This window comes from Leucoraja erinacea, chromosome 1 (assembly GCF_028641065.1).
Source record: "Leucoraja erinacea ecotype New England chromosome 1, Leri_hhj_1, whole genome shotgun sequence".
Lineage (NCBI taxonomy): Eukaryota > Metazoa > Chordata > Chondrichthyes > Rajiformes > Rajidae > Leucoraja > Leucoraja erinaceus.
The window spans coordinates 93,614,454-93,758,632 of record NC_073377.1 but is presented as its reverse complement, the minus strand read 5'-3'; the positions used below and the strand labels follow the sequence as shown (position 1 = coordinate 93,758,632).

The following is a 144,179-nucleotide window of genomic DNA, read 5'->3' as shown; positions in this document are numbered from 1 at the left end:
GGTGGACTCTCCTGATGCCTGGGAAAAAGGATCTGTTTCGAGAAGGAAATTAATAGGAAAGGGACCTTGCAGTGCGTGGAAATGTCAGACAAAGTCAATCTTCAGGATTATGTAACACTGGATGATGGGACAGTTTCAAAGAGTAACGAACGAACCTCGAGCTTGATCGTGAAGAGCCAGATAGCAGTCACCCAAACATGGTAGCACTTACCACTCAATGCAACAGAAAATGCTACAGTTCAGGAGGCAGATGTCTGTAAAGTGCTATGGTAAGGCTAAAGAACAGAGGTGAGGAAGTTTTCAATACGAAATACTCATCAAGAACAATATTGCCCAACAAACATTTCAAGAAAAAAAGGAGGTTTTATACCAAATGTGTATGTACTTCCACATGTTTGAATATATCAAAATTCCTGTTGGTTTTCGTCTTAAAGGTTACGTTTCTGATTGTTGGTCATTTGATGTGGCTAATGCATTAGAAAATAAGACCACACAGCACAGCTCATCAAATCCACACAGTTTCATTACTAACTGGTAAAAAAGAGTCAGATGAATATGTAAATCAAGCCATGATGTCAATTGAACAACAAGTAAGGACACCACAACAGCAGCACTTAATTTTTTGATCTAACAGTCATTTAGTACCATTGTTGCAGCCACCTGACATTGGTCATCAACTTCCATTCTTAAACTGTGTTTAAAATTAAAGAACATTGGTAAAGGAAACGATATACAAGATCAGCCGCTTGACATCTTCAATTATAGACATGAAAACCCTATTTCACCAGTGGCCATAACATTCTCAGATAAAAGTCAGAGATATAACATGGTCAAGCAAATCACTCAAGACCAGTGATTCTTCATCCCTTCTTTTTTTCCATCTTATCTGAACAACAAAAATTGGTAGAGTAAACCTTCATTCATGATACCAGGTGACAAATTTCCCTTTGGGATGATGGGACATTTGTGATGAGATCTGAATGAACCAAATGCTTGATTGTGAAGAGCCAGATAGCAGTCACCCAAACTTGGTAGCACTTACCACTCAATGCAACAGAAAGTGCTACAGTTCAGGAGGCAGATATCTGTAAAGTGCTACAGTAAAGCGAATACCCGAGGTGCCGATGTCTTCAACAGAAATGCTCACCAATTCACCTATGCCCCAGCATTGACAAACTAAATTTTCAAGAAATAAAAGAACAATTTGTTGTGGAAACTCTCTGCACTTGCACATGTTTGAAGTCTTGAAATTTCACATCGGCTGTCCTCTGGAAGGATCCATTTTAGGTTGTTGGTCATCCGCTGTGTTCGATGCAAGAATATATTGTCCCTCCAGGAACCTACAGCAGTTTGGCAATTTGCACATCTTACTTTCCCTCTGAATAGGTGACAATCATTCCTTTTGTATTCATGCAGCCTGCAAGGTCATTGGCCTCGGGTGTTCATCTCAGCTAATTCACCACAAGTCTTGCAAAACACCAAAAAATCTGCAACAGTTGGTAGCTCCAATAGATTTGACAGTCAGACACAAAGGCAGAGAAAATAACAAATGCATCATAAGGAAACTTGCACACAATTTGGACATAAAAAGTTAGTAAGACCCACACTTGACAAGCCAAATAAAACTCAGCGCAACACGTTGACCAAACCAAGTGATGATGATTGAACAAGGAAGGTCACCACAAAAGTAGCACTTAATATTTTGTTCTCAACTGTCATTTAGTACCACTGTTGCAGCCACCCAATGTTGCACATCTCCTCAAAACCATTTCTTGAAATGAAACTATTCCGTTGGAAAAGGAAAAGATGGGTTGGGCAGGCGCTTCATACAAACATGGCTTTAACTTTGCTCCGTTGGTGGACTCTCCTGATGCCTGGGAAAAAGGATCTGTTTCGAGAAGGAAATTTATAGGAAAGGGACCTTGCAGTGCGTGGAAATGTCAGACAATGTCACTCTTCAGGATTATGTAACACTGGATGATGGGACAGTTTCAAAGAGGTACGAATGAACCTCGAGCTTGATCGTGAAGAGCCAGTTAGCAGTCACCCCAACATGGTAGCACTTACCACTCAATGCAACAGAAAATGCTACAGTTCAGGAGGCAGATGTCTGTAAAGTGCTACGGTAAGGCTAAAAAACAGAGGTGAGGAAGTTTTCAACACGAAATGCTCATCAAGAACAATATTGCCCAACAAACATTTCAAGAAAAAAAGGAGGTTTTATACCAAAAGTGTATGTACTTCCACATGTTTGAATATATCAAAATTCCTGTTGGTTTTCGTCGCAAAGGTTACGTTTCTGATTGTTGGTCATTTGATGTGGCTAATGCATTAGAAAATAAGACCACACAGCACAGCTCATCAAATCCACACAGTTTCATTACTAACTGGTAAAAAAGAGTCAGATGAATATGTAAATCAAGCCATGATGACAATTGAACAACAAGTAAGGACACCACAACAGCAGCACTTAATTTTTTGATCTAACAGTCATTTAGTACCATTGTTGCAGCCACCTGACATTGGTCATCAACTTCCATTCTTAAACTGTGTTTAAAATTAAAGAAGAACATTGGTAAAGATAACGATATACAAGATCAGCCGCTTGACCTCTTCAATTATAGACATGAAAATCCTATTTCACGAGTGGCCATAACATTCTCAGATAAAAGTCAGAGACATAACATGGTCAAGCAAATCACTCAAGACCAGTGATTCTTCATCCCTTCTTTTTTTCCATCTTATCTGAACAACAAATATTGGTTGAGTAAACCTTCATTCATGATACCAGGTGACAAATTTCCCTTTGGGATGATGGGACATTTGTGATGAGATCTGAATGAACCAAATGCTTGATTGTGAAGAGCCAGATAACAGTCACCCAAACTTGGTAGCACTTACCACTCAATGCAACAGAAAGTGCTACAGTTCAGGAGGCAGATATCTGTAAAGTGCTACAGTAAAGCGAATACCCGAGGTGCCGATGTCTTCAACAGAAATGCTCACCAATTCACCTATGCCCCAGCATTGACAAACTAAATTTTCAAGAAATTAAAGAACAATTAGTTGCGGAAACTCTCTGCACTTGCACATGTTTGAAGTCTTGAAATTTCACATCGGCTGTCCTCTGGAAGGATCCATTTTAGGTTGTTGGTCATCCGCTGTGTTTGTTGCAAGAATATATTGTCCCTCCAGGAACCTACAGCAGTTTGGCAATTTGCACATCTTACTTTCCCTCTGAATAGGTGACAATCATTCCTTTTGTATTCATGCAGCCTGCAAGGTCATTGGCCTCGGGTGTTCATCTCAGCTAATTCACCACAAGTCTTGCAAAACACCAAAAAATCTGCAACAGTTGGTAGCTCCAATAGATTTGACAGTCAGACACAAAGGCAGAGAAAATAACAAATGCATCATAAGGAAACTTGCACACAATTTGGACATAAAAAGTTAGTAAGACCCACACTTGACAAGCCAAATAAAACTCAGTGGAACACGTTGACCAAACCAAGTGATGATGATTGAACAAGGAATGTCACCACAAAAGTAGCACTTAATATTTTGTTCTCAACTGTCATTTAGTACCACTGTTGCAGCCACCCAACGTTGCACATCTCCTCAAAAACATTTCTTGAAATAAAAGTATTCCGTTGGAAAAGGAAAAGATGGGTTGGGCAGGCGCTTCATACAAACATGGTTTTAACGTTGCTCTGTTGGGTGGACTCTCCTGATGCCTGGGAAAAAGGATCTGTTTCGAGAAGGAAATTAATAGGAAAGGGACCTTGCAGTGCGTGGAAATGTCAGACAAAGTCAATCTTCAGGATTATGTAACACTGGATGATGGGACAGTTTCAAAAAGTAACGAATGAACCTCGAGATTGATCGTGAAGAGCCAGATAGCAGTCACCCAAACATGGTAGCACTTACCACTCAATGCAACAGAAAATGCTACAGTTCAGGAGGCAGATGTCTGTAAAGTGCTACGGTAAGGCTAAAGAACAGAGGTGAGGAAGTTTTCAACACGAAATGCTCATCAAGAATAATATTGCCCAACAAAAATTTCAAGAAAAAAAGGAGGTTTTATACCAAAAGTGTATGTACTTCCACATGTTTGAATATATCAAAATTCCTGTTGGTTTTCGTTCGCAAAGGTTACGTTTCTGATTGTTGGTCATTTGATGTGGCTAATGCATTAGAAAATAAGACCACACAGCACAGCTCATCAAATCCACACAGTTTCATTACTAACTGGTAAAAAAGAGTCAGATGAATATGTAAATCAAGCCATGATGACAATTGAACAACAAGTAAGGACACCACAACATCAGCACTTAATTTTTTGATCTAACAGTCATTTAGTACCATTGTTGCAGCCACCTGACATTGGTCATCAACTTCCATTCTTAAACTGTGTTTAAAATTAAAGAACATTGGTAAAGGAAACGATATACAAGATCAGCCGCTTGACCTCTTCAATTATAGACATGAAAATCCTATTTCACCAGTGGCCATAACATTCTCAGATAAAAGTCAGAGACATAACATGGTCAAGCAAATCACTCAAGACCAGTGATTCTTCATCCCTTCTTTTTTTCCATCTTATCTGAACAACAAATATTGGTTGAGTAAACCTTCATTCATGATACCAGGTAACAAATTTCCCTTTGGGATGATGGGACATTTGTGATGAGATCTGAATGAACCAAATGCTTGATTGTGAAGAGCCAGATAACAGTCACCCAAACTTGGTAGCACTTACCACTCAATGCAACAGAAAGTGCTACATTTCAGCAGGCAGATATCTGTAAAGTGCTACAGTAAAGCGAATACCCGAGGTGCCGATGTCTTCAACAGAAATGCTCACCAATTCACCTATGCCCCAGCATTGACAAACTAAATTTTCAAGAAATAAAAGAACAATTAGTTGCGGAAACTCTCTGCACTTGCACATGTTTGAAGTCTTGAAATTTCACATCGGCTGTCCTCTGGAAGGATCCATTTTAGGTTGTTGGTCATCCGCTGTGTTCGATGCAAGAATATATTGTCCCTCCAGGAACCTACAGCAGTTTGGCAATTTGCACCTCTTACTTTCCCTCTGAATAGGTGACAATCATTCCTTTTGTATTCATGCAGCCTGCAAGGTCATTGGCCTCGGGTGTTCATCTCAGCTAATTCACCACAAGTCTTGCAAAACACCAAAAAATCTGCAACAGTTGGTAGCTCCAATAGATTTGACAGTCAGACACAAAGGCAGAGAAAATAACGAATGCATCATAAGGAAACTTGCACACAATTTGGACATAAAAAGATAGTAAGACCCACACTTGACAAGCCAAATAAAACTCAGTGGAACATGTTGACCAAACCAAGTGATGATGATTGAACAAGGAATGTCACCACAAAAGTAGCACTTAATATTTTGTTCTCAACTGTCATTTAGTACCACTGTTGCAGCCACCCAACGTTGCACATCTCCTCAAAAACATTTCTTGAAATAAAAGTATTCCGTTGGAAAAGGAAAAGATGGGTTGGGCAGGCGCTTCATACAAACATGGTTTTAACGTTGCTCTGTTGGGTGGACTCTCCTGATGCCTGGGAAAAAGGATCTGTTTCGAGAAGGAAATTAATAGGAAAGGGACCTTGCAGTGCGTGGAAATGTCAGACAAAGTCAATCTTCAGGATTATGTAACACTGGATGATGGGACAGTTTCAAAGAGGTACGAATGAACCTCGAGCTTGATCGTGAAGAGCCAGATAGCAGTCACCCAAACATGGTAGCACTTACCACTCAATGCAACAGAAAATGCTACAGGTCAGGAGGCACATGTCTGTAAAGTGCTATGGTAAGGCTAAAGAACAGAGGTGAGGAAGTTTTCAACACGAAATGCTCATCAAGAATAATATTGCCCAACAAAAATTTCAAGAAAAAAAGGAGGTTTTATACAAAAAGTGTATGTACTTCCACATGTTTGAATATATCAAAATTCCTGTTGGTTTTCGTCGCAAAGGTTACGTTTCTGATTGTTGGTCATTTGATGTGGCTAATGCATTAGAAAATAAGACCACACAGCACAGCTCATCAAATCCACACAGTTTCATTACTAACTGGTAAAAAAGAGTCAGATTAATATGTAAATCAAGCCATGATGACAATTGAACAACAAGTAAGGACACCACAACAGCAGCACTTAATTTTTTGATCTAACAGTCATTTAGTACCATTGTTGCAGCCACCTGACATTGGTCATCAACTTCCATTCTTAAACTGTGTTTAAAATTAAAGAACATTGGTAAAGGAAACGATATACAAGATCAGCCGCTTGACCTCTTCAATTATAGACATGAAAATCCTATTTCACCAGTGGCCATAACATTCTCAGATAAAAGTCAGAGATATAACATGGTCAAGCAAATCACTCAAGACCAGTGATTCTTCATCCCTTCTTTTTTCCATCTTATCTGAACAACAAATATTGGTAGAGTAAACCTTAATTCATGATACCAGGTGACAAATTTCCCTTTGGGATGATGGGACATTTGTGATGAGATCTGAATGAATCAAATGCTTGATTGTGAAGAGCCAGATAGCAGTCACCAAAACTTGGTAGCACTTACCACTCAATGCAACAGAAAGTGCTACAGTTCAGGAGGCAGATATCTGTAATGTGCTACAATAAAGCGAATACCCGAGGTGCCGATGTCTTCAACAGAAACGCTCACCAATTCACCTATGCCCCAGCATTGACAAACTAAATTTTCAAGAAATAAAAGAACAATTTGTTGTGGAAACTCTCTGCAATTTCACGTCGGCTGTCCTCTGGAAGGATCCATTTTAGGTTGTTGGTCATCGGCTGTGTTCGATGCAAGAATATGATGATGATTGAACAAGGAAGGTCACCACAAAAGTAGCACTTAATATTTTGTTCTCAACTGTCATTTAGTACCACTGTTGCAGCCACCCAACGTTGCACATCTCCTCAAAAACATTTCTTGAAATAAAAGTATTCCGTTGGAAAAGGAAAAGATGGGTTGGGCAGGCGCTTCATACAAACATGGTTTTAACGTTGCTCTGTTGGGTGGACTCTCCTGATGCCTGGGAAAAAGGATCTGTTTCGAGAAGGAAATTAATAGGAAAGGGACCTTGCAGTGCGTGGAAATGTCAGACAATGTCACTCTTCAGGATTATGTAACACTGGATGATGGGACAGTTTCAAAGAGGTACGAATGAACCTCGAGCTTGATCGTGAAGAGCCAGATAGCAGTCACCCAAACATGGTAGCACTTACCACTCAATGCAACAGAAAATGCTACAGTTCAGGAGGCAGATGTCTGTAAAGTGCTACGGTAAGGCTAAAGAACAGAGGTGAGGAAGTTTTCAATACAAAATGCTCATCAAGAACAATATTGCCCAACAAACATTTCAAGCAAAAAGGAGGTTTTATACCAAAAGTGTATGTATTTCCACATGTTTGAATATATCAAAATTCCTGTTGGTTTTCGTCGCAAAGGTTACGTTTCTGATTGTTGGTCATTTGATGTGGCTAATGCATTAGAAAATAAGACCACACAGCACAGCTCATCAAATCCACACAGTTTCATTACTAACTGGTAAAAAAGAGTCAGATGAATATGTAAATCAAGCCATGATGACAATTGAACAACAAGTAAGGATACCACAACAGCAGCACTTAATTTTTTGATCTAACAGTCATTTAGTACCATTGTTGCAGCCACCTGACATTGGTCATCAACTTCCATTCTTAAACTGTGTTTAAAATTAAAGAAGAACATTGGTAAAGATAACGATATACAAGATCAGCCGCTTGACCTATTCAATTATAGACATGAAAATCCTATTTCACGTGTGGCCATAACATTCTCAGATAAAAGTCAGAGACATAACATGGTCAAGCAAATCACTCAAGACCAGTGATTCTTCATCCCTTCTTTTTTCCATCTTATCTGAACAAACAAATATTGGTAGAGTAAACCTTCATTCATGATATCAGGTGACAAATTTCCCTTTGGGATGATGGCACATTTGTGATGAGATCTGAATGAATCAAATGCTTGATTGCGAAGAGCCAGATAGCAGTCACCAAAACTTGGTAGCACTTACCACTCAATGCAACAGAAAGTGCTACAGTTCAGGAGGCAGATATCTGTAAAGTGCTACAGTAAAGTGAGCACCCGAGGTGCTGATGTCTTCAACAGAAATGCTCACCAATTCACCTATGCCCTAGCATTGACAAAATTTCAAGAAATAAAAGAACAATTTGTTGCGGAAACTCTCTGCACTTGCACATGTTTGAAGTCTTGAAATTTCACATCGGCTGTCCTCTGGAAGGATCCATTTTAGGTTGTTGGTCATCTGCTGTGTTCGATGCAAGAATATATTGTCCCTCCAGGAACCTACCGCAGTTTGGCAATTTGCACCTCTTACTTTCCCTCTGAATAGGTGACAATCATTTCTTTTGTATTCATGCAGCCTGCAAGGTCATTGGCCTCGGGTGTTCATCTCAGCTAATTCACCACAAGTCTTGCAAAACACCAAAAAACCTGCAACAGTTGGTAGCTCCAATAGATTTGACAAGCATCTTTCATTCAAAGTCAAAAAGACGAGAAAATAACGAATGCATCATAAGGAAACTTGCACACAATTTGGACATAAAAAGTTAGTAAGACCCACACTTGACAAGCCAAATAAAACTCAGCGGAACACGTTGACCAAACCAAGTGATGATGATTGAACAAGGAAGGTCACCACAAAAGTAGCACTTAATATTTTGTTCTCAACTGTCATTTAGTACCACTGTTGCAGCCACCCAATGTTGCACATCTCCTCAAAACCATTTCTTGAAATGAAACTATTCCGTTGGAAAAGGAAAAGATGGGTTGGGCAGGCGCTTCATACAAACATGGCTTTAACTTTGCTCCGTTGGTGGACTCTCCTGATGCCTGGGAAAAAGGATCTGTTTCGAGAAGGAAATTTATAGGAAAGGGACCTTGCAGTGCGTGGAAATGTCAGACAACGTCACTCTTCAGGATTATGTAACACTGGATGATGGGACAGTTTCAAAGAGGTACGAATGAACCTCGAGCTTGATCGTGAAGAGCCAGTTAGCAGTCACCCCAACATGGTAGCACTTACCACTCAATGCAACAGAAAATGCTACAGTTCAGGAGGCAGATGTCTGTAAAGTGCTACGGTAAGGCTAAAGAACAGAGGTGAGGAAGTTTTCAATACAAAATGCTCATCAAGAACAATATTGCCCAACAAACATTTCAAGCAAAAAGGAGGTTTTATACCAAAAGTGTATGTATTTCCACATGTTTGAATATATCAAAATTCCTGTTGGTTTTCGTCGCAAAGGTTACGTTTCTGATTGTTGGTCATTTGATGTGGCTAATGCATTAGGAAATAAGACCACACAGCACAGCTCATCAAATCCACACAGTTTAATTACTAACTGGTAACAAAGAGTCAGATGAATATGTAAATCAAGCCATGATGACAATTGAACAACAAGTAAGGACACCACAACAGCAGCACTTAATTTTTTGATCTAACAGTCATTTAGTACCATTGTTGCAGCCACCTGACATTGGTCATCAACTTCCATTCTTAAACTGTGTTTAAAATTAAAGAAGAACATTGGTAAAGGAAACGATATACAAGATCAGCCGCTTGACATCTTCAATTATAGACATGAAAATCCTATTTCACGAGTGGCCATAACATTCTCAGATAAAAGTCAGAGACATAACATGGTCAAGCAAATCACTCAAGACCAGTGATTCTTCATCCCTTCTTTTTTTCCATTCTATCTGAACAACAAATATTGGTAGAGTAAACCTTCATTCATAATACCAGGTGACAAATTTCCCTTTGGGATGATGGGACATTTGTGATGAGATCTGAATGAATCAAATGCTTGATTGTGAAGAGCCAGATAGCAGTCACCCAAACTTGGTAGCACTTACCACTCAATGCAACAGAAAGTGCTACAGTTCAGGAGGCAGATATCTGTAATGTGCTACAATAAAGCGAATACCCGAGGTGCCGATGTCTTCAACAGAAACGCTCACCAATTCACCTATGCCCCAGCATTGACAAACTAAATTTTCAAGAAATAAAAGAACAATTTGTTGTGGAAACTCTCTGCAATTTCACGTCGGCTGTCCTCTGGAAGGATCCACTTTAGGTTGTTGGTCATCGGCTGTGTTCGATGCAAGAATATGATGATGATTGAACAAGGAAGGTCACCACAAAAGTAGCACTTAATATTTTGTTCTCAACTGTCATTTAGTACCACTGTTGCAGCCACCCAACGTTGCACATCTCCTCAAAAACATTTCTTGAAATAAAAGTATTCCGTTGGAAAAGGAAAAGATGGGTTGGGCAGGCGCTTCATACAAACATGGCTTTAACTTTGCTCCGTTGGGTGGACTCTCCTGATGCCTGGGAAAAAGGATCTGTTTTGAGAAGGAAATTAATAGGAAAGGGACCTTGCAGTGCGTGGAAATGTCAGACAATGTCACTCTTCAGGATTATGTAACACTGGATGATGGGACAGTTTCAAAGAGGTACGAATGAACCTCCAGCTTGATCGTGAAGAGCCAGATAGCAGTCACCCAAACATGGTAGCACTTACCACTCAATGCAACAGAAAATGCTACAGTTCAGGAGGCAGATGTCTGTAAAGTGCTACGGTAAGGCTAAAGAACAGAGGTGAGGAAGTTTTCAACACGAAATGCTCATCAAGAATAATATTGCCCAACAAAAATTTCAAGAAAAAAAGGAGGTTTTATACCAAAAGTGTATGTACTTCCACATGTTTGATTATGTCAAAATTCCTGTTGGTTTTCGTCGCAAAGGTTACGTTTCTGATTGTTGGTCATTTGATGTGGCTAATGCATTAGAAAATAAGACCACACAGCACAGCTCATCAAATCCACAGTTTCATTACTAACTGGTAAAAAAGAGTCAGATGAATATGTAAATCAAGCCATGATGACAATTGAACAACAAGTAAGGACACCACAACAGCAGCACTTAATTTTTTGATCTAACAGTCATTTAGTACCATTGTTGCAGCCACCTGACATTGGTCATTAACTTCCATTCTTAAACTGTGTTTAAAATTAAAGAACATTGGTAAAGGAAACGATACACAAGATCAGCCGCTTGACATCTTCAATTATAGACATGAAAATCCTATTTCACGAGTGGCCATAACATTCTCAGATAAAAGTCAGAGACATAACATGGTCAAGCAAATCACTCAAGACCAGTGATTCTTAATCCCTTCTTTTTTCCATTTTATCTGAACACCAAATATTGGTAGAGTAGACCTTAATTCATGATACCAGGTGACAAATTTCCCTTTGGGATGATGGGACATTTGTGATGAGCTCTGAATGAATCAAATGCTTGATTGTGAAGAGCCAGATAGCAGTCACCAAAACTTGGTAGCACTTACCACTCAATGCAACAGAAAGTGCTACAGTTCAGGAGGCAGATATCTGTAAAGTGCTACAGTAAAGCGAGTACCCGAGGTGCCGATGATTTCAACAGAAATGCTCACCAATTCACCTATGCCCCAGCATTGACAAACTAAATTTTCAAGAAATAAAAGAGCAATTTGTTGCGGAAACTCTCTGCACTTGCACATGTTTGAAGTCTTGAAATTTCACATCCATGTCCTCTGGAAGGTTCCATTTTAGGTTGGTGGTCATCTGCTGTGTTCGATGCAAGAATATATTGTCCCTCCAGGAACCTACAGCAGTTTGGCAATTTGCACCTCTTACTTTCCCTCTGAATAGGTGACAATCATTCCTTTTGTATTCATGCAGCCTGCAAGGTCATTGGCCTCGGGTGTTCATCTCAGCTAATTCACCACAAGTCTTGCAAAACACCAAAAAATCTGCAAAAGTTGGTAGCTCCAATAGATTTGACAAGCATCTTTCATTCAAAGTCATATGGACCAGAACATAATGAATGCATCATAAGGAAACTTGCACACAATTTGGACATAAAAAGTTAGTAAGACCCACACTTCACAAGCCAAATAAAACTCAGCGGAACACGTTGACCAAACCAAGTGATGATGATTGAACAAGGAAGGTCACCACAAAAGTAGCACTTAATATTTTGTTCTCAACTGTCATTTAGTACCACTGTTGCAGCCACCCAACGTTGCACATCTCTTCCCTTTCAAAAACATTTCCTGAATTTAAAGTATTCTGTTGGTAAAGGAAAAATGTTCAGGGCAGGCGTTTCAGACAAACATGGCTTTAACTTTAGAAACATAGAAATTAGGTGCAGGAGTAGGCCATTCGGCCCTTCGAGCCTGCAGCGCCATTCAATATGATCATGGCTGATCATCCAACTCAGTATCCCGTACCTGCCTTCTCTCCATACCCCCTGATTCCCTTAGCCACAAGGGCCACATCTAACTCCCTCTTAAATATAGCCAATGAACTGGCCTCACCTACCCTCTGTTGTTCCAGAGATTCACCACTCTCTGTGTGAAAAAGGTCCTTCTCATCTCGGTTTTAAAGGATTTCCCCCTTATCCTTAAGCTGTGACCCCTTGTCCTGGACTTCCCTAACATCGGGAACAATCTTCCTGCATCTAGCCTGTTCAACCCCTTAAGAATTTTGTAAGTTTCTATAAGATCCCCTCTCAATCTCCTAAATTCTATAGAGTATAAACCAAGTCTATCCAGTCTTTCTTCATAAGACAGTCCTGCCATCCCAGGAATCAGTCTGGTGAACCTTCTCTGCACTCCCTCTATGGCAATAATGTCCTTCCTCAGATTTGGAGACCAAAACTGTACGCAATACTCCAGGTGTGGTCTCATCAAGACCCTGTACAACTGCAGTAGAACCTCCCTGCTCCTATACTCAAATCCTTTTGCAATGAAAGCTAACATACCATTCGCTTTCTTTACTGCCTGCTACACCTGCATGCTTACCTTCAATGACTGGTGTACCATGACACCCAGGACTCGCTGCATCTCCCCCTTTCCCAATCGGCCACCATTTAGATAATAGTCTGCTTTTTCAATATTTGCCACCAAAGTGGATAACCTCACATTTATCCACATTATACTGCATCTGCCAAACATTTGCCCACTCACCCAGCCTATCCAAGTCACCTTGCAGTTTCCTAGCATCCTCCTCACAGCTAACACTGCCCCCCAGCTTAGTGTCATCCGCAAACTTGGAGATGTTGCCTTCAATTCCCTCATCCAGATCATTAATATGTATTGTAAATAGCTGGGGTCCCAGCACTGAGCCTTGCGGTACCCTACTAGTCACTGCCTGCCATTGTGAAAAGGACCCGTTTACTCCTACTCTTTGCTTCCTGTTTGCCAGCCAGTTCTCTATCCACATCAATACTGAACCCCTAATGCCTTGTGCTTTAAGTTTGTATACTAATCTCTTATGTGGGACCTTGTCGAAAGCCTTCTGGAAGTCCAGATACACACATCCACTGGTTCTCCCTTATCCACGCTACTAGTTACATCCTCAAAAAATTCTATAAGATTCATCAGACATGATTTACCTTTCGTAAATCCATGCTGACTTTGTCCAATGATTTCACCACTTTCCAAATGTGCTGCTATCCCATCTTTAATAACTGACTCTAGCAGTTTCCCCACTACCGATGTTAGACTAACTGGTCTGTAATTCCCCATTTTCTCTCTCCCTCCCTTCTTAAAAAGTGGGGTTACGTTTGCTACCCGCCAATCTTCAGGAACTACTCCAGAATCTAAAGAGTTTTGAAAGATTATTACTAATGCATCCACTATTTCTGGAGCTACTTCCTTAAGTACTCTGGGATGCAGCCTATCTGGCCCTGGGGATTTATCGGCCTTTAATCCATTCAATTTACCCAACACCACTTCCCGGCTAACCTGGATTTCACTCAATTCCTCCAACTCCTTTGACCCGCGGTCACCTGCAATTTCCGGCAAATTATTTATGTCTTCCTTAGTGAAGAAGGAACCAAAGTAGTTATTCAATTGGTCCGCCATATCCTTGTTCCCCATGATCAACTCACCTGTTTCTGACTGCAAGGGACCTACATTTGTTTTAACTAATCTCTTTCTTTTCACATATCTTTAAAAACTTTTACAGTCAGTTTTTATGTTCCCTGCCAGTTTTCTTTCATAATCTATTTTCCCTTTCCTAATTAAGCCCTTTGTCCTCCTCTGCTGGTCTTTGAATTTCTCCCAGTCCTCCGGTATGCTGCTTTTTCTGGCTAATTTTTACGCATCATCCTTCACTTTGATACTATCCCTGATTTCCCTTGTTATCCATGGACGTACTACCTTCCCTGATTTATTCTTTTGCCAAACTGGTATGAACAATAAACTTTGCTCTGTTGGGTGGACTCTCCTGATAGGAGATGCCTGGGGAAAATGATCTGTTTCGAGAAATAAATTTATAGAAAAGAGGCCCTGCCGTGCGAGGAAATGCCAGACAATGTCACTCTTCAGGATTATGTAACACTGGATGATGGGACAGTTTCAAAGAGTAATGAATGAACCTCAAGCTTGATCTGGAAGAGCCAGATAGTGTCGTGGTTTTAAGACTCAAAGTTTGGATTAGATGACACAGACACGGAGATTTCTTCAAGAAGATGAAAAGCCTTTATTTGCAAACAAATTTTGGCTTGGAACATTCAGAGACAACATGGCCTGGTCACTCTCTAATTGTTCTCTGATTCGTAAAACCAGACCGTTTTTTATTACCGTTTCAGCCTTATCTTCGGCTACTTGGCATGCATGCTTCTGTAACTTTAATCTCTCACTATGTCCTTGCCTTTTAACTTTAATCTCTGAGCCTACCATGGTGTTCTAGCTAAAGCAAAATAAAAAATAAGAAGCAACTTGTTTTTGTGCCTTGATGGCTGATCACAGAAAAATAATATTTTAAATATATTGGTAAAAGTAAGAAGTAACTTGTTTCTTCTATATAACTTCTATAATAGCAGTCACCCAAACATGGTAGCAGTTACCACTCAATGCAACAGAAAATGCTACAGTTCAGGAGTCAGATATCTGTAGTGCCACGGTAAGGCAAAAAAACAGAGGTGCCGAAGTTTTTAACAATACATGCTCATCAAGAACAGTATTGGTCAACAAACATTTCAAGAAAAAAGGAATCTTTTGTAACCAAAAGTGTACGTACTTCCACATGTTTGAATATATCGAAATTCCTGTTGGTTTTCGTCACATAGGTTACGTTTCTGATTTTTGGTATTTTGATGTGGCTGATGCGTTAGAAAATAAGACCACACAGCACAGCTCATCAAATCCACACAGATTAATTACTAACTGGTAAAAAAATTCAAAGGATAAGCTGTAGAGAACATAATTATATTGGGGCTCATGGAAACATAGAAACATAGAAGATACGTGCAGGAGGAGGTCATTCGGCCCTATGAGTTTTGTTGTCTCTGTACTGTACACTGACAATGACAATTAAAATTGAATCTGAATCTGAGTCTGAATCTGATGAGCCAGCACCGCCATTCATTGTGATCATGGCAGATTGTCCCAAATCAATAACCCGTGCCTACCTTCTCCCCATAAATCTTGATGTACTAGCCCCTGGAGCTGTCAAACTCTTAAATCTTAAATCCATCCAGTGATTTGACCTCCACTGCCCTCTGTGGCAGGGAATTCCACAAATTCACAACTCTCTGGGTGAAAACGATTTTTCTCACCTCAGTCTTAAATGACCTCGACTTATTCTAAGACTGTGCCCCCTGGTTCTGGACTCACCCAACATTGGGAACATTTTTCCTGCATCTAGCTTGTTCAGTCCTTTTATAATTTGATATGTTTCTATAAGATACCCCCTCATCCTTCTAAACCAGTGAATATAAGCCTAGTCTTTTCAATCTTTCCTCATATGACTGTCCTGCCATCCCAGTGATAAATCTCATGAACCTACGCTGTATTGCCTCAATCACAAGGATGTCCTTCCTCAAATTAGGAGACCAAAACTGTACACAATACTTCAGATGAGGTCCTACCAGAGCCCTATCTAACTGAAGAACCTGTTTACTATTATACTGAAATCCTCTTGTTATGAAGGCCAACATTCCATTAGTTTTCTTCAAGGCCTGCTGTACATGCACGCCAACTTTCAATGACCGGTGTACAAGTCACCCAAGTCTCGCTGCACCTCCCACTTACTGAACCTAATCCCATTGAGATAATAATCTGCCCCCTCGTTTTATGCCGCCAAAGTGAATAACCTCACATTTATCTATATAATACTGCATCTGCCACGCATCTGCCCATTCACTCAACCTGTCCAGGTCACCCTGCAACCTCCTAACATTATCTTCACCATTCACACTGCCACAGCTTTGTATCATCTGCAAACTTGCTAGTGTTGCTCCTAATTCCCTCTTCCAAATCATTAATATATATGGTAAACAGTTGTGGCCCCAACACCGAGCCTTGCAGCACTCCACTAGCCACTGCCTGCCATTCTGAAAAGGACTCGTTCCCTCCTACTCAATGCTTCCTGTCTGCCAACCAATTTTCTATCCATGTCAACACCCTAGCCCCAATACCATGTGCTCTAATTTTAGACACCAGTCTCCCGTGCGGGACCTTATCAAAGGCTTTCTGAAAGTCTAGATACACTAGCTCCCCTGGCTCCCCTTCATCCATTTTACTTGTCACATCTTCAAAAAATTCCAGAAGATTAGTCAAGTATGATTTCCCTTTTGTAAATCCATGTTGACTTGGACTAATCCTTTTACTGCTATCCAAATGCCCCATTATTACCTCTTTAATAATTGACTCCACAATCTTTCCCACCACCAATTTCAGGCTAACTGTAATTCCTTGTTTTCTCTCTTGGTCGTTTCTTGAAAAGTGGGATAACATTAGCTATCCTCCAATCCACAAGAACTGCTTCTGAATCGATAGAACATTGGAAAATGATCACCAATGCGTCCACTATTTCTAGTGCCACCTCCCTGAGGACCCTGGGTTGCAGTCCATCAGGCCCAGGGGATTTATCATCCTTCAGTCCTATTAGCTTACCCAATACTATTTCTCGCCTAATGAAAATTTATTTCAGTTCCTCTACCCCGTTAGATCCTCTGTCCTCCAGTACTTCTGGGAGATTGTATGTGTCTTCCTTAGTGAAGACAGATCCAAAGTACCTGTTCAACACTTCTGCCATTTCCTTGTGGCCCATAATAATTTCACCTTTGTCTGCCTCCACATTTGACTTTGCTACTCTTTTTCCCTTAACATATCTAAATAAGCTTTTACGGTCCTTCTTTATATTCCTGGCCAGCTTCCCCTCGTACTTCATTTTTTCAGCCCCAATTGACTGTTTTGTTTCCTTCTGTTGTCCTATGAAAGTTTCCCAATCTTCTGGCTTCTGGCTACTCTTTGCTGTGTTATACATCTTTTCTTTTAGTTTTATTCTTTGCTTGTCAGCCACGGTTGCCTCCTACACCCCTTAGAACCTTTCTTCCTTTTTGGAATGAAATGATCTTGCTTCTTCCAGATTATGCCCTGAAATTCCTGCCATTGCTGTTCCACCGTCATTCCTGCTAGGATCCCTTTCCAGTCTATCTTGTTAAGCTTGTCTCTTATGCCTTCATAGTCCCCTTTGTTCACCTGCATCGCTGACACTTCCGATTTAACCTTCTCCTTCTCAAATTGCAGATTAAAACTAATCATATTATGATCACTACCTCTAAGTCCCTTTACCGCTAGTTCTCTTATCAAATCTGGTTCATTGTACAACACTAAATCCAGGATTGCTTTTTCTCGAGTCAGCTCCATTACAAGCTGCTCTAAGAATCCATTTTGGAGGCACTCTACAAACTCTCTTTCTTGGGGGTCCTGTACCAACCTCATTTTCCCAGTCTACCTGCATATTGAAATCCCCCATCACCACAGTGGCATTTTACTTCGGAGTCATGTGAGTGACTACGTGAAGACCCCACCAGCACTCGTGTGCAACATAGCGTCTCACGCAGGGCAACAGAGACGGGTGGGGGTGGAGCGCTCCCGCGGCAAAATTGAAACGGACTTACAAGGTAAGGAAAAATCATATTGAAGTTGTATTTCTTCCCCTTGCTGTGCTTTATGTTGCAGCACGTTGGACAAGAGGAAGAAAAAACGACCTGGCCCGCAGGCTGCGGGAAACCCGGCAGCCGATAACCATGGATGACCAGCGGCTCCAGGACCGCAGGCTGTGAGGAACTAGGAAGGTTCTGACACCTGGCAGCCATGAGCGACCAGCGGCAACATAGACTGCAGGCTGCGGGGAACTGGGAAAGTTCCAACAGCTGGCAGCCATGAGCGACCAGCGGCTCCAGGACCGCAGGCTGTGAGGAACTTTGAATGTTCCGACTGCCGACAGCCGACAGCCGACAGCCGGGGACGACCGGCGCAGGCTGAGCCCAGCACCGCGAGCTGTATACCCGGAAACAGCGCAGCGGGCTGGAGGCAAGCAGAACAGCTGAATCCAAGCGCCAGCGCCATAAGCTGAATCCAGCGCCATGAGCCGTACAGCTCAAATCACCGCAGCAGGCTGGAGGCAAAGCCCAGCAGGATTCAGCCCGGCCGATCATACTCATCTGAGTCCGGCTGAGAGGACGCGCTGCCCGAGTGCAGCAGAGGTCCGCCCATGACTTGCTCCGGGAGATGGAGCAAGCTCACTATGGGAGTCTTCGCACCCCCACAACAGCACCTTATCGAGGGCTGTAAAACAATGCATCTCCCTCGACAGAGGAGAGCATTGTGCACCAGGGCTGGGCTGGTCCTGAAGAAGGGGACGTGGCTGAAGAAAACGGCAGTGTGCAGGGGGTGCAGAAACCTAAGGAGCTACTGGAAAGTGATCATCAAAATTATGGATCAACGAAAAGTACCATTGCAGAGGAAGCAAGCGGCCAGCATCGACTACCTGTACTTCCATCCTCTGCAGGAACAGGTAACAAAATTACGGAGAAGTATATGCCTCCGGTGAACTTTACTTCATTAAAAATGCCTGCAGCAAACAATGCGATCTGGGGGTACACTGGGACTGGCACAAAAACCCAGAAGGTCAAACTACAGAAGATTTAAAACTTCTGACAGTGGGCATATCATTGGTTGCTCGCCCAGACGACAGAGATGACAGCAGGATTGACATTGCTCCGCAATACCCACTATGAAATCAATTGCTCGCGAAAGCACAGTAAACCTGCACTAAACCCCAAATTTGCAAGGTTGTGCGAAACAGTTGCAACACAACCAGGGGGTTGTGTTACTTGTTTAAACAAGTAAAATAGGTCGACGAAGAGTTTAAAGCCATCGGACTCATAACAGCGTCATCAGCAACAACAGCAGCACCCCTATGCAACTACCAGCCGGTATCAACACCAGGATGTTGGTGAAAGCATGAGGGCCGCGCAGCACCACGAATGTCCTTTTTAGGCCAAAGCCCAGAGCAACCCTCATGGAAAATGTGCCAACCTCGCACTCCGGCACCTCTTCCGCAGAAATTGAAGAAAGGGACGTACCACCGGCAACCAGGGAGGTAGGTGAATCTGTTTCCTTCCAGAACACAAAGGTGTATGACCTGTACTAACAGGGGGAATGTTACACTTGTTTTGTGAGATATGGAGGGATCATTGTCGATACCTAAAATTTAACTGGATGGGGCAACTATGGCAGAGTATAGCGTTGCCTAATGGCCTAACTTCAGCCCCAAGACTGTTCACTAAGATATTAAAACTGGCCTTGACAATATTAGAAACAAAATTTATTGGCATATCTTGGCGATATATCAATCGTGGGGAAGAACCCTGGATCTAGCTAAATCAGCAGTTTTAGCTACCAAACATTGGGGTGAAACTCGGGTCATCTCCATCCAGATAAATCTAAGTTGACAGCATCCACAACTATGGACTTTCTGGGATTTACAATTAATTTTACCATATGTCTGTAACATTGCCAAAGAGTAAAGCAGACTTGGTGGAAGCCTACAACAAAATTAATTATTACAAAAGAAACCATCTATTAGACAGGAGACAAGGGTAATTGGAAAACTAGTAGCAGCATTTCCAGCTACTCAGTTTGGGCCTTGCATCATTAAAGTTTAAAAAGGGCAAAAGTGCAAGAGCAAAAACACCTTGCAGGTCACTTTAATCGACCTATGCAGTTACTAGCCAAAGCAATTCGGAGTTATAATGATGAAAGGGAATACTTGGCATAGTTCCAGCCCATCATTATTAGTAATCATCATTACTAAAAACACTGGGTATTTAGAGATGCTGGGTGCGTTTCATGGGTAAAAAGCCTATTGCTCACAATGCACCATCTGCATGTCCGCCTACAAATTGATAATACCACAATGGTGGCATATATTAATCATATGGGTGGAATAAGATCGATATCATTTGTCAATCTGGCCAATATAATTGGCTGCCCATAGTGCCAATTTACTTCCTCTTACTATACGATGAGGGATTACGTGCTCTCCGCTCCCGCCCTCTATTATAAAGGTCAACTGGTATATTAGTTCTTCTTATCTTACTATGTTTATTTCAATTACTATTACTGTGATTCCACACCGCTGCTTTGAAGAATGTCGCGCACGCGTGCTGGTGGGGTCTTCACGTAATCCCTCATCGTAACTCCTCATAAAATAAAGCTCAAACTTCAAACTGGTAAGTTCTCATTTAACCTTACTATTACCTTTGTTACATGCCAGTTTTAACTCCTGCTACAACTTACACCCTACATCCGGGGTACTATTTGGGCGTCTGTAGATAACACCAATTAATGTCTTCTTACCTTTACAATTCCTCAACTCAATCCACAGTGACTCTACCTCATCAGTCCCTATGTCTTCCTTTGCAAGGGACTGAATTCCAGATATACAGATAAAAGGGTATAAAAGATAGCTAGTGTCGGGCCCGTGAATTCAGCAGGGTAATGGTATTTTGGAAGAAGCTGTTCCTCAGCCTGCTGGTGCGAGACCCGAGGCTCCTGTACCGCCTCCCTGATGGGAGGAGGGCAAATAGTCCATGGTTGGGGTGTGAGGGGTCCTTAATGATTTCCCCAGCCCATCTCAGACACCGTGTGCGGTGGAGGGCAGCCATGGCAGGGAGCGGGCACCGATGATGTGATGAGCAGTTTTCACCACCCGTTGCAGTGCCTTCCTGTCAGCTCTCTTTCCCTTTAAATCCGTCCTTGACTATCCCATTTGACCCCCCCGCCTCCGTTTATTTAGTTTAAAACCACCTGTGTAGCAGTGGCAAACCTGCCTGAAAAATGCTGGTCCCCCACCTGTTAAGGTGCAATCCGTCCCTTTTTTCTGTTCCCCCGTACTCCAAAACAGAACCCAGAGGTCTAGGAATCTAAATCCCTGCCCCCTGCACCAGTTCCTCTGCCACACATTCAGGTCCTGTATCTCCCTGTTCCTGCTCTCGCCAGCACGAGGAACTGGAAGCAAACCAGAGATTACCACCCTGGAGGTCACGCTGCAGAATATTCATCCCCTTCTTTCCGTCATCATTTGTGCCGACATGCATTACGACTTCCAGCTGTTGACCTTTGCCCTTGAGGATTTTCTGCACTCTGTCTGTGACATCCTGGATCCTGGCACCAGGAAGGCAGCACACCATCCTCGAATCCCGTCTGTTGCCGCAGAAACCCCTGTCCATACCTCTCACAATGGAGTCTCCCACTACAATGGCATTGCCTGACTTTGGCCTCTTTGGTTTTGGCTCAACAGCTCTATTTGCATCGCAAGCCAGTCCGCCGCTCAGTGTAACAACGTCTTCTGTCCCAACAGCTTCTAAGTGGGTGAACCTGTTCACAAGAGGTGCAACACCCGGGATGGATGTTTGCATTCCATGCTTCCCTCCCTTTCTCACCGTCTCCCACCTTCTCTCTTCCAGTACCTTAGGTGTAACAATCGTACTGTAGGACTTGTCGAGGAACGACTCAGTTTCTCGGATGAACCGGAGGTCATCCACTTGCTTCTCCAGTTCCCCAACACGGTCCTTCAGGAGCTCTATCTGGATGCACTTCTCTCATTTGTAGAAGCCAGAGGCACCAACAGTGTCCTTGACCTCCCACATACTGCAAGCATTACACGGAATCAGCTTGCCTGACATCTCCTTCTTTCGTCTCTCCCTCTCCAATGTTTTGCGTAGCCTCCTCGCCGAAGACTCTCGAGCGAAAGACTCACACTTTACTAACAGGGCACTTCCCTCACAAGGCCGCTCATTCACTGCCGCTCCCTAATAGCCGTCTTGCTTATATTGACTGATAAATTGCCTAATTTGCCAATTTACAAACCAAATTCCTCAGCTTTCAACTGTTTTCCCCCCTCTGACTCACTTTTCTCCTCCCACTTGGGCTAAAGCCAATCAATGTTTTCTCTTGCTTAACTTCTCCTGCTGTTGCTTCCAAATCTACAGCAGCTCTGAGGGTATCGCGCCATGGGTCCGATACCCTATAAAAGAGGGGACACCGCATCGATCGGAGCCGATCTTCTGGGAGTGCACTTGGGACTGTGTGACTGTGTGAGGTGTCTATTCGCACGAGGCTGAAGGGCTTGGACGAGTAGAGACAAGGATCGGACCCGCGGTGTTGGTTAGGTATCGTATAGGAAGTTTGTTTGTGTTAGTGAGAATTCATTGATCCAGTGCTTGACTCGGTGTTTTACAGAACTAGACTAAGGGGGTAAGCTATAGGAGCATAATTACACCATAAGGCAGCAACTCTACCCTTTCGGCACTGTGCTGCCCTTCCTGCTAATGATTGGAGTTGTCCAAACTTCTGCATGTCTTTCTGAACTTTTGAAACATTCTCTGATCTATCTCTTTCTTGGTGAAAGTGGCTGATTTGACTGAATTATAGGATATTTATCATTATTTTACCCATTCACTCAATCAATTTATATTTCCTGGAAAATGTGTTCACTTTACAATGCAGGCTATCCCTGTTATGGAAGCAAATCTGGATATACAGCAGCGTGTCCTTAAATCCTGCAGCTAATTTTTGAGGCTTATTTGAGGAAAAGCAAGAATAGTTGTGACATGCCTATTCCTTGATCATCATGAGAAAATGAATAATTAAAACACACACACAACATATATTAATGTAATTTTATTTTTAGTGTAATTTTATATGCACTTGTAACAAATATGTAAAAGCCCAGAAACTGGCTGACATAAGGGTGGGCAAAAATGATTGGAAAGTAGCCGCGTTAAATTGCAAAATTATAGTCCAACATATAGAGAGACACTAGAGACAGGAATCAGGAGCAAAAATCTAACCGCTGAAGGTATTCAGCAGTGTCGAGCAGCAATTGTTGATGTTTCAGGTTGAGCTCTTGCATTAGGCCTGATCTAGTGTCTTGACTGAAAATGTCGATACTTCCTTCCCCCAATAGCTGCCGCTCAAATTACTGCGTTCCTCCAGCAATTTTTACATCAAGATAAATTTCACAGTCTATTTTTACAAAATTATAAAGTCAGCTATGTATTAGATTTGCTGCATATCACGCTCACTAAATGGTTGGTTCCCAGGAACATAAAAGACTCCACAGATGTGAGTGTGGTTGATGGTGAATGGGGTGAGGGGAGGGGGAGCTCTCCTAAAGTCTAAAATCAATTCCACTGTACCAGGACGCCAGCTGTGACACTTCCTGTCTGTAGGCAGTTTCCTCCCCATCCTGGATCAGTCCAATCAGGGTTGTGTCGTCCGCAAACTTGAGAAGGTGTCTGTGGAGGTGCAGATGTTGGTGTAGAGAGAGTAGAGGAGAGGAGAGAGTACACAGGCTTGCGGTGCTCCTATGCTGAACGTTTGCGGGTCTGAGATGTGCTTTCCCAGCCTCACATGCTACTTCCTGTCTGCCAGGAATTTGGTGATCTAACTAGAGTTAACTAATCAATAACAAAATACAAGAAAGGAGGTTAACTTGAGAGCTCAATTTCCTATAAAGAAGATACATAAACCATGGGTATGTGGAAGAGAAGGGCAGATATATAATACATTTTGCATTCAGTTTGAGGGAGAGAAGACAGAATCCAATAACCTCTGGGTACACCTGTTTACATCCACATCCCAAATCTGTGTGTATCGGTAGGTTATTTGAGCCCTGCAGTTTGCCCAGCAGCAGATGAATGGTGGAATCTAATAATCTGGGGAGAGTTGGTGATAACGTGGAATTAAAAAATAGGTTTAATGTAGGATTAGGGTAACTGGGTAGTTGATGTCATGGCAGGCTGAAGGGCTTGTTTCTATGTCATACCACATTATGACTCTAAGCACATAATGCTCATAGTTGGCTAAAATGAAGTGACAGAGCTAATGTAGGATCAGTCATTTGAGGTAGAAACATTCAAAAGGTTCTTTTTCTGGATTACACAGAACAGATACATTCCAACATGAAAGAAAAAATCCAAAGGATGACACATTACCTATAGCAAACAAAATTAGGTAAAGAAGGCAGAAAATTTAAAGGAACCATATATTATTGCACTAAGATGGATGGCAAACAGAGTATAGAAAATCAATGTTAAAAAAAAAAATATTAATGAGAGAAATTTAGCATTTGAATCAAAGCTCAAAAGTCTCCATTGGAGTGAAGGGCAAAGCAGACACATGTAAGGAAGCTTGGCTGACAAGGGAAATTGATGCATTGGTCAAAAGCAACAAGGATGCATGGGACAGGTATAGGCTACATCCGAGGACATTATGGGGCAACCAGAAAGGAAATTGCGGGAGCACTGGTTGAAATTTATGAATCGTCCTTAAATACAAGTGAGGTGCCGGAAGACTGGAGGGTGGCAAATGTTGTGCCTCTTTTATAGAAGGCTGCAGGGAAAATACTGGGAACAATAGGCCGGTGAGCTTAACATCTATAGTTGGAGAGTTACTGGAGAGTATTCTGAGGTTAATTAATAGGTTATACAGGTATTTGGACGGGCAAAGACTGATAAGACAGTCAGTATGGTTTTGTACGTGAGAGGTTGTGTCTCACAAATCTGACTGATTTTTTTGAAGACGTGACCAAAAAGATTAATGAGAGCAGGGCTGTAGATGTTGTATACATGGATTTCGTTAAGGCATTTGACAAGGTTCCGCATGGTAGGCTGCTCTGGAAGGTTAGATTGCATGGGATCCAAGGAGAGATAACTGAATGGATGGCAAATTGGCTCCATGGAAGGAAGCAGAGGGTGATGGTGGAAGGTTGCTTCACAGACTGAAGGGCTGTGACTAGTGGTGTGCCTTAGGGTTCGGTGCTGGACCCATTACTGTTTGTCATCTACATCAATGTCATCTACAAATTCATTTCACTTGCACTTTATGTGCAATGTGATGAATAAAACTGATTGTATTAATTGTATTGTATTGATTGTATTGATTGGGATGAGAACATACAGGGCAAGATTAGCAAGTTTGCTGATGATACAAAAGAGGATGGTTTTGCAGTTAGTGAAGATGGTTGTGGAAGATTGCAGCAGGATCTGGATCGATTGGCCAGGTCGGCTGAGGAATGGTTGATGGAATTTAATACAGAGGAGTATGAGGTGTTTTGGAACGTCTCACAAGGGCAGGGCCTACACAGTGAATGGTAGGCCACTGGGGAGTGTTTGAGAGCAGAGGGGTCTAGGAGTGCAAGTGCATGGTTTCTTGAAAGTCGAGTCGCTGGTGGTCAAAATGTCTTTTGTCTGTCATCAGTTAGGGTATTGGGTATAGAAATTGGGAGGTCATGTTGCAGTTGTATAAGACGTGGATAAGATCGCTTTAAAAGTATTGTGTTCAGTTCTGGGCACCATGTTACAGAAAATATATTGTCCTAACCTAGATTTGCTCAATTCTTAAAGTGCGATGATTGATTATCAATACAGATGTTTGAGGTTTGGAACCATAGTCATATCATTGTCCACATAAATAATTTCTTACCTTGAAATAAAAATTTAAAAACACTGATGGAGGAACTCAGTGGGCCAAGCAGCATGTGTGGAGGGAAAGGAATAGTTGGCTTGTCAGTCTGAGACCCTTCATCATGACTGAGATGGGGGATATTGGAAGTATAAAGAATTGAGTGGGAAGGGTGAAGCTCCCTTTACTCTCACCTATCACCTGGCAACCCCTGCCTCCACAAATGCTGTTTTACCCACTGAGTTTCTCTAGCAGTTATTTTTCATATGAATACCAGTACCCACAGCCTACTGTGTCACTGATTTTTGAAGTAATCTGAATTTATGCAACCTAGCTAAATCATACTGGCTGAGCTAATGGTTATCATTGGACCTTTGTGAAATTCTTTGCCACGGAAGGCTGTGGAGGCCAAGTCAGTGGATATTTTTAAGGTAGAGATAGATGGATACTTGATTAGTACGGGTGTCAGAGGTTATGGGGAGAAGGCAGGAGAATGGGGTTCAGAGGGAGAGATAGATCAGCCATGATTGAATGGGCCAAATGACTTAATTCTACACCTATTCCTCATGTCCTTATGACCTGCCAGCATTCAGCCATGTGTATGTGAGTTTGTCCAGGTTTTGCATGGCTTTGGTTCGAACATGAATTGAGTTGGATTGCAGATGCCTGGACCCAGCAATGGACAAGCTAGGATTTGGCTTGGAGTCAGCTAGACGATCAGTAAGACCAGGGAGAATCGCCAGCTGGGGAAGCTGGAGGAGTTGGCAGTGTTAAGAACCCAGCGTGGAAGTAGCCAGGGGGAACCATCCGATCCAGCAAAATCCTTTCTTATTATTTTTTAAAATGAATTAATTTATTTATTAGAAGTGCAAAAAGTTACAGTAATACACACCACATATATCTTATTACATTTGTTGTACCCCTTTATTTTTTGAGCTTTAAGAAAGATAGAAATAAAGGAAGTAATGAAAGTGAGAAAGAGTCGTGATAGTGCGAGAAAGTGTTGGGGAACAAAAGTCCATTAGAAAGAGAGTTAGTGAAGAAAGTTAAGGAATAGACCCTAGAAAAGAAAGAAAGAAAGAGAAACAATTGCTCTATTAAAAAAACAACGCAAAGAGGGATATACCAACCATATTTTTCATCCCCCGTTACCAGATCCTGGCACCATTTATTTTTTAAATTACTGTTGCACCTTATAGAAACATAGAAACATAGAAATTAGGTGCAGGAGTAGGCCATTCGGCCCTTTGAGCCTGCACCGCCATTCAATATGATCATGGCTGATTATCCAACTCAGTATCCTGTACCTGCCTTCACTCCAAACCCTCTGATCCCCTTAGCCACAAGGGCCACATCTAACTCCCTCTTAAATATAGCCAATGAACTGGCCTCGACTACCTTCTGTGGCAGAGAGTTCCAGAGATTCACCACTCTCTGTGTGAAAAAAGTTCTTCTCATTTCGGTTTTAAAGGATTTCCCCCTTATCCTTAAGCTGTGACCCCTTGTCCTGGACTTCCCCAACATCGGGAACAATCTTCCTGCATCTAGCCTATCCAACCCCTTAGGAATTTTGTAAGTTTCTATAAGATCCCCTCTCAGTCTCCTAAATTCTAGAGAGTATAAACCAAGTCTATCCAGTCTTTCTTCATAAGACAGTCCTGACATCCCAGGAATCAGTCTGGTGAACCTTCTCTGCACTCCCTCTATGGCAATAATGTCCTTCCTCAGATTTGGAGACCAAAACTGTACGCAATACTCCAGGTGTGGTCTCACCAAGACCCTGTACAACTGCAGTAGAACCTCCCTGCTCCTATACTCAATCCTTTTGCTATGAAAGCTAACATACCATTCGCTTTCTTCACTGCCTGTTGCACCTGCATGCCTACTTTCAATGACTGGTGTACCATGACACCCAGGTCTCGCTGCATCTCCCTTTTTCCTAGTCGGCCACCATTTAGATAATAGTCTTCTTTCCTGTTTTTGCCACCAAAATGCATAACCTCACACTTATCCACATTATACTGCATCTGCCAAACATTTGCCCACTCACCCAGCCTATCCAAGTCACCTTGCAGTCTCCTAGCCTATTGCACCTGCATGCCTACTTTCAATGACTGGTGTACCATGACACCCAGGTCTCGCTGCATCTCCCCTTTTCCTAGTCGACCACCATTTAGATAATAGTCTGCTTTCCTGTTTTTGCCACCAAATGCATAATGTAGTTATGCAAAATGCATAATGACTTGTAGTAAGTCCATAAATGCACACCATGTGTTTGGAAGTGGTCTGCTTTGCCTGCGAGGAGGAGTCTCATATCTTCCAGGTGTAATATTTCAAACATATTTGAAATCAACATTTTTATTGTTGGTATAGGAGTGTTTTTCCAGAATTTGAATGTAAGCTTTTTTCCCGTTATTAGCCCGTAATTAAATAAATTCTTTTGGAACACGTTTAGTTCAGGGCTACCTTCCATTATTCCAAAGATAATCCATTCTGCTTTTGGTATCAGTTTTATTTTAAATAATTTTGTGAATATTTCAAAGATTTCGGTCCAGAGTTTTTGGATTTTTATACAAAAAACAAATGAGTGCGCTATAGTAGCTTTTTGAGACTGGCATTTATCACAAATGGGTGAGACATTAGGGAAAAGTTTATTTATTATGGTTTTTGAATAGTATAGTCTATGTAATGTTTTGAATTGAATTAGAGTATGTCTTACATTAATCGAGCATTTATGCACATATAGTAAGTGTTTATTCCAGCTCTCTTTTGACATTTTTATAGCTAGTTCTTGTTCCCTGTCTCTTCTAATACCGTCAGTTGTAGGTATTTCTACATTTAAAATAGTGTTATAAGTATGATATTAAATTTGCTGATTCAGTCTTTATTGCTTCGTCCAGTAAGTCTAGAGGCATATTATGATAGTCTTTTGTATATTTTTTCAGATAGTCACATATTTGAAAATATTTAAAATATTGATTATTTCTCAAATTATATTTCAGTTATGTAATTGTTGGAATGATAGTAATTTTCCAAATTCATACAAGTCTCCGAGCGTTTTGATTCCTATTCTTTCCCATTGTGTAAATGATTTATCTATACTAGAGGGTTTAAATGACAAATTATTGACTATTGGCAATAAAAGAGATAGATATCTTAATTTTAGATTCTGTTTTATTTCTTTCCATGTTCTAATTGTGCTATGTATAATTGGATTTTTATTGTAATTTGTGTTATTCAGATTCATTGGTGAGAGGAGAATCGCTCCTATATTACACGGGGAGCAGTCCTCTCTCTCCATTACAATCCAGTCCACCCGCTGGGCAGAATTGTCCAGCAGGTGAATCATATTTTTTATATTACTGCCCAATTATAGTACATAAAGTTAGGGAGTGCTAGACCACCCAGCTCTTTGGGTTTGCTCAGATGTGTTCTTTGTATTCTGTGGGATTTATAGTCCCACATAAAATTTGTGATGTCTGAGTCCAGTTTTTTGTAAAACTTTTTTGGAAGATATATAGGGATTGATTGAAATAGATATAGGATTTGTGGTAGAAAGATCATTTTTAAAGCATTTATTCAACCTATTAAAGGCATCGGGAGCGTTTTCCAGAATTTGATTAAAATATTTAGTTTCTTAAGTAAGGGACTATAATTGGCATTAAACATAGCTTGATAATTTCTAGTAATTTAAATTCCCAAATATTAAAATGTTTCTGTAGCTATTTTAAAGGAGAATTTTAAGAGATGTGTTGAGTCTTTCGGCTTTATCGACATAATTTCACTTTTGTTCCAATTTATTCTGTATCCTGAGAAAGATCCAAAGTCCTCAATTAGATTTAATATGTTTGGTATACTAATTTGGGGTTTTGAGATGTACAATAGTACATAGTCTGCGTATAAAGATATTATGTTATTTGAATATTTTGTATTATAACCGTAAATATCCGGGTGTGTTCTGATTCTTTCAGCTAGAGGTTCAATTACCAGAACAAATATCAGCGGTGATAAGGAGCATCCTTGTCTATTGCCCCTTGACAATTGGAATTTCGTAGATAGTATATTATTAGTAAATATTCTAGCCGTAGGTTTGTTATATAATAGTTTTATCCATGCGATGAAGTTCTCTCCCATTTGAATTTTTTGCAATACTTTAATCATGTAATCCCATTCTACTTGATCAAATGCTTTTTCTGCATCCAATGAAATAATTGATAACTCTTGTTCTTCAGGTTTGTGTGAATGCAATATATTAAGCAGACGTCTCAGGTTATTAAATGAATGTCTCTAGGGTATGAATCCCGTTTGATCCGTATTTATTAATTTACCAACATATACTTAGTCTTCTAGCTAATGTTTTTGCTAATATTTTTTGATCCGTATTTAACAATGCAATAGCTCTGTATGATCCGGGTTCTTCTATGTCTTTATCTTTTTAAAGTATTAATGTAATCGTTGATTCTGCTAGTGTTTCAGGTAGGATTTGTTCTTTAAAAGCATATGTATACATTTTCTGTAAACGTGGTGTAACTATGTCGTAAAAACTTTTATAAAATTCATTACCGAATCCATCTGGTCCTGGTGTTTTTCCATTCTTTAATGTGTTTGTGTCTTCTATTTCCTTAGATGTAATTTGTGCTCCCAATTCCTCTTGTTCCTTCAATTCTAGTTTTGGAAGATTACAATTGTCCAAGAACTCTGAAACTTTATTATTGTCTGTTAGCGTTTTGGATGTGTATAAATTCTGGTAAAATTGAGCGAATCTTTTATTGATATCATTGGATAGTGTTAATAATTCCCCTCTATCTGATTTAATCTTTCAAAATTGTGTGGTACTCAAATCCTTTTGCAATGAAAGCTGACATACCATTCGCTTTCTTTACTGCCTGCTGCACCTGCATGCCTACCTTCAATGACTGGTGTACCATGACACCCACCGTCTCGCTGCATCTCCCCCTTCCCCAATCGGCCACCATTTAGATAATAGTCTGCTTTCCCATTTTTGCCACCAAAATGGATAACCTCATATTTATCCACATTATACTGCATCTGCCAAACATTTGCCCACTCACCCAGCCTATCCAAGTCACCTTGCAGTCTCCTAGCATCCTCCTCACAGCTAACACTGCCCCCCAGTTTAGTGTTATCCGCAAACTTGGAGATATTGCCTTCAATTCCCTCATCCAGATCATTAATATATATTGTAAATAGCTGGGGTCCCAGCACTGAGTCTTGCGGTACCCCACTAGTCACTGCCTGCCATTGTGAAAAGGACCTGTTTACTCCTACTCTTTGCTTCCTGTTTGCCAGCCAGTTCTCTATCCACATCAATACTGAACCCCCAATGCCGTGTGCTTTAGGTTTGTATACTAATCTCTTATGTGGGACCTTGTCAAAAGCCTTCTGGAAGTCCAGATACACCACATCCACTGGTTCTCCCCCCTATCCACGCTACTAGTTACATCCTCGAAAAATTCTATAAGATTCGTCAGACATGATTTACCTTTCGTAAATCCATGCTGACTTTGTCCAATGATTTCACCACTTTCCAAATGTGCTGCTATCCCATCTTTAATAACTGACTCTAGCAGTTTTTCCCCACTACCGATGTTAGACTAACTGGTCTGTAATTCCCCGTTTTTCTCTCTTCCTCCCTTCTTAAAAAGTGGGGTTACGTTTGCTACCCGCCAATCCTCAGGAACTACTCCAGAATCTAAAGAGTTTTGAAAGATTATTACTAATGCATCCACTATTTCTGGAGCTACTTCCTTAAGTACTCTGGGATGCATCTGGCCCTGGGGATTTATCTGCCTTTAATCCATTCAATTTAACCAACACCACTTCCCGGCTAACCTGGATTTCACTCAATTCCTCCAACTCCTTTGACCCGTGGTCCCCTGCTATTTCCGGCAAATGATTTATGTCTTCCTTAGTGAAGACGGAACCAAAGTAGTTATCCAAATATGGTCCGCCATATCCTTGTTCCCCATGATCAACTCACCTGTTTCTGACTGTAAGGGACCTACATTTGTTTTAACTAATCTCTTTCTTTTCACAGACCCGTGACAATACCCCAGATATCCAATATGCATGATTCAATAATATTTTGTCACATGTACCTAGGTACAATGCTTTGTTTTATATCCAACCCATTATGCATACAGCAGATCTCACCTGGGCAGTACAGAAGTGTCACCACATTTCCTGCGGCAGATAAGTTAGGAAAAGTTCACCAAGAAGTCCAATCTTCTACCTACCACCGCACATGGCAGTAGGCGGCTCCTCACGGGTCCCCTTTAGTTCTCGGCATCCTGCCAGTTCCCCGTCGATCTCGGCATCCTCACGGCGGTTCCCTTTCAATCCCCTGCAGAGTCCCCTCTTTGTTCCAAACAGTGCCCTGCTATGTCCAGGCATTACATTTTGGGGGGAGAGAGGGGGAGAGAGAGGGGGGGGGGGGAAAGAGAGGGAGAGAGGGGGGGGGGGGAGAGGGAAGGGGGGCGGAGGGGGAGGGGGGAGAGAGAGGGAGGAGAGGGAGAGGAGGGGGGGAGGGAGGGGGGGGAGGGAGGGGGAGGGGGGGGGGGGAGGGAGGGGGGGAGGGAGGGGGGGGAGGGGGGGGAGGGGAGGGGGGGGGGGGGAGAGAGGGGGAGGGGGGGGGAGGGAGGGAGGGGGAGGGAGAGGGGGGGGGAGGGAGAGGGGGGGGGGGGGAGGGGAGGGAGGGGGAGGGGGAGGGGGAGAGAGGGGGAGAGAGGGGGAGAGGGGGGAGAGAGGGGGAGAGAGGGGGGAGAAGAGAGAGAAGGGATTAAGTAGAGAAAGAAGGGAGGGAGGGAAGGAGAGAAAGGACAGAGGGGAGGAGAGAAGGGAAAAGAGAGAAAAGAGAGAAAGGAGGGAGGGAAGGAGATAAGGTAAAAGAGAGGAAGGAGGGAAGAAGGGAAGTAGGGAAGGGAGGGATAGAAGGGGAGGAGAGAAGAGAGCGAGAAGACCGGCGGCAGGAGAGGATGCCGGGGTCCCGGCTGACGGGTGTGAGCTGAGACCGAGGTTTGTAAACGTTGCTCTAACCCCCGGCCGGCCCTCCCTGTATTGTTCACCGCGTCTTCCCAGGGAGAGAGAGAGATGGAGCCGGGGCTGTGTGCGTGAAGCACGGCGACTGGAGGGGTGGGAGCGCTGCCCCGGGACCATGAGGGAACGACCCATCTCCTCTTTCTCCATTCCCCCTCACACCCCCTCCCCTTCTATCCCTTTCTTCCCCCTCCACCGCTCTACTCTCTCTCCACCCCTCTTCCACCCTCCCCCCTCCTCCACCCGGGATACATCTACCTGAGCCGAGGGTAGATTACTCTGGCGCGGGGCCCCCTTATGCGCGGGCCCCAATTGGGAGCAATTGTTTGAATCGGCTTAATGCCGGCCCTGGTACCAGCTTTCACCTGCAGGATGACATAGATGTCGTTTGACTTCTTTGGAATCTAATTAGCATGCAAACTCACGCTCCAAAGATTTAATACATGATCTATCCAACCCACTCATCTGGCTGTAGATCATTAATGATAGATCATTCACTGCATGCAGATCCCACTTCTAGTTATTCTCAATTGTTTGCAGAGTACCAGTACTGGTATTTAATCATGGTAGCTAGAACATCATCCAAATTAAGGGAGACTTTTTCAATTTCTTGCTACTTAGAATTGAGGTTGAAGCTGGTAGTGTTATATATTTTTTTAAATGTCAGCATTCTGGTAAACCTCCACACCCTCCTCGAAGCTTCCACATCTTCAAAGAGATTATTACTCCATGAAATTTAGTATTCTCGCCAAACTTGCGTTTCAAAGTCTGGGTACGTTGCTCTGCCATATGCCGATTATTCGTCAGATTAACACTTTCTTGATTGAAAGGTAGATCCAGACAATAGTGTCCGTCAATCTTTACTGAGTAGTTCATAATATCTATAAACTTTAACTCTTCTCTAGACATTTCTTCAGATCCCATACTGGTACTTTCATTAAAATGATGATTGTATAGCTTCATCAATAGCTTTTTAATTTATCAGTAGATATTTGATTAACAGAAATGGTAGGATAGTTCTTCTGATTACTGTTTTCATGGTTCCTTTTCAAGGAGCCATAGATAACCCATCCAAGTCGGGTTTTCGCAGCATACGGTCCATCACCTTGGCTCCTCACAATCTGTATAGGTTCCAATGCCTTCAAACATGCGTTCCGATAAGTAGGTCAACACTAGAATTTATTTCAGATATTTTGACATCCTTCAGGTAAGGCCATTGTTTCAAGTCTTCATTTTTGGATATATTTCGACAACCAACAGGCTTTTTTCAAACTATTATAAAGTCTCACTTGGACATCTCTTATCTGGCAAGCTCAGTATCGTTGCTGTACCGCCATGGCAGACTAGCATAGTTTCTTGAAAAATTGACGCTGTTTATGCATCTGATAAGTCTGTATGACCTTGGCAGATTTGTGCATGCACCGCAATTGCTATCGAACAACCATTCCTCGGTAGGCAGCCTGAAGCAGCACAACGCTGCTGCGTACCTTCATGTAAGTTTTGCGATCACTTTCCATTTGAAGTATTGCCCTATATGGGTTTGTACTATTATAGCTGCCAGTTTCATTGCCTTGTACAGATGGTATACTCTGTGCATTCAAAATGCTGCTTGTATTACCGTTGCTGCCTTCTGTTTGTTCCGGATCTCTCTCCGTACCTTCATACCCTTGAATGCAGCTTGAATAGTTAGGGTTGCCCTCTGGATGGAAATTTCCCTTTGCCTTTTACCTTAGGCCTTTTGCACTTGACCTTCTTCACTTGGCACTTGACTTTTGTCACTTTGCACCTCCCGTTAGTCCTTTGAGGGACACCCTGCCCTCTTTAGTTCAGGCTCCTTGCTTCTGGATGTCCCTTGGAGGTTTTGGCGAGAAATGAGCCATTAATTCCTCCTTACACTCCTCGTACGTTTTATCCGTGGGCATTGCTGGCCGTAGTAATGCACGTAAGATGTGATAATCCTCTAATCCTAAGCCTACTATGAACCATGATGTCTTCTTCTCTCCAGTGATATCATTGGAAATGAACAAAGCCTCCAAGACTTCAGTCCATTTCTCAAAATTACACCCAGAAACTAACCGAGGGGCAACTTTCCTACCATTTGAAAAGCTATGCTATCTGTTGCTATTCAGGTGCCCTATATTCTGTTCTCTCACTGTGTTTTCTGTCCTGGACTTAACCCTTTTACATTCTAAGAGATTATCCAGCTCACCGACTATTACTTAATCTTATAATAGACTTATACTAATAACCAACATTTCAGGTTAATAGTCAACTAGAACATTTTAAACCATATTCCTGCTATGTACACAGATTTACTGTTAATAACAGTGACCAAAACATTACATCCAAACAGTCCTGCTTTTACTGTGAAGGAATAATGAACAGTAGCAATGTTACAACATTTTGAGATTTAAAAAATCAAGTCTGTAATTGATCCCATCAGATAAAGCATTAAAAAAGTGTAATTTGACACCTAATTCACTTTCATATCTTCAGTATTAAAAAAGTTATGGCCATTTTCATACTCGGAAATTAGCATCGACAGCGGAGCAGTGGGAGTGATCGCAATGGAAAGTGATCGCAAGACTTACATGAAGGTACACAGCAGTGTTGTGCTACTTCAGGCTGCCTACCGACGAATGGTTGTTCGAAAGCAATTGCAATGCATGCACAAATCTGCCAAGGTCATACAGACTTATTATCAGATGCATAAACAGAGTCAGTATTTCAAGAAACTACGCTGGTCTGCCATAGTGGTACAGAAACTATACAGAGCTCGGCAGATAAGAGATGTCCACGTGAGACATTATAATAGTTTGAGAAAAGCAGGTTTGTATTCAGGCCTTCTAACGCAGGATTAAAGCCAGAGAATTGGTTGAGAAAATCAAGGCAGCACGCCATATTTGTTCATTCTTAATGATGTGCATTAAAAGAAAACATTTCTTGATGCAAAAGGCAGCTATAGTCACTCTGCAAACTTCTTCCATTGTTACCGAGCAAGGGTATGCTATAGAGCTATGCGACAAGCAGTCATTTCAATCTCGAGATGGTACAAAGCATGCAAAATAGGTCATTCCCAGTTTAGAAACATAGAAAATAGGTGCAGAAGTAGGCCATTCGGCCCTTCGAGCCTGCACCGCCAATCAATGTGATCATGGCTGATCATCCAACTCAGTATCCTGTACCTGCCTTCTCTCCATACCCCCTGATCTCTTTAGCCACAAGGGCCACATCTAACTCCCTCTTACATATAGCCAATGAACTGGCCTCAACTACCGTCTGTGGCAGAGAATTCCAGAGATTCACCACTCTGTGTGAAAAATGTTTTCCTCATCTCGGTCCTAAAAGATTTCCCCCTTATCCTTAAACTGTGACCCCCTTGTTCCAGTGGGCGGCGCGACTCATGTCGCAGCTGCTTCTGCACTCCGTCTGACTTTTTGTTATTTTTTGTCCCGTTTTAATGTAGTTTTTATTATTTTTTGAAGGGGTATGTGTGTGTGTGTGGGGGGGGGGGGAAACTTTTAAAACTTTTAAAATCTTTCACTGCACGGAGAACCCGACCGTTTCCCTGTCGGGTCTCCGTTGCTGTTGGGGGCTGAGCGACGTGGAGCGGCCTCCAGTAGGAACGACCTGGGGCTCCAGTCAAGGAGCTGCGGAGCTACTCACGATCATGGAGCTGGCCGAGTCCGGAGCGGGTGGAGCTGTGGTGGTGCGCGGCTGCGACCCGACCCCCGGAGACTCCAACCGCAGGTCCGGTGGACAGTAATATCGGGAGCCCACGGGTCCCTGCTGTGAGACTACTTTTCGGGGCTTCCGCAACGGTGACTTCACCCGCCCGAGTCGTGGGGTCGAGGAGTACCTGGAGCGGGGCTGACATCGCCCAGCGCCGCTTCAACGGTTGCGGGACTTTGCTAGCGCCCGCCGGGAGCACCAACACGAAGACCCGGAGCTTTCTCTGCTTCACTCCCCTGACCGGGCTGACTCTGCTCCCGACCGGGCTGAAGTGCTTGTGTGCCGTGTCCTGCTTCTTTCGCGCGGACCCACTCTTCGCTCGGGGCCGGACTTCCTTTCACGTCCGGGCTTTCCCCGCTCTCGGCCGTCCCCTGCGACCGGGCTTCTCGACTTATCTCCGTTTTTCTCGTGATTGACTTGCTTTCATGACTGGGCTGATACTCCTTCTGGCCGGGCTCACCCTGCTTCGTTGGTCTTGTTTGATGCCGGTAGTGGCTCCACTGTCCTGTTTGAACCTTCCTCTACTACTTCTCTTCCATGGAAGCTTGAGGCTTGCTCTCGTCTACTTCTTTCCCTTTTTTTGTTCCCTTCTGACACCATGTACTGTATTCTTGTCTGAGGTAAGGCTTACTTGTGACTAGCACAAAAGACACGTCCACACCGGGTTTGTGTTCCAGAGCAAGAGCCCGTTTAATAATAATAATAATAATAATCTTATTTATATAGCACATTTTTAGTCAACTTGCATTGACCCCAAAGTGCTTCACACAATTACATTACATTTACACACAGGCAAAGGTGGGTGAAGTGTCTTGCCCCAAGGACACAACGACAGTATGCACTCCAAGCGGGATTCGAACCGGCTACCTTCCGGTCGCCAGCCGAACACTTAGCCCATTGCGCCATCTGTCGTTTATTCTGCAATCACTGCCTTTTATCTTGAAGGTCACTTGAACTCAGTCACGAGGCTCATGCACGAGTTTGTTAAATATATCACATTACAAAGACATCAGCCTTGCATCGCCCGGCGTGGCGTTAATGGCCGCGGGACAATTGCCATCGCCCACCGAGTGCTTTGACTCTTGACATCGGGAGGGTGCAGGGGAGAGATACGTTTTTGCCTTACATCACAGCGAGGAGGAGATGCGCTGTGATGGATGTCTGTGTAAATTGTGTTGTGTCTTGGGTCTTTTTTTCTTGTGTGTATGGCTGCAGAAACAACATTTCACTTGAGCCTCTATGATTTGTATTGTATTGTATTGTTCTGGACTTCCCCAACATCGGGAACAATCTTCCTGCATTTAGCCTGTCCAACCCCTTAAGAATTTTGTACGTTTCTATAAGATCCCCCCCTCAATCTTCTAAATTCTAGCGAGTACAAGCCGACTTGTGCAATATCAGTCAATAAGGTATGCAACCATTTTAGCATTCAGGCTGCCTACAAGGGTATGGTGGTTAGGCAGTAGATTAAGCAAAAGAGGGCTACTGTAAAAGTTCAGTCACTACTCCGTATGAGTTGGTATAGGAAAGACCCAAGACGACAAATAGATGCACAACAGAAAAGGCTTAAATGGTACAAAAGGCTTAAACGATAGGAGACTTCCTCAAACTGAAATCTACAGCAATTGTAGTGCATACTTTAATCTTGTAAAAATTCCAGCATATCGCTTTAAACGTCAGAAAACTCCTCGTGCCTCAGTTATACTTCACATGGTCGAAGGGTAAACCTTCCCCATATAAGTCCGAACTGAAGTAAAACCTAAACTCCTGCGCAAGCAACCTAGCTCCAAACATGCCCTAGAATACGCAATAAATCCAGCCCACATAATAACGGGTAGTCTAAAATTTAAAGGCAAATGCCATAATTAATGACACAGAAAATAAGCCAAATGGCCACTACATACCCTAATAAAACATTAGCCAGTTATATACTGACAATTTATAACAGATTTGGATATTATTACACCAAGAGTACTCAATCATTCTTTTATTAAAATTCACAAACATATGGTGATACAATAGTAACAGTAAAGAGATGAATATCACTCACAACCCGTGGGCAATTTGCAGTTAGTTGGAGCTGTAGCTTGCTTCAAGTTTCTTATAATTTTAATAAATAAATAGTACTCAAACTGGTCTTTAGCTATTGACTCTGAACTGAAATTAGGATTCACAGATAATACGCATTTAACCTTATATTGGCAAGTTTATTTTCCCAGATTCCATCTTAAATTTTCTGTGGCATAATTGTTTTAAAATATACATGCATTGCCTAAATTTTACACAGAATTACTAACAACCTTAACACGAGGTGGAACATTATGGTACATACATGGAATTGTTGGAGCTGATAAATTGTGTAATTTGTTTCCCCAGAAATGTGCACTTTGATTATTTTTACTGTACTTTTCAGCAATATGATAAAAGGTGGATGATTATATACCTGAATTGGCAGAGGACACTAAAAAGGGCCTATGTAGACAACAGCAGGAATTTACAAGTGGAACAAAATTAAGTGAGCAATAGGGTGATTTCACGAAAGGTCACTGAATCATAGATACAAGCGTCACTTCCGGTACATGTTATTGATGCTGAAAACGCGCACTTTCACACCCGTTAAAAACCCTGAAAACGGCCCGTTTTTGAGCTGTAAATAACATGTACCGGAAGCGACGCTTGTACCCCAGTTGGATTTTGCGGTCACGCAGGTGAGGATCTATGATTCAGTGACCTTTCGTGAAATCACCCTATACATGGTCCAATAGTATGGTATTGAGAGTCACTCACTTGAAAAACTTTTCAAAATGGCAAGTATTAAGCAATCATGGAAGACCAACAAGATTTTGCAATCCATTTATTGAAAAAAACACTGATTATCATGCGGGAAGAATGGCAAGTATTATTACTCTTGCTTTTTACATTTTGCTATTTATTCTCAGTAGGGCTAAAATACCAAAAATAAAGTTTCAATTGAATAAAAACTTTGCCAAACACTATCTGGCATACTTCTGAACACTGCATATTAGGAAGGGGACGAGATGGTATAGCGCAGACTCAATAGAAACAAGAAAAAGGATAGATTGTAGAAGTTAGTTTGTATATTCAAGAAAGAGTGATTGGATTTTACAAAAAAGTTAAAGTAAATAAGGTAGAATTTCCCTTACTGGGTAAATCTAGAAAGAGGGGTTCACTTTGAATATACAGCCAGGTCATAAGCAAAACCAAAACCACACAAAAGGGAAGCAGCAAACTCAAAAGACTGTCTCATGTAACTCTACCAATAGCAAAATGCGTGCTGGAAAAAGGACAAAGGTTATGCAAAAGCAACTAAATGAATTAGACAAACAGAGCAGTTACAATCTAACCGAATGACCATCGGATTCCTGTGCACATTCGCCTTTTGCCATGCAGGTCGTTTATGGAATTCTGTCCTCCAAATGTACAACAAACTTTAATTACTATTGGGCCAGAATTTCTCATGAACGCAAGCACTTTTTCATTGAAACTAGCCTTTAAAAAAAATTAGTGCTTCTGGAAAAATTGCTGCTGGTTTAAAAACAGTGGATTTTGAGATAAGAATGCATGCTGCTGCAAATGCCAAAATGTCATGAACCCTTATTAAACAACCATGTACCTATATGCAGAATAATTAAATTAGCTATATATTCTAACATTTCTCTAGTACCGTAGATGTTGCAAGCAACTCGACTGGATATAATCCACAAGATAATTGGATTAATCATACTTTTTGCTATTCAGGTTTCCTTCCAACAAGTATTGCATTGAGAAAGACTAGATTTCAAATGTAGTTAAAAAAATTCTAAAACTACTTGTTTTGTTGCACATTGTAAAATTTCTTTAAAAAGTGAATATGTCATCAGAAAATTTTCCCAACATTCTATGTACAAATTTGGCACTTACTATTCAGCACTACAACAATCTATATATTGATATTAATTATATTAAAATGGAACAAGGACTCCAATTATAAAGTAACAATTTTTGAATTCTTAAAGCATTAAAAACTTTATTAGGTATTTTTCTGATAATCTGGAGAACATCTCAGGCAATAATTGTGCAGTACAGATTTCTAAAGCAAAAGAAATAACATGTACAATATACAGTAGCTGCACTTGCATCAATTTCAATCACACATTAATTATCTTGTCATTATACAGAAATATTCTTTAATTGGAGTTTTAGTCTCTTGATTCAGTACGTCAAATCTGGTCTTTAAACAAAAAGGGAAAAAAAGCTGCATATAGGGGTTATATGAATACAAATAAGGCTGTTGCCTCTGGAATGTGAACGTACAAGATTAAGCTCCAGAGATTAGGTTAACAAGTGCTTTTCACGTGCATTTTTCTTCTGCTAAAGCTTTCCCAACACAGTATATCAGAGATAAGATTGTGATAAGGGGCCCACAGGGCAAAAAAAGAAATATTCTGCTCAATACTACGTTTCTACAGCAGCAGCCCTAGTCCCTGAAATTCTAGGCCCCCTCCCCAAATACAATAACTTGTTCAGGTATAGGTGATGATCCACTGCTTTATACAGGCATCATGGGATGCTGTCACCAGAGTGTGTTCATCCAACCAAACAATGCAGCCGATATGATATAACCGATGAGTATCTAGGGGGAGAAAACAAAAGGAAATATAAAAATTTCACAGGACTGAACAAGTCACTTATAAAACTAGGCTGTGGGCCGAGGAGCTTTATTCTACTGTTTTGTGACCAAAGTCACCAAACTACATGAAATTTTCACATATTGTGTAAAAAAATTATATACATCACCCCTGAAACTCGTCATGAACAAGACTTGCACACTTTTTAAATTAAATTAGAGAAAAAACTTTTCGGGTAATTTTTAGTCAAATCAAAGCACGTGCAAAGCAGCAAAGCAACATTGAGTTGTATGCCAGTTGGCCAATTACGCGCTTTGCTTCAGGCTAGCACACAAAATGGCTGAGGGTGCCTCTACAGATGCCTGTTTTACTGGAGATTGCGATTTGTTGTTCTGTGGAATACATGTCGTGGAAACTTGCAGCAGGGTAATTGAATTTAGTGAGAAAAGCATTAAAAAGGCTGAAGCATGTGCTGCTAAGTGGATAGAAGAGGAAGAAAGACTTGAAAGCAAAGTCGCTGCTGAGATGCTGGAACACAAAGAGGACAGCCAGGAATCAACTCTAACTGAAAGGTAAAGTCTGAATTTATGAAAATCTATCTGTATGGGCTTTAATTAATTTAATTGCACCCTTTTATAATGTGAATAAATTCATTCATTCATGAAGTTGAGGGCCTAAACTACATGTATCCATAACACAGTCAATTAAACATTGTCAGTAATGCCAGCTTGTTGTAGAGTAATAAGTCTTTAACAGCTAATCTCAGAGCTGCCTGCGATAGCTTACCGGGAAAAAGTGCTCTGACCGCGGGGCCTAGGTACTGGCGGTAAGTGAAGCCGCGGTCTCAATTAATAAGCCTTATTCGCGAACGCGGAGCCGCGGATCATCTCCGCGAACGCGGAGCCGCGGATCATCTCCGCGGGGGGGGGGGGGGGCTGTACATTGTGCCGTCTGTAGCGGCCGTTTCCAGGCCATGACCACGGGAGAAAAACGGAGGGATATTGATCGCACTTTATAGGCTTCCATTGCAGTGAGAAATGGTCAGAAATGCTTGATGTTTCTGTAGAAATTAATTGGTGATATGTGAACTTGAACTAGTCTTTCTATGGTAGTAACCTATTGTTATTCTCATTAGCATTCTTCTTGGTCTCTTGGCCCTCCAAAATATTCCAAATGGAATTTAAACTGGAGGTGGACTTTTATTAAGATTAATTAACATCATTTATTAACAATTGTTAATTAATTTATTAATTATTATTAATTAACAACATTTATTAACATTACGAAGAGGTTGAAATTTTATGAATTGAAGTCCATGCAGAATTAATAACTAAAAACGTCTGTTTTTTTTTCTTTCGTTTTGTTCTTTGCCATGTTTTAGTTAATTTTGTTTTATTAAGTTGTGTATGTATGTGGGTGGGGTGGGAGAAACAATGCTTTGGCCTCTTCCTTCGGGGGATGCGACTTTTTCTTCGGTCGTATCCCCCGTCTCCGTCTGCGCCGAGGCCTAATGGCGGAGCTGGTGGCAACGGAGCTGTAGCGGCGGCAGCAGCAGCAGAGACCTGACCCGGAGACCTGGCTCGGCACCGGAGACCTGGCTCGGCACCGAGGCAGCAGCGTGGCAGAAGCGGCAGCAGCAGCGGCGACCTGACTCGGCACCGAGGCTGTGGCGGCGGCGGCAGCGGCGGAGACCAGACTCAGCCTCCGAGCTGTGGCGAGGCAGCGACCACCTGCGAAGTTTGAACCGTCGCCTCGGCGCAGAGGGAGAACAAAGAGGGAAGAGCCAGAGACTTTAAGATTTTGCCTTCCACCACAGTGAGGAGGTGTTTGGTGAACTCACTGTGGTGGATGTTAAATTTGTGTTGATTGTGTGTTTTTGTCATTTTTTTAAAATTATATGTATGACTGCAGGGAAACAGAATTTCGTTCAGACCGAAAGGTCTGAATGACAATAAACAAATCTAATCTAATTTTTCGATTCTTGGCCAGGATGTGACATTTACATCAGAAATAAGACAGGTCTGGCACTACCCCAGTCCCACTATGGCCGTTACCCCCACTCTCCCCACTTTGGCAGTCAGCGGGATTCAGTAAATAGGGAAACCTAGAGGATCTGTCCTGACCATTTATTTAGGTAGGTTCACGAGCCCTTAAAACCTGGGACATCTGCTGCAGTCTCATTTAATTTCCTATTAAAGTGACTGGAACATGCCTGCCTGGGACTGCCCCGGTCCTACTATGGCCATCACCCCCACTCTGCACACTGGCAGACAGTGGGGTTCAGTAAAGGGAGGAACTCACAAGAACTGCCCTAACCCATGGACTGTGACATCGGGAGCTCGCGGGTCTGGGAGGAGAGAGAGAGACCGCTTCCCGGAGCTCCCGCAACGTGACTTCTCCAGCCGGTGTCACGGGGTTGGAACAACCCGGACCGGGACAGTACATCACCCGGCACGGGTTCATGGCCGTGGGACTCACCATCGCCCGTGGGGGTTCCAACCTTGGACTTTCAGACCGGGAGCGGGGCCGTAAATCGCCCCGCGCGGCCTAAAATGGCCGTGGGACTCATCATCGCCCGCCTGGGGCTTGGACATCGGGAGAGACACGGAGAACAGGGGAGAGAAAAGACTTGCCTTCCATCACAGTGGCTTCACTGTGATGGATGTTTGTGTGAATTTAATTATGTGTATGTCTGTAAGACAGTGTCTTTGTTTGTATGGCTGTGGAAACAACATTTTGTTTGAGTCTCACTGGGGCTCAAATGATAATAAATTTGTATTGTATATTGTATTGTATTGTAATTAGGCTGGTTCAGGAGCAGAACCTCTGCGACAGTGTCATTAAAAAAAACTCACAATTATATTCATCATATTATTTTTTATATAATTGGTATAATAATATAGTTTAAATGGACAGCAACACGGAAATAGGTGTAATACGGGCATTGGCCACTAGATGGCGCTTATTTTCCCGATCTCATTTTCGAATTAGTTTAATTAATTAATGTGCAACTTTTGGCAATGACGAGTTACGACTTCCTTCTCAATTATATTTCATCTAAATCTGTGGAAAATTTCATGTAGTTTGGTGACTTGGGTCACGAAAACCTATTTCTAGACACATTTTTGATGCTCGGTCCACAGCCTAAACAGCAAGGCAGCATTTTGTGCACAACAGGATTCAGATGCTTTATAATCCTACAGTACATTCAATATACAGTACTTGGCAATTTTGTTTTTGAAGTTAACGGTTGGGGCTCAAAAATACAATCACATCAAATGTACAAACTCTGGAAAGCTAAAAACACATTTAGGAATAACATGCCTTGTAATTTCAAGATTAACTTAAAGAAATGCTTATCAGTTGATACTTGTACCATATGCTAATATGGTCCAGTATTGGCAATCCAAGTTTAATGAAGACAAAGTCCACATTATGAGCTCTGTAGAAATCCTTATAAATGAAAGTAAAGGCAAGTAGATTTGCATAGACTGTAAAAGGACCTTACAGTCTATTTACCTTTATAAACAGACTTTGATCATGTTTATCCACCTAGGAAGATTGGGTTTACGGACATGCAAATCACTAAAATTCATAAAAATCTATAGACAATAAAAAACAGCTAGTATAATTTTTGTCTTTAGATCAGATTACTTTGTCATATACACAAGAGTGCAATGAAATTCTTTGTTCGCAAAGGTCCTAGAGTATACAGAATACATACAATAATGATAAACAAGAGTGCAAAACCACAGAATGGTGTAAGATTGCAGTACAATTGGAAGTACAAGCACTAAAAATAAAGTAAAATGGCATCATCAAATGAAGTAGAGTTAGAGTAAGAATGCAGGGCAGCACCACTAGGGAAGAAGAGACGAAAGAGGATGGACACAAAATGTTGGAGTAACAGTGGGACAGGCAGCATCTTTGGAGAGAAGGAATGGGTGAAATTTGGGGTCGAGATCGTTCAGAGGTGATTATATCAGGAATCTGATAGCAGTGGTGGAACAAACGACTCTTAATTCTGGATGTCTGACCCTTACAGCTCCAGTATCCTTTCTAGTAGGCAGAAAAGAGAATGGCCACGGTGACAGGCAATCTTGATGACACTTCTAGCCTTTCTAATGCAACACGGTGTTGCAGAGGAACTGGATGGAAGAAAGTGACAAGCCTGCGATAGACTAGGCATAGTTCAGAGCAAACCCATCTATGATACAAAAAACCTAAACAAGTTGCGATTGCTGTCAACACGTCTCTCAATTTTCTTTGCTCAATATGCCAGTCTTACGATGTATAATTGCCTGGTTTACACTGCTCCTATTCTGGAATAACATGCATTGCATTCTCAACTTGGTCCCATTTTGGCAGAGGAAAAATGGGAACAGGAAACGCCATTTAGTAACTTGACCAACTTTTCATTCATCAGCTGCTCTATTATAACTTCATATTCCTGCACATCCTGCTCACATTATAATTAACAGAACAAAATATTTGTTTCTGATTAAAAATAACAATTGCTCACTTCTATTACCTTTTGTATGTGGAGTTGTCTGTTAAAACGTGGCTTAAACCTTGTCAAGAAGTTTTGGACTGCACAAAGAGCTCTGGACGAAATCAATCCCATCAGCTCCTCATTACCTTGAAGACCTCATTGAATTCAACTCTAATGCCTACTATTTTTCTGTGTGCTTAAGCAAAGCAAGAATTTCATTGTCCTATACAGGGACACATGACAATAAACTCACTTGAACTTGAACTTAATCTTCAAAATTCTAAGGAATATAACACTAGTTTGTGTAATCTCAATTCTTATTTAAGCCTTGTGGGCCAAGGTATTGTTCTGGAAAATCTGCCTTACACTTCAATTTGTCCTTCACTTGGTTACTACCTGTAACTAATTCAAGATTATAAATGTTGCGACTAGTTGTAGCCCAGACAAGATCTTGGCAGGACATTACCAGTCACTGAATGCTTCCAATTCCCTATTCCTTGCAATCAAATAGCAACCAAGATATGGGAGACAGAGTGAATAGTTAATGTGGATTTTATTTTAATCCAGAGTTCTTGGATGGCATTTGTAGAGCTAGCATTAATTTTTCATCTATTGGGAAGGCTCTGGGGAACATTCTCGAAATACTGCAGGCCTAATCAGAGTGCTCCAAAAGTGCTAGAGAATAGGGAGTTTGAGGACCAGTAGGGTAGATGTTGATTATTAGTTACTAAAACTGGAGAATTCAACGTTCATACATTAGGTTGCAATCTATCCAAGTGGAATACCATGTACGCCTCCTCTGGTTTAGCATAGTTTAGTTTAGTGATACAGCAGGGAAACAGGCCCTTTGGCCACCCGGGTCCTCACTGACCAACGATCCCCGCACATTAACGCTACACCCACTAGGGACAATTGTCACATTTACCAAGCCAATTAACCTACAACCACTATGTCTTCAGTGTGGGAGGAAACCGAAGATCTTGGAAAAAACCCATGCAAATCACGGGGAGAAAATACAAACTCCGTACAGACAGCACCCGTAGTCAGGATCGAACCCGGATTCCGGCGCTGCATTCTCTGTAAGGCAGCAACTCTACCGCTGTGCCACTGTGACCTCCCTAAAGGGTTTCCAGGTGTGCATCTTGTCATCTTTACCCTCGGTGGTAGAAATCATAACATACAAATTTGGCATTTCCAATAAGCAAGACCATTGTTGAGACTGCATCGTCAACTTTATATTCTTATCAATGTGGGTAATGTTTGAGACGCAGCATGGAAACAGGCTCTCCATCCCTCCGAATCCATGCCAACCCATACACTAGTTCTATGTTATCCTACCTTTGTATCCTGCACACTAGGCAAAATTTACAAAAGCCAATTAACCTACACAGAATATGGGAGGAAACCAGTGCATCCAGAGAACACCCACGCGGTCATTGGGAGAACATACAAACTCTACACAGAATGCACGTAGTCAGGATTGAACCCAGGTCTCCAGCACTGAGGCAGCAGCTCTACTGCTGCATCACCCATCTTTCACCACATCAGAGATCCATCTCACTCTGCTGTTAAAAAAAAAAATGTAAAAGCCCTATTCTTAATCAATCGTTGAGGAAGAAAGTTCTTAAGATTCGTGACCTAGAGAGAGAAAGAAAACTGTACCCTCGGACTCCAGTTCTAGATACTCTGACAAGAGGAACAACTCCTCCATCCAGGCAAGACCAATCAGGATATTGTACAATACAAATCACTTTCTTCTCACTCTTTCCAATTCCAACCTACCTGTCCAATCTTTCCTCACGAGACAAACTGCCCGTTTCTGGTATCAATATATCAAGCCTCCTCCGAATTTCTTTCAATGCAATCACATCTGTTTATAATGAAGACCAATATTGTACACAGCTTTTTGCTGAATCATTTTCCCATATTATGTCATTTGACAGCGAGGTCAGGCTACTGCTGAAAGCACAGGACACCGCTTTCAGGTCAGGCGATGCTCGAGCCTACAGTTCATCCAGGGCTAACCTGAAGAGGGGCATCAGGAAGGCCAAGCACTGCCATAAGCTCAGGATTGAGGAGCACTTCAACAACAACTCCGACCCCCGACGCATGTGGCAAGGCATCCAGGCCATCACGGACTACAGACCCTCCAACATCACCCCCACATCCAGCGACGCCTCCTTCCTTGAGGAGCTTAATCACTTCTATGGCCGCTTCGACAGGGACAATCTAGAGACAGCCATCAAGGCTGTGCTACCTGCCAACCCCTCACACTCACCCTCTACGACGTGTACGTGGCACTGAGTAGGACTAATGCACGTAAGGCTGCTGGCCCTGACGGCATCCCCGGGCGCGTGCTCAGTGCCTGTGCTGCGCAGCTGACAGACGTCTGGACTGACATCTTCAACCTGTCACTTGCCCAAGCAGTTGTCCCCACTTGCCTTAAAGCCACCTCCATCGTGCCAGTGCCAAAACACTCCACTGCGGCAAGCCTCAACGACTTCCGCCCAGTTGCACTTACCCCCATCATCACCAAGTGCTTCGAGAGGCTGGTCCTGGCACACCTCAAAAGCTGCCTACCCCCCACACTGGATCCCTATCAGTTTGCCTACCGCAAGAACAGGAGTACGGAGGATGCCATCTCAACGGCACTTCACTCCGCCCTCTCCCACCTTGACAACAGAGACACTTATGTAAGAATGCTGTTCATCGATTACAGCTCAGCATTCAACACCATTATTCCATCAAAACTGATCACCAAACTCGGTAACCTGGGCATCGACCCCTCCCTCTGCAACTGGATACTGGACTTTCTAACCAACAGACCCCAGTCTGTGAGGTTAGACAAGCACACCTCTTCAACCCTCACCCTGAACACTGGCGTTCCTCAGGGCTGTGTGCTGAGCCCCCTCCTCTACTCCCTCTTCACCTATGACTGCACACCTGTACATGGTACTAACACCATCATCAAGTATGCAGATGATACAACGGTGATTGGCCTCATCAGCAACAACGATGAGCTGGCCTACAGGGAGGAGGTCCAGCACTTAGCAGCATGGTGCACTGACAACAACCTGGCCCTTAACTCCAAGAAGACCAAGGAGCTCATTGTAGACTTCAGGAAGTCCAGAGGCGGCACGCACACCCCCATCCACATTAACGGGACGGAGGTGGAACGTGTTTCTAGCTTCAGGTTCCTGGGAGTCAACATCTCCGATGACCTCTCTTGGACCCACAATACCTCTACTCTGATCAAGAAGGCTCATCAGCGTCTCTTCTTCCTGAGGAGACTGAAGAAGGTCCATCTGTCTCCTCAGATCCTGGTGAACTTCTACCGCTGCACAATCGAGAGCATCCTTACCAACTGCATCACAGTATGGTATGGCAACTGCTCTGTCTCCGACCGGAAGGCATTGCAGAGGGTGGTGAAAATTGCCCAACGCATCACCGGTTCCACGCTCCCCTCCATTGAGTCTGTCCAAAGCAAGCGCTGTCTGCGGAGGGCGCTCAGCATCGCCAAGGACTGCTCTCACCCCAACCATGGACTGTTTACCCTCCTACCATCCGGGAGGCGCTACAGGTCTCTCCGTTGCCGAACCAGCAGGTCGAGGAACAGCTTCTTTCCGGCGGCTGTCACTCTACTAAACAACGTACCTCGGTGACTGCCAATCACCCCCCCCCCCCCCCCCACGGACACTTATTATTTTTTTAATTCAAATCGTTTGCTATGTCGCTCTTCAAGGGAGATGCTAAATGCATTTCGTTGTCTCTGTACTGTACACTGACAATGACAATTAAACTTGAATCTGAATCTGAATCTGACAGATTCATAGTCCAATCAATATCCCTTGACTAGAACGGTGTCAAGGGTTATGGGGAAGGGAGAGGCATGAAAATGGGATTAGGAGAAATGGGATCAGCCAAGATTCAAGATCAAGATTCAATTTAATTGTCGCTTGGACCCCTTGAGGTCCAAACGAAATGCCGTTTCTGCAGCCATACATTACAAACAAACAGACCCAAGACACAACATCATTTACATAAACATCCATCACATCGCTGTGATGGAAGGCCAAAAAAACTTCTCTCCATTGCACTCTTTCCCCCCCCCCCCCCCCCCCCCCCCCCCCCCGATGTCAGAGTCAAAGTCAAAGCCCCCGGCTGGCGATGGCAATTGTCCCGCGACCATTAAAGCCACGCTGGGTGGTGCGAGGTCGCATACCGGGTTCTTGATGTTAGAGCCCCCGGCGTGCGCTCGCAGAGTCCCGCGGCCATTCCAAGCCGCGCAGGGCGGTGATGTCAGGCCCCGCTCCAGGAGCTCTTCGACCCCGCAACTCGGGCGGGAGAAGTCGCTGTTGCGAGAGCCCTGAAAAGCGGTCTCCCTCCAGGGACCCGCGGGCTCCCGGTGCCGCCGTCCGCCAGACCCGCATTTGCAGCCTCCGAATCTCCGGAGGTCGGGCCGCAGCAGCAGCAGCGCTCCATCACTGCTCCGGACTCGGCCAGCTCCGCGACGGTGACGGTGAGTCGTCGGCACCAGAGTCCCCGGTCTTCTCCTGTTGGAGGCCGCTCCTCGTTGCAGCCCCAACGACAACAGAGACCCGACAAGAAAAGGTAGGGTCTCCCGTGCAGGAAGAGATTTAAAAGTTACCCCCTCCCTCCCACCCCACCCCCACAAAAAATAACAAAAACTGCATAGAATCATAGACAAAAAATAATAAAAACGCGGACGGGCTGCAGAGGCCGCTGCTGACGAGTCGCGCCGCCTACCGGGACTGTATGGCCATGATTGTATGGCCTAATTCTACTTATATTTGTGAACTTGTAACCTTTTTTCTTTTCATACCTTATTTTCCTACCTTTGTTCTCTAGCTAATTTAGTAGATACCTTCTATCTTAATGAAAATCATTATATAAATTGTAAATTGAGACACTTACGAGTTGGCACAACACTCATTACAGCTTGCTAGCCAATAAAATACACATTATACCCAATAGTCTTGCATCATGAGTTTTCAAATGTTTTCACTTTACTGAAGCATTTTATCAAATACCTTCTGAAGCACCAGTTCTTTTATTTTTTACAGTAATAAAAACAGGAGAGTTATGAGAAACTTTGGACTGAGGGGCTCTGGCAAAACCCAAATGGTATCAATGTATAGGCTATTTGTGAATGTATGCTGTTTGACAACATCTATGTCAGCTGCTGTCACTTTGTTGAGAGTAGACCAACTGAATATACCGATTTGCAGTAAGTAACCCATATCTTCTATCAACAAGGCACAACCAGGCAGTTTCCAACAATGTCAGGTATAATGTCAGTATTGTAACTGTACTGGAACGGTTTGGCTTGAGGCACAAAAGTCTACCTCTGAAGTCTTCTCCCATTTATGGTCCCATTCTCCACTGTGATTCAAGCCAAAAATAATACAAATACTGCTGAGCATAAGTAACAATGCTATTACACAAATGCAAACAACAAAAAAATAATGGAATTCTGAAATAAAACACAAAAATAATCATGAAAGACTCAGCAGGCCAGATAACAGTTGTGGAGAGAAAACTCACTTTCAGGATCATAGTCTTATCAATTTATAACTATAAAATAATATGGAAATATCATATGATACATGATTGATTGAAACATAGGAGCTGAGACAGGAACTAGATGCAAAACATTTAAAAAGCAAAAAGACATTCTGAAATACCTGAGAGTTTGAATCTTTTAGATTGATTTGGAGCAGACAGGCTCCAAATAAAGATCAATCCATCCATTCCACCAGTTGCAAAGTGCTCATTGTCTGGAGACCATCCTATACACATAATCTTAGCATGATGTCCATAGTAGCCAGTTGTTCCCTGTTAGAAACATTGGCATCATTACAATTCAGTTCAGTTTAAAATCCACCATCTTCTCCACCTACCTGTTACCTCACTCACCTCACATCATCTGCTGTTTGTGGCTTCTTTTTGGCAATGCAAAACCAGGTACCAAGCTCAGGTCATTTGCAGCCTCTTCCACTACAGGTCAGTACTCGTGCATCCACATTACATCCATCAATCCAACATTGTTAAAAGTGGTTGGATGGACAAAGGCAATGAGTTTAGTCAAATAATGTATGGCTTTGACATTGATCAACTGAATTCAAATGAAACTTTGGGAGCCATATTACTATAGCAACATAGGTTTCAGTTTGAGTGGTACCGTGTGGAAACAGGCCCTTCGGTCCACTGATCCCAGGCTGACCGTTGATCACCCATACATTAGTTCTATGTTATCCCAGTTTTGCATCCTACATAGAAACATAGAAATTAGGTGCAGGAGTAGGCCATTCGGCCCTTCGAGCCTGCACCGCCATTCAATATGATCATGGCTGATCATCCAACTCAGTATCCCATACCTGCCTTCTCTCCATACCCCCTGATCCCCTTAGCCACAAGGGCCACATCTAACTCCCTCTTAAATATAGCCAATGAACTGGCCTCAACTACCCTCTGTGGCAGAGAGTTCCAGAGATTCACCACTCTCTGTGTGAAAAAAGTTCTTCTCATCTCGGTTTTTAAAGGATTTCCCCCTTATCCTTAAGCTGTGACCCCTTGTCCTGGACTTCCCTAACATCGGGAACAATCTTCCTGCATCTAGCCTGTCCAACCCCTTAAGAATTTTGTAAGTTTCTATAAGATCCCCTCTCAATCTTCTAAATTCTAGAGAGTATAAACCAAGTCTATCCAGTCTTTCTTCATAAGACAGTCCTGACATCCCAGGAATCAGTCTGGTGAACCGTCTCTGCACTCCCTCTATGGCAATAATGTCCTTCCTCAGATTTGGAGACCAAAACTGTACGCAATACTCCAGGTGTGGTCTCACCAAGACCCTGTACAACTGCAGTAGAACCTCTCTGCTCCTATACTCAAATCCTTTTGCAATGAAAGCTAACATACCATTCGCTTTCTTTACTGCCTGCTGCACCTGCATGCCTACCTTCAATGACTGGTGTACCATGACACCCAGGTCTCGCTGCATCTCCCCCTTTCCCAATTGGCCACCATTTAGATAATAGTCTGCTTTCCTGTTTTTGCCACCAAAATGGATAACCTCACATTTATCCACATTATACTGCATCTGCCAAACATTTGCCCACTCACCCAGCCTATCCAAGTCACCCTGCAGTCTCCTAGCATCCTCCTCACAGCTAACACTGCCCCCCAGCTTAGTGTCATCCGCAAACTTGGAGATATTGCCTTCAATTCCCTCATCCAGATCATTAACAACTACAAACCCACACGTCTTTAGAATGTAGGAGAAAACCAGAGCAAATTGGTAAATTAGGCAATTTATCAGTCAATATAAGCAAGTGCTGTCAGGGAGCGGTAGCGAGGGAAGTGCGAGTCTTTGGCTCGAGAGTCTTCAGCGAGGAGGCTACGCAAAACGCTGGACAAGGAGAGCGAAAGAAGGAGATGTCAAACAAGCTGATTCAGTGTGATGCTTGCAGTATGTGGGAGGTCAAGGACCCCGCTGGTGCCTCTGGTTGCAACAAATGTGAGAAGTGCATCCAGGTACAGCTGCTGAAGGACCGTGTTGGGGAACTGGAGAAGCAAGTGGATGACCTCAGGTTCGTCCGAGAAGCCAAGTCATTCCTCAACGAATCCTACAGTAAGATTGTTACACCTAAGGAACTGGAAGAGAGAAGGTGGGTGACGATGAAAAAGGGCTGGAAACATGGAATGCAAACTTCCCCGGGTGTTGTACCTCAGGTTCACCCACTCAGAAGGGACAAAAGAGGTCACCACACTGAGCAGCGCACTGGCTTGCGAAGCGAAAAAGTGCTGTTGAGCCAAAACCAAAGAGGCCGACGTCAGGCAACGCCGTGGTAGTTGAAGACTCCATTGTGAGAGGTATGGACAGGGGTTTCTGCAGCAAAGACAGGATTCGAGGATGGTGTGCTGCCTCCCTGGTGTCAGGATCTAGGATGTCACTGACAGAGTGCAGAAAATCCTCAAGGGTGAAGGTGAACAGGAAGTTGAAGTGCATGTTGGCACAAACGATGTCAGAAAGAAGGGGATGGGTATTCTGAAGCGTGAATTTTAGAGAGCTCGGAAAAGTGCTGAAAAGCAGGACCTCCAGGGTGGTAAACTCCGGTTTGCTTCCAGTTCCTCGTGCTGGCGAGAGCAGGAAAAGGGCGTTTCAGGACATGAATGTGTGGCTGAGGAACTGGTGCAGGGGGTAGGGATTTAGATTCTTAGACCACTGGGATCTGTTTTGGAGTAAGGTTTGCCACTGCGACACAGGTGGTTTTAAACTAAATGGGGGGGGGGGGTGTCAAATGGAATAGTCAAGGACGGAGTTAAAGGGACAGGGAGTAAATGGATAGTTAATGACCCCAGAAGTAATGGGAAAGAAAGCTCACAAAGATAGGAGAGTATGGCCAAGTGTAATAGGGATTGGTGTGAAAGGTGAGATGTATACGGAATTAAAAGTATTGTATTTGAATGCGCGAAGTACAAGTAGTAGTAGTAGATGAGCTTGAGGCTCAGTTAGAGGTTGGTGGATATGACATGGTGGGGATTGCCGAGACGTGGCTGCAGGAGGATCGGGCCTGGTAACATAATATTCAGGGTTATACATCCTAGAGAAAGGACAGGCAGGTGGGCAGAGGAGGAGGAGGGTAGCTCTGCTGGTGATGGATGGAATTCAGTCCCTTGCGAGGGAAGACATAGGGAATGACGAGGTAGTCACTGTGGATTGAGTTGAGGAATTGCAAAGGCAAGAAGACACGATAATTGGTGTATCTACAGAAGCCCAAATCGTAGCCCGGATGTAGGGTGTAAGTTGCAGGAGTTAAAACTGGCATGTAACAAAGGTAATGCCATTGTCATGATGGGAGAATTTCAATATGCAGGTAGACTGGGAAAATCAGGCTGGATCAGACCCCAAGAAAGAGAGTTTGTAGAGTGCCTCCGAGATGGATTCTTAGAGCAGCTTGTAATGGAGCCGACCAGAGAAAAAGCAATTCTGGATTTAGTGTTGTCAATAGACAATAGGTGCAGGAGTAGGCCATTCGGCCCTTCGAGCCAGCACCGCCGTTTAATGTGACCATGGCAGATCATCCCCGATCAGTACCCCATTCCTGCCTTCTCCCCAAATCCCTGACTTTTTTTCTTCTTTTTTTATAAAGAGCCCTATCTAGCTCTCTCTTGAAAGCATCCAGAGAATCTGCCTCCACCGCCCTCCGAGGCAGAGAATTCCACAAACTCACAACCCTCTGTGAGGAAAAGTGTTTCCTCGACTCTGTTCTAAATGGATTACTCCTTATTCTTAAAATGTGGTCCCTGGTCCAATGATCCAGATTTGATAAGAGAACTCGAGGTAAAGGAACCGCTTGGAGGTAGTGATCATATGATTTCTTTCAATCTGCAATTTGAGATGGGTTGGTGTGGACATCCACAATTAAATGATTGTAGTGTTGCAGATGTGTACAACATCATACATAATCTAATTCAATAATGATTATGTTAAAGGAACCAACAGGTTGGCATTAGCAAGTTGTTTGAAGATTAGAAGAGAAATTTTAAATAGCAGTCAAAAGATCAAAAGTTATGCCAAATACTATCTGTGCATAATAGTTATGCCCCAGAATATGTTTATAAAGAAAACATTCATTCAGGACTTTTACTCCCAAAAGAGAACTGGATAAGCACTTGAAAGAGGATAGTTTGTAGGACTGTGGGGACATGCAAAGTAGTGACAGACAGGTTTGTTCTTTAAGAAGTCAGTTAGCTTTGCCAGGCTGAGTGGGCTCTTCTGTGCCATAATAATTTATGAATTTAAATATAGGGTGTTGATGCAGAGCAAAAGGCCAAGGTCTTAGTGGTTTGATTGAGGAATAGCATGTAAACTGCAAATATGTTGATAAATGGCAGGTTAAAAACTCTGCATTTGGTTACAAATCTCGATTTAACTAACATCAAGGTGGTTCAAATGCATTCTATTTGAGAAATCAAACTATATAGGTTGCATATGGAAAAGATCAACTAAATAATCTAATCAAAAATAATACAATTCTGTATTCATCTTGAGGTGTTACAGCTATCATACAAGGAGTTATTCTTAAGCTTATTGCAGAAAATGGAAATTAATACCTGATATCCATCCGCAACATTATATGTCATTACTTTACTTGCACAACAGGCAGCCAGGATAGCACCATCAGGTGAATAAGATAGAGCATTCACTGAGGCTTTGTTCTCAAATTCCAATACACAGTCATTTTTCTGCAGAGTGGAACCTCGAATAGAATACAGGTATATTTTGCCATCCTTTAAAAGAACAAATACAGTAGTTTGATTTAATTCACAAAAAACTTAAATTTGTAAAAAATGAAAAAGCTTAAAAGAAAAGTAATCATAAAGCACAATGGATCAAGTTGACATTTATATATTCAGTCTGTGAATTTAAAAAAAAAAAAAAATACACCACAAATTTCCACTGGCTCACGGAAAAACGCAGTCGATGATCACCAAAAGGAGCAGCAATATTGAATGTTAATGAAAGACACATAAGAGTAATAAACACTATATTAGGAAGATCAAGTGAAGCTTTATGGGATGAATTAAAGGACAGATCATATTGCTGAGCCTCCAAATGGTTTATAAGGGAGCAAATCTGAAAGCAAGTTTGAAACTTGAAGGACTGGATAGAGTGAATGTGGGAGAATCCAGGAACAGAGGCCATAGCCTCAGGATAAAAGGATGTACCTTTAGGAAGGAGATGAGGAGGAATTTATTTAGTCAAAGGGTGGTGAAACTGGGGAATTCATTGAATTCCATGAATATTTTTTAAGGTGGAGAATGATAGGTTCTAGATTTGCCTGTCCCACTTAGGCGACTTTTTAGGCAGATATTTTTCTTTTTTTTATTGAATACTCTGACTTGTCAGACATGTCCCATAGCCTTACCATTAACAATACAATGTACTGATACAGAAATTCTGATCGTAACTGTCCTTTAACTACCATATTAGAGCATCCAGTCTAGCAGAGATATTCCCTTTGTTATACCCCTCCTCACCGTCTGCTAACTAAACTTGTTTTCTCTTCTTCCCATCTCTGAAAAAAGATCATGGAGCCAAAATATCAACTGTTTCTTTTTCCATGGCTGTAACTTGATCTGCTATGCATTTCCACCTTTTAAAAAAAATCTATTTATTTAAACTACTATGGTGGGAAAGGCATTGGAATTAATCCCAATGTATAACCATATAACAATTGCAGCACGGGAACAGGCCATCTCGGCCCTACAAGTCCGTGCCAAACACCTTTTTTTCCCTCAGTCCCACCTGCCTGCACTCATACCATAATCCTCCATTCCCTTCTCATCCATATGCCTATCCAATTTATTTTTAAATGATACCAACGAACCTGCCTCCACCACGTCCACTGGAAGCTCATTCCACACCGCTACCATTCTCCGAGTAAAGAAGTCCCGCCCTCATGTTACCCCTAAACTTCTGTCCCTTAATTCTGAAGTCATGTCCTCTTGTTTGAATCTTCCCTATTCTCAAAGGGAAAAGCTGATCCACATCAACTCTGTCTATCCCTCTCATCATTGTAAAGACCTCTATCAAGTCCCCCCTTAACCTTCTGCGCTCCAGAGAATAAAGACCTAACTTATTCAACCTTTCTCTGTAACCTAGTTGTTGAAACCCAGGCAACATTCTAGTAAATCTCCTCTGTACTCTCTCTATTTTGTTGACATCCTTCCTATAATTGGGCGACCAACATTGTACACCATATTCCAGATTTGGTCTCACCAATGCCTTGTACAATTTTAACATTACATCTCAGCTTCTATACTCAATGCTCTGATTTATAAAGACTAGCATACCAAAAGCTTTCTTTACCACCCTATCTATATGAGATTCCACCTTCAAGGAACTATGCACGGTTATTCCCAGATCCCTCTGTTCAACTGTATTCTTCAATTCGCTACCATTTACCATGTACGTCCTATTTTGATTTGTCCTGCCAAGGTGTAGCACCCCACATTTATCAGCATTAAACTCCAACTGCCATCTTTCAACCCATTCTTCCAAATGGCCTAAATCACTCTGTAGACTTTAATATAATTGTATAAAATGTATAATATAACTTTTCATTTAAAAATCCACAGATTAAGCAAGGGCAAATGGCATGGGTATATTCAGGGGAGAATGTGTCTGACAATTAATTATTTTAGTGTTGAGAGAAATAGTTGATAGACAGCCAATTTGACATGGATTTTAGCATCATTCAAAATTGCAAATGGTGGCGTAGATTTGAAATAGTAAAAGGTCATAAGATCTTAGAAAGAGTTTTAATCTGGACCCAGAATTGGCTTCATGGCAGGAAAGGGTACCTTTCGACAAATGTTTTTCCAACATTTGGAGAAATGCTATAATTAAGGGAATACGCAATCTCAAAGGGTACATCCACAGATCGTCAATAGTCAATATCGTTTTTTACTGTCACATGTTAATTGTTACCAGACTGAAATTCTTTTTCAGTAATTTTCATTAAATTTCAAAAACTCCCCCAAAAGCAGTGAAAGAGTCTTACATTTCCTCCCACAGCCACAGTTTCTCCTCCAGGATGAATTGCTACAGTTTCCGCTTCGTAATCAAGATTGTCAATTGCAAAAACCTTTTTCTTGTCCTTCAGGAGTACAATCTGTGCATACAAGCATATTTAATAGCCTCATTACACAAGCTTTCGGTGTCAGTTTTAAAAGTTAAGAATCACAAGCTAAATGAGCTAATTGAATGCATCCAGTTCAAATACACATTATGATAAGCGTGTAAAGAATTTGTACATATGCACAATTAGACTCAATTATGTTATAAACGGGAGACAAATTTGAAAAATAAGCTTATTTTTCAAAACAACCTTGGGAGTAGAGGCAAATTTAAAATGGATTACATTGTTTGACCAATAAAACAGAACAAGGTAATGGCTGAACTCAATCTTGCTTACCCTCTGCACTACATATAACAATGTATATTGTTCTATAAACCTAAATCCAAACATCAAGCAGCAATCGTTTAAAATTACCTGGCCAATGGAAGTGACAACAGTATAGCCACCAGGACCAACTGCTACGTTCTTCGGTTGGGTATCCATCTTTACTGTGTCTTGAGGACTATAAATGAAATACAATACGTAGAGCAAATTGCTCATGAACTTGAACATTATTCCTTCATATAGTTAGCATCTTACAGCACCTAAATGAGCACTTTGGCCCAACTTGTCTATGTCAACCAAAATGGCCCCCATCTACACGTCCATTTGGCTGCATTTGACCCATAGTCCTCCAAACCTTTATGGGCAGATCTGTTCAATTGTCTTTTAAATGCCAATTGCACCTACTTCCCCTGGCAGCTTGTTCCATATAACCACCATATATTCTGTGTGGAAAGAGTTGCCCCATACATTCTATTAAATATTTCCCCTCTAACCTTACACCAATGCTTTCTGGTTCTTGAATCCCCTAGTCATTGTAAAAGACTGAAGTTTTCACCCTATCTATTCCTCTCGTGATCTCATACACCTTTAAAAGATTAGCCATCATGTAGCCATGCTCCATGAAGGATAGTCCTAGCCTGTCCCACAAGTCCTGGCAACATCCCTGTAAATCTTCCCTGCAATCTTTACAACTTAACAATATTTCTCCTGTAGCAAGGTAACCCAAACTGAACAAACTCTTGCAAATGCAGTCTCACCAACATCTTGTTAAACATATTCAAAATGAATAAATTTCAAGGTCCAGTCTCTCTTTCCCTTAATGGACTGAAGTTTGAATCCACAAGGATTCAGAAGTACTTCCCTATATTTTCACCATTATTGACATTAAGTACAAAAATAAAACTGGCTACCATATCTACACGTTCTACCCTCCATTACTGTGCAGGAGGACTTAATCGAGCAGCAGTCTGTAATAGATTTTAAATCCTATCTACTTAAACATGAGAAACATGTTGAAACATAAGTGCAACTTGCAGGCAGGGGAGACTTGTGGCATGAACCACCTGCAAATGATAACAAATATGGCAATTCTTCAAGGCATAGAAGGTTCAATACCTTGTTAGTTAAGCTCAAGCAACAAATTTCTGAATGGCAAATTATTCAATGTCATGTATTCAATGGACTCCAAAGGGAAGTCCAGAGATGGATCATAAACTTGAAGTAGCTTCACAGATGTTGGAGATTCAGGCCACTGAAGCACAAATCTAAATCTGGCACAGGGATATCAAGCTCATTTATGCATGTTTATTTATTATGATAATTTACGATCAAACATTTTGTTTCTGAAGTTTTATTTCCCAAGCATTCAGTCCTGAAACATTAATGCCATTTTCTCTCCACAGGTATTGTCTGATTTGTTAAGCATCTCCTGTAGTTTTTTTTTAAATTGCAGATTCTAATGAATTGCAGTTTCTTGTTTTTTATTTTGCTAACCTTTGCATTTGCCTAAGCCTAGCTCAGTCAGATGTCAACCTTTATGTCAGTCATTTTGTGGACAAAGTTTATGCTGACATGAGTAGAAAATCATACTTAACTGCACAGCCCTTCAGTGGTGCATAGTATCCTTAATTGTGGAAATTTTGTCATCAACAAGTTGATAACAGACAATCTGTAAGTAGCCAGCCCATACCCTTGCAGTGCATAAGTAGAAAGGACAGACACCTCAGCACCTTCTCCACAATTGTTTTTGATTTCCATTATGTTCACAAGTTACTCTCCCCAAATTATTTTCACATCCCAAACAATTTATTTGGCAACCATAACATTCTTTTAACCCAGAGAAGGGATTACATCTGGTGTGCTAGGTTAAATAGTTAATGGAATTAGAAAACATAAATTATGTCTTACTTGTATTCTTTCTTGATCAAATTGGTGAAACGCACAGTATCATCCATACCACAACTGACAAGTTCATCGTCATCATTGATCACCAAAGATGATACCATATTGGTATGTCCTTTCCCTGTAAAAGCATCATTCTCCCCAGAGAGAGCATCCCAGTAATGTGATAATCATATAAATCAAGGAAAACATGGCCTTCATAACAAGAGTGAAGTATAGAAGCAAGAGATCCTTCTGCAGTTGTACAGGGCCCTGGTGAGACCACACCTGGAGTATTGTGTGCAGTTTTATTCTACAATTTTGAGGAAGGACATTCTTACTATTGAGAGAGCAGCGTAGGTTCACAAGGTTAATTCCAAGGATAGCTGGACTGTCATATGTTGAAAGAAAGAAGCGATTGGGCTTGTATACACTGGAATTTAGAAGGAAGAGAGGGGATCTTATTAAAATATAAAAGATTAATGGATTGGACACGCTAGAGGCAGGAAACAAGTTCCCGATGTTGGGAGAGTGCAGAACCCGGGGCCACAGTTTAAGAATAAGGGGTAGGTCATTTTGAACGGAGATGAGGAAAATCTTTTTCACCCAACGAGTTGTGAATCTGTGGAATTGTCTGCCTCAGAAGGCAGTTTCTCTGGATGCTTTCAAGAGCGAGTTAGAAAGAGCTCTTAAAGATAGCGTAGTCAAGGGATTATGGGGAGAAGGCAGGAACGGGATACGGATTGTGGATGATCAGCCATGGTCACAGTGAATGGTGGTGCTGACTCGAAGGGTCGAATGGCCCACTCCTGCACCTATTGTCTATTAACACAGAAACTTCAACAAAAAAGACCTTGGAAATTCACACATTTTACCAGTAGACCACCATTTTAGTCTAATGTTTCTGAACTGGTGCCATTTTAATAACACTGAATGCAAATCTGATAAGCAGCCATAAATTAATTTACAAAATTAAAATGGTTAAAAAAAGAAAAAACTGTTTTGCATCAAAATGAATTTGTAAAAGTTGAGGACAATTGCCAAATTGACAAGCATGGAAGTATGTTTTGTTTTACAGTGGTCCAATGGTGGGCTAGTCAGTGGTCAATCGAATCAGAAGCACAGGCTTCCCATTAACTGTAGTATATAAGAAAAGGGACAAAACAAAATTAGTCTGCAAGTGTTACATAAAAACCCCTACAAGAGAAATTTGTTCATTTCAAGCCCTTACGGAGCATGATTTAGTAAAAATTATGAAGACAATTTGAATTTGTCAAGTGTGTTCAGGATTTCCTCAAGGAATAAGGGCCTGACAAGGGAGATAACAAAGCTTGACCTACTCTTTGGGTATTGGGCAAAGCAAGTCACTGAAGTGGCAGTGGGCAAGCCTTTTAGGACCAGTAACCACCACACTATTAACGTTAGAATAATTAAGGATAATGACAGGGCTGGTCCACAAGTTAAAGTTCTAAATTGGCGCAATGACAACTTTGATGGTATTAGACATGAACTTGAAAAAGTTGATTGGAGTAGGCGGTTTGTGGGCAAAGGACATCTGAAAAGTGGGACTTTTTTTTTTTCCCCAGAGGTCAAGGAAAGCTAGTCCTGTTAGAGTGAAGGGCAACGTATGCGGGAATAACAAATCCTGGCTGAAGAGAAATGAAGATAGACACAAAATGCTGGAGTAACTCAGCAGGACAGGCAGCATCTCTAAAGAGAAGGAATGGTGACATTTTCTCAAATTGAGATTCCGGTTAGGAAAATAGGCATGGGTCAGATTTAGGCAGTTGGAAACAAGTGCATCCCCAGATGATTCAGGGACTGCGAAGCACATGCAAAGAAATGAGGGGGAAAGAAGAGAGCACCAGATAGCTTTGGCAGATAAAATTCCAAAGTGATTATGTTGTAGGAAAAAGGGTAACTAGAAAGAAGAGGGCCCTCAGAAACCTAAATGGTCATCCATGTATGGTGCCGAAAGAGACAGGATAGGTCCTCAATATTTGTCCTCTGGTTTTTACCATGCCAACACGAAGACTAGCCAACTTGAGAAAGTTAATGGAGATATCTTGAGGACAGTCTGTATTAGTCATAGACGTGCTGGACATCCCAAAACATGATGGTAGATAACTCCTTCAGGTCTGATCAGATATATACAAGGACATTGTGGATAAACATGAATCATTGTTAAATATAGATAAGGTGCTGGAAGATGGCTCAATTTAAGAATGGCTGCAAAGAAAAGTTTAGGAACCATAGGGCAGTAAGCCCATCATTCATGATAGGAAAGGTACAGGAAGAGATTCTGAGGGATAAGATAGATGTATTTGGAAAGAGTGGCTAATTAGGGATAGTCAGCATGTTCTTGTGCATGGAGGATCATGTCTCACGAAGTTGATGAGTATTTTGGTGAAGTAACCTAGAAAGCTATGAAAGTATCAAGGCCTTTGATAAGATTCTGTTTGGTTGGTTGCTCTGGGAAGTAAGATTGCATGGACGCTAGGGAGAACTCGCCAACTGGATACAAAATTGGCTTCATGGCAGGAAACATGGTGAAGGTGGAAGGTAGTTTTTCATTCTGAAGGTCTGCAACTAGTGGTATGCTTCAAGAATTGGTGCTGAGCCATTTGCTGTTTGTCATCTACAATTAGGATGAGAATCTACAAGACGTTTGATTTAACACACTATTTATGACACTAAAGGGCCTGTCCCATTGTACGAGGTAATTCAAGAGCTCTCCCGAGTTTTAAAAAAAATCAAACGCGTGGTAAGTACGTAGAATGTACATAGCGGGTATGTCGGAGCTCGGAACGTCTCTTAGCGGCTCGTAACACTAACGGCAAGTTCTCGGGAAACACGTTAAGCTCGTGAAGATTTTTCAACATGTTGTAAAAATGTCCACGAGAGCCCCGAGTACCTACGAGCGGCTATTACCGTAATTCTCCAAGTTAGAATCAGGGGAAACTCGGGAGAACTCTTGAATTACCTCGTATAGTCGGACAGGCCCTTGAGATAGATGGACAGTGAAGACAGTCATCAATAATTACAGTGGCATTTTGATCAGCTGAGCAAGTTGACTGAAGAATGGCGATACGTTTAATTTGGATAAGTGAGGTACAGGTGCACAACCTTTTATCCGAAAGCCTTGGGACCAGACACTTGTCGGATTTCGGACATTTTCGGATTTCAGAATGGAAGATTTTTAGCGTAGATTAGGTAGGTAGCGCGGGCGGCTTGAAAAGTCTGGAGCAGCTGCCTCCTCCCCGGAGACCGGGAGAATCATTGCATAAATGTTAGTCAGTTAGTTTGGAGGGATTTTATGTGGTGGTGGTGGTGTAGGGGTGAAGGGGGAAACTTTAATTTTTAGTCCCCTACCTACCTGGTCTGCGACTCCCAACCTCGCGGAGCTGGGGGCTCCGTCCGGCCGCGGGCGGCGCCGGTTGTAGCTCCGACCCCGGCAACTCTACCCCTGGCTGCGAGGCGCTCCAAATCCAGCGCGGCCCGCGGCCGGACATCCCAGCTCCGAGAATGTCGGGAGTCGGCGGCGTCACAGCGCTGGGATACCAGCGGGGAGCGGGCAATGCCTTACCGGGTCGCCGTGCGGCAAGCTCCGGAGCGCTGTGGCCGCCTTCTTCCAACATTCGCGAGCGTCGCTCGCCGCGGAGCTGGGGCTCCGTCCCCCCCGCCGCCGGCGCCGGGTAGCTCCGGGCAACTCTACTCCTGGCTGCGCGGCTCCAAATCCAGCGACGCTCCGCGATGTTGTGTGTCGGCGGCCACAGCGCTCCGGAGCTTGCCCGCACGGCGCGTGTGCATTGCCCGCTCCGCCTGGTATCCCAGCGCTGCGACGCCGCCGACTCCCGACATTCGCGGAGCTGGGGCGTCCGGCCGCGGGCCGCGCTGGATTTGGAGCGCCTCGCGCAGGGGTAGAGTTGCCGGGGTCGGAGCTACAACCGGCCGTCCCCACTGGCCACAGCGCTGCGGAAATTGCAAGACCCGGTAAGGCATTGACCGCTCCTTGGCCTCTCCGACCAGGTAGGGGACTAAGAATTAAAGTTTACCCCTTCACCCCCCTTCACATAAAAGCCCTCCAAACTAACTGACTAACATTTAAGCAATGATTTACAGATGTTTAAGCGTCTCCCGGTCTCCAGGGAGGAGGCAGCCGCTACAGTAGTACAGACCTGGGTTGACCGTGGGTCGTTTTGGGTCAAGTTTGGCGCCAAACGCGAGCTTTGGTGCGCAGACGACATCTGGAAAAAATGGCCGGTTTTCGGAGCTTTTCGGTTTCTGGAACTCCGGATAAAAGGTTGTGCACCTGTATTACATTTTGGGAAGATAAATTAGAGCACGATCTTCAGTGAACAGAAGGGACCTGGGAAGTGTTGTAGAGTAGAGGGATCTACAAGTAAATCAGTTCCTTTTAATTGGTATCTTGGACAGATAGGCTAGTGAAGGCAACTTTTGGTCAACCTGCTAAAGGAAAGATGCAGTGATGTAGAGAAGATTTACAGGAATGGCAACATTGGGTTAGGGCCTTTATAACAAGAGGACTCAGGAATATATAGGTTGGGATTAAACACGATTATGGACTCAAATAACGAGGGCAAAGAGGTCCTTCTGCACAGAGCAGTTGTACATGGAGCCCTAGTGAGACCACACCTGGATAGGTATTGTGTGCAGTTGGCATGGACGAGTTGGTTGAAGGGCCAGTTTTTCTGTGCCAACTAATTTGAGTGAAGGTAAACAAAGCATACTTAATTTAAAATGCGTCAAGTTTGGAGGGAGTACAACGGGAGCGGTCCTTGTTTAGTCTAAGATTAGCATTACAGCAGGCAGTGAAGAAAAGCAAATGGCATGTTGGCCTTTATAACACGAGGACTCAAATATAGGAGCAAAGAGGTCCTTCTGCAGTTGTACAGAGCCCTAGTGAGACCACACCTGGAGTATTGTGTGCAGTTTTGGTCCCCTAATTTGAGGAAGGACATTCTTGCTATTGAGGGAGTGCAGCGTAAGTTTACAAGATTAATTCCCGGGATGGCGGGACTGTCATATGCTGAGCTAATGGAGCAGCTGGGCTTGTACATTCTGGAGTTTAGAAGGATGAGCAAGTATCTCATTGAAACATATAAGATTGTTAAGGGCTTGGACCCGCTAGAGGCAGGAAACATGTTCCCGATGTTGGGGGAATCAAGAACTAGGGGCCACAGTTTAAGAATAAGGAGTAAGCCATTTAGAACGGAGACGAGGAAACACTTTTTCTCACAGAGAGTGGCGAGTCTGTGGAATTTTCTGCCTCAGGGAGGCAGCCTGCCTCAGTGGAGGCAGGTTCTCTGGATGCTTTCAAGAGAGAGTTAGATAAGGCTCTTAAAAATAGCAGAGTCAGGGGATATGGGGGAGAAGGCAGGAACGGGGTACTGATTGGGGATGATCAGCCATGATCACATTGAACGGCAGTGCTGGCTCGAATATGTCCAAGTGTCTCTTTGATTTTACTTTTGTTGAGTTGGTAGCAATAAAGGGGGGCTTTTCTGGTTGGTTGCCAGTGACTAGCGGTTCTGCAAGACTGTGCTGGGGCCGCAGCTCTTCCTGTTGTATTCTAATGATTTGGATGAGGGGATTGAAGGCTTATAGGCTAAGTTTGCAAATGATACAAAAATAGGTGGAGGGCAGAGAGTGCAAAGAAAGCAGAGACTCTGCAGACAAGGACAGAGAGGTTGGGAGAGTGGGCAGAGAAGTGGCAGATGGAATATAGTGTAGCAAAGAGGGGAGTAATGCATTTTGGTAGTAGGAATAAAGGCGTAGATTTACTTTCTAAATGGGGAGAGAATCCTGAAATCATATGTGCCAAGGGACTTCGGAGTGCTGGTGCAGGATTCCCAAGAAGTTAAACTGCAAGTCGAATCGGTAGTAAGGAAAGCAAACACAATGGCAGCCTTTATTTCGAGGGCTGGTATATAAAACAGGGATGTAATGCTGAGGTTCTGCAAGCCACTGGTCAGGCTGCATTTGGAACATTGTGAGCAATTTTGGGCACCATATCCGAGGATGTGTTGGCACTGGAGAGGGTCCAGAGGGGGTTTACAAGAATGATCCCAGAAATGAGTAGGTTAACCTATGATGAGTGTTTTTCGGCATTGGGCCTGTACTTGCTGGAATTTAGAAGAATGAGGGGGGAACCTCATTGAAACATTTGGATAGTGAAAGGCTTGGGTAGAGTGGATGTGGCGAAGATGTTTCCACTAGTGGGAAAATCTAGGACTAGAGGTCATAGCCTCAGAGTTAAAGGATGTTCTTTTAGGAAAGAGTTGAGGAGAAATTTCTTTAGTCAGTTGGTGGTGAATCTGTGGAATTCTTTGCCAGTCAGTGGATATTTTTTTACAGCATAGATAGATTAGTGATTAGTACAGGTGTCAGAGCTTATGGGAGAAGGCAGGAGAATGGGGTTAGGAGGGAGAGTTAGATCAGCCATGATCGAATGGCTGAGCTGACTTTATGGGCTGAAGGGCATAATTCTGCTCCTATCATTTATGATCTTATGAATACATTGCATAGGATGATCAACTTCACAGCCAAAAAATAATGAATGCCTGAAATTTGTTAAATATATCATTCAAATAAAGCAAATGTATTTAGCAGAAGCTTACATGAAGATAAGTTTACTTCACTAGGAACCAGGTTTAAAATGGGTTAATTTCTACTTCATCAAGTGGATTTAAAAATTAATCTACAATGATGATCAGAGGAGATGCAGAATTCCTATGAAATACTCTTTACCCATTTCATAAATAAAGAGTAATGCTTCAATTTCAGGCAGTTAAGGGCCGCACTTAAATATACAGTAGAAAAAAAAGTTGCTGTTTTGCTAAAATACATTTCATATAATATCTGTTTAGGGAAAATAATTCAAAGATTAAACCAGGATGACAGCAAGAGCAGGAAATGTTTTACTGCTTAAATAAAACAGTTTAATAAAACAAAGTAATTGAGAAAATTAATAAAAAAGCCACCAAATAATCATCGTCTAATATGCTCTAAGCTATGCAGTTTGCTACTTTGGCATGAAACCAAATTATTCATAACCAAATTATTCCAGCCAAAATATGCCCAACAATAAAAAGGATATTTATGTGACCATCATGGCTGCCTGAGTAGATAGATTGCTTCCCATCATCAGTATGAACAGTCAACGACTGAATTGACTTGGTGTGCCCCTATAAAATAAAACAATATTATCAAAACGTTATATGACATATATGCGCAAATGTAAAAATACACAATTTAGTTGTCTTTGCAAAACAATCCAACTTGCAACGTACAAATCAAATAGGTGAAAGAAAAGCCAAATACAAAAAAGCTTTAAAACACGCGTCCCAAAAGGATAACACATGCACTTTGGTCAATTAGTTCAAAGCAATCAACCAACAATACTTGTAATGTTGTATCGGTATTTAATAAAAGTTAGTTGTTATGGAGTGCACAAGGAAAGGCTGCATTACCGAGATTCTAGTGATTATTCCAGTTGTGCAGAGGACAGCCTTTTAGATTAAGAATGGGTAACATTATAGTTTCAACAATTAACAAAAGGGCATTGTAATTTTTTGGTTACATTTAAAAGTCTAAAAAACTGTGGTGACACCTCTGACTGAAGTTACCAATTCTTATCGTGTACTAAAGGAGATTTTTTTTGTGCATCTTAAACTATGAAATTCACCTCAAAAAATTGGTTCATTTCTTAGTTAGTTACAATCATTTCCTGAGATAAAGCTAACCAAGATTTTTTGTTTAGTTTAGCGATACAGCATGGAGACAGGCTCTTCGGCTCGGAGTCCACGTCGCCCAGTGATCCTCACACACTGACACTATCCTACGCATACTACGGACAAATTACAATTTTACCAAAGCCAATTAACCCACGAACCTCTACGTCTTTAGCGTGTGGGAGGAAACTGGAGCACTCGGGAGAAAACTCACGCAGGCCACGGGGAGAACACACAAACTCTGTACAGACAGCACCCATGGTTAGGATTGAACCCAGGTATCTGGTGCTGGAAGGTAGCAGCTCTACCGCTGCGCCATTGTGCTGCCCTGTCTGTGGAGCGGCAGTGTAGAATGAGTGAATGTTATGGGATAGTCTTGGACCATGTAGTGTATTATATAGCATACTGCATTTAAGAAGTAAATTTGGATAAACTCCTATATGCATTTGTGTGCATACATGGAACACCAGTCCCTGTGGCTGTCCCCTTAGACTTATTTCTGTTAAACCACTATATTGTTCCATACATATTATAAGAGTCAAATTTTACTGGATACATTTTCCACCAATATAACTATCATGCAAATTTGTCATTAAAAGGACCTTTTGGCATAATTCCCAATTTAGAAAAACCTTCTGTACAAATAAAGAAGTATTACAGAGTAATACAAAGATCCTGCCAGACTCAGAGGACCTTGTCTTTTCCTTCCTCTTTCAAGTGCACATGTTCTTAAAAACCATTTATCACTAGAAAAATACAGAATCAATCAGCAAGTTATCAAGAACCTAGCATTTTAGAGGCAATGGAGGTAAATATTCTGAACCTGTTGCAGGGAGATTCATGCTATTCACATTTCAACACTGCTGTCATTGTTGTCTTAAAAGTAGTAGTGTCTTAAAATTTGTTCGCTGCAGCTATTTTAAAACTAAATTGGGTTATTTAATTGTTATAGTAGATTAAAAATCATCCTCTAAAGCCGCGAACGCCGACAACGGGACGGATCTTATGTAGGGGACAAGGCAAGGTAGGTTGTAAGGTAAGGCAAGGTAATATTTTTACATTAAAAAGTGCTTCTTAAGATCCCTTTATTCAAAATTTTAAGTTGCGAGTACGTGACTTGGGGGCCCATTCAAACCCGCAGTATCTTTCATGCCGCATATGGGCTTCAAATCCACCGCAATGGCAACGTTCCAAACCATCGCGTTCCAGAAAACCCCACTCGCAAGCTGATTTAAATGGCCATTAATTTACAACAATTGAACACTAAATTCCCTCCATTTGGCCTATAAATTAATGTCAATGCGATTTAAAAATCATGTTTTATTGTGAATTTTGTGTGAATGTGCTTTGGACACTTAGGCTATTTAAAAATGTTAATCTTTTCTTAAGAAATGGATAGATGTTTAGATCTAGTAATTGAATTTTGGAATTAGCTACAATTGGGTAACTAACTAATTATATGCTTTAATTTCAGGTCATCCAAATAAGATTGTTTAATATTTGTTTCAGAATGCTTCAATCTATAATAACTGAAAATGTCTTTCTGTTCTCTTAATTTTTAATAAAGTTATGGCCATTTGACTGTCCTTGATCACAACTTTTGTGTTAAGTCAATGGAAAATCAATAGGGAACAAGGTGCTAATTTCCGAGTATGAAAATGGCCATAACATTTTAAATACTGAAGATATGAAAGTGAATTAGGTATCAAATTAAACTTCTGTTTATGCTTTATCTGACGGGATAAATTGCAGACTTGATTTTTTAAATCTCAAAATTTTGTAACATTGCTATGGTCAGTCTTGGAAGCGGTAATGATGAACTAACAACTAACAGCCTGCTGTACCGCTATAATATGTGTTTTGTATCCTCTGGGAAGAACTACTTTCAAATGCGTGCTGAAAAACACAACAAGAAATCATAACTTTCTATATCTTAAAATCGGACTCTGTGACTCTACTGGTCATCCATGCATGCCAGGACTCAGGGCTAGTCTCCTTTGACCAGTCTGTTCACAAGCTACTAATATCTGAGGACCTGAAAAACAGATACCCTGATCTATTAGATGGCAAACTAGGCAAGCTGCCTGTGACATACAAGATCAGCCATGATCACATTGAATGGTGGTGCTGGCTCGAAGGGCCAAATAGCCTACTCCTGCAACTATTATCTATATCCATTGACCCCAACGTTGACCCAGTCGTCCGTGCCCCCCACCGTGTGCCACATGCTATGAAAGACAGACTTGAGACTGAACTAAAAAACATGGCCTCAATCAGCGAGCCCGCTGACTGGGTTTCCACCATGGTTGCCACCCTTAAGAAGGACAAAGACGAGCTTCGTGTATGCATCAATCCAAAAGATTTAAACGCTTCCATCAGGCGTCCACATTATCCTATGAGAACCGTCGAGGACGGCGCTGCGCAGATAAGGCGAGCAACAGTATTTTCCGTCCTTGACGCAAAAAGCTAGTTTTGGCAGATACCACTAGATGACGAGTCATCAAACCTGACCACCTTTGCCACACAGTTTGGCAGGTTTAAATTTCTCAGAATGCCATTCGGCATTAACTCAGCCAGCGAAGTCTTCCAGAGAAACATGGAACAGCGTTCCAATGACTCCCATGTGCCATCATCATTGATGATTTCCTGGTATATGGGGAAGACACAGCGGAGCATGACAACAACCTAAAGCTTATCATGGACCGGGCACGTGAAATCAACCTGAAATTCAACCCTAATAAATGCAAGTTCAGGGTTCCAGAGGTCACATATGTTGGACACGTTTTCACTCCTGACGGTCTTAAACCCAATCCGAAGAAAACTGTTGCCATCACTGAAATGCCAGCCCCCACTGATGTGTTAAGCCTACAACGATTCCTGGGCATGGTGAACTAACTGGGAAAGTTCATACCGAACCTCAGTTAGCTCAGTTCGCCGCTGAGACAACTCACTCGGAAGGATACTGCCGTGTCCTGGTTCCAGCAATATCAACAAGCATTTGACTCCTTACAGTCAAAGCTGGCCAGCGCTCCCACCCTGACATTCTTCGACCCGAGGCGCCCCGTCAAGGTAACCTGCGATGCCTCACGATACGGGCTGGGCGCTGCCTGCAAACATCTGCTGATGGGACTTTACTACCTGTATCTTATGCCTCCCGCACCAAGACAGGCACCGAACAGCGCTACGCACAGATCAATTGGTAAATGTGAACAAATGTTCATGCATAAAACAAATTAAAACTTCAACATAACAAGTAAATATTTGAAATCTTTCAATTTATGAAGTAACAATATCATCTGAAACCAAAATCAGTTATTCTGACACTTGGACCGTCACAAGTTATAGGCGTAGAATTAGGCCATTCAGCCCATCGAGTCTATGCCACCATTCAATCATGGCTGATCTGCCTCCTAATCCCATTTTTCTGCCTTCTCCCCATATCTCCCTATCTCAGCCTTAAAAACTGCTTGACCTCCACAGCAGTCTGTGGCAATGAATTCCACAGATTAACTACTCTCTGTCTAAAGAAGTTCCTCCTCACCTCCTTTCCAAAAGAGTGCCCTTTAATTCTGAGGCTATGACCTCTGGTCAGAGACTCTCCCACAAGTGGAACCATCCTTTCCACATCCAAGCCTTTCATTATTCAGCAAGTTTTAATGAGGTCTTCCCTCAACCTTCTAAACTCAGTTAGAGTGGAGGCTCAGTGCTGTCAAATGTTCATCATATGCTAACCCACTGTCCTCTGCTGAAGGTTAAATCTTGTTCTAATATTTAAACCTCTGAAGAATCATAATCACTACATTAAAGGTAATGGAGCCTCAAAAGGCTTCATGAAGTTAAATTAAAGCATAGATAATGTCACAGAAGAATGAGCTACAATACAAAACAACATTTACAATATTTGAAAGGACTACTGCATGAAATTACTTACAAAAATATCATGCAATTTGGTAACTAAACTCGGGTTTAGAAATGCTGGACTAATTTTACAATACCTGATCCAAGTATATACAACTGATCGTACATTCACCAGTGGGAAATAGTTTGGACATTGTTGGTTTGGAGTCCTTGTAATAATAAAGACCACACACCATGTCGGGTTATACACTGTTCATTTAAAATAAACAACTACAAGCTCTCATTTGAGAGGTCACTTCAGACTGCGGGGTGCAGCAGACTGCGACACTAATAAGCTAGTGGGCGTAACTGCAAAAGCATGACTCATAACATGAGCCACTAATCTGCATTCCTCCTCTTAAAGAATCAATAACACTGTATATCCATAACTAAACAAAGCAAAAATCACTACCGATGACAGACGTATGTAGTCAAACATAGTACGGATACTTCACGACCGGCCTGCTAACACGACCGGCACGTGTACGATAGAGGCCATCTCCATTCCTCTCCTCTGGGGACAGAGTTGGTGATTTCACCACCGTGGGGGAGTGGACCAACGCCTCTGGGGTCAAAGCAGGAGACTGTGGCACAGGCGAAGATGGGACAGACAGAGGAACTGTCACATGCATGGATTGTTGTGCTGGCAAGAGCATGCTAGGGCCACCAGATGCAGATTTAAATGAACTTGTATGATCCGGATAATAAAGAGGAGGGATTGGCTCCTTCACAGGCAGAAGATGTTGTCGGTTTCGTCGGTAGGTGCCGCCATCGGCTGTAACAATGCATGAGTGTGGCTCCGAAGCTAGACCAGAAATCACCCCAACATGGTCATGGCCTTTGTCAGTCTGTAAGCGGACCACCTGTCCTTTGGTCAATAGCAGCAGAGGCCTGCTCGTCTTGTCGAACCACTTTTTTTGTATGCCACACTTCTGTCGTAACATGGTTTGAATATCCTCAGGTGGAAAGACATGTGGGATTAACATTTGTTCTGCAACGGGGTACGGGTCTGCCTTGACAATAATCGTTGAGCAGGGAAACCCAAGGCAGTGTCACGGGAAATGTTGCGCAAGTTGAGCAAATTCAGGAATACGTCAGATTTGGCCCTGTGAGAGCACTCCACGAGTCGTTTCGCACTTCGAACAGCCTGTTCAGTCAGCCCATTAGATTGTTGATACTCAGGGCTGCTGGTGATGTGGTGAAAATTCCAGCGTCTGACAAACTCTGAATTGTTGGCTGCTGAACTGGCTGCCATTGTCAGTCAACAGCTTGCCTGGAGAACCATGGATTGAAAAATGACGAGATAATTTCGAAATCACGCCGCTGGAAGTGGGGCTGCTGAGAAAAATCAATGCCGGACAACCCTGATTTTGAATCCAAGAGCACCAGGTACTGCTTGCCGTGCCTCTCATATAAATCAGCTGCCACTGTAGACCATGGGAGCGCAGGTTCAGGATGTGGCAGAAGTGGTTGCTTTTGTTGATGAGGTGCCATGCTATTGCACAGCACAAGCTGCCACATTGTTGTTGATGTATTCGGCCATGCCAGGCCAGTAAAACATGCTTTTCGCCCGTGAAACAGTGGCTTCAGTGCCTGGGTGTCCTGCATGGACAGTGTCGAAATACCGGTGATGCAACAAAGCAGGAACCACGGTCTCGTGTCCTTTTAAAACAATCCCGTCTTGTAGCACTAATTCATCCCGAACAGGGAAGAAAGGTCGGACTGGCAAAGGAACGTTATAGTGCTTGTCTGGCCAGAGGTTAGGGTCCGTAGGGATTTGTCAGTGGCACTGTGGGCAACTAAGTCCTCCATCCATGATTAAGGGATGAAGGATACAGACATCATGATAAAGTCATCATCCTGCGAGGGCAGATCCTCGCAGGTCTTCCGAGGTGCACATGAAAGTGTCTGCCAGGTGCATATCCTTTCCACGTTTGTAGGCGAGGACGATGTCATATTTTTGAAGTTGTAGTAACATCCGTTGTAGGCGCGCTGGAGAGTTATGAAAAGGTTTATTAAAAATGCTGATAAGAGGTTGGTGGTCGGTTTCAACTGTAACTGTGCGACCAAAGAGATGCCGGCAAAAACAACCGCTAGTAATACCTTTTTGATTTGGGCGCAACGTTGTTCTGCGTCAGACATGGTGCGCAAGGCATAGGTGACAGGCTTATTGCCATGGCCATCATTCTGAAGGCATGCAGCGCCCAGGCCATGTTGTGAGGCGTCGCATGCAAGTGTAACAGGTAGTCTATGATCAAAGTACGCTAGAGTAGGGGTGGCCAACATCTACCGTTTAAGAGTGTCAAATGCTGTCTGTTGTTGTTCATGCCAGGTCCAAGCAGTGTCTTTCTGTGTGAGAAGGCGTAATGGGGCTGACGCTTCGCTGAAATCAGGAATGAATTCGCTCAAATAGTTCGCCATGCCAAGGCACCTCTGCAAGCTGGGCATGCCAGTGGGTGCTGGGAGTTCATTAATGGCACTGGTTTTCGCTGGATCAGTTTTCAGGCCATTCTAGGTAAATATATGGCCTAGGTATTTTACCTCATTCACTCTGAATTTGCATTTTTTGGGCTTGAGTTTGAGATGGATGGCCTCTGTATGCTTCAATATGTTTGTCAGATTGACATCGTGTTCCTCGATTGTTTTCCCAGCAATGAGGATATCGTCCACTACGAAGGAGCAAGGGTATCCGGAAAACAATTGCTCCATGGATTGTTGAAACACTTCACTGGCAGGACTTATACCAAAGGGCATTCTCAAAATTTTATATTGTCCGAACGGTGTACTGAAAGTTGTCGGCTTGGAGGATTTACATTACAGTGGAATCTGCCAGAATAAATTCTTGGCATCTAGCACTGTGAATACAGTTGCATCGGCCATCTGTGCCGCAATCTCGTCCACTGAACTCATTGGATAATGTGGTCTCTTAATTGCTGTATTTAAATCCTTGGGGTTAACACATATCTGTATATCGTCTTTATTCTTCTTAGTAGCGGCAACCATTGAGGAGACACAATCTGAGGGTTCTGTTACGGGAGGAAGCACACCAAGAGCCACCATTCTGTTAAGTTCACTGTGTACTCGATCCCACATAGCATGGGGAATCCTACGAGCTGGACGAACAACTGGGATTGCCATGTCATGGCATGCATCGGCACCCAGTATGGATGGTACCTTCTCACATACCATGTAAAAATCCAGGATGTGGTCATGCGCATTGAGATGGCAACGTAGCTTTACTTGGCCGATAGGGTGCAGTACTGCACCATTAAAAGAGATGTGAAGCAGTTGTCCGAGTTAGAGCTTCTGTATTTTGTAGCTGTTGGAAGACAGCCAAGGAGATAGCATTACAACGAGCCCCGCTATCAACCTTAAAATAGAGAGTTTTTGCCGTTAATGAGCAGTTTGACCTTGGGTTCGAGGTTGGACGCTGAAACAGACAAAGCATGCACATTAATCTCTGTGCTGTCATCATCTGTTTGTGGGAACCGGGAGCTAGGATATTCTGCTGGAATTTGTACGTTATTATCACCCACACCAGCCAGTGCATAGTGAAATCTTCTGGCACGTCGTGCAGCTTCAGTGCCTGCTAAGTTAAGGAGAATCGAGGCACGAAGAGCGGGTGCTGCATTCGGATAAGCAGCATCAATGTAGGTTGAAAAATCTTCCTCGAACACACGCCATCGCTCTGCAAGATCAGCATCAAACACCAAGATATCCGGCTTTCTGAGCAGCAGCAATAATCGTAGTTAAAAAAATAAACTAATATAAAAACAATATAATCAATCGGAGGGTGAGATTGTAAACTTTGACACCATGTTGGTTTGGAGTCCTTGTAATAATAAAGGTCTCACACCATGTCAAGTTATACACTGTTTATTTGAAATAAACAACTACAAGCTCTCACTTGAGAGTTCACTTCAGACTGCGGAGTGCAGTAGACCGCGACGCTAATAAGCTAGTGGGCGTAACTACAAAAGCACGACTCATAACACGAGCCACTAATCTACAGACATGTCCCAGATCCAGATGAAAGCCCATTCTTACTTACACTGTTGCCTTATTTATTCATATAGTCAAGAGTGATACAGTGTGGAAACAGGCCCAACTTGCCCACGCCAGCCAACATGTCCCAGCTACACTTATCCCACCTGCCCACGTTTGGTCCATATTTCTCCAAATTTGTCCATCCATGTACCTGTCTAACTGCTTCTTCAATGTTACAATAGTCCCTTCCTCAACTACCTCCTCTGGCAGCTTGATCCATACACCTGCCACCCTTTGTGTGAAAAAGTTACCCCTCAGATTCCTATCAAATCTTTTCCCCTTCACCTTAAACCCTTGTCCTCTGGTTCACAATTCAGCTACTCTGGGCAAGAGACCATGTATCTACCAGATCTATCCCTTTCATAAATGTTATACAACTCTATAAAAATCATCCCTCATCCTCCTGCAAACCAAAGAATAGAATCCCAACCTTTCCCTATAATCCTAGTCCAGGCAACAACCAACATTTCTGGCCTCCATTCCAACTATGGAAATTGCACCAATCTTTGAATTCAACTGCTTCTAATCCTAGCTATTCAAGTGTATGTGCATTTATCCCAAACTTTAGAAACGTAGTTCAGATTATACAGCAAATAAATACACACACACTAAATTATATTTATAGGTTGTACATGCAAAAAAAGTCTGAATAAAACGGGAATATAAGTGTTGAGCTTTGGAGACAAGGTAGCGCTGGCTCTTTTTAAAAGCTGGATAAATTACTGGCAAATTGGAACTGGCATTTAGAGGGGTTGGGTGCAATTAAAATGATCAAATGGCCCTTTTTGTACAATGGCTGCTATATCTCTACAGGCAACATGTTACCCAAAGTGAAATAGCCACTGGTGCAGAGCAATCTATAATAAAAACTGTAGGATAATTAAAATCAAACAACAGTAGATGCTGGAAATCTGGAATAAAATAGAAAATATGGAAATTCTCAAAAGATTAGACAGCATCTATGGAAAGATAAATGCAGTTTTAGATCAGAGAATCTTCATGACATGTAGTGTTTCTTTTTACACAGGGGCTGTGATCTTCTGAATGTTTCCACTATTCTGTTCTGTGACTAATATGGTGATATTCTGTTTTTTGACTTTTGAGGGAGGAAAAAAAAGAATGCATGCCCACGATTATTGGGGGTGGGGGTTATTTTGCTCTTGAAAGATTAATAGAAACATAGAAACATAGAAATTAGGTGCAGGAGTAGGCCATTCGGCCCTTCGAGCCTGCACCGCCATTTAATATGATCATGGCTGATCATCCAACTCAGTATCCCGTACCTGCCTTTTCTCCATACCCTCTGATCCCCTTGGCCACAAGGGCCACATCTAACTCCCTCTTAAATATAGCCAATGAACTGGCCTCAACTACCCTCTGTGGCAGAGAGTTCCAGAGATTCACCACTCTCTGTGTGAAAAAAGTTCTCCTCATCTCGGTTTTAAAGGATTTCCCCCTTATCCTTAAGCTGCGACCCCTCGTCCTGGACTTCCCCAACATCGGAAACAATCTTCCTGCATCTAGCCTGTCCAACCCCTTAAGAATTTTGTAAGTTTCTATAAGATCCCCTCTCAATCTCCTAAACTCTAGAGAGTATAAACCAAGTCTATCCAGTCTTTCTTCATAAGACAGTCCTGACATCCCAGGAATCAGTCTGGTGAACCTTCTCTGCACTCCCTCTATGGCAATAATGTCCTTCCTCAGATTTGGAGACCAAAACTGCACGCAATACTCCAGGTGTGGTCTCACCAAGACCCTATACAACTGCAGTAGAACCTCCCTGCTCCTATACTCAAATCCTCTTGCTATGAAAGCCAACATGCCATTCGCTTTCTTTACTGCCTGCTGCACCTGCATGCCTACCTTCAATGACTGGTGTACCATGACACCCAGGTCTCGCTGCATCTCCCCCTTTCCACCGTTTAGATAATAATTTGCTTTCCCGTTTTTGCCACCAAAATGGATAACCTCACATTTATCCACATTAAACTGCATCTGCCAAACATTTGCCCACTCACCCAGCCTATCCAAGTCACCTTGCAGTCTCCTAGCATCCTCCTCACACCTAACACTGCCCCCCAACTTAGTGTCATCCGCAAACTTGGAGATATTGCCTTCAATTCCCTCATCCAGATCATTAATATATATTGTAAATAGCTGGGGTCCCAGTACTGAGCCTTGCGGTACCCCACTAGTCACTGCCTGCCATTGTGAAAAGGACCCGTTTACTCCTACTCTTTGCTTCCTGTTTGCCAGCCAGTTCTCTATCCACATCAATACTGAACCCCCAATGCCATGTGCTTTAAGTTTGTATACTAATCTCTTATGTGGGACCTTGTCGAAAGCCTTCTGGAAGTCCAGATACACCACATCCACTGGTTTTCCCCTATCCACGCTACTAGTTACATCCTCGAAAAATTTTATAAGATTCGTCAGACATGATTTACCTTTCGTAAATCCATGCTGACTTTGTCCAATGATTTCACCACTTTCTAAATGTGCTGCTATCCCATCTTTAATAACTGACTCTAGCAGTTTCCCCACTACCGATGTTAGGCTAACTGGTCTGTAATTCCCCGTTTTCTCTCTCCCTCCCTTCTTAAAAAGTGGGGTTACGTTTGCTACCCGCCAATCCTCTGGAACTACTCCAGAATCTAAGGAGTTTTTGAAAGATTATTACTAATGCATCCACTATTTCTGGAGCTACTTCCTTAAGTACTCTGGGATGCAGCCTATCTGGCCCTGGGGATTTATCGGCCTTTAATCCATTCAATTTACCCAACACCACTTCCCGACTAACCTGGATTTCACTCAATTCCTCCACCTCCTTTGACCCGCGGGCCCCTGCTATTTCCGGCAGATCATTTATGTCTTCCTTAGTGAAGACAGAACCAAAGTAGTTATTCAATTGGTCCGCCATATCCTGGTTCCCCATGATCAACGCACCTGTTTCTGACTGCAAGGGACCTACATTTGTTTTAACTAATCTCTTTCTTTTCACATATCTGTTAATGGAACAGAAAGCACTACAATACTATATTCTGTAAACTGTATCTTCCTCTTTGCTCTACTAATTGTACTCTCGTTTGAAATTATATGGGCAACAAGGAAATGGCAGAAGAGTTGAATAGGTACTTCAGATCTGTCTTCACTAAGGAAGACACAAACAATCTCCCAGATGTACTGGAGGACAGAGGATCTAAGGGGGTAGAAGAACTGAAATAAATGTTCATTAGGCGAGAAATAGTATTGGGTAGGCTAATGGGACTGAAGGATGATAAGTCCCCTGGACCTGATGGTCTGCATCCCAGGGTCCTCAGGGAGGTGGCACTAGAAATAGTGGACGCATTGGTGATCATTTTCCAATGCTCAATAGATTAAGGATCAGTTCCTGTGGATTGGAGGATAGCTAATGTTATCCCACTTTTCAAGAAAGGAGCGAGAGAGAAAACGGGGAATTACAGACCAGTTAGCCTGACTTCGGAGGTGGGAAAAATGCTGTAGTCAATTAAAGGGGTAATAATGGGGCATTTGGATAGCAGTAAAAGGATTAGTCCAAGTTAACATGGATTTATGAATAGGAAATCATACTTGACTAATCTTCTGGAATTTTTTGAGGATGTGACAAGTAAAATGGATGAAGGGGTTCCAGTGGGTGTAGTGTATCTGGACTTTCAGAAAGCCTTTGATAAGGTCCCGCACGGAAGACTGGTGACTAAAATTAAGAGCACATGGTATTGGGGGTAGGGTGTTGACATGGATAGAAAATTGGTTGGCAGACCAGAAGCAAAGAGTTGGAGTGAACAGGTCCTTTTCAGAATGGCAGGCAGTTGCGAGTGGAGTGCCGCAAGGCTCGGTGTTGGGGCTGCAACTGCTTACAATATATATGAATGATTTGGAAGAGGGAATTAGGAGCAACACTAGCAAGTTTGCGGATGACACAAAGCTGGGTGGCAGTGTGAACTGTGAAGAGGATGTTAGGAGTTTGCAGGGCGACCTGGACAGGTTGAGTGAGTGGGCAGATGCAGTACAATATAGATAAATGTGAGGTTATCCACTTTGGCAGCAAAAACTAGGGGGCAGATTATTATCTCAATGGGTTAGCTAAGTTAAGGAGGAGGTAGAGCGAGACCTGGGTGTCCATGTACATCGATCACTGAAAGTTGGTGTGCAGGTACAGCAGGCAGTGACGAAATGAATGGAATGTTGGCCTTCATAACAAGAGGATTTCCATATAGGAGTAAAGGGGTTCTTCTGCAGTTGTATAGGGCTCTGGTGAGACCGCATCTGGAGTATTGTGTACAGTTTTGGGCTCCAAATTTGAGGAAGGACATCCTTGAGATTAAGGCAGTGCTGCGTAGGTTCACGAGATTGATCCCTGGGATGGCAGGAATGCCATATGAGGAAAGATTGAAAAGACTAGGCTTGTATTCACTGGAAGGTACACAAAAAAGCTGGAGAAACTCAGCGGGTGCAGCAGCATCTATGGATCGAAGGAAATGGGCAACGTTTCGGGCCAAAACCCTTCTTCAGACTGATCGGGGGTGGGGGGCGCGGGGACAAGAAAGGAAAAAGGAGGAGGAGCCCGAAGGCTGGGGGATGGGAGGAGACAGCAGGGGGACTGAGGAAGGGGAGGAGATAGCAAGGACTAACAAAATTGGATGAATTTGATGTTCATGCCCCCAGGATGCAGACTCCCCAAGCGGAATATGAGGTGCTGTTCCTCCAATTTCCAGTGCTGCTCGCTGTGGCCATGGAGGAGACCCAGGACAGAGAGGTCGGAGACGGAGTGGGAGAGGGAGTTGAAGTGCTGAGCTTCACTGTATTCACTGGAGTTTAGAAGGATGAGGGGGTATCTTATAGAAACATAAAATTATAAAAAGGACTGGGCAAACTAGATTCAGGAAAAATGGTCCCAATGTTGGGCGAGTCCAGAACCAGAGACCACAGTCATAGAATAAAGGGGAGGTCATTTAAGACTGAGGTGAGAAAAAACTTTTTCACCCAGAGAGTTGTGAATTTATGGAATTTCCTGCCACAGGGCAGTGGAGGCCAAATCACTAGATGGATTTAAGAGAGGGTTAGATAGTTCTAGGGGCTAGTGGAGTCAAGGGATGTGGGGATAAGGCAGGCACGGGTTATTGATAGGGGACGATCAGCCATGATCACAATGAATGGCGGTGATGGCTCGACGGGCCGAATGGCCTCCTCCTGCACCTATTTTCTATGTTTCTATGATTATGTTTATTAAGAATATTTAAACTCCTATTAATTCCAGAGTTAATGGCACAGATTGCCAAAACAGTAATACAGGATTTGCTACAGCTGTCATCACAGTGCAGAACCAGCTTAATGATCTTGAGGCTTAAAATACTTGCAACCTTAAATGTATTATTTTACTTTTAAGATTAGATCAGATTTTCTGAGCAAATTTAAATTGCCAGTAACATATTATATAAGGCAATTTAATTAGATGAATGTGAAGGACTGCAGATGTTGGTTTAAATCAAAGGTAAACACAAAATGCTGGAGTAACTCAGCAGGACAGGCAGCATCTCTGGAGAAAAGGAATGGGTGAGGTTTCATGTCGAAACCCTTCTTCAGTCTGAAGAAGCGTCTCGACCTGAAACGTTACCCATTCCTTTTGTGTCTACCTTTAATTGGATGAATGATGAGGAGGGAGTGCTGCGAGGGGAGAATAACAAGCAAAAGAATATACTTTAGTCAAAGAATATATCTGCTTAAACTATTTAACATTTTGTTTGTATCTGTAACTTCGAGCTCTATTTTTAAACTAAGTAACATTTTATGAGTATTTTCCAAAAGCCTCAACTGTAATTGTAGTCCCATTTGACGTTGGCCCAATTTCCCCAAAGTTGGACTCCAGGAACAAAATACAATTAGCATTCTGCTTTTTGCTTAATTTCACACAATATCAGTTGAGTGCATGAACATTTAGTCAGTACCAATTCGTCTACACAAAAAAAAACTTGCTGATGTGATCTTTCTCCGGGTCACGTCTCCATCCCCTCCCTGCGGTCTAACAACTGGATTGGTTCGGCCTTTCATGGAGACCGGCCTGGAGCTTCAAGCCGCAAGCGCGGACTTATCATCGCGGAGTGGGCGATCCTTTGCTGAGGATCGCTGTGGAAGTGCTCCGACCGCGGGGCTTGTGGACTTTAACACCATGAAGCCGCGGTCTCCGGTAAGAGAAGGCCACCTGGGAGCTCCATGTCGCGGAGTGTTTCCTCTCCGTCCCGACGCTGGAGTCTCCATCATCCCGATGAGAGGGATTTAACATCGGGTCGTCAGCAAAGGCAGTGCTGAGAGTTCAAGGCCCCGACCACCACGGGTGAACAAAGGAGGAAGATGACTGAATTTTATTGCCTTCCATCACAGTGAGGAACGTTGATTCCAACGTGGATGTTTATGTTAAAATTATTGTGCATTGCATTCTTTTTTTTACTTGTATGGCTGTATGGTAACTCAAATATCACTGTACCTTAATTGGTGCATGTGACAACAAATGCGAACTTAAACTTAACATCATGGAACACCAGAAAGTTTGAAAAATGTTTTACATTAAAGGTAACATGCTACCCTTGTATAATCTGCAAGTTGTTAAAGTAAAATAACTTTATAATTATGATATCCAGAGCAATTCATAATATTTTTATTTCATGCCATTATTAGGAAAAATCGAAATGATTATTTTTAAGATAAATGCTATTTTCTGGTGAACTTATGACATAATGAAATTGTGAGACCGCATTGTCATACCATTTTATAACATTCTCTTGGCACCTCATACACAACTGCTAGATCTAATGCACATGCTAGTTCAATACCTTGATAACGCGGAGAGGCTTGTTGGGATTTGCTTTATCCAGGTAGTTAATGTATCCAGAAAGTGAAATGCTCAGTAGGTGTTTTGGGTGCCACAAGCAGCCCAATTGTTGGTCCAGTACATCAGATCCCATGTTAAATGTTGTCGTTGCAGTCTTGGTTTCAACATCCCAGAGCTTAACAGTCTTATCACCAGATGCAGAAAGGAGATATTTCTCATCATCACTCCAACTAAGCTGTTGAAGGGGAAAAAAATCCATAAGCATTAACACATGGCATTTAAATGAATTGGTATGTTAAATGGCCTTTGAAACTTGCAGAATGTTTTAATCTGTAAAGGAAAAAGTCATTCAGGCGCCATGTCGAGTGTCAGCTATGCTTTAGTTGGCAACAGTCTCGCCTCAAGTCAAAAAGTTGTGGGATTGATAGCCCACTTGAAATATATACAGTGCCCTCCATAATGTTTGTGACAAAGACACATCATTTATGTGCCTCTGTATTCACAATTTGAGATTTGTAATTTAAAAAAAAAAGGAAAAAAAAAAGCACATGTGGTTAAAGTGCATTATCAGATTTTATTAACACTTTGGTTTCACCATGTAGAAATTACAGCAGCGTTTATCCACCCCCCCCCCCACCCCCCCCCCCCCCCCCCCCCCCCCCCCCCCCCCCCCCCCCCCCCCCCCCCCCCCCCCCCCCCCCCCCCCCCCCCCCGCCCCCATTTCAAGGCACCATAATGTTTGGGATACATGGCTTCACAGATGTTTGTAATTGTTCAGGTGTGTTTAAATGCTGCCTTAATGCAGGTATGACAGCTCTCAGTACAGTCTTTCCATCACCTTTGGAAACTGTTATTGCTGTTTATCAACACTTTGCTGTTTATCAACAAAGTTGTGCCAAAGAATGGGAAAGAAGCTATTATGAGACTGAGAAACAAGAATAAAACTGTTAGAGACATCAGCCAAACTGTAGGATTACAAAAATCATCTGTTTGGAACATCATTAAGAAGAAAGGCGAGCTTACTAATTGCAAAGGGACTGGCAGGCCAAGGAAGACCTCCACAACTGATGACATTAGAATTCTCTCCAGAATAAAGAAAAATCCCCAAACACCTGTCCGACAGAACAGAAACACTCTTCAGAAGTCAGGTGTGGATTTGTCAATGACCACTGCCTGCAGAAGATTCCATGAACAGAAATACAGAGGCTACACTGCAAGATGCAAACTACTGGTTAGCCACAAAAATTGGATGGCCAGGTTATAGTTTGCCAAGTACCTAAGAGTAATCACAGTTCTGGAAAAAGGTCTGGTGGACAGATGTGACGAAGATTAACATATCAGAGTGATGGCAAGATCAAAGTATGGAGGCGAGAAGGAACTGCCCAAGATCCAAAGCATGCCACCTCATCTGGGGGGGCTGTTATGACCTGGGCATGTATGGCTACTGAAGACACTAGTTCACTTATCTCCATTGATAACCATATAACAATTACAGCACGGAAATAGACCATCTCGACCCTTCTAGTCCGTGCCGAACACGTATTCTCCCCTAGACCCATACACATGCGTTCAGACCGTAACCCTCCATACCTTTCCCGTCCATATAACTATCCAATTTACTTTTAAATGATAAAAACGAACCTGCCTCCACCACCTTCACTGGAAGCTCATTCCACACAGCCACCACTCTCTGAGTAAAGAAGTTCCCCCTCATGTTACCCCTAAACTCCTGTCCCTTAATTCTCAAGTCATGTCCCCCTGTTTGAATCTTCCCTACTCTCAGTGGGAAAAGATTATCCACGTCAACTCTGTCTATCCCTCTCATCATTTTAAAGACCTCTATCAAGTCCCCCCTTAACCTTCTGCACTCCAAAGAATAAAGCCCTAACTTGTTCAACCTTTCTCTGTAACTTAGTTGCTGAAACCCAGGCCTCACCAATGCCTTGTACAATTTTAACATTATATCCCACCAACTTCTATACTGAATGCTCTGATTTATAAAGGCCAGCACACCAAAAGCTTTCTTTACCACCCTATCTACATGAGATTCCACTTTCAGGGAACTGTGCACAGTTATTCCCAGATCCCTCTGTTCACCTGCATTCTTCAATTCCCTACCATTTACCATGTACGTCCTATTTTGATTTGTCCTGCTAAGATGTAGCACCTCACACTTATCAGCATTAAACTCCATCTGCCATCTTTCAGCCCACTCTTCCAACTGGCATAAACCTCTCTGTAGACTTTGAAAAACTACTTCATTATCCACAACCCCACCTATCTTAGTATCATCTGCATACTTACTAATCCAATTTACCACACCATCATCCAGATCATTGATGTACATGACAAACAACAGTGGACCCAACACAGATCCCTGTGGCACCCCACTAGTCACTGGCCTCCAACCTGACAAACAACCATCCACCATTACTCTCTGGCATCTCCCATTCAGCCACTGTTGAATCTTGCTACTCCTCCATTAATCCCCAACCATTGAAACTTCTTAACCAACCTTCCGTGAGGAACCTTGTCAAAGGCCTTACTGAAGTCCATATATACAACATCCACTGCTTTACCCTCATCAATTTCCCGAGTAACCTCTTCAAAAAATTCAAGAAGATTAGTCAAACATGACCTTCCAGGCACAAATCCATGTTGACTGTTCCTAATCAGACCCTGTTTATCCAGATGCTTATATATATATTATCTCTAAGCATCCATTCCATTAATTTGCCCACCACTGACGTCAAACTAACAGGTCTATAATTGCTAGGTTTACTCTTAGACCCCTTTTTAAACAATGGAACAACATGCGCAGTACGCCAATCCTTCGGCACTATTCCCGTTTCTAATGACATTTGAAATATTTCTGTCATAGCCCCTGCTATTTCTACAATACAATACAATACAATACAAATTTATTATCATTTGAGCCCCAGTGAGACTCAAACGAAATGTTGTTTCCACAGCCATACAAACAAAGACACTGTCTTACAGACATACACATAATTAAATTCACACAAACATCCATCACAGTGAAGCCACTGTGATGGAAGGCAAGTCTTTTCTCTCCCCTGTTCTCCGTGTCTCTCCCGATGTCCAAGCCCCAGGCGGGCGATGATGAGTCCCACGGCCATTTTAGGCCGCGCGGGGCGATTTACGGCCCCGCTCCCGGTCTGAAAGTCCAAGGTTGGAACCCCCACGGCGATGGTGAGTCCCACGGCCATGAAGCCGTGCCGGGTGATGTACTGTCCCGGTCCGGGTTGTTCCAACCCCGTGACACCGGCTGGAGAAGTCGCGTTGCGGGAGCTCCGGGAAGCGGTCTCTCTCCCCCCGGACCCGCGAGCTCCCGATGTCCCAGTCCACCGGACCTGGGGCTGCGTTGCTGGAGCCTCCGAGCCCCAGGAGTCGAGTCGCAGCAGCGAGTCACCACCGCTCCCCACGCTCCGAGGCTGGCCAGCCCCACGATGGTGAGTAGTCCGCAGCTCAGCAGTCTCCCGAGCCCCCGGGTCATTCAGGCTGGAGTCCGCTCCACAGTGCTAGGCCCCAACGACAGCCGAGACCCGACAGGGAAAAGGTCGAGTCTCCCGGACAGGGAAGAGATTTAAAACAGTTTCCCCCGCCCCCCACATTTACACATTTAAAAATACTATTAAAAAACACCAAACACTACATTTAACTAGACAAAAAATAAAAAAAAGACAGACAGGCTGTAGGGGCCGCTGCAACGGGTGAGTCGCGCCGCCAACTTCCCTCAATGTCCTAGGGAATATCCTGTCTGGACCTGGAGACTTATCCACTTTTATATTTCTCAAAAGTGTCAGTACTTCCTCTTCTTTGATCCTCATTGATATTGATAGTTTCCATAGCTACTCTACTTGTTTCCCTTACCTCACATAATTCAATATCCTTCTCCTTGGTGAATACCGAAGAAAAGAAATTGTTCAATATCTCCCCCATCTCTTTTGGCTCTGCAGATAGCTGTCCACTCAGACTCTCTAATGGACCAACTTTATCCTTCGTTATCCTTTTGCTATTAATATAGTTGTAGAAACCCTTAGGATTTACTTTCACCTTACTTGCCAAAGCAACCTCATATCTTCTTTTAACTTTTCCAATTTCTTTCTTGAGATTCTTTTTACAGTCTTTATACTCCTCAAGCGCCTCCTTTACTCCATGCTGCCTATAATTATTGTAGATCTCTCTCTTTTTCCGAACCAAGTGTCCAATTTCCCCTTGAAAACCATGGCTCTTTCCAATTTTTACTATTTCCTTTCAACCAAACAGGGACATAAAGATTCTGTACTCTTAAAATGTTACCTTTAAATGTCCTCCATTTCTCTTCCACATCTTTCCCATAAAACAAACTGTCCCAATTTACTCCTTTTAAATCCTTTCACATCTCATCAAAGTTAGCCTTTCTCCAATCAAAAATCTCAACCCTAGGTCCAGTTCTGACCCTCTCCATAATGACATTGAAACTAATGGTATTGTGATCACTGTTCCCCAACGCATACCTCTGCCACCTGACCGGTCTCATTTCCTAACAGGAGGTCCAGCACTGCCCCTCCTCTAGTAGGTACTTCTATGTATTGCTGCAAAAAACTATCCTGCACACATTTTACAAACTCCAGCCCATTTACAGAATGTGTTTCCCAGTCTATGTGTGGAAAATTGAAATCTCCCACAATCACTACCTTGTGCTTACTACTAAAATCTGCAATCTCCTTACATATTTGCTCTTCCAATTCGCGCTCCCTATTTGGCGGTCTATAATACACCCCTATAAGTGTTTCTACCCCTTTCCCATTTCTCAGTTCCACCCAAATAGCCTCCCTAGACGAACCCTCTAAACTATCCTGCCAAAGCACTGCTGTAATATCTTCCCTGATAAGCAATGCAACACCTCCTCCTCTGTCTATCCCTACTGATGATAAAACTACTGATGGTAGTAACATAATGAATTCTTATGTGTATAGACACATCCTATCTGCTCAAATTCAAACAAGTGCCTCAAAACTCATTGGCCGGCAGTTCATTCTACAGCACGCCAATGATCCCAAACATAATGCTAAAGCAACAAACGAGTTTTTCAAAGCTAAAAAATGGTAAATTCTCGAATGACCAAGTCAATCACCCGATCTGAAGCCAATTGAGCATGCCTTTTATATGCTGAAGAGAAAACTGAAGGGGACTGGCCCCCAAAACAGGCATAAGCTAAAGATGACTGCAATACAGGACTGGCAGAGCATCACCAGAGAAGACACCCAACAACCATGAATCGCAGACTTCAAGCAACCATTGCATGCAAAGGATATGCACCAAAATCCTAAACATAACTACTTTCATTTACATGACATTGCTGTGTCCCAAACATTATGGTGCCCTGAAATGTATGTGTGTGTGTGTGTGTGTGTGTGTGTGTGTGTGTGTGTGTGTGTGTGTGTGTGTGTGTGTGTGTGTGTGTGTGTGTGTGTGTGTGCGTGTGTGTGTGTGTGTGCATCGACTGTATAAATACTGCTGTAGTTTCTACATGGTGAAACCAAAATGTATAAAAATGGGTTTTATTAAAATCTGACAAAGTGCACTTTAACCACATATGATTTTTTTGCCTATAACAAATCTCGAATTATGGAGTACCGAGGCAAATAAATAAATTAGAATTAGAATTACCTTTATTGTCACGAAAATTCGTGCCTGCGGTCATACATACAATAATACACAACAATAACACAAATTAACATCCACCACAGCGAGTCCTCCAAGCACCTCCTCACTCTGGTGGAGGCAAAAATCTTAGGGCTGCAGTCTCTTCCCTCCTCTTCGCTGAGGCGATACCCCACTGGGCGATGGTACAAACAGTCCCGCGGCATGGAGGGCACTGTAAACTACTATTCTAAGTGGTGAACTGAAAAAGCGCTGCCATCCCCATCACAGCAAGGTCCCATCTGTTCTTCCAGTGGAAGTTTAATATGACAGAGTTTAGCTTAGAGATACAGCTCGAAAATAGGCTCTTTGGCCCATCGAGTCTGCACCGATCTGCGATCCCCACACATTAAAACTATCCTACACACATTCGGGAAAATGTGCACTTATACCAAGCCAATTAACTTACAAACCTGTACATCTTTGGAGTGTGGGAGGAAAAGGAAGATCTCTGAGAAAACCCATGCGGTCAAGGGAAGAATGTTCAAACTCCATACAAACATCACCCATCGTCAGGATCAAACCTGGGTCTCTGGCGCTGCAAGGCAGTAGCTCTATCGCTATGTGTCCGTGCCGCTGCGTTCCTGCATGTTCTTTTGTTGTTTTACTCTTAACTATAACTCTTGTAACAATTGTAAAATGTTGGTGAAGCCACATCGGGTGGAGTACACACAGATTTGTCCCTCTTGCTTTCGAGGCACGTTGGAGGTAGTCAGGATCGAACCTAGGTCTCCGACACTGCAAGCGCGTTACGGCAGCAACTCTAGCGCTGAACCCTAATTTCAAAGACGACGGGGATGTTTCTCCAGGTTCTTGGATAATTACCAAAAAAATGATTGCCGGACCGCTGCTGTTTTTTTGCAAATTTATGTTAACTTTCAAACTAGGTGGGTTTTTTTAGCCAATTAATTTCTGCTGCAAAGTTCTAAGCGATAGGAGCAGAAATAGACCATTCTGTCCATCAACTCTACTCTGTAATTCGATCATGGCTGATCTATCTCTCCCTCTCAACCCCATTCTCCTGCCTTCTCCCCATAGCCCCCGACACCCATACTAATCAAGGATCTATCTAACTCTGCCTTAGAAACATCAATTGGCGGCCTCCATAGCCTGCTGTAGCGATGAATTCCACTGCCTTCCGACTAAAGACATTCCTGCTCATCAGACATTCCTGCTCATCTCCTTCCTAAAGGACCGTCCTTTTATTCTGAGGCTATGACCACTGGTCCTAGACTCTCCCACTAGTGGAAACATCCTCTTCACATCCACTCTATCCAAGTATTTCACTATTCAGTAAGTTTCCCCCCCATCCTTCTGAAGTCCAGCGAGTAGAGGCACAGTGCCATCAAACACTCATCATATGTTAACCCCCTCATTCCTGGGATCATTCTTGTAAATCGCCTCTGGACCCTCTCCAGCACATTCTTCCTCAGATATACAACCTAAAACTGCTCACAATACTCCAATTGATTAAATTTCTCACAATACTCCAATTGATGACCAGAGCCGTAAAGCCCCAGCATTGCATCCCTGTTGTCATATTCTAGCCCTCTCAAAATAAATGCATCAGGAAAACTGGAAGTATCACAACAGCAAGAAATATTGTCATGAATGCCTGCCATTGTAGCCATTCCTCTTTCTCTTTTCTACCTTCTGGGAGAAGATACAGGAGCTTGAAAGCCCAAACTTCCAAAGTTAAGAACGGTTTCTTCCCCATTGCTGACAAACATCTTTTTCATGCCTCCTTGGAGATGCTGACACGTACTCTTAACTCTACCTCATCTGGTTATTCCATTATTGCTCTATTCTTTACTCTATCAGAGATTGCACTGCAATCTGTGTGGCATTCGGCTGCTTTGCATTTTGTTACATCCATCATTATTACATATACTATGTACTCTAGTTTCGTGCAAACATGACATTGAACCCTGGTGTATCTGACAATATCTTACATCAAGATACTCTGCTTAAATTTGAAACAAAAACTAAATGTTAATTACATGTCAAGTAAGTTAGCAGTAGAATAAAATACTTTTGCACCTTGATCTATTAATTACATATTTAAGTTAGCTACTATAATAGTTAAGTTAGTTAATTTAAGTTAATTAATTTGAGCAAAATATAAAAGTGAATCATGCCCAACTACAAAAGCTACCTATTCAAATAATCAAATGCAACAAGTAACATTTAGTACAATGTTAGTAAAGCTAAAATACTTACAGCATAGACACCTCCCCCGTGGGCCTTCTCTTCTCCAAGAGTACATATCACAGCTCCATCCAGCCCATTATAAATAACAATCTATTTTGAAATTAGAAGCAGACAACAATTACCAAATATAACAGCGCAGATTTCTTTAATACAAGTAATCACGTATTACTCATGAAAAAAATTACAGAACTTATTTTATGTATAATGAAATCAAACAAAATCCTTCCCATTTTCTGTGCAAAGTGTGTTTTTCAGCCCAGATGCATAACAAAAAAGATATTACACAAGAGGACCACCTGCAGAATTACAAAGTAAATCACAACCTTTTCATCTGGCATCACTCACCTCAATGTGTCCTGACGAATTATATATTCCTCTCTCCTTATCTCACATCCTTTTATCTCCTTATTCTCCCTTGCCTCTGTCACTTCACTCATCTGCCAATCACCCCCTCATCTGTCAACATAATGTCAGTCTGAAGAAGGGTCCCCGACCCGAAATGTCACCTATCCATGTTCTGCACAGATGCTGCCTGACCCGCTGAGTTACTCCAGCACCCTTTGACTACGTTCCTGTTGTTTGAGGGTTTGTAACTAAAGTTTGTGATCGATTTCACTTCAAGAGTTCAGTCTTTGCTTTGAACATCACAACAGAAAATATCAAGGTGGCCTTATTTTGGCCACAAAAGGACCGGAAAACCCAAGCTCTGGCCTCTTGATTAAACAGGAATCAAAACTCTCCTTCTCTGGTAGCAATATTTTCTGCTCCCAAAATACTAGGCTGTAGAATTATTTCTTGAACCTTTCACTACACAACCACTTATCCATATCTGAAGACATCCCATTAAGACAGAGATAGATAGATCCTTGATTAGTATGGGTCACCTGGCTACAGACCGCTCCTGGTGGCCTCCATCTTAAGCCGCCCCCGGCTGCAGGATGCTTCCACCCACTCATCGGCCGCCACCTGAAGCCGTCCCATCCCCAACTGAAGCCATCCCCATCCTCGGCTGCACGATGCTCCCCACCGGTCCCCGTCTGAAGCCAGCGGCAGGGGCAGGCCGCAGCAGCGCTAGCCCCCGTCACCGGTCCTGCCTGAAGCCATCCCCCTTACCTGGCTGCAGGACGCTCCCAGCCATCCCCTGCCTGAAGCAGTCTACGCCCCAAGCTGCAGGCCGCTTCCCCCACCCCACCAGTCCCCGGCTGAAGCCATTCCCATCCTCAGCTGCAGGATACTCTCCACCAGTCCCTGCCTGAAGCCGGTGGGGAGCAGCAGCGGTAGGCCACGACAGCAATAGGCAGTGGCAGGTCACGGTAGTGGCTGCGGCAGAAGGCCACGGCAGCGACAAGTGTAGGCCAGTGGCAGCAGCAGCAGCGCCAGGCCGTGGCAATAGCCCCCAGGAGACCCTGCCTGAAGCCGTTCCCTTCAGCCGGCTGCAGGACGCCCCTCTCCCTCCCTCAGCTGCAGGGGGCGCCCCCCCCCCCCCCCCCCCCCCCCCCCCGACTGACGCTGTCCCCCCTCAACCGGCTGCAGGACGCTCCCCCCCTCCCCCGAAAGGCCCCGCCTGAAGCCTTGCCCCTCCCCATGCTGCAGGACACTCCTCACTGTGATGGAAGGCAAAAGTCTTAACGCCTTTGTCTCTTCCCTCCTTGTTCTCCCTCTGCGCCGAGGCGATCCAGGCTTCCGATGTTGTGACCCCGCCGGGTGATGGTAAGTGTCAGTCTCGCGGCTGAATCTGAGCTCCGCGAACGGGCCGGTTCAAACTCCATGGCCTGGGGTCGTCGAAGCTGCCACCCTCCAGTCCAGCGGACGAAGCTGTTGTTGCGGGAGCTCCAGAAAAACAGGACACCAACCTGTGATCTGCAAGCTCCCGACGATGTCATGCACTGGGCCCGCGGCAGAGCCTCCAAAGTCGGGTCACTGCCGCCAGAACAGCGCCACAGCCCCGAAGTCGGGCCGCCCGCGATACGCTGCCAAGTCAGTCATACAAATTGCCAAGTCAGTCATAAAAAATAAAAAGCAACAGATCACCCAAAACACATTTTAACATGAACATCCACATGTGACCCCTACACATTCCTCACTGTGATGGAAGGCGAAATACATTTCAAGTCCCTTCCCTTTGTTCTCCCGCGGTCGGGAGCCTCGAGCCTTCCGTTAACACGACTATCTTGACCCCCTTAGCCGGCGGTGTTTGGAACTCCACGTCGAGGCGATCAGCTCGTGCATTCGGGGGGGGTGTCAGCTCCCCGCGGTGGACGATCGAACCTCGTGTCGGGGCTGGTCGAACCTTCTGCGTCGTTGGAGCTCCCGACATGGCCTCTCCCGAGATTGAGAGCTCTTGATGATAAGTCCGCAGGCCGTGGTTGGAGCGATCCCATCCCAGCTCCGATGTTAAGTCCGCGCCCGGCGGTGGGGCTCAAAGACAGTCCGAGAAGGCCTCCAGCTCCATCAATGGAAGGCCGCACAGCTCCCGGAGAATGCAATGCAAAAATCAATTACATCTCCGGCAAGGTAAGAACCTGAAAAAAAAGTTTCCCACAATCCCCTCCCCACACGAGGCAAACCGGAGAACATTAAAACAAACTTAACAAACACTAAAAATTAATAAAAGCTGAAAAAATGAACAGACTGCCGGCGGAGGTGCCATGGTATGGCGCCCCACGTGGTGAGAAAGCAGGATAACATAACTAGTGCGCAAAGGTTGGCATGGGCGCGGTGGGCTGAAGGGCCTGTTTCCATGCAATATTACTAAACTGGTAAAATTAGACAGCTCAGATAGCTTAGTTTTATAGTGAATGTTACCAAAGATATGGGTTCCTTCTTTGCCTATTTAAACTGACCAAATGTCAATTTCAAATAGAGGACAGACATACCCAAGAAGCTTGGGATCAAATGCATGGCCATGTGTTGCTAAATTAGCATATATTGTGGTTAGTGTGTAATTCGAATAATACCCAGGGACATTTCTGGTTGCGAAACGCAATGCAAGAATCATATCTTAAAGTTAAATTACAGCTTTAGACTGGATTTTTCTACTATTTTAAATTAAATTGTAAACGTATCAGGTTTAAAAAACCTTAATGATTTAAATATTTTACAGGTCAAAGTAAAACATAACACCTGAAAAATGGTTTTGAATGAAAAGTGGAATTGTTTCAAAAGATAGGACATCATCAAAATATTTGCAACTGTGATCTTGTTGCTTCATTCGCCGAACAGTCTGCTATCTTGCCAAAGAAGACGTAAACTACTGGATAATTGAAAATTTATGATCAGTGATGGACAAGTTTAAATGTCCATCACTTTAATCACAAAGATGAACATTTATATCATATTCATGTGATTACAAGTGCATGGCAATATTTAAGCAGATGTTACAATATATTCAGAGCAGGATCATTTAAATTAGCCTAATTAATTTTGGGAAGGGAATTGCACATCTATAACTGTCGTGGTTTTCTACCCAAACATTCACACTGCACAATGAAATAACTATTTTGGAAAAAGAGATAAATAATTAATATTCATTTTAGCCTTCAAGCTTTATTCATTAAAGGCGCATACCTCATTACAGTAAACAATCAGGCTACCTTCTTTAGGGAGAGAGGATACCTCCAAATAATTCAATTTTACAAGCAGACATTTTTTTTTTTAGTATAAAGGAGTTTTTTTTCTAAGACCATTTGCGACACAAGCTTTGGTCTTGTGTGGCAATGCAGTTTCATTAAGCTCAAATTGCCTCAATGCGTACTCAGGTTATGCAAGAACACACAACTGAAATTTCAACCAGAAGGAATGCAGGTAATGAGCCACAAGCAAACTCAGAAATCTGATATTCTACAAACACTTGAAGTCTTCTCTTACCAGCCCATCTGCACCAGCTGTAGCAAACTTGTTCCCCAAGGGAGAGTACCTCACACAATTCACAAATGCCGAGTGGTTCTAAAACAGAAAAGTCCAAAAATTAGCACATCCAAAGTAGTTGTTTTCCAGCTGAAGTTTTAAGATACCAAATTGACAAATGAGTCACAAGTAATTCCTTCAGAAAACAATTGTACAGTAAGCAGTACTGTGATAATACAGCAGTGCAATAAACAAAACTGTTGCTTCACAGATCAAGTGACGAGTTCAAATCTGACCTCTGGCAAGGTCATATATAGTTTGCATATTCTGTGACTCACTAAATTTCCTAGTTAATTTAGAAATACAGTGCGGAAACAGGTCACAAGGACATAAGGAATAGTAGAATTAGGCCATTCGGCCCATCAAGTCCACTCCGTCATTCAATCATAGCCGATCGATCTCTCCTCCTAACCCCCATTCTCCTCATAACCTCTGACACCTGTACTAATCAAGAATCTAAATGCCTTAAAAATATCCACTGATCTAGCCTCTATAGCCTTCTGTGGCAACAGGCCCTTCGGCCCACCGAGTCCACACTGACCAGCGATCCCTGCTCACCAACACACACTGGGACAATTTAAATTAATACCAAGCCAATTAATCTACAAACTTGTACATGTTTGGAATGTGGGAGGAAACCGGAGCAAACCCCTGCAGTCACAGGAAGAATGTACAAACTGTGTACAGACAGCACTCGTAATCAGGATCAAACCTGGGTCTCTGGTGCTGTAAGGCAGCTACTCTACTGCTACGCCACCATGCCGCAACTATACCAGTCGGTGATCTTGCCACAAGCTGATTTGCTCCCATATCCCAAAAACATGGAGATTGGTAGATTATGTGGTCACTGTAAATTATGTGTGGCAGAATCAGAGAAGAGTTGATAAGTATACGGGGAGAGTAAAATAGGATGTGTAAATGTGTGCTCGATGGTCTGCATTCTTCATGGATCATAGTTTCCATGTTGTACAACTGAGAAATTATACAGACCGAAAAATAATCCTGCACTATGGTGTCCTCAGGCAAATAGATTGGCTATGAATGTCCATATTTTTACAAAGTGTGGAAATGTCCCTGTAATTCTTTAGTTTACAGTGGTAAGTGCAACTGGTTCCTTTATGATTATACCAGTCAAATTAGATCATTTTACACAAAATGTCATGTGTCATGTGTACCAAGATACTTGCATGGCATTCAGTTAAATTTTACCACACAAGTACCATCATGCCATTCAGAAATACAAGTGCAAAGAGAAAAGTAACCCCCGTACAAAATAGATCAATTTTCCCTCAACAACTTTTCCTTTGACTCCCATTTCCTCCAAATCCAAGACATAGCTTTGGGCACGCGCATGGGCTCCAGCTATTCTTGTCTCTTTGTAGGGTACTTCGAACAATCCTTGTTCGAGGCGTACTGTGGCCCTATCCCCGAACTTTACCTCCGCTACATTGACGGCTGCATTGGTGCTACCTCCTGCACCCATGCAGAACTCACTGACTTCACCCATTTCACCACTAACTTCCATCTGGCACTCAAATTCACCTGGACCATTTCCGATATCTCCCTACTGCTTCTTGACCTCACTATCTCCATCGCAGGTAACAGACTACTGACCGATATCTACTACAAACCCACTGGCTCCCATGGCTATCTGGACTACACTTCTTCCCACCCTGCTTCCTGTAAGGACTCTACTCCCAATTCCTCTGTCTGCACCACATCTGCACCCAGGATGAGGTGTTCCAAACCAGGGCATCGGAGATGTACTCATTCTTTAGGGAAGGGGGGTTCCCCTCTTCGACTATAGATGAGGCTCTCACCAGAGTCTCTTCTATATCCCATAGCTCCGCTCTCACTCCTCATCCCCCCCACTTGTAACAAGGACAGACTCGTGTCCTCACCTTCCACGCTACCAGCCACCACATACAACAGATAATCCTCTGATATTTTCGCCACCTTCAACGGGATCCCACCACTGGCCATATTTTCCCATCTCCTCCCCTTTCGGCTTTCCGCAGAGACCGTTCCCTCCGCAACTCCCTGGTCAAATAGTCCCTTCCCACCCAAACCACCCCCTCACCTGGTACTTTCCCTTGCAACCAGAGGAACCAAGAACCCAAGCTGTATTTCCCGATGAGGCAGAGGTTCACCTGCACCCCCTCCTACCTCATCTACTGCATCCACTGCTCTAAGTGTCAGCTGCTCTACATTGGTGACACCAAGCGTAGGCTTGGCGATCGCTTCGCCCAACACCTCCGCTCAGTTCACATTAACGAACCTGATCTCCCGGTGGCTCAGCACTTCAACTCCCCCTGCCATTCCATATCTGACCTTTCTGTCCTGGGCCTCCTCCATGGCCAGAGTGAGTCCCACCACCAATTGGAGGAGCAGCACCTCATATTTCGCCTGGGTAGTTTACATCCCAGCAGTATGAACATTGACCTCCAATTTCAGGTAGTCCTTGCTTTCTCCCTCCTTTGCCTCCCCAGCTCTCCCACAGCCCCCATCTCCACATCTTCTTTCTTCTTCCCGCCCTCACCCAACATTAGTCTGAAGTGTCGCGACCTGAAACGTCACCTATTCCTTCGCTCCATAGATTCTCCATCTACCTTCGATTTTTCCAACATCTACAGTTTTTTTCTTAAACAGTGCAAAATAGGGTGTAACAGCATTATTAGAACGTTACAGCTGCAGCGGAAGTACACAAAAGGGCAAAGGTCCCAGGGAGCTAGGTGAAGAAAGCCAGGACTAAACCTGTAGCTTGAGGTCTGCCAAGTTCGCTGATTACAGAAGCAGCTGTTCCTGAATTTTGTGGTATGGGTTTTCAAGTTTTTGCAACTTCTGCCCAACAGGAGAGGGGAAGAAATGAGAATGACCAGGGTGTTTGTGGTCCCAGCTTACATTGCAGCTGTACCAAATCAGCTGGTGGTAGACTGGAAGTGTGATGGATTGGGGTGTATCAACTTGCCCCAAATCTCTTACTGTTTTCATCAGAGCAGTTGTCAAAGCAAGTTGTGATGCATCCAATAGGATGCTTTGCACTGCGCATGTGCAGACATTGGTAAGTCATTAAAGACATGCTGAATTTTCATGAGGAAATATCCAGGAATTGCAGCTCTTGACCTTCAACTTCCATGGGAACAGCACCATCAATTGGCATGTACACCACTCAATGACTAGCTCCTTCGTCATTTCACATTGAAAGAGATCATTGTCTGTATACCAAGCTCTTTCTTCCTGTACCCCATCTCCTCAGTGTTCAATATCCAGTCCACTATTGCAATGTCATCTGCAAATTTGTAAACAGATAGAGCAAATGGGGCTACACAGTCGCGAGTGTATAGGAAGTATAATAAAGGGGCCGCGAATGCTTACTTGTGGAGTACTGGTATGGGGAATCATCATGGAGGATGATTTGTCACCCATCCTTACTGATTGCGATCTCAGTCAAGAATTGGGATGTTAGATGCTTGGAGATTAATTTGGTTGAGATTAATTAGGCACGGATAGAGTCAATAAACAAGAGTTGACACAGGTGTCTTTGTTATCCAGATGTTCCAGAGAGATGGGTTAAAGATGTCCACGAATATTCCTGCCAACTGGCCCGCACAGGTTCGGAGCATATGCCTGGGGCGCCAAGTCAGTTGCCTTCTGCAAATTCAGTCTTTGGAAGCCAATCTGATTCTTACTATAGCGACTCATGGTGGAGGTGCACCCAATGTTGTTGGGGCAGATGCCCTCCAATCATATCTTCAAAATGAGCATAAAATGCATTGACTTCATTATGGAGTGACACATTATTAACAGTGAAATTGCCCAACTTCACATTGTTGTCAGCTACCGAATGCCAGTCTTTCACAATCAACAGATGTCATGTCTGTGTGATTATCCTGGGACTCTAGCATGGCCCAGAATTTCCCTCTTGATGCTTTGTGATGGTTGTACATAGATAGACCGTACCATTTAGGACCGCTCGATTTGAATGCCGCAAACCGACTTCATCAGGAGAGGACTTCACAGTTCATCCATGAATTCCGGTTGGGGGACACTCTTATCGAAAAGTTCAGGGCTGAAGGTCTGCATCAGAACTATTGAAATCTCCAGTAACAGCCCTTCAATTCAGCTTAGACAATGCTAATCATTCAGGATTTTTTTTAAAGCGCCAATCAAAAGATATTAAGTTATTGGACTAATAACCCAAGGCCAGAGTTTAGTTTAGAGATACAGTGCGGAAACAGGCGCTTCAGGACACCGAGTCCACACCAAACAACAACCCGCACATTAATGCTACCCTACACACACCAGGGACAATTTACATTTCTACCAATCCAATTAACCTACAAACCTGTACGTCTTTGGTGTGTGGGAGGAAACTGAAGGTCGGAGAAAGTCCAAGCTGTCACGGGGAGAACGTACAAACTCCATACAGACAGCACCCATAGTCGGGATCGAATCCGGGTCTCTGCAGCTGCAAGGCAGCAACACTACCACTGCGCTACCCAGAGTGAAGAATCTGGAGATGTTTGAATGACAAATGTGTACAAAATGGTTAATTAATCTGTTATGTAGACATCACATCAGGGACAGTGATGTCTAGCTTCTTACCTTGGGCATGATTCATGGAAATCGACAACCTTTATATCACATGGCCCGTGTGTGTCCTTAATCCCCACACAACTTTGAAATAGACCAACAGGCCACACAGTTGCGCCAAACAATCATGCATCAATAAAATGGGAATTAAATAGTTTAGGTCACTCAGCCTGATCTAGGCATCAGACCTAGATGAGATGTTCACACAACTGATTGATCAAATGTGAATTGGCCAATATTTGAAAGGTTCTCCTCCCTCCGCGACCCCACTGACTGTTTAAGTAACAGTTTAATGAATGTCCATATTTCAAACAATGCTTCAAACTCTTGCATTATGATCTTTTAGCTTGTCTTATCTCACTGGTCGGGTAGAGCCACCCAAGGAGGTGGTAAAGTCAGGAGATTTCAAACTGACTAGTTTGACATAATTAATTCAAACATCAAATACACAGAGGAATCCTCTTGTTGATTATAGCTCTGCACGCTGATGAAGAATTGCTCCTCCTTCTGCTGCATCAGCTGCACAAAGTTAAAATAATAAAGTGACATTACAACACTTTACAAACATGTTAAGGAGCCTAATTATAGATGGAGCTAAAAGTCCCTCCATCTAACAAAACAAACCCAATTCAAGTTCTTCAATCTGCCAATAGAGGGCGGCACGGGGACACAGCAGTAGAATTGCTGCCTTACAGGGACCCAGCTTTGATGTTGACCACAGGTGCTGTCTGTACAGAGTTCGTACGTTCTTCCCGTGACCTGCATGGGTTTTCTCCAAGTGCTCCGGTTTCCTCCCACACTCCAAAGATGTACAGGTGTGTAGGTTAATTGGTTTGTTAAGATTGTAAATTATCCCTAGTGTGTAAGCCAGTGTTAGTGCGTGGGGATCGCTGGTCGGTGTGGACTGGGTGGGCTGAAAGGCCCGTTTCGGCGCTGTATCTCTAAACTAACTTAAACTACCACATTCAGTCACACTGTAGAAAGAGGAAGTGAGCACCCCTATTTTCACTGATGGCGGCAAGTGGGAAAAAAAAGCTAAGAACATATCATCTGCAACAAAGAGAATCCTTCTCAGCATCAAGGCTCTATCATTATAAATGGTAAATCATCATGCAATAAAGAAATAGTTGAGCACACCTGGCAAATATTATGGGCTCCAACAACATATAGCCATATTCTCTTCCAGTGCTTGCTATGATATCAGTAAACAGAGTACACTCCAACCTGGGAATCACCAAATTGGGGACATATGAACACCAACACCAACTCAATGGGACTAACATTTGTGCAGTCAGTTCTTAAAATGAAGGAAATTGTTGCCAGCATGGTGCTGGAGGAACTGAGCAGGCTAGGCAGCATCTGCTTTTGGTTTCAAGAATATTGTGGGCCCAGCACTCAGTACCTGAAAGAACAAGTGACAGAAGCCTTCGTTTCATTAAGTACTTGGGACTGCTGTAAATAACTAAATTATTAAGAATTTAGTGCTAAATTAAATATTTAGTACTAAATAACTAATAATTTAACAGCAACCAAGTTTGGATAACTACTTTCCTCGCATTAAAAAACTGAAATGCCACAAATTATGATTGCTATTTTGTCATTTTTCAGTTAACAAAACATTAACAGATTTTGAATAGGTTACTTACAGAAAGTGTACACGCGAACTTTACAGGATATGCATTAAAGAACACGCAGGTAAAATCATCACTAGCAGTCACAGCACGGAATGGGCGACTTGACTTAAGAGATATGCTGTTTATGGCTTTGCTGTGGCCGTTCACTGTCCCAACAGTAGTTCCCGTGTCCCATTGAATAACTGCTGCATGCCTGCAATGATACAATCATGATATTTAAATGTAGCAAATAATTATTTATCTTATTTAATATAATGTACATATGGCTGTGAGGCCGTCCCAGACTTGCACTCCTATCTATCCTAACAAAGCTGGCACACTTTTTTGATTAGCACAGGTGTCAGAGGTTATGGGGAAAAGGCAGGAGAAAGGGGTTTGGAGACAGAGAGAGATCAGCAATGATTGAATGGCAGAGTAGACTTGATGGGACAAATGGCTTAATTCTACTCCGATCACTAATGACCTTAAGAGTACTTCAGAAAAGGCATCAAGAAGTCTGGACCCTATTCTTGGCCCTCATCTGCAGATTTCTCCTTGGCAGTACCATTTATAATTTAGCTAGTTTCCATCTTATTTCACTCTTTAGCACCATACCATAAGCCACAATTAATAAAGATCGCAATTGGCAAAAACTGTCAAACAATGTTTAGCTTTCTTAACAAATTCCACTTTCTCTTAATAAAACCTTTCCCTCAGCAGTTCACTCAGTCACATTCCCAACATCTTGCGACATTACAACCAAGCTTCAGTTCCTATTCTCTATCTACCAGCAAGGATGTTTATAACCACAAATCTGACTGAAGAAACGTTATTTCAATTCCAACTGACAAACAACTCCCTCCCCTCATGGCTAATATCCTTAGTTATCCAATCTTCAGATAAAGAAAGCCTCAACATTCACCCTGTTAAATCTTCAGTTTGCAACATTGCCTTCTTAACTTTAATGAAGTAAATAGCAGGACAGACAAAGAAGAGTCATAGACATTGTTTACCTGGATTTTCAGAAAACCTTTGATAAGGTGCCACATGAGAGGCTGCTAAGGAAAATGAGAGCACATGGTATCAAAGGGAAAATATTAGCATGGACAGCAATTGGCTGGATAGCAGAAGGCAAAGAATGGCAATAAAGGGTTGGCTGCCAGTGACTAGTGAAGTTCCGCTGGGATCGGTGCTGAGGCCGCTGTTCTCCATGTTGTATATTAATGATTTGGATGAAAAGATTGAGGGCCTTGTGGATGATACAAAAATAGTTGGAGGGGCAGGTAGTGTAGAGAAAGCAGGGACTCTGCAGAAGGACTTGGACAGGAAGGGAGAGTGGGAAGAGAAGTGGCAGATGAAATGTAGTGTAGCAAAGTGTGGAGTCATGCATTTTAGTAGCAGGAATAAAGGCATACAAGATTTTTCTAAATGGGGAGAGAATCCAGAAATTGGAGGCGCAAAGCGTCTTGGGAGAGCAGCTGCCAAAAAGTTAAAAGGAAATTTACAAGAGTGATCCCAGGAATTAGTAGGTTAACATACGCTGAGCGTTTGACGGCACTGGGCATGTACTCTTTGGAGTTTAGAACAATGAGGGGGGACTTCGTTGAAATATACAGAATAGTGAAAGGTTTGGCTAGCGTTGATGTGGAGAGGACGTTTCCATTAGTAGGAAAACCTAGGATAAGCGGTCATAGCAGAATTAAATAATGTTCTTTTAGGAAGGAGAGGAGGAATTTCTTTAGTCAGAGGATGGTGAATCTGCGGAATTCTTTGCCAGAAGGCTATGGAGGTCACGTCTACTCTCTCACCCCTCCCCAGGGACTGAAGAGGGAGGGTAAAGAGGAGGAGAGAGTGCTGGGGGATGGGGAGAAATGAGCTGCCCCTGCACAGTTGGGGGCTATGCACGTGTGATGGAATATTGCGCTGGTGGAATATTGCATTGGGGGAAACTGGTTGTGTTGGGGGAAACAAAGAGTACAGGCCCAGTGCCGTCAAACGCTCATTCTATGTTAACCTACTAATTCCTGGGATCACTCTTGCATTGGGGAGCAGATTCAACAGGTCTGCACTTGTTCTGGTGATCAATAAAAATGGTCAATTAACAAAATCCTACATTACAATACTTCATCTACTTTCATAACCCTGAACTGGTCTGCTCTGCGACGAAGCTGACGTGGTACTTTAATACAGTTTTCCAGCAATTACTTTTACGTCTTCATTTGTTATGTCGTGAAACTTGAAAAATTTATGCTCAGGTACATTGTCCTCAATCTCCCTCAAACACCCCCCAAGATTTAAGCATGTTTAGCAACTATTTTACATTTGAAATATAAATTTCCTTCTTTCTTTCTTTTCCATTGTCACTTAACCCATGCTTACCACAATCCTAAGGCATTGAATCTTAATTCTGTGACATGTCCACAATTTGCATCTAAAATATTTCAGATAACATCCATTGGTTCCCAGCAACCTCATCTACCCTGCCAGTTACACTCTCAAATAAACACTCGGCATATTTCAGATACAGTCTTCTTTTGCATACAACTAGTCAATTCTGCCCGCATACTAATATTTCAAAAGCTCAGACATCACAATTTTTATGGCATCCAGCAATTTCCACATTTTTGATAGTTCAGCTAAATGTGCCATAGTTCTCAGTTTTCCATTTTCCAAATGACAAATCTATGATGTACTTTAACAGATCAAAAGCAACACAGCCATTATTATGTTGTTCAAGAAGGAACTGCAGATGCTGGAAAATCGAAGGTACACAAAATTGCTGGAGAAACTCAGCGGGTGCAGCAGCATCTATGGAGCGAAGGAAATAGGCGACGTTTCGGGCCAAAACCCTCAAGTTTCGGGTTTTGGCCCGAAACGTCGCCTATTTCCTTCGCTCCATAGATGCTGCTGCACCCGCTGAGTTTCTCCAGCAATTTTGTGTACCAACAGCCATTATTATCACAGCCAACTCTCAATTTAGAGCTTTAGTCACAATACATCTTTTTAAACATTAGCTGCTTTAAGCACTTAAATCTTATTAAATCTTTACTGTCCCACTTACAAGATGCTCTTTGGGCCTTCTTTACTCCCAATTATAATTTCATCCAGGTACCAGGGGACATGTGTCGACTTTCATTCTTTAGCACCACAAAACTGATCATACAGCTTGATTTTTGGGACATCTTGATTATCAAGGCAATCCAAATTTATTTTCCATAAAAAGCGAGTACCATGGAATATATAATTTCTAGTTTGGTTACATGTCATTTCAGCCTGTGCAGGGACTAGAAAATCTAACACATTTACTTCTGCGCAAGTAATTTCTATATAGTAGCAATCACTTTGAGCATTCTGATATTTGGGCAAGTGTATTTTTCTGATATGGCTTTAGTTGATAACATTATACGGTTTCCTTCTGAAATTCAGTTTGATTTCATCCAAGCTCAAATCTGCTTTATGCCCTACCTTACCAACAATTAGACAACTACTGTCCGACTAAACTCAGGATTCCTGAATTATGCCTTTCTCCAGATAACCTTTAACTGCCTCCAACTCATATTTTGGATGGAATGCTTTCCATTGACCTTTCATGTTTCTGATCTGATCCTACTCGGGACTCTTCAAATGCTGCTACTTTCAGTGAGCATCTTGATCCATCTTCCATGTTCAATATCAAATTATCTACTTTTGGAAAATCTTTGAAAAAAGGTTTCCATTAAGTTATCACAGGTCATTCTTCCTTCTTTGATTGTACAGCAATGTCACTATGATCATGCACTATGATGATGATCCAACAGTGAGAAATGTAAACAAAGCTGAGACATTGTGCTTGAATACAGAAATAAGATAGTCATGCCTTCAATGCAAGACCGATTAATTCATGTAAATACCTTCAGGCTAAAAACAGCACCCTGCGACCACTTAGAACATGTAAAGATCACAAATCTTTTAATATAATAAATTTTCAATTTCTGCATGAAATTTATGTTAAGAAACTTAAACTTTGCACATTCAATTCCCCCAAGAAGTTAAAATACAATTGCCAGATGATTAGTGGGAATCTAACAAATTAATAAGATTATTTATTATTCAAATAACCAAACTCAGCTTAAATATGAAAGTACCCAAGTGACTAATTTCGTAATGAAATTAACCAAACGCAGATGTTTAAGAAAGAACTGCAGATGCTGGAAAAATCGAAGTTAGACAAAAAAATGCTGGAGAAACTCAGCGGGTGAGGCAGCATCTAATTGGAGGAGGAATAGGCGACATTATGGGTCAAGACCCTTCTTCAGACTGATGTCAGGAGAGGCGGGAAAAAGAAAGGAAGATGCGGAGACAGTAGGCTTGTGGGAGAGCTGGGATGGGGGAGGGGAAGGAGGGAGAAAGCAAGGACTATCTGAAATTAGAGAAGTCAATGGTCATACCACTGGGGTGTAAACTACCTAAGCAAAAAATGGAGGAGGCCCAGGACAGAAAGGTCAGATTCAGAATAGGAGGGAGAGTTGAAGAGCTAAGCCACCGGGAGATCAGGTTGGTTAGTGTGAACTGAGTGGAGGTGTTGGGCGAAGCCTGTGCTTGGTCTCGCAATGTAGAAAAGTAGGCACCTAGAACAGCAGATACAGTGGATGAGGTTGGGGGAAGTGCAGGTGAACCTCTGCCTCACCTCTGAAAGACTGCTTGGGTCCTTGGATCGAGTCGAGGGTGGAGGTAAAGCGACAAGTTTTGCATTTCCTGCGGTTGCAAGGGAAAGTACCAAGGGAGGGGGTGGTTTGGGTGGGAAGGGCTAAATTGACCAGGGAGTTACGGAGGGAATGGTCTCTGCAGAAAGCAGAAAGGGGAGGAGATGGGAAGATGTGGCCAGTGGTTGGAGGTGGTGAAATTGTCAGAGGATTATATGTTGTATGCAACGGCTGATGGGGTGGAAAGTGAGGACAAGGAGGACACTATCCTTGTTACGAGTAAGGGGATGGGGAGTAAGTGCAGAGCTGCGGGATAGAGACGACCCTGGTGAGAGCCTCATCAATAATTGAAGAGGGGAACCCCCGTTCCGTGAAGAATGAGGACATCCAAGGACCCAAGCAGTCTTTGCAGGCGAGGCAGAGGTTCACCTGCATCTGCTCCAACCTCATCTACTGCATCCGCTGTGCTTGGTGCCAACTTCTCTACATCGGCGAGACCAAGCACAGGCTCGGCGATCGTTTCGCCCAACACCTCCGCTCAGTTCGCACTATCCAACCTGATCTCCCGGTGGCTCAGCACTTCAAATCCCCCTCCCATTTTTAACATGTAGTTTGATACATCCTATTGCCACTAAAGTAGCATTAATTTGTAGTTATTCAATTATATAATGTATCTACAATGAATACTGCCCATTCTTGAAAACTTACGTGCTTTTGCCTTCTCCAGCAACTGCAATCTTTTGATTATCATTAGACCAACAAATATCTTTGATTATTCCAGAAATTGGTTGATATTCATGTATCATTAAATGTTCTTTCCGGGTAGTATCCCAAATTCGAACCTTGCCAGTAACATCTGTCATAATACAAAAAACAAAATTCCTAACTTTAGGCAGAGAAAAAGCATTCTGGCTTAATATTTTGTGCCCCAAACAATAATAATCAGTTTAAAAATAGTAACAATAGTTTTAAAAAAATAATTTTTAAACATAATATGATGATAATATCAGATCTCGTTGCCTCACTTGGTGAATGTTGCTGATCAAGGCAATAAAGTATACACAAAGGAAACCATTAGCCTGATTGCAGGGTTTAAGGGGCAATTTCAAAGGAAAGGCTGTGGAAGTCTACACTTTTCTGCTTTAAAAAAGGACACTGGAAGGATCTGTATGATAGGTAAGCGAATGAAACAGTTAAATGGCATGTTGGCCTTCATGACAAGAGGAGTTGAATATAGGAGCAAAGAGGTCCTTCTGCAGTTGTGGAGGGCCCTAGGGAGACCACACCTGGAGTGTTATGTGCAGTTTTGGTCTCCAAATTTGAGGAAGGACATTCTTGATATTGAGGGAGTGCAACATAGGTTCACGAGGTTAATTCCCGGGATGGCGGGACTGTCATATGTTGATAGAATGGAGAGACTCCGCTTGTAACACTGGAATTTAGAAATATGAGAGGGGATCTTATTGAAACATACAAGATTATCAAGGAATTAGACACGCTAGAGGCAGGAAACATGTTCCCAATGTTGTGGGAGTCCAGAACAAGGGACCACAGTTTAAGAATAAGGGGTCACCCATTTAGAACGGAGATGATGAAAAACCTTTTCACCCAGAGAGTTGTGAATCTGTGGAATTCTGCCTCAGAAGGCAGTGGAGGCCAATTCTCTGGATGCTTTCTAGATAGAGTTCTTAAAGATAGCGGAGTCAAGGAAAAGGGGGGGGGGAGGCAGGAACTGATTGTGGATGATCAGCCATGATCACAGTGAATGGCAGTGCTGGCTCGAAGGGCTGAATGGCCTACTCCTGCACCTATTGTCTGAATGCAGATTCAGAATGCAGATGCAGAATGCAGATTTTTTTAATTTAATCCAGAGCATTTTCAGAGGAAAATGTAGAGATTTTACATTAGTACATTTCAAATTTTTGGGAAGTACTTCACACAGAGAGATGATGAAACAGACCCAAACAGACTAAAAACCCTTTATACGTGGATGTTAACAGGGGCCACAATCTTCAGTAACGAAGTAGGAATCAAAGGGTTATACTCATCTGTAACTGGCCTGTGATTAAACCTTTCTGATCTTTCATCTTAATCAGAATCAGATTTTATTTGCCACATATGTTTTGCAATATATGAGGAACTTCACTGGTCAGGTCAGTCATACAATTAAAAGCAACAGACTCAAAAACACATTTAACATGAACATCCACCACAGTGACTCCGACATATTCCTCACTGTGATGGAAGGCAAAATAAACTTCAAGTCTCTTCCTTTGTTCTTCCTCAGTCGGGGGCCTCGAGCCCGCCGTTAACGGGACAATCTTAACTCCCATAGCCGGCGGCATTCAGGCCCTCCACGTCGAGGCATTCAAATCCCGCATCGGGGGGGTTGTGTCGGTTCCCCGCATCGGGCGATCGAACCTCGCGTCGGGGCTGGGCGAACCTTCTGCGGCGTTGGAGCTCCCGACTCAGCCTTTCCCGAGACTGCGAGCCCTTGTGGCAAGTCCATGATGGTCGCGGTGGGAGCGATCCCAGGCAAGAGATCCGCTCCGAAGTTCAGTCCACGCCCCGCGGTGGGGCTCACGACAGTCCAAGGCGGCGCCCAGCCTTAGCGATGGTAGGCCGCAGAGCCCGGAGAATGTAATCCGAAAAATGATCACATCTCTGGGAAGGTAAGGACTTGAAAAGAAGGTCCCCCCCCCCCCCCCCCCCCCCCCCCCCCCCCCCCCCCCCCCCCCCCCCCCCCCGATTCCCCCCCCCCCCCCCACCACCACCACATTAAACAAACCGAAGAACATAAAAACAAACTTTAAACAGATGCTAAAAATAACAAAAAGTTGAAAAAAACGACTGTTGGCAGGACTGGCCATCTCCCCAGCGCCCCTGGTGGTCATTGAGGCGCCCCTGGTGGTCTACAGATAAGGATAGATACTCTAATTTATTCAGAAGGTATTTAGCAAATCAAAAACACCACTCTCTTTTCAATATATACATCTATCAAGCATAGCCCTATTTTATGAGCAACACATATTATCCAACATTTGCTTCCTTACGAATCAACTGAGGTAAGGCTTAATTTCAAGATCTTTTAGCACCATCACTGCAACCGAGGTAGCAATTTCCAATGTATACTCAGAGAGACTGTGATTAGCAAGGGTAACACCAAAATGCTGATTGTGACACAGGGATACCCTATGTAATGGGGATAGAAATGGGCCACATTTCATTTTTCCACAACTTGATGGCATGTCATCTTTGTATACTTAAAGAAACACAAGCGAAGAAAAATTGTACTAATTTATTTTCTTCCTTCCACGAATTCAAAGAGGGTGAATTTTATTCCATACCACAGATCTTTAGGTAAAGAATTGCCACTACCCAAACTGTCATAACACTTGAGATATGAAAACTGGCAAAGAAAGGAAGCACTTTGTGATATTCACATAGATCAATAGGGTGTCAACCTCAAAGAAGAGCATCGATTAATGTGTTTCTGAGGAATTAGATAGGCCAAGTGGGAGCTCCAAATCATAAAAAGATTTTGACTAACATTGTAAAGAGGAAAGGAAATTTTTAAATTACAATTTAACTGGAAGTTCAGATTACTAGAACTTAACTCAATAGATGAGAAAAACATCTGGAAAGGATAGTCAATTTTTTTGAACAAGACATGAATGTAGCAATGAATGACCTTTAAAAGAGATATCTCAGACAGGCTAGGTGAAATTCCACAAAGGGAATCAAAGCAAATGTTTCCTAGATAAAAGAAAGGCAATAGAACAAAAAAAATAAGCAGAAACTAAAAGAGAACTAGGTTAAATATTGCAAGCTGTGAAAGTTAATAATAATGGGCAAAAGAACACACAAGAAATGAGAACGGTAGTTAGAGAGGAATCCAAGTGTTTCTAGAGCACATAATAGTAGTGAAAAGCAGGAGTGGCCAATTTCCAGCAAGTCAGTTTTTAAACTAAGGAAGTGGTTGCTGTCTAAATCATGGCAAAGACAGATAGGGAACTCAAGACAGCGTTACAATGTGCAACACTTTGCTACATACACACAAGGAAATCTACATTCTTGATACCATAAGCAACTTATTCAGTATCAATAAAAAGGGGATACAATTGTATTAGACCTTCAAACTGTGCTACTGCTTCTACGAATAACAATAAACAATAGGTATAGGAGTTGGCCATTCAGACCTTTGAGGAAGCACCGCCATTCACTGTGAATGGTAAGTTCACCGCCAAGTTCACCATTCATGACTGATCATCCACAATCAGTACCCCGTTTCTGCCTTCTCCCCATATCCCTCGGCTCCGCTATCTTTAAGAGCTCTATCTAATTCTCTCTTGAAAGCAACCAGAGAATTGGCCTCCACTGCCTTCTGAGGCAGAGAATTCCACAGATTCGCAACTCTTGGTGAAACAGTTTTTCCTCATCTCCGTTCTAAATGGCCTACCCCTTATTCTTAAACTGCAATCCCTGGCTCTGGGCTCCCCCAATATTGGGAACATGTTTTCTGCCTCTAGCGTGTTCAATCCCTTAATAATCTTATATGCTTCAATAAGATCCCCTCTCTTCCTTCTAAATTCCAGTGTATTCAAGCCCAATTGCTGCATTCTATCAACATACGACATTTCCCCCATCCCGGGAATTAACCTCGTGAACCTTGTTATGAAGGCCAACATACCATTAGCTTTCTTCACTGCCTGGTGTACCTGCATGCTTATTTTCAGTGACTGATGAAGAAGGACCCCCAGATCTCATTGTACTTTCTCTTTTCCCAACTTGACACCATTCAGATAATAATCTACCTTCCTGTTTTTGTCACCAAAGTGGATAACCTCACATTTGTGCATATTAAACTGCATCTGTCCAATCACAGAACCTGTCCAAGTCACCCTGCATTCTCATTGCATCCTCCTCACAGTTCACACTGCCACCCAGCGTTGTGTCATCTGCAAATTTGCTTATATTACTTTTAATCCCTCCATCTAAATCATTAATGTATATTGTAAATAGCTGCAGTCCCAGCACCGAGCCTTGCGGTGCCCCACTAGTCACTGCCTGCCATTCTGAAAGGGACCCGTTAATCCCTACTCTGTTTCCTGTCTGCCAACCAATTTTATATCCATGTTAGTACCCTACCCCTAATACCATGTACTCTAATTTTGCCCACTAATCTCATATATGGGACCTTATCAAAGGCTTTATGAAAATCCAGGTACACCACATCCACTGGCTCACCCTTGTTCATTTTCTTAGTTACATTCTCAAAAAATTCCAGAAGATTAGTCAAGCACGAATTCAGAAAGTAGTAGTGACTAGTTAGTGAAGAATATAAAGCAGCATATTATAGACTTTATACCTGTGCATTTCAGCCAGCATGTGTCAGGAAGGCAGCAGATGTAAGAGAGGTGCGTGCATATTTAAAAAGCAAGTTTAGGGAATAAAATATATTATCTCAATTAATCAGATTAATGTGTTTTTAATAACCTTAATTGTTTTAATTTAATTCCACCACTCTTCCAACTCCTCCAAATGTGTCCAAACAGAAGCATTTCATATGGCATCAAATATTGTAAACTGGACAATGAAATGCTTATCAGGGAATAGTTAAGCAATAAGGGACAAAAATATAATTGACATACCTCCGGATGCAATGTAATAGCCACTGGGTGCATATTGGGCAACCTGAACCTTGTGAGCATGCTCAGTGTATATATCTGCAATCCCTGGATTCTGAAAATAGAAAAGGCTTTTAAAAACAAATGTTCCATTTCAAAAAATGTATGTAAATTGAAGTTAGCAAAATAAAATATGCATTACATCAATGTTTCTTATGACGACACTTTTGTTATTGGTGTAAAGAAAGTTGATTCCTTTAGGATCACCTCCAATGACTTTTGAAACACCCCTTTCCACTTGCGGGAGGCATGCAAATACTTTGCCTGTTGAAAAGCAAGAAAGAGATTAAAGTGAGAATGAAAATTAAACAGCAACTTGCAATTCAGCACTTTACAAGATATTAAATTCATGGTTCCATTAGATTATAAATTTGGCGAACATTGTGAAGCTATGATAATTTTATTCACACATCAATGTCATCTTCAAATGAGAAATAAAAATATTGACATTAGCTAGTCCAAGTTAATAGCCCTGTCCCACGGTGTGAATTCATTCCAAGAGCTCTCCCGAGTTTAAAATAATCAAACTCGTGGTAAGCACGGAGAATGAACGTAGCGGGTACGTCGGAGCTCGGGGACGTTTCTTAACGCTAATGGCAAGTACTCAGGAAGACTTGCTAACGGCAGGTAAGCACGGGAAGACTCGTGAAGATTTTTCAACATGATGAATCAGGGCAAACTAGGAAGAACTCGTGGAATGAACTCGTACCATGGGACAGGGATTTAAGTATCTTAAATGTCTATAACGACTAAGGCGCACAAAATCCCTGGACAATGCGAGAGCCCATTTAAAAAATTCTTTACTCGGGTACATATTTCTTCCAGCTATTTAGTAATCAAATTCAGCTCAATTTAAAATACAAAAATATTCTGAGCACAAGTAATTAAGTAAATTATACAGGAACAATAGGGGCAGCAGTATTATAACAAGCAACATCATTCAAATATACCATACAAAAACCCTAATTATTTCTTTCACCATTCTTGTTGTGGAAATGTTTGCCCGCTAGCTTTGGAAACATTCCTTCTTAGTCAACACTGAAGGGTTTTCGGCCATTTATTTATTGTCTCCCCCCCCCCAATTTATTTATATATTTACACACCTCATTCTGTGAACTATTGCAACACCAACAATACAAGGCTGTTGCACAAACAGATTCCACCATTCATTATTGATTTGGGTGGAAGTTCTTGAATTATGCAAGCTCAGGTCTTAACTTGTTATGACTGGTTTCCTTAAAGGCCTGTCCCACTTGGCCGTCATTTACGCGACCGGCCGGTAGTCACTGACGCGCGACAGTCGCTCGCGTCATCATGCGACCACACAACTGTCTGGAGCGCGTGACGTTATTTTAAGATAGACACAAAATGCAGGAGGTACTCAGCGGGACCAGCAGTATCTCTGGAGAGAAGGAATGGATGATGTTTCGGGTCGAGACTCTTCTTCAGTTTGAAACGTCACCCATTGCTTCTCTCCAGAGATGCTGCCAGTTACTCCTGCATTTTGTGTCCATCTCCAATCGTCTTGGCCCCGCTTTGGGAGTAGGAGCGGATCCGGTTCCACAATGGCCGGGCTCGGTGATCGCTTGCCTGCTTCTACTGCTGTTGGGGGTAAGACGTTGCACCGCGCCAGGGTGTCCCACTTGGCCGTCATTTACGTGACAAGCCAGAGGCGCGCAAAGATTTTGTGCAGAACAAAATCCTGGAGCGCTGCGCTTTACCGCGCGCAACTCCACACTCCTCCATGCGTCCTTCCCGCGCTACCCTCACGCTACCAGGTCACGTAAATGGCGCACAAATGACGGTCAAGTGAGACTGGCCCTTTAATTTACTCTCGAAATGAAATAATGAACCTCCTCAGCAACGAGTTCAGGTCCATTCAAGAACTGCAAGCGCAGAACTTGTGGCATAATTCAGGTACAATAATATGTGCACTGCATTCCTTGATGAGCCATCTTTCAGCCAGGAAGTTAAAACAAAGTCAAATCTATCATCTCAGGCACCATTCAAAAATTGTCTCAATCAACATTCATTCCTTTTAGCAGCTGGTAGAAATGTTGCCACTGACCCGGGTTCGAGCCCGACCTTAGCTGCTGTCTCTGTGGAATCTGTAAGTTCTCCCTGTGACCAAGTAGGTTTCCTCTGGGTGCTCGTTTCCCCCACATTAAGGCATGGAACCTCTGTAAATTGGTCTCTGTAAAATCACCTCTAATGTCTGAACTTTGGGCCTTCCCTCACCGTAGGAAACTTTGATTCCACTGGGGATATTTATGTTAAAATACTATCGTGTTTTGCTCTTTTTTTTTTTATTCGGATGGCGACCCCAAATTTCACTGTACCACTTGGTGCATGTGACAATAAATGTCTCTTGTCTTGTCTAATATGTAGTCGATGAGAAAGTTTGATAACATAGAACTAGAGTGATTGGTGGTCAGCGTGGACTGTGCAAGCCAAAGGGCCTGTTTCCATGCTGTGCGTCTATACTAAACTTAAAAAAGCAAATGGTTGCTTTCTTCAGTGTGTGGTATGTAAGAATTTGCAAGCTTTCATCTATTATACCAATTAATATAATTTAAAATGTTACGGTTATGCTCTCTACATAAATACAGATCTTTATTTTCAAGATTTAAGTGAAACCCAATCCATGAGGTGAAGTTACAGAATATGTAGACTCAAACATATTTTGTGGATGAACATGAATTTCCTTCCAACTATGACATTTGGATCAAATCTTTCAACTTTTCAAAATGCACATGGAAGCTTGATCACCAGCTCATCATTATTGTTATTATAAGGGGAAGGAATTAGTTAAAGAGTTCTAAAAACATGCCATCACATCATTCCTCCACCTTCCCACTGTCATCACTCCAATATACTAAGCTTGCAGTGACTACACCTCTACTTAAAACAGCCGTTTGATATCTCATATATTTACGGCAGTTATCTGATAAGGTCAGTAATTGGATAGGAATATGAATTACAATATGTTTAGTCAGATCCCACTGTGGAAAATATTTTTTGACCAAACCTAGCATTTCTGCTGAGCATTTGTAAAATACAGATATAGAAAATACCAGATACACCGACCTTGGTTGTGTGGCAATTAAATTATATCTAATCTAATCACTTTAAAATGAATGTTCTATGCAAACGAACATACTTTCAGGCACTTAAATTAAACCTCCATAAGTTTTGTATATTTGTGCAAAATTTCATATGGCAAATAAACTACTTAAACTTGTGGGAAATTATGTTTACAGCCTACTAACAGAAGCAATATTTTAGACAACGAATACTGTCGAAAAATAATCCAAAAGGACCTCAGCAACAGGACACAATTTAACTCCCCTAATGAATGGAAACACAACTCAGCAGTTTAAAGCAGTCATTGGCTCTGGTGTAATATTAGAACTAATTATCAGGGAAATATATATATAAATGTATATATATATATATATATATATATATATATACTTCATAAGTCAATGTACATTCAATGTGTATGTACAATGTACATTCAAATACAGCAAAACCCAAGGGGCAGCTTTTTATTATATGGAACGAGCTGATAGAGAAAGCAGTTGAAGCAGGTACAATAATATTTTAAAAATGCATATGGACAAGTACGTACGTGTACGTGAAGGGTTTGGAAGGATATGGGCCGAATGGGACTAGTTTAGACGGGACATTTTGGGCGAAAGGACGTTGGGCCGAAGGGCCAGTTACCATACTGTATGTCGCCATGACTAAGTGGTTCTAATACAAGCACAATCTTTGAGCACAATATAGAAGTTTAAAAAAAAACACTCGCTAGGAGCTCGTACAGGAAATGCTCTCAAATTATTCGAATGAATAATGTAAAATTTGCAACTATTCTCGTAAGACACGTTCTTCTCGAGTTTGCAAAAATAACATAAATGCACAAAAAAGGGAAGGACACTTGTTAACTCCGCAATTCGAATATGAACTCTGAATTCGCTGACCAATTCCCCATCGAATAAAATCATGCCCTTTTGAATGATTACTTCAGAATTGGCAGCATCGCAGCGCAATGACAAGAATGCAATTGTCAAGTTTTAACCAGTTAGATGTGAGGCGGAAGGGAGGTATAAAGGAATGAGAAAGGGAACCAAGCCCCGAAGAGAAATAAGGGCGAGGCCCTATTAAAAAATAAAACATCATTTGCACAACTCGTACCGTCGAGTACTTAGCATAAAGACGGGCAGGGCAGGGCTGGGGCTAGCCAGCGTTAGCTACAGCCTTGCTCCATTTGCTCTGCCACCCTCCCTGCTCCCCGCCCGGGCAACACTCACTCAGCTCGTGAGGCATCGCCGCGAGATCCGGCGCGCGCCGGGCCGTTCACTCAGCTGAAGGGATGAAGCGCGAGTCACCGCCGACGCACTCGTTCAACGAGCAACGGTCGCTCCTCCACACAGCCGCTCGCCGCCTCTCTCCCGTCCTCCGTTCCGTTTGCCTTGCCCTCCTGTCGCCGCGGGTTCACAGAGCGAGGGCGAATACACGCCAAAAAAAAAACCCAACCCGGAAACAGGCTGCTCGGCTGCTCCCTCGTCGCTTTGACCATATATAGTCAAAGCTGCTCGATGCGCCGCGGCTGTGAGGCGCCTCAGCCCCGCCGCCAACCTCCGCCTCCTCCTCCTCCATCGTCCGAGCGCTGACGTCAGCACGCACCCTAGTCAGGTTGGTCAGGTGGGCGCCGTGCTCAGCGCTGGCGTTTCACGTTGGCTCTCAAGGTGTGTTACACTGGTTTGTGTCTTGCAGGTTTGTATAGGGGAGGTGGGGCGACTGCTGCACCTTTGTCTTCATGCAGTTTCTTCCTTGCCTTATATGGAAGAACTCCAGCATCCGGCATCCCTGCCTCACTGGACTCACATCAATTTGCATACAGGGCAAATAGATCCAAAGATTCTATAGCAAGCAAGATAGATCACTCGACAAAAAGACGTAGTACGGTCATGGGCAGATTCATGGGTAATTTCCAGCCCCATTTCAGTAACCGGCTTCTGTCTCCGCAACAAGGATCCCATAGGATACTAGTGCGGAGACGAAAGCCGGTTACGGAAACATCCTCGTAAAAATAAAAGTTATTTGGGAAAAATCTTCTCCTGATTTTCAGAATTTTAATTTATTAACACAAACGGTTACCCTGCAACGCTGATTACACTGCGAGTTAGGTCGGGTCGGATTACGGAAATGGATGAAAAAAAGGCCGACGTTCCGTTCCGTTGCGTACTACACGTCAGCCCATTGCATATAGCAGGAGTGGTCTATTTTGCTCCAGAGGATGCCATCTCTCTGGCTCTTCACACTGTTCTGACCAAAGATCCTATAGCAGAGCAAGATAGGCTACTCCTGCTAAATGCAATGGACTGATGTGTAGTACGCTATGGAGGGGATCATGGGCATTTTTCCACGCCCATTTTAGCAACCTGAGCCTACCTGACCCGATCCGACTCGCAGTGTAATCAATGTTGCGGGGCAACAGTTTGTGTCGGTTAGATTCATAAATCTGTCAGTTCAAACTTCTTGTCAAGAATAAAATGTGATTCTGGTAATTGTCTTTTTTAATGTTTTTTAAATCATTTCTTTTTAAATGGCTCACAAGCAGTGTTTGAGTTGATTTTGTAGTAACCGGAACCGACTCGACTCGCAGGGTGATTGACAGGGGGGTACTTTTTGTGCGTGATATAGGGTTAGATTCATAATTCTGTTAGTTCATAATTCTGTTGATTCTTGTTAAAGAATAAAATGTTTATAAACACACATACATGAAAATTATATAAATGTATATAACACACACAATTATATTTCTTCTAATCCAATAATGAACTTTATTTCAGACTAGACAAGGGACATTAAATAAGAAACATTGTAAATAAGAAACATTGTAAACCTCCCTGCAACTTCACACACACTAAGCCTTATCCCCCCCGGCACTCTCCCGCCTGCCCCCTTACTACAATGTCCCCCCTCCCCCTCCTATGCCCCTCTCCTCGCCGCCCCGGACCCCGCACTCTCTCTCCTCGCCGCCCCGGACCCCGCACTCCTTCTCCTCGCTGCCCCCGGGCCGCGCACTATCTCTCCTCACTGCCCCGGACCCAGCACTCCTTCTCCCCGCTGCCCCGGACCCCGCACTCCTTCTCCTCGCTGCCCCGGGCCGCGCACTATCTCTCCTCACTGCCCTGGACCCCGCACTTCCTTCTCCCCGCTGCCCCAGACCCCGCACTCCTTCTCCTCGCTGCCCCGGGCCCCGCACCCCTTCTCCTCGCTCTTTCTCCCCGCTGCCCCGGACCCCGCACTCCTTCTCCTCGCTGCCCCGGGCCCCGCACTCCTTCTCCCCGCTGCCCCGGGCCCCGCACTCCTTCTCCTCGCTGCCCCAGGCCCCGCACTCCTTCTCCTCGCTGCCCCAGGCCCCGCACTCCTTCTCCTCGCTGCCCCGGGCCCCGCACTCCTTCTCCCCGCTGCACTCCTTCTCCTCGCTGCCCCGGACCCCGCACTCCTTCTCCCACGCTGCCCCGGACCCCGCACTCCTTCTCCTCGCTGCCCCGGGCCCCGCACTCCTTCTCCTCGCTGCCCCGGGCCCCGCACTCCTTCTCCTCGCTGCGGATCCAATCTTTGGCCGGAAGCAAGAAGGCGGGAGCAAGAAAGCGGAGCAAGATGGCGGAACAAGATGGCGGAGACAGGTTGCTAAAATGAGGCATAAAATCACCCATGAATCCGCCCATGAACGTACTTCACTTTTGCGTGAGAGTAACCCATCTTGCTCTGCTATAGGATCTTTGGTTCTGACTCACCTGGAAAGGCAGGGCACGTACATGAGGGTGCTTTTCATAGACTACAGCTTTGCCCTCAACACGGGCATCCCCACCAAGCTCACCATCAAACTCCACCAGCTAGGCCTCAGCTCGTCGATATGCGACTGGATCCTGAATTTCCTGACGGAGCGAGCGCAGGCAGTGTGACTGGACCCACACCTGTCCTCCAATATCACCCTGAGCACCGGCACACCACAGGGCTGTGTACCCGAGCCCCATGCTCTACTCCCTCTTCACACACGACTGTGTTCCTGCATTCGACACCAACACCATTGTCAAGTTTGCAGACGACACAACGGTGATTGGGCTGATCACCAACGGTGATGAAACACACTACAGAGCAGAGGTGCAGAATCTGGCAGACTGGTGCTCAGATAACAACCTGTCCCGAACAACCTCTAAGACCAAGGAGCTGATTATCAACTTCAGAAGGACACATAATGGGGAATACTCTCCAATCTTTATCAACGGGGACAGTGTGGAGAGAGTGACCAGCTTTAGGTTTCTGGGCACACTCATTTCAGAGGACCTCATATGGTCCACCAACACCGCTGCGCTGGTCAAGAAGGCACAGCAACGACTGTTCTTCCTGAGAACACTGAAAAAGACTGATCTGCCCCAACAACTGCTGACAACCTTCTACCGCTGCACCACAGAGAGCATCCTAACATATGACATCTCTGTGTGGTATCTAAGCTGCAAGGAGGCGGAGAGGAGAGCTCTTCAGTGGGTCATCCACAGAGCTCAGAAGATAATTGGGACACAGCTACCAGCCTTGGAGGGCATCTACAATGCATGGTGCCTCAGGATGGCCGTCAGCATTCACAAAGACTCCTCACACCCTTGCAATAGTCTGTTTGAACTTCTACCTTCCGGCAGACATTACAAGGCCTACGCAGTACCTCCAGACTTAGAAACAGCTTCATCCCCAGAGGTATAGCTGCTCTGAACCAGCCCTGCTGAAATACCCCCCCCCCCCCATGAACTGTCTCCCTCGGATGGTCACGTCGCTCGTCGACCCAGCACAGACCTATTTGCACTTTATACTGTTTTAATGTTTGTTTTTTTTTGAAATCTTGTTTCTTGGGTGTCTACATTTTTAGTTAATTAAGTTATTACATCGGATGGAAGCTGTATACCAAATCTCGTTGTACCTTTGTGCAATAACAATAAAGGAAATTATTATTCTGCAATCGGTGGGGGACACAATTGATAACAGTGCAGTAAATTACGCAAAGTCGCTCTTCCTGTGAGTAATTATTCTAAAATAATTATTATAAATAAAATAACATCAAGAGTGTTTTATTGTCATATGTCCCGGACGGGACAATGATATTCTTACTTGCTGCAGCACAACAGAATATTGTAAACATTGTATATAACGGGAAAAAAAAGAAAAAATTCAACAAATAACAAATATAGTGCAAATAACAAATGATAATATACTTTAGCAGTTCAGAGCTCATAGCTTATTCATTGTGTTTAATAGCCTGATGGCTGTGGGGAAGTAGCTGTTCCTGAACCTGGACGTTACAGTCTTCAGGCTCCTGTACCTTCTTCCTGATGGCAATGGTGAGATAAATGTGTGTCCAGGATGGTGTGGGTCCTTGATGATTTTGGCTGCCTTTTTCAGGCAGCGACTACGATAGATCCCTTTGACAGTGGGGAGGTCAAAGCCGGTGATGGACTGAGCAGTGGTCACAACTTTATGCAGTCCTTTTTGCTCTTGGACGTTCAAGTTACCGAACTAGGCCACGATGCAGCCAGTCAGAATGCTCTCTACCGTACATTGTAGAAGTTTAGGAGAATCCTCTTCGACATGCCGAATCTCCGTAATCTTCTCAGGAAGTAGAGTCGCTGAGAAGATTACGGAGATTCGGCATGTTGAAGAGGATTCTCCTAAATCTACTATCTAAATGGCGTCCAGTTGAGAAAAGGGGAAGTACAATGGGATCTGGGGGTCCTTGTACATCAGTCTACGAAAGTAAGCATGCAGGTACAGCAGGCAGTGAAGAAAGCGAATGGCATGTTGGCCTTTATAACAAGAAGAATCGAATATAGGAGAAAAGAGGTCCTTCTGCAGTTGTACGGAGCCCTGGAGTATTGTGTGCAGTTTTGGTCCCCCTAATTTGAGGAAGGACATTCTTGCTATTCAGGGAGTGCAGCGTACGTTTACAAGGTTAATTCCCGGGTCTTTTTCTCACAGAGAGTGGTGAGTCTATGGAATTCTCTGCCTCTGAGGGCGGTGGAAACAGGTTCTCTGGATGCTTTCAAGAGAGAGCTAGATCGGGCTCTTAAAATAGTCAGGGGATATGGGGAGAAGGCAGGAACGGGGTACTGATTGAGGATGATCAGCCATGATCACATTGAATGGCGGTGCTGGCTCGAAGGGCTGAATGGCCTACTCCTGCACCTATTGTCTATTGTCTATTGTCTAAACTTCTACAGGTGCATGGTAGACAATTGCATCGGTGTGCTGGGTCCAGCAAAGATCTTCTGATATATGTACGCTCAGGAATTTGAAGTTATTGACTGTCTCCACCATTGTCCCATTGATATAAACAGGATTGTGGGTCCTCATCCTTCCCCTACTATAGTCCACAATCAGTTCCTTGGTCTTACTGATGTTGAGAGCCAGGTTGTAGTGCTGGCACCATTTGGTCAGTCGGTCTGTCTCACTTCTATACTCTGACACGTCCCCATCTGTGATTCGTCCAACCACAGTGGTATCATCAGCGAACTGATGATGGAGTTCGCACTATGACCGGCTACGCAGTCATGGGTATAGAGTGAGTAAAGCAGGGGGCTGAGCACGCAGCCTTGAGGTGTTCCCGTACTGATTGTTATTGAGGATGAAGTGGTTCCTCCAATTTGAACAGACTGTGGTCTGTGGATGAGGAAGTCGAGGATCCGATTGCAAAGGCATGCGCAGAGGCCCAGGTCCGTGAGCTTGATAACCAGCTTTTTTTTTTTTTTTTTTTTTTTAGTTTAATCAAAAAATGTATTCAATTATTAAAAAATAATATTTACACTACAATAAAACAAGCCAGAACCCACCACCATAAATACAATACAAACATATATCCATAATAAACTATTATACAATTATGATACAATCCTTATTGAGGATACATTCAACACCTTGCGGAGCCCAGCGGTCCCAGAACTCCCTCAGGGTGCCCACAGACAGGGCGTATTCCCTTTCTAATCCCACCCGGGCACGGACATAACCCCGGAAAAGGGGCAGGCAGCTGGCCCAGGTAGAGCCCTCCGCCGCCTGGCGCCATGACTTCAGCCCTACCCTCTCCTACTGACAAGTACTCCACACGTTTGAGCCCCCCGGTCACCCGGTGGGGTGGGACAAGGACCGGCTGCTCTCACGCCCGGGCCGTGATAACCAGCTTGGAAGGGATGATGGTATTAAACGGCGAGCTGTAGTCTATAAACAACAGCCTGACGTAGGTGTTTTTATTGTCCAAGTGGTCCAGTGCGGAGTGGAAAGCCAGTGAAATTGTATCCTCCCTTGACCTGTTGTGGCAGTATGCGAACTGTAGTTGGACGAGGTTCTTGTCGAGGTAGGAGTTGATGTGCACATTAACCAACCTCTCAAAGCACTTCATCACTGTAGATCAGTGCATGTTCCTTTAACATAGTGACCTCACCACTACTAACCACTCCCCATTGTCTCTCGTATAATTGTAGTGTCCCCACCTCCAGCTTGCTCTCTAGCTCCAGTGATGACCACGGACAGCTATTGCATAGTGTGTATTAGTGCTTATAATAAACTATCAGTAAAAGACTTTGTGTAGCAATCAAGTCATTTTACATGGTGTCACAGCGGTAGACGCGCGTCTCCTGTTTATCGGTTATCGGAATCAGAGGTTCCCCTATCCCTCTGTTTTCATTATGTCCAACTCCTGTCGTCGCCCCGACACGTTGGTTTTTGACACGGACATTGTCCACCGCTGGACTGTGTTCCAGCGCGACTATGAACATTATATTGCCATCGCTCATCCTGATGCCACTCCTGCTGTGCAGGCTCACCTGCTGCTCAACCTCGCTGGCCCGGAGGCCATGGATCACTATGCTTCATTCGACTTCGGCCCTGGTGAAGACCATCGGGACCCGGTATGTCTCATGGCTAAATTCACTGCCCTCCGCAATATCCCTACCAATAACATTATTGAGCGCTTTAAATTCTTCCAGAGGCGGCAGATTCCCAGAGAGCATATTGACGCTTTTATTGCCTCTTTGCATCACATGGCTCGGCGCTGTCGCCTTGAAACGATCCCCACGGACGAATTGATCAGGGATGTCCTAGTCAACGGCCTCCTGAACGCTAAGCTGCGTGACGAGCTCCTAATGAAACCTGACTTGACGTTAAGGGATGCTATGCATGCCACTCATATGGCCTCTGCTGTTGGCTCCGTGTCTCAACCGGACATTAACTTTACCGGTGTTGCTGGCCGCCAGCGGAACGCTGGTCCGCCACGACGGAACACCGCTGCTACGCCCGCTAAGGTCACCCCTTGCTGTTGCCCTAATTGTAATTTTTCTTCCCACCAATTCAACGTTTGCCCCGCGCAGGGTAAGACTTGTAATTCCTGTGGAAAGCTGAACCACTTTTCGGCGGCATGTCGGTCCCGTGGGAAGCCGGTCCCTGCTCCAAGGAGGAATTTAAACAACCTTGCAGACTCTGATAGCGCACTTGGTTCCCAGTACCAGTCGGATGAACTCCCAGACTCTGATACGAGCTCCTCCCATGGTGATTCAACGGTGTTTTCGCTTTTGGGTGCACCTGCTACGATAACGGATCCCTCTGTGCATGTTACAGTGAATGGCCATTCATTTTCTGTGAAGGTCGATACTGGTGCCTTTGCCGATGTTATGTCTGTCAGCCTCTTCAAGCAGATAAGATCTGGTGAGAGAGTTACTCCTGGCAACACCCGCCTTCATGCCTATGGGGGAGGTGTTCTGGTTCCAGTGGGGAAGGCCACGCTTATCTGCACAGTCCTTGAGACCTCTCGGCCCCTCACCTTCCACCTGCTGGATTCTGATAACGTCACCCTGTTGGGCGCCCGTGCGTGCCAGGACCTTGGTTTGGTTTCTTTCCACCGCGGCATTCACCTGGTGCAGGCCCCCATGGACCCCCTGGGCGAATACCCCGACCGTTTGATGACATTTTGGGGAAATTGCCCTGTGACTATAAAATCGTTGTCGACCCGAGTGTCGACCCGGTGATTCGACCAGCCCACCGCGTCTCCTTTGCATTGAAGGGCCGCGTGGAGTCTACTCTGCGTGATATGGTGACCATGGGCATCCTCAAGGAGGTGAGCGCTCCCACCAGGTGGGTCTCCACCATGGTCGTCGCTGCCAAGAAGGATAAGAGCGAGATCCAGATCTGCATTAACCCGAAGGGCCTGAACCTTGCCATCAAGCGTCCGCACTACCCCATGCGGACGGTGGAGGACGTCGCTGCACAGGTCGGTCCTGCCACTGTCTTCTCGGTCTTAGATGCCAAGAGCTCCTTTAGTCAGATCCCTCTGGATGAACGTTCCTCATTCCTGATCACCTTCAGCACACCCTTCGGCAGGTTCCATTTCCTCCACATGCCGTTTGGGATCAACTCGGCTAGTGAGGTTTTCCAGCGCACCATGGAACAGCTGTTTGCTGGGTTGCCGTGCGCCATCATCGTGGATGACATCCTGATGTACGGGAGGGACGTCGCTGAGCACGACCTGCACCTCCGCAAAGTCCTGGACAGGGCTCGTGAGATCAATCTCAAGCTCAACCCAAAGAAGTGTCGGTTCCGGGTCCCGGAAGTCACTTACGTTGGTCACGTTTTCACGGCGGGGGGTTTAAAGCCTGACCCCCAGAAAACGGCAGCAGTCACCGAGATGCCCGCTCCTACTGACGTACCCGGCCTGCAGCGCTTCCTGGGCATGGTCAACTACCTGGGGAAGTTTATACCTGACCTCAGCGAACTGAGTGCTCCCCTGAGGGAGCTGATCAAGAAGGATTCCGCATGGGTCTGGCTCCCGCATCACCAGTCGGCGTTCGTGGCTCTGAAGTCCAAGCTCGCACACACACCGACTCTCAAGTTCTTCGATTTGCACAGACCAATTGTCCTCACTTGTGATGCCTCTAAGTTCGGTCTCGGTGCCGCCTGTCTGCAGCTTCATGACGGCCTGCAGCTGCCTGTCTCCTACGCTTCTCGCACCATGACCCCTGCCGAGCAACGTTATGCTCAGATCGAGAAGGAGCTACTTGCCGTGGTGTTCGCTTGCTCCAAGTTCAAGGACTACATTCTGGGCAACACTTTCACCATTGAGACTGACCACCGGCCGCTGGTTACTATTTTGAACAAGCCTATCCATGTCGCCTCTTCCCGTTTGCAGCAGATGATGCTGCAGCTCCAGCGTTTCACGTTCCAGATTGTGTACCGCAAGGGCAAAGATATGTTTGTGGCTGACACATTATCCCGTGCGCCGCTCCCTTCCGTTGCCCGCCACCCATACGAATCGTCTGACCTGATGGTACTGAACGTTAACATTGTTCCTTCCCAGCAGATGCAGTCCCTGGTCAAACACACTGCTGATGATCCTGCCCTGCAACAACTTGCGGACGTTATCCGCCGTGGTTGGCCTGACCGACGCTCTTCCCTGCAGGCTGGTGCCGTACCCTACTTCCTGTTTCGGGATGAACTGGTGCTGCACGACGGCGTGGTGGTGAAGGGTCACAAGGTCGTGGTGCCGGCCGCTCTGCGGGATCACTACTTTCAATCTGCGCACAACGGCCACCCCGGGGTGGAGGCCACTTTGTCCCAGGCCCAAAGCCAGTTTTACTGGCCGGGTATGGCTCAAGACATCCGGGACAGGGTCTCCGCTTGCGCTGCCTGCAACAGTCTCCTGCCTCATCAGCAGTGCCAGCCTCTCCTGCAGCAGCCGGCCCCCGAATTGCCGTGGATGTCTGTTGCCACGGCCATTTTCGAATGGCGTGGCAAACACTTCCTGGTCCTGGTGGACTCATACTCCAGTTGGTTCGAGGTGGATCAGCTGCCTTCCATCACCTCTGCCGCCGTCATTGGGAAGCTTCGCCGCCACTTTTCGACCTTCGGATCCCCGGTGACCCTCCAATCGGACAACGGCAGCCAGTTCTCCAGCGCCGAGTTCCGTGCCTTCGCTGCCCATTGGAACTTTTGCCACATCACTAGCAGCCCTGAATATCCGCAGAGCAACGGCCTTGCGGAACGCGCTGTCCGCAGCGCCAAGGAGCTGCTGGAACACTGCCGCCTTTCCCATTCTGACTTCTACCTTGCCCTCCTCAACCTCCGCAACATTTCCCGCGACCCCGTGCTCGGTTCGCCTGCCTCATGTCCCACACCACTAGACCACTTCTCCCTGTCTCGCAACAGTCCCTCAAGCCCTCGGTCCAGAACCCTGCCACTGTCACGGAGCGCATCATCGAGAAGCAAACCATCCAGAAACGCTCCTTTGACAAGTCGGCCCGGCCGCTTCCTCGCCTGTTCCCGGGACAGGTGGTTCGGATGCAGTCCCCCTCCGGACACTACAGGCTGGCCGTTGTAGTTGGTAATGCCGGCTCTCCCCGGTCATACCTCGTCGACTATGAGGGCACCGTCTACCGTCGGTCACACCAGCACCTCCTGCTCGTCAATGAGCCTCCTCCACCTCCCGCGGACCCGTTTCAGCCGCCCATCCCTTCCACTTTGCCCGAAGCTCCTCCAGCCCCTGTCACTCCTCGCATGCCGCGGAAACTGCCCTCCCAGCTCTCTATGCCCCGCACTCACAAGCCTCTTTCCCCTGCCTCGCCTGCCAGTGTACCCGTTTCGCCTCGCTGTTCTCCTCCTTCTCCGGTGCGTTCCTCGCCCAGCTCTCCCACCTCTGACCCTGCCTCTGTCCCTTCTGCTCCTGCGGTTGAGGGGGAATGTGGGTTGCGCACCCGCTCTGGGCGATTGGTCAAGCCGCCTGTCCGTTACGGGGAGCTCGCTTAGCTGTATTATGTCCCGATTAACTATTCCCGGTGCGGTTTGTAATCCTAGCGTATGAGCCGTGGTCGCTCTGTGTATTGCCATGCTTTTGTTTCCAAGAGGAGGGATGTAGATCAGTGCATGTTCCTTTAACATAGTGACCTCACCACTAATAACCACTCCCCATTGTCTCTCGTATAATTGTAGTGTCCCCACCTCCAGCTCGCTCTCTAGCTCCAGTGATGACCACGGACAGCTATTGCATAGTGTGTATTAGTGCTTATAATAAACTATCAGTAAAAGACTTTGTGTAGCAATCAAGTCATTTTACAATCACCACAGACGTTAGTGCCATTGGTCGATGGTCATTGAGGCACGTCACCTTACTCTTCTTGGGCATTATTGATATTATTGATGCCCTCTTAAAGCAGGCTGGAACCTCAGATCTCAGTGAGAGGTTGAAAATGCCCACTAAATCTCCAGCCAGTTGGTCAGCACAGGTTTTTAGAACACGGCTGGGTATACCATCAGGTCTAGCCGCTTTCTGAGGGTTCACCCCCCCTGAAGGATCTTCTGACGTCGGCCTCTGTGACTATGACTGTAACACCGTCAGGGTGAATAGGGGCTCGGGAAGGCACATCAGTGTTCTCCTTATCGAACCATGCTTAGAATGCATTGAGCTTGTCAGGGAGTGATGCTTTGCTGTCGTTTGAGCCGCCAGCTGATTTTGCCTTGTAGGAGGTGATGGGATTCAAGCCCTGCCACAGTTGCCGTATAACTGTCTCATCCTCCAGCTTAGAGCATGTCCTCTTTGGCCTTTTTGATGGCCTTACCAAGGTCATATCTGGACTTCATATAGACCTCTGCATCGCCAGACCTGAATGCCCGGGATCTTGCCTTCAGAAGAATGCAGATCTCATGGTTCATCCAAGGCTTCTGGTTAGGAAACACTCGGAAGGTTTTTGTTGGATCGCAGTACTCCACACATTTGCTTATGAAGTCTGTAACAACTGTGGCGTATTCATTCAGGTCTGTTGCCGAGTCCTTGAACATTGCCCAGTCTACAGACTCCAAGCAGTCCTGGAGTTGTTCCTCTGCCCCCACCCCTACCCCCACCACCACGAGGAAAAACATCTCATATTTTGCTTGGGCAGCTTGGGGTATGAATATTGATTTCTTGAATTTCACGTAACCCCCGCATTCCCTCTCTCTCCATCCCTCCTCCTATACAAGTCACACCAGCTTTTCGTTCTCACCGAGCAAACAGCTAACAATGGCCGGTTTCCTTTATCATTGTTTCTTTTTTGCATATCTTTAATTCATTTGATCTATATCTCTCTACATCATCGTCTATATATCTCCATTCCCTTTCCTATGACTTTCCGTCTGAAGAAGGGTCTCGACCCGAAATGTCACTCATTCCTTCTCTCCAGAGATGCTGCCTGTCCCGCTGAGCTGCTCCAGCATTTTGTGTCTATCTTCAGTATAGCTTTCCATCTTGTTCTCAATCACACGGTCTATTATTTTATCTGCATATTTCTTTATCATGCTGCGTGCATGCAAGTTTAAAAATCAATATATACAACAAAGAACAAGGGTTATCAGCTGATAACAATTGCCCAGTCACAGAATCACCCATCATCCATTGCATTTTGGAGACACAAGGAACTGCAGATGCTGGTTTACAAATAAAAAACACTGGCTGGAGTAACTTAGTGGATCAGGTAGCATCTCTGAAGAACATGGACAGGTGACGCTTCGGCTGTGGGAGAGCTGAGAAGGGGAGGGGAACGAGGGAGAAAGCAAGGACTCCCTGAAATTGGAGAAGTCAATGTTCTTACCGCTGGGATGTACCAGGCGAAATATGAGGTGCTGTTTCTCCAATTTGTTGTGGGACTCACTCTGGCCATGGAGGAGGCCCAGGACAGAAAGGCGAGATTCAGAATAGGAGTGGGAGATGAAGTGCTGAGCCACCGTGAGATCAGGTTGGTTATTGCGAACTGAGCGGAGGTGTTTTAACTGGGAGGTAGGGAACCGGAGCTGGAATTCACAAGGTACAAGATGGAGGCATGGGCAAGTCCCAAGTAAGAAAATGTGACTATGGTAATCGGTCTGGATTAAGACGTGGTTGTAGAGTTGGAGGGAAGGAGGAGTCACAGAGGGGGGGGGGGGGGGGGGGGGGGCAGTGAGAGAGAAGGTTGCTAAATTGTCTTCGAAGACAGGAGGAGAACTTCTTCAAAGTAGACATACCTTGAGGAGATTTTGCAGTGGAGTAGACGAAATGTTTAAGAAAGAACTGCAGATGCTGGAAAAATCGAAGGTAGACAAAAAAGCTGGAGAAACTCAGTGGGTGAGGCAGCATCTATGGAGCGAAGGAATAGGCGGCATTTTGGGTCGAGACCCTTCTTCAGACTGATGTCTCGTTACCCTTCATTTGCAACATCCCAGTCTTTATTATGCCTTGTTCTTGAAAATATAGGGACTGGAGACTTGAATTATCTGGAAAAACAACCGTTCCATTATCTAGAAAAACACCAGTTGGCACTACCATTCTTTGCACACGATTGAATCAGAGGAAACTCAACATCTCTTCAGATAAACCACGTCTCAGACTGTGAATATCAGATTGTCCAGGCAGCTACTTTGAGCGACACTTGCCTTTGTTTGCCACCCTCCCATCCCACTCCATGCCCAGTCACAGCTAGCATTCCCCAATATCTTGTGTACAATCTCAATCCCTCATTTTGTATCTTTTCTTTCATGTCTGGAAAGTGCAAAATAGATTTGAGGATGTTACCAAATTTGGAATGCTGGAGTTGTAAAGATATGCTCCTTTTTAACTTTAGAGTAGAAGGATGAAGGGTGACCTTAGAGGTAAATAAATGAAAGAGGGCATAGATAAGCTAAATAGCCATGGTTTCCTTCAGTTTGCGAGTCTAAAACTAGAGGGCATATGCTTAAAGAGAGGAGGCAAGCTTTAAAATGGACCAGAGGGGTGAATGTTTCACTAAAGGCTACTGCGTACATGGAATGAGCTGCCAGAGGAAGTGGCTAAAAATAATACATTTACGAGGTTTGAAAGACACTTGGACAGGTACACGACAGGGGAGGTTTTGGCTGTATATGCGCCAGGTGCAGGCAAGTGGGACCTGCTTGGTTAAGCAACTTGGTTGGCATGAATGGACTGTGGCCAAAGGCCAATTGTGCTAGGTAACTCTATGATTCCCATTCAACGCTAACCAGGTAATCTCTTCTATGAAAAGCTAATTTTTGCTCTCCAAATCTTTCCCCACGCTTGATTTCGATTATGTAATTATCTCTCGCTGAAATCTGAAGTAATAGACCCTTTTTTTCAAGAATTCTTACCTTATCCATTATTTTAATTCTTATCGTATCCATTATTTATCCAGCACTCCAACAATCACTTAAGTTAATATTCCTTATCCCCACCTCTACTTATACTTCCAACTGATCAATGGTAAAGAGTAGCGATGTTACAAAATTTACCTTCAGCGGCGCTACAGTTCTGCCACTGACCGTTTGTGCGACTTTGGCACCTTTGGGGGGGGAGGGATTAAAATGCCGTTTTCTACTGCTTATCGGAGGCGGATTTCCTCGGACTTCTAGTTGCTGAAGAAAAATCGATCTGACTTCCGTTCCCGATTTTTTTTTTAATTAATCGCAAGACAGTTTAATAATTACATTAAAATAAAAAGCAACTTCTAATGCCCTCAATGCCTACAACGTGATGGATCGCATGAATGGGACAAAACAAAATGTAAGTCGTATATTTTACATATAATCTTGTTCCTTGGGATGGCTTTAATCAAATTTTACGATGCGAAAATGTGATTTGGGCCCCATACGAACTGGCAGTATTTTTCCTGCCGATATGGGGTTCAAATTCACTGCAAATGCAACGTTCCAATCGATCGCGTTCCAGAAAAACCCACTCGCAAGATGATTTAAATGCTCTTTTTTTGGACAACATGTCATAAGAGTATCTGAATCGTCTATATTTTGTGTTATTGTCTATCCATAGTCAATATTTTTATACTAAATATCAGTTTTAGTCCCATGTATTGTGCAAAAAAATAATATTTTTAAAATTATATTAAGTGGATGTTTCTAGATTAATTTATGGGAATTAAACATCAAATTCCTTCCATCTGGCATATAAATTCATGACAGTTTAAAAATCATGTTATATTGTGAATTCTCGTGTGAATGGGATTAGTTTGTTATTTGGATACTTAGGCTATTTTAAAAATATATAATTTTCTTAAGAAATAGAATCTACAGGACATTTTTAATGGGAAAGTAGTGTGCAGAAAGGCATGTCATGCATAGTTTGAAGAGCAAAAACTAGTTTACAATGCCAAAATTGAAAAGTTGAGGAAAAACAAGGTGTACAGAGTTGCTTATTGGTTACAATCTGAGGAGTATGATGATGCAACTGATTATGATCTGCCAATGATAAACCAGCTAGCAAATGATCTTCTCCATAAAGACTTGGTCTATTGCTAGAAATTGTAATTTATTTACCTATCTGTTACGGACTTACAGCATATAATACAATAATATTAAAGTTCTGATCTTGAGAATATCACATTTTTGAATTTTCAAGGCAGTCAGGGTGTTTATTACTATTTCCGTCACAATGGTCAATTTTGCAATTAACTACAATTAGGTAATTAACTAATTATATGCTTTAATTTCATGTCATCCAAGTAAGATGTTTTATATTTGTTTCAGAATGCTTCAATCTATAATAACTGAACATTTCATTCAGTTCTCTTGATTTTTAAGAAAGTTATGGGTTTTTGACTATCCTCGATCACAGCTTTTATGTTAAGTCAATGGAAAAGCAATAGGGAACAAGATGCTAATTTCCGGTTATGAAAATGGCCATAACGTTTTTAATACTGAAGATATGAAACTGAATTAGGTGTCAAATAAACTTATTTTTATGCTTTATCTGATGGGATAAATTGCAGATGATTTTATAAATCTCAAAATTTTGTAACATTGCCATAGAGAGCTTGATGTAAACACCTCATTTGAACTACCATGTCTGCTTTTGGTCAAAGTCATTAACAATATTCTATATTACAATTGTCCATTAATGATCTGGATGATGGATTCATGGATCTGCCTTTGTAATCAAGTTTGCGCATGATACAAATATAGGTGGAGGGGCAGGTGGTGTCGAGAATGCAGGGAGTTTGCAGAAGGATTTGGACAGTTTGTAATAGTGGGCAACGAAGTGGCAAATGGTATACAGCGTGGCAAAGTAACGGTGTGCACTTTGGTAGAAGGAATAAGAGCATAGACTACTTTTAAAATAGGGAGAGAATTCAGAAATCGTGAGGTGCAAAGGGATTTGGAAGTGCTAGTGCAGGATTCCCAAAAGAAGGTAAGGAAGGCAAATGCAATGCCAGCATTCATTTCAAGGGGACTAGAAAATAAAAGCAAGTATATAATGCTGAAGTTTTATACGTTGCTGGTGATTTGGAATATTGTGAGCAATTTTGGGCCCCATATCTGAGGAAGGATGTGCTGGCATTGGAGAGGGTCCAGAGGAGTTTTACGAGAATGTTTCTGAGGATGATTGGGTTAACGTGTGGGGATCATTTGATGGCTCTGGGGATGTACTGGAGTTTAGAAGGATGAGGGGGATCTCATTGAACCTATTGGATAATGAAAGGCTTAGATAGAGTGGATGTGGAAAAGATGTTTGCAGTAATGGGAGAGTCCAGGACCAGAGAGCACAGCCTCAGAATAAAATAAAGTATCTTTAGAATGGAGATGAGAAGGAATTTCCTGAGCCAGAGGATGGTGAATCTGTGTAATACATTACTACAGACTGCTGTGGGGGCCAAGACATTAGGTATGTTAAAGCGGAGATTGATCGGTTATTGATTAATAACGGCATTAAAGGTTACGGGAGAAGGCAGGAGAATAGGGGTGAGAGGGAAAAAATTGATCAGCTATGATTGAATGGCAGAATAGACTCGATTTACCAAAGAGCCTAATTCTGCTCCTATGTCGTACCGTCCTAATTTATCTGTGCTTTTTGGATTGGCCCAACAAATTATCTTCTCCATTGCCTTTCCTTCAATGTTTCTGACACTATCTGTCCAAATTCACCAATTACAAATATGAGTACTCATCTTTGATCTCCATTTTCTGTTTTCAGTGACTGGACCAAATTAGTTAGAATCTGTTCTGTCTCTAATCACAACCAACCAAACATTTTCATTTGTTGAATATTAGGAACATTGAAATTACAATTTTTTGCATGAGCATAAACTTGCCTTTGACTCTATGGTCCTCGCTAGCTACTTGAAACAAGCAGGGCCAAAGTGTTATTTAGTGCATCCCATACCTGATCTTGTTATCAAGATAGCCCAGCTCACACCACTTATTACTCTGACTCTATTGGCTTGCAACTTTTATCAACTTTAGATTACGTCTATATAGTGACCTCTGAGGAAGTTCCTGAAGACTAGCTGCAGAGACCACATCACAAACGAGGAGATCTACCGTGAAACTGCAACAAAGCCTCTCAGCCAGGACATAGAGGTACGCAGGATGAAATTTGGAGGACATGTACTCAGAATGTCACCAGAACGTGCACCTAAGATAGCAAAGACATGGCACCTGACGGAAGAAGAAAAAGAGGCCGACCAAAACTTACATGGAGGGGAACATTCCAGAAGGATTTGGAAGCCCGGGACACAAGCCTAACGAGGGTGGAAGATGTCGCACATAACCGAACAGAATGGCAAAAGCTTACTGCCCAATGCACTCAACAGTATGGAAGGAACAAGTTTAAGTGCCCTCTCTGCAGGCCGTTTAATCTATGAAAAGCTCCAAAACTCTAGTGTCACTGATATCTGACTTCACATATAGTCCCACTTACAATGTGTGTCTTAGACTGAGTTTCACCTAAGGAGGCGGAAGTGGTGTGGAAGATAAAAATAACTTATTGCAGGGTAACCATAAAGCGTCAAAACCTTGGTCTGATTCAACAATAGTGAAACAAATATGTGTCACTAGATGCAGAAGACTGCAAACAACATTGCCGATCTCCATCGTCTCTATGCAAACTTGAAATTCCCATTCTCAGCTGCAGATTCCCCCATTCCAATAAACTTACGCAGCCTCCAGGTTTCTCACAGCTGACAAGTCCTGATGCATTAGCAAATTGATATATTTGATGGCACTTTTAGAAGGTGAGAGACGAAAAGTTTAATGGAGATATGCAGGGCGGTGTTGAATAAAAGCAAGATCTCATGCCTTAATGATTATCGTGGCCTTGACATCCACCATCACAAAGTGCTTTAACAGGCTGCTTATGTAACACATTAAATTCAATCTACCAAGCAGCCTACCACTGCCTTTCACCACAACAGGACCACGACTGATGCCACATCCCTGGCCCCACACTCATTCCTGGAACACCTGGTTAAGAGAGACACCTACTTCTGACTTCTATTCATAGACTCCAGCTTTTAACATCTTTACCATCTTTATCCCATCCAAGCTCATCACCCATGGAACTTGAGTCAGCACTTATCTCTGCAATTGTATACTTAACTTCCTGACCAACAGACCACAGCAAGTGAAGATAGGGAACAAATCATCCTCTACGATAATCCTCAACAATGAATGTGTTCTCCTCATCTCTACAACGTATACACCCACAATTGTGTAGCCAAGTACAAATTTAATTCAATCTACTAATTCGCAGATGACACCACTGTTGTGGGCTAGATATCAAATAAAGATGCGGTGGAGTACAGGAAAGAGATTGAGAACTTTGTGACCTTTCTCTCAATGTCAGCAAGACAAAGGAGATAGTGATCGACTTCAGGAAGCAGAGGACATATCCCTGTATGTATTGACGGCGCCGAAATAGAGATGGTTGATGGCTTTAAGTTCCTTGTTGTAAATATCACAAGCAATTTGTCCATATCGAAGAAATGGTCAAGAAAGCACACCAATAGGTCTACTTCCTTAAAATCTTTTGGATAAACCCTAACTGATACTGAACAACGCTATGCACAGATAGAGAAGGAACTGCTTGCCTCGGGCCCCCCGTAGCGATGACTGCGGAGGGCTCTGGAGGCCCCGACCATGGGCGTACTTCAAAGAACATCAAAGAGGAGGACGACTGAACTTTGGGCCTTCCCTCACAGTAGGAAACTTTGATTCCGCTGTGCAGGCGATGTTTATGTTAAAATATTATTGTGTTTTGTTCTTTTTTTTAATTCGTATGGCTGTATGGTGACCCCAAATTTCACTATACCAATTGGTGCATGTGACAATAAATGTATCTTGATCTTGATCTCTAGACCTTGAGTTACTCCAGCCCTTTGGGTCTTTTTTGTAAACCAGCACCTGTTGTTCTGTGTGTCCAAAAGCAACTTCAAGATTAATTTGTACTTTAGGAGAACCAACGGTTCTAGTTATTAAGCAAGAAAGAAGACTAGTGATCAAAGATAACAACAGCTATGACCATATTCATTTATGGAGTAGCATCATGGGGCTACTCCCACTCCTAACTTTTACGTTCAGAGGGAATCATTTAACTTAACCTTTTGCTCCAATTCATGAAGCATCGTTTTATCTTGCAATGTAATTGTATATTTTGTAAATTCAATGTTTGATATGCTACACTTTCTAATGGCCTTACATTCTTCTAAAAGAGCAAAAATACTGTAATAGTCATATAGATTCCAAACAGACCATTCAGTCCACAATACCCATGCTAACCAGTGTATAGTGTTCTAGTTTGTCAAAAGAAAGCGTAACTATAATTCGCTTAAAGGAAGTCTGCAATAATCAAAAGGAATTGTCCAGAAGCAAAAAAAAAGCTTCAAATGCTGGAAAGCTGAAACAAAAACCAAAAACTTAAAATACTCAGCAGGTCAGGCACCACTTTGTATAGTGAGAAACAGAATTAACATTTCAGACCTGTTGAAAGGCCATTAACATGAACCATGAACTCTGTTTATTTTCTCCACGGATGCTGTCTGACCAATTAAATCTGGAGATACAAGGAATTGCAAATGTTAGAATCTTGAGCAAATTATAAAGTGTTAGAGTAACCCAGCAGGTCCGGCAGCTTCTGTGGAAGGAATGGACAGAGATATCTGGAAATGTTGCCATTCCATTCTGTCCACAGATGCTGCCTGACCCATTGAGTTACTCCAGCACTTACTGTTTTGCAAAATCTTTTTTCCCCCCCCAAAAAAATTTGGAATAAAAAATATATATAAAATAAAAATTGTGCATAAACCTTTCAAATATTTTCTAAACTAGAAAATATTTACACTAGATATTTTCTAGTGTATAGAGTGGCACCATACACCATACATTCAATTGCGTCATACTCAGTAGAGTTTGAATATATCATTAAACAAAATACCCTTGCCACTCATGTGGCCCCATGGGGTATTATCCATTTTCTTTTTTTAAGGGAGCTCCCTACTGGACTCTGCCCCTCAAATTGCAGCAGAGGGAGGACCCTAGACTGTGGTCCAGTCCCACAGAGCCTTGGCATTGGCTGCACCAAATTTCAGTGAATTCCTCAGCACTATTCCTGCAGTCTGGAATGGGCCAGTTGTTAGCATTCCTTGAAAGGTGGGGCCAACAAGTTTCAGGCAGACCAAAAAGCGTGTTTTACCTGTTTGATAATCTTCCAGCAGCAGATTATCCCCGATGATTATGCCCCTGGGAACTGCCTGTAAATCAAAGTTTTCTGTTGTGGAGCTGTTCAGGATAAACTATGTAAGGTGGTGGGCAACCGTCTCCTCTCCGTAATGTGCTGAAAGCAGTGTGCATCATTAGTAAGGTTCTGATGGTACAGGAAGAATTTGACTGAGCCCTCTCATCACCAGCCAAGTGGGGTCTTGGTACTTATTGATGGGTTCTTGGTGCAAATTGGTTGCAGATACTGATCAATTTGTGGACCAACTATGGATCCATGCAGAAGATAGCAACATCATCCATGTGCAGGGAGGTTTTGATGTAAGCACCCCCATTGCCTTGTAATGTCACCCTGTTACACTCTCATTCTTCCAGATGCTTTCAGTAAAGTGTTCTACACAGTACACAAGCAAGACAGGGGAGAGTGAGAAACCCTGCCTGACTCCAGACCTTATGGGGAAGCTATTAATTTTCCATCCATTGTTTTGGACAGCATGACAGATATCTGCATCGAGCAGTTGGATCAAGTTCCTGATTACCTCCCAAAGGTCAATTTTAGAGAGCATGTTCATCATGTACATGTGTAATATACTGTTGAAGGCCTTTCCCTGGTTGAAGTTGACAATCCAGGAGTCCACCCCTCTTTTGTGCATGTAGGCGATGGTATCCCTGTGCATCACAAGGCTGCATGAGCTTTACCTGCTGGCACTGCACTGATTTGATCAGAACAAACTTCCCACGGTTGGCAATGGCCTTGGACAGGATCTTATACTCTCCATTTAGTAGTGAAATATGTCTCTAATTCCTGATGTCATCCTTCTCCCCCTCTGCTTGTAGATGAGGGTGATGATGTCCTTCCTCATGGAGTCTGGCATGCTGCCAACCAGCAGCATAGCATTGTACACTTCCAGTAGGCCCAGGCCCACCCAGTCACATATAGCCGAGTATAATTCAGGGAGTGAGCCATCACTTTCTGATTTTATTTCTGTCAGGAATGGATGGAACCTTTCAGCTCTCCTTAGGTCGGTGGTGGTTCCAGACTCTCCCATTTAGAGTCCTCTATGACCTTTGTGATAGAGTAATTTGCGCTGTCTGTGGCCTTTCTGTCACACAGACCAGCATAAAAGGATCTGCAGATGCTTACTATATCCTTCCGTGAGCTTGTTACTCATCTGTCTTCCTTAAGGCTGTAGATTACAGAGTTCTCACTGTGAACCCTTGGGAAGAAGAAGCGTGAGCATGTCTCATTCTGCTCCATGGAGCGGACTCTGGATCGAAAATCTTCTTTGTGTTGGTCTGCGGTGAACTTGGCGTTCTCTCGGAGTTCCTCCCTCACATCCATTCCCCAAGATTACAGAAGGATGAGTTACTGCAAGTTTGAATTTGGCCCAACTCTCTCTGACCCTATCTTGCTTTCTAAACACCTTTGATGATGAAGAATCTCTTGATGTTCTCTTTGGTTGCTTCCCACCAGTGCATTGGGGAGTCAAAGAGTGGCTTCTTGGTTCTCCAATTTGAATAGTTCCTTTTGTTAGTTCCTCAATGTTCTGTGGGGTCAGCAGTTTGACGTTTAATTTCATACCCCTGCCTGCCTTCTGGTCCTCCTGTAGGTGACTAGAAGCCTGGATGATTAACTCCAGTTGGCATTATCACCAACTTAATCCATTAAGAGTATATATAGCAATCCTGCATGATCAAGGTCAACTAAATGATTTGGATAGCTTAATGCATGGTATTAAATAGTGGGGGTGGAGTCAACAATATGGACGCGTATCTGTGCAGCTAACAGGAAAGAGAGTGTGGGAAAGGTCACTTTTAAACTAACAGGGCTGGGGGATGGGACCGAATGCAAGGAGACAGAGGGCCATAAAAGGAGGACAGAAGCAAAAGGTAGAAGGGAGATAAGAAAAGCTAACCTGAAAGCATTGTGCCTTAATGTGAGGAGCATTCGAAATAAGGTGGATGAATAAACGTGTTCAGTATTCCGACTGCGCATGCCCAGGTCAGAGGTCATTCGCTATAAACATTCTCGGCAGACTTGGGAGAGGATGGCAGGACTTATCGTGAGAGCGCTTCTGGATTTCGTGCTTAAGGGCAATGCGCTCCTGGACAGCAGCGGGCTTGAGGACGGAGGGCACGAGGGAGCGCTGGGCCACCGGGATCGGGAGCCTCGTGGCGCGAGACATGAGTCGCTGTGCAGGGGAGCCCATGGCAGGGTCGCAGGAGATGTTGCGAAGGTTAAGGAGGGCAAGGTAAAAGTCAGAGCGAGACAAACGACAATGTTCCAGCAAGTCTTTGGCACTGCGGACTGCGCGCTCTGCCAGGCCGTTGCTCTGCGGGTACTCCGGGCTACTGGTGTAGTGGCGGAAATTCCAGCTGGCGCGAAATCCCGAAACTCGGCGCTCGTGAACTGGCTGCCATTGTCCGACTGCAGACTGGCCTGGGAGCCGAAGGTAACGAAGTGGCGGCACAGCTTCCCGATAACGTCCGAAGAGGTGAGGGAGTGAAGCTGGTCAACCTCGAACCAGCTGGAGTAAGAGTCGACAAGGACCAGGAAGTGCTTGCCACGCCACTCAAAAAATGTCAGTGGCAACCGCCATCCAGGGCAGTTCGGGAGCAGGCTGCTGCAGAAGCGGCTGCTGTTGCTGGTGGGGAGCGAGACTGTTGCAGATGGAGCAGGCGGAGACCCTCTCCCGGATGTACTGAGCCATACCGGGCCAGTAGAACTGGCTCTGAGCGTGAGACAAGGTGGCCTCGGCCCCAGGATGACCGCGGTGGGCGGCCTGAAAATAGTGGTCGTGCAGCGCAGCAGGTACAACCACCTTGTGTCCCTTCACAACCACGCCGTCGTGCAGCACGAGCTCATCCTGGACCAGGAAGTAGGGCACGGCACCTGCCGGCAAAGTGGAGCGACGGTCCGGCCAGCCCTGCTGGATGACAGCTGCAAGCTGTTGCAGGGCGGGATCCTTGGCAGTGTGCTGGACCAGGGACTGCATCTGCTGTGAAGGTACAATATTCACATTGAGCACCATCAAGTCAGACATTTCATATGGGTGGCGATCAGTGGACGTTAGCGGTGCGCGGGACAGCATGTCGGCAATGAACATGTCCTTGCCTTTGCGATAGACAATCTCGAACGTAAAACGCTGGAGCTGCAGCATCATGCACTGCAACCGGGATGAGGCAACGTGGATCGGCTTGTTGAGGATGGTGACAAGCGGTTGGTGGTCGGTCTCGATGGTGAAAGTGTTGCCCAGGATGTAGTCCTTGAACTTGGAGCAGGCAAATACCACAGCCAGCAACTCCTTCCCTATCTGAGCATAGCGCTGCTCGGCAGGGGTCATGGTGCGGGACGTGTAGGAAACAGGCAGCTGCAGGCCATCGTGGAGCTGTAGGCAAGCGGCACCAAGACCGAACTGGGAGGCGTCACAGGTGATGACAATGGGACGCTGTAGGTCGAAAAATGTGAGCGTGGGGGTGCTGACCAACCTGGACTTCAGGACGTCAAAAGCTCTCTGGTGTTGAGGGAACCAGGCCCAGGCAGTGTCCTTCTTAATCAACTCCCTCAGGGGCGCGCTCAGCTCGCTGAGGTCGGGGATGAACTTCCCCAGGTAATTAACCATGCCCAGGAAATGTTGCAGGCTGGGCACGTCAGTAGGTGAAGACATTCCGGAGATGGCAGATGTTTTCTGCGGGTCAGGCTTCAGCCCCGAGGTTGTAAAAACGTGGCCCACATAAGTGACCTCCGGGACACGGAATCGGCACTTCTTGGAGTTTAATTTGAGGTTAATCTTCCGGGCCCGGTCCAGGATTTGGCGGAGGTTGAAGTCGAGCTCAGCAACATTGGAATTTATGAACACTATGAATAAAGTGAAGTAAAGACACAGTGTGTTGATGACACTTCTTTACAAGTACTGACTGCATCTAGTCTTCAGGCGTACTGGAACCAAGGAAGGAGCAAGGGGAAGATATCACAGTTATACTGAGATGACTGGGCGTGGTTAGTGGTATTGAGGTAGCTACATTATAGGTTGCATGCATAAACCATCTACAATTATTATTATTGCACTGTTATTGTTTGTTCTTTTTCTGATAATAATACTTTTTGTTATTATTTATTATGATTACATATTCTGTTGTGCTGCAGCAAGTAAGAATTTCATTGTACCATCTGGAACATATGACAATAAAACACTCTTGACTCTTGAAATAAATTATCATAAACAGTAATAAAACAAAGCTGGAAGAAGAGGAAACAAGCTGAAAGTCACAGTGGCATGATTCACCGATGACGCAGCCAGCTGATTGGAAACTTGCACAGGCCCCGCCTCCCTCTCCACCACTGGTCTTATACGGTGTGGGCACTGATCTGTTCAAAGACTTCTTCAGCTCTGCCAGAATTATTCTGTTTTCTGGCACATTCAGTCCAAAGCTATTGGATATTTTTAAAGTCACAGCTTGTTTTTGATTTGAAACAAACCTATACACCTTTGCACCATTTTCTAAGGTATCCACGTAAGTAAAACAGATAATAGCTTGAGAAAGATAGCCATTTCTTCCGTTTCTATCTTGTCAGTCACAACGTGTAGATGCAACGTTTGTCAATCTTCGTTTCAAATATAAATGCTGAACCGTGGGATTTATTCTGCTGGTCAGTAGTTTTATTTAACAAATTGAGAATCGTCACCTACCGTCTGTAAATTATTTTCAAATTATTTTCGCAATACGGGTATATTAATTACAGTACTATACAACTGATAGGGACGGAAGACAGAAGTTATCTGCCGGGAAATTACACTGCACTGTCTACACAGTGGCCACGGGATGGCCTCAGCATGCCACATCAATGCCTGAAAATTCAAGTGATGGGACGACCAGAAAATTGGTCGGTGGGATTTTTCTGAGCCAGCTACCGGGTTTTCCACCGACCTTGCTGCCGTTTCGCGCTCTCGGTTACCAAAAGTGAAAGAAGAAGTGCACTCTCTTCCATTAGCAACCACAACGACTGGTACTTCCATTTATCTAATGCATGTCCCTATGCGTCCCAAAGTCCCCGACTCCCACAGACTGTATTTAAAAAAAGTTAGCCCGTGATCCGTGTCTCGGAAGCACATGGAGGATTGATTCAATTAAACCATTTCCCAATTCGTTAGTGTTTTTTTCTGATTGTTCGAATAGATGACATTGTGAAGGTTCATGAACAATTAAATTAAGCAATGGTGAAAATAAACATTCTTCTGAAAAGAAGGCACAAATACAAATTAAATGCACAGTAATAAAAGCTTCCCATTTACTACACGACGATTAGTCAAATCTTATGTTCTCTTTTATTCTCCATTTCTTTGAACAATATAATTTCCTGGAACAGGCAAAATACAGAAAGAAAACTCATTAATTAGGGTAATAATATCAAGAAAATTCATCACCCAATCATAGGTGATCTAATTTTATTCTGAAGATTTCATTGCCCATTTACACATTGCTTTGTATGAGGTGAGTCTCATTTCATCTAAAATTTTCTCTAGCTCTCTTGTGGGAAATCAATTTCATCCAAGACATGCTAATCTATCGCCACATGAACCTCTTCATCTCCAAGATCTCCCTAAAACTCATCTCTCAGCCTATGTATTTAGTCTTCCCACCTTTATGTTGGTTTCCATTTTTGTCTGATTACACTTTTGCAATGTGCCAAAGAGGCATTAGTTTACATTTAAAATGAAGTATCTGTGATTGGAAATTGATAAAGTCTTAATGGGGCTCAGTGGGGAGATGCTTACTCTGTTTGAATTTAAACAAGGATAAATGAAAGTCTGGTCTGTGAGGAAAAGGAAGTGGTTAACTTCTTTGTTATGTTTCTTTAAATGTGGAAGAATTACATTGTGAAATAATTGAGCTTTGCATCATTTGGCTGATTGCAATTACTGGTTATTTCTCATTAGGAGTACTACTTCCTTTTATTTCATCCTATAAAGAGTATCAGAGTTTGCATCTTTGGGGAACATGCATAGAAGTCGAGCTGTGCCTAATTTGGGTATGGATAGGCATGTGCGACTGGGACATTATAACCATTATGGAAACCTGACTATGGGAGGGTCGGAACTAGCAACTTAATGTTCCAAGATGGTGCTAGTGGTGATATAGAGGTGGGAGTAAAAGAGGAGGGGAAGTTGCTTTACTGATTAAGAAGATTTAATATGACATTACTGATGGTTCATCCAGTGGAGCTGGGAAATAGAACGGGGATGATCACCATGTTGGGATTGTACTATAGGCCTCCCAAAAAATCAATGGGAATGAGGGAACAAATAAAGCTGGGAGATTGCAGACATCTGCAAGACTAATAGTGTTGTCATGTTAGAGATTTTTTTAAATTTCCCAATATAGATTGGGACCACCATAGCACCAAAGGCTTAAATGGGATGGAATCTTTCAAGTATATTCAGGAAAGTTGCTGAGGCAATATTTAGAAAGCCTCACAAAACAGGGCAAATCTTGACCTACTCTTTGGAAATTGGGCAGGGCAAGTGACTGAAGTGTCAGTGGGTTAAACTTTTGGGACCAGTGACCACAGTTCGATTAGTTTAAATAGTTATGGATAAGGACTGGGATGATTCACGTTCAAGTTCTAAATTGGGGCAAGGCCAACTTTGATGGTATTAAAAAGACAACAATAAGGAACCTTGAATAGCAAGAAAAAATTTCCTCTGTCAGGAAAAAGAAGGAGGCTTGTGTCAGGTATAGACTGCTGCGAACAAGGCAGCTAAGGAGTATTTGAGATAGAGGAGCATACTTAAGAAACTCTAGGATGCAAAAAGGGGACAAGAGACAGCTCTTAAGGCAAATGCAAATACATATATATATATTAAGGGATAAAAGGTAATAAGGGAGAAAATAGGGATTGAACCTCAAAAACAAATTTATGTCATTTATGTATAGAGCCAGAGGAGATGGTCAAGTCCACTGTTTTCACCATGAAGAAAGAAATGGAGTCATGAATTTGAAATTCAATGGCGATGTCTTGAGGACAGTCCATATTATGCTTGAGCAGTTGCTGAATGTCCAAATATGTATGAACGTAGATACATTTCCCAGGCCTGATCAGATATATCCGATACAATTTATTTATTTATTTGTTTATTTGTTTATTTGTTCCGAACAAGTAAAGACATAAATAGGAATAAATAACAACAACATCGAAATAGTCAAACAATTGGACATTCCAGGCAATATTTGCAAAGCAATGAAAAGCATAAAGCAAAATTTAAATGTCCAACACTTTTTCGTTACAAGCTTGAAAATGAGTGAGAAGAATAACTTATTTAATCCTACCCCTTCTCCCTAAACTCTTCTTCCATATTTAATAATTAATTAATTAATAATAATACCCCAGACAATTTTTAGAGATGCATACAGACATATATATACATACAATTGATACACACATACAAGTAATATGTATGAAGTAACCAAAAACATAAATTAATAATAAATAAAATAATAAATAAACATTAACCCCTGTTTGTCAACCATCCCCTTCATCCCTGTACCTTGTGAAAAAAGTTTTTTGTATGTCATTTTGAACTAGTTCATATTTGAACATTGCTTTAACTCCACATTCAAACTGTTCCACAATCCTACTCCACAGACCGAAATACAAAAAGTTTTTCTGGTTGTGCGGACTCTTTGTACCTTAAAATTTAAATATTCTTCTTAAATTATAACCCCCCACGCGCTCATTGAATAATTTTTGTATATTTCCAGGTAAATTTTTATTTTTGGCCCTAAACATTATCTGTGCTGTTTTAAATGCAACCAAATCTTCTAATTTTAATAATTTTGACTGTAAGAATAATGGATTAGTGTGACCCAGATACCTGACATTGTGAATAATACGTATTTGTAGTGCGTGGGTCTCAAAAGGAAGCACAAAGTCCAGTGTTTTGAGAGGCACCTTTTATTATGTTCCTCC

The 144,179-nt window shown here is 43.5% G+C and overlaps 1 protein-coding gene across 1 annotated transcript; it reads right to left on the bottom strand.

Annotated features, from left to right (window-relative positions):
- Positions 1 to 40,733: 40,733 nt before the first annotated feature.
- On the bottom strand, positions 40,734 to 116,270 carry wdr1 (WD repeat domain 1). Its single transcript, XM_055639093.1, has 15 exons — positions 115,987 to 116,270; positions 111,816 to 111,937; positions 111,638 to 111,728; positions 106,695 to 106,842; positions 101,338 to 101,518; positions 95,060 to 95,137; positions 91,202 to 91,282; positions 83,274 to 83,507; positions 67,848 to 67,935; positions 60,755 to 60,911; positions 58,937 to 59,024; positions 58,445 to 58,555; positions 55,992 to 56,168; positions 51,560 to 51,710; positions 40,734 to 41,367 (listed from the first exon to the last, which is right to left on the bottom strand). The coding sequence occupies exons 1-15, from the start codon at positions 116,000 to 116,002 to the stop codon at positions 41,258 to 41,260; spliced, it is 1,833 nt and encodes a 610-aa protein (XP_055495068.1). The 5' UTR covers positions 116,003 to 116,270; the 3' UTR covers positions 40,734 to 41,257.
- Between the last annotated feature and the right edge of the window lie 27,909 nt (positions 116,271 to 144,179).

Excerpts from the sequence above, each read along its gene's own strand:
- wdr1 (XM_055639093.1), bottom strand. Across the intron at positions 67,936-83,273 it reads AGCCTCTCCGCGTTATCAAG|GGGCACACCAAGTCAATTCA; the intron begins GTATTGAACTAG and ends TTTATTTTATAG. Across the intron at positions 60,912-67,847 it reads CAGCCATGATGGTCACATAA|ATTACTGGGATGCTCTCTCT; the intron begins ATATCCTTTTTA and ends TATGATTATCAC.